Raw genomic sequence first — 144,179 nt, forward strand, 5'->3', positions numbered from 1 at the left:
CTATCGGGCCAGTTTGAGTCAGGGCTATCAACTGGCCAGCCTTGGCCAAATAAAATGTGTTCCCACCATCGGGCCAATAGCCCTGCAGCGTTGCCCTAAAACCCACCCTTAATATGCCGCCCTGGTGCCAACATCACACACCCCACCTATTTCACAAGCAAGAGGGAAGCTCAAGTTGAGGTATCATGTTATCTAGTTATCTAGAATACTGAGTTTATATCATATGTAAACATTAGCTAGCAAGATAAGTTAGGGCTGACAACTCACCGACTGTAACTGCCATGGTGTCCCGAGTGGTCTCTCTACTGACAGACAGACGATGTCCCAGCACACCATCCATGATCTCGGAGCATGATCTTCGGGCACTGCTTTGTCCATTGTGCATTTTAACAGATTTGTACTGTACACACACTTTTTTTATTTTTCCAAAACCTGTACCATTGTGCGCTGGATACACAACCTGCAAGTTCGGCGATCTTTGTGCTGAAACCTCTGACCTGACTCAGCAAAACTCCGCTTTTGACATTGACCCTGCCTCAATCCCCAGTTGGCCTTGTTTGGCCCAAGGGTAATCAGCGGGTCAAAGGCCATTGGCCGTTGGCCCCAAGGAAGCCCAGAGGTGGCACGATGAAGCCTCGGAAGTGATAATCGAAACACAACTGGCCCTGGCACGCACTAGCAAGCATTCATTTGGCCCGTTAGTGGAAATGCAGCTAATGAAGCTGATTTCAGGTTTTACTGTCCTCGTGGAGACATTTGGCTCTCACAATGTTGAGAGAACCTGACCCACAAACATCAAACCACAACATTTTCCAGCAAATTTTCTTTCTTCCACTCACACCTTATTGCACTTTTACCTTCTTGAAGTGTTCCTCTTTCCTTCTCTCTAAATGTATCAGTCTGGTGTGTGAGCAGTGGCTGTTGATTGAATGACCTCTGCACTGCCGACTCACAGACCTCAGGCAAAGACACACAAACACACTCCTGAAAACAAACACACACTCCACGTATTCACTGACACTAACTCTTTAACAGATGTTTAGAATTAATAGAAAAAAAAAAATGAGACAATTGTTGTTCATTTCCATTTATTTACAGTACTGTGCAAAATTTTTACAGTTTACAGTTATTTTTGCACTTGTGAAAACTGTTGCATAGTGAGGATGTCTTCAAAAGTAATGCCATAAATAGTTTTCATTTATCAATTAACATCATACAAAGTCCAGTAAACATAAAAAAGCTAAATAAATATTTGATGTGGCCACCATTGCCTTTAAAAATTCTCTTAAGTACACCTGGACACAGTTTTTCTTGGTTGTTGGCAGATAGGATGTACCAAGCTTCTTGGAGAATTCACCACAGTTTTTCTATCTATTTAGGCTGTCTCAGTTGCTTCTGTCTCCATGTAATCCCAGACTGACTCGATGTTCAGTGGGGGGCTCTGTGGGGGCAATGCCATCTCTTGCAGAGCGCCCTGTTCTTCTATTTTAATCTTTTCTATTTGCAAAAGTAATGTTTGGGAGTCTAAAATGTATTTTTCCTACTGACACACTAAAGCTGAAGATATAAATAACCATCTTAAGACAACTGTTTTTGTGAAACATCTTAAGTGCCTAAAAATGTTGCACAGTACTGTATATATTTACCTTGTCTTTTTCTTTTATTTTCCTGATAATTTGTCTTTATTAACTTCGCCCTGTTTATTTTTTTTGTATTGTCTCTTGCAATACTTTTAGTACTATATGTACATTGGCTATATTGTAAATGCTGACAGTCATGCCAATAAAGTTTTAATGATTATGACTCATTGACATTCGATCAAATAATTTGATCTCAGAAATGCTCGAGTTCACATTGAAATCTCTGACATTTGATTGTCGGCTTTGGTATCTTGGCAAATCCAAGCATAATTTCAGATATTTTTTAAGATCTGTTCTGAAACTCTAGTGGAGACACATATGAGAATACTATGGTCTTTTCTCACGTGAAAAAATCTGACAGACAGGAGACTTAAGAAAGAGACATGACTCATTTGTTCTCTATTTAATCTCATTGCTGTCAAGGAGATACAACTGAGATATTAAAGAGATCTTTTCTTTCCTATGGGTATCAATCCCTTCTCTTGCTTTTTTCACCCACGCACACAGACTCTCAAAACACAAATTAACGTGCTAGCTTACCTTTAGTCAAACACAAACACACTTTCACACCTATCTCCATCTGCCATCTTGCCACCCACAGCCACAACAGCAAAACCACCTGTCTAATATTGTGTAGGTCCCCTGCTGCCAAAACAGCAACAACACACATCTCGGAATAGCATTCTGAGATGCTATTCTTCTCACCACAACTGTACAGAGCGGTTATCTGAATAACCGTAGACTTTGTCAGTTCAAACCAGTCTGGCCATTCTCTGTTGACCTCTCCCATCAACAAGGCATTTCTGTCCACAGAACTGCTGCTCACTGGATGTTTTTGTTTTTGGCACCATTCTGAGTAAATTATAGAGACTGTTGTACGTGAAAATCCCAGGAGATCAGCAGTTACAGAAATACTCAAACCAGCCCATCTGGCACCAACAATCATCAATGCAATTATCTAATCTGCCAGTCGTGTGGCAGCAGTGCAGTGCATAAAATTATGCAGATATGGGTCAGGAGCTTCAGTTAATGTTCACATCAACCATCAGAATGGGGAAAAATGTGATCTCAGTGATTTGGACCGTGGCATGATTGTTGGTGCCAGATAGGCTAGTTAAGTATTTCTGTTACTGCTTATCTCCTGGGATTTTCATGCACAACAGTCTAGAATTTACTCAGAATGGTGCCAAAAACAAAAACATCCAGTGAGCAGCAGTACTGTGGACGGAAATGCCTTGTTGATGGGTGAGGTCAACAGAGAATGGCCAGACTGGTTCGAGCTGAAAGTCTACAGTAACTCAGATAACTGCTCTGTACAATTGTGGTGAAAAGAATAGCATCTCAGAATGCTATTCTGAGATGCGGGTTGGCACTGTTTTGGCGGCACCAGGGGGACCTACACAATATTAGGCAGGTGGCTTTAATGTTGTGGCTGATCGGTGTACGAGAAGTGGACATCACCTCCTTCCCATCAAACACACGCTCATACACACAACAGCACAACTGATCGCACTGATGACAGTTTGATTGACCGCAGGGTGCTGTGGCATCCAGTCGACTATGTGATCAAAACTGAGCACCAGAATTTGGATTTGAATACTCGCTCTCACACACACTAATTCAGTACGTTTGTTTTTCCCTACCCTCTTCTCTCCACTAAACCATGTCTTATTAATTTTAGTGGTCTATCGACTAAAATAGTGGATGTGATTTTGGTCAGATCACGAGGGTAAAGACGTTTTCTAAGAAAGCACAAGCTGCATGAGACAGTGAGAGCAGTGTGTGTGTGTCTATGTGTGGGCTCTCAGCAGGATGTGGGCACCCCTCCCAATCCTCCTGGCAGTAAGTGTGTGTGTGTGTGTGTGTGTGTGTGTATAATGTCAAGTGACATGTGTAAGTGGGTGCTGTCAGACCCAGGAACATCAGTGTGAGTGGCAGTCTGTGTGAGAAACAGGGACAGCCGCACGGCCATGGAAAGAAACACTCCTACACACTCGCTCACTTCTGTGGAAAGCAGGAGACGTTATTAGATTATTACAAACTTGTGTTAACTGTAAATGTTGAGGTTGTAAACTAAGTTAGACACGGAGAGAGACAGACATAAGCTGTGTCCTAAACCTGAAAAAAATCGGCCTTCACAGTCAGTATAGGGAGGAAGGAAGGCATCATAGGGATGCAAAACTACCAATTTTCATAATTGACTAGTCGGTCAGTTGTTTGAATGACTAGTCAACTAGTCGGTGTTAAGAATAATAATGTATAACTAGGCTCCATTATGGTCATAGACCATACTATAAAAGTAAGAAAAGTACAAAATAAAAGCTCCAAAAAAGAATGGCACAAAATCACCTATGCACATCCTGAATGCAGAATGACATGCTTCAATGTAAACAGAGAGCTTGAGAGTCTCAGAACGATCCTCGCTGCACATTCAAAAGCGCAAAACTACAAAATAATGATGCATCTAGTTCACAACATCAAGCAGTTTAAATTACAACTATTTATTTGAGCAGTGTTGGACAGAATCAGTAAAAGACTTTAATCTCTCCAAAGCACCTAAAAATGTACTAACATTACTCACAGCAGAGGATTTAAAATCCGATCGTCTTGTAATGTGTTGTTCATTCAGTGCTTTAATGGCTGTAACAGCAGCGGTGCATAAATGGATTTAATCCAAAGCATTAAAGAGACAAAACTTCTTGCAGAGGGTTTTACTGTGCTGACTATTATTAACTTTTAAGCACAGCAAGCTATAATCACACAAGAACGCTCTCCAAGAAGTTGCGTCTCTCCATTAATTTGAGAATTTAAAACCATTAAAACCACCACCACTAAAAATATTAATGATATTAGTCGACCCTAATAATCAACAAGTCAGTTGTTGGACGACTAGTTGAACCCTGTAGCACATCCCTAATAACTACTAAACCTTTAAAGCAGACCTACTGTGAGCTCTGAGGTTTATTAATCGGTGGTATATGATTCTGCTGAAGCCTTCAGTCAGTGTTATATTAATATTATTTTAAAAAAAATAAAGTTTCTAATAGCAGAATTCATGAACTACCCTACACTACAACCTGAGGGGGGAAGTCCAGCGATCAGAGTATCACAGCGAACAAACCATGGCAAAAATGTGGTCTCCCTAAACTCTCAAACTATGGTCTTAATAAAGTGCCCAACATGGTCTTCTGCTGTTGTAACCCATCTGCCTCCAGATTCAACGTGTTTTGCATTCTGAGATGCTATTCTACTCAACACAGTTGTACAGAGTGGTTATCTGAGTTACCGTAGTCTTCCAGCTCTAACCAGTCTGGCCATTCTCCGCTGACCTCTCTAATCAACAAGGCGTTTCCGTCCACAGAACTGCCACTCACTGGATGTTTTTTGGTTTTGGCACCATTCAGAGTAAACTCTAGGGACTGTTGTGTGTGAAAATCCCAGGAGATCGGTAGTTTAAAAAAAAAAAACTCAAACCAGCCCATCTGGCACCAACAATTGTGCCACGGTCAGTTACTAATGTTGTGTTTCACCTTGGAGCTGGTTGGTTTGTTTTATGGCTTATAACACTTTTATGAAGGACTTTATGAAATCCCTATGGAAAAAATGAATGGGAACAATAATTTCAGAACCAGGAAGGCTGAAAAAGTGGATGGAGCGGATGCAAGAAGTAAATTAATTAAAACGCATGATTCCATTTCTACTAAGTAAAAGCAGTAGAGGTTACATATTTGATTGTTTAAATATCTAATGCTCAATTTAAATTGTTCTAGATCATTAGACATGACATTATGGTGTCTTTCCTTAGGAGGTTCCTAACCCTTATATACAGAGGTAATAACCTCCGCGTTTTTAACATTGGAGCGCAACGGTCAACAAGCATGTTACGACAGTAACTCACCGTTTGTGGATACCATACAAACCAATGGGGAGAGCCGTAAACTGACACCTACCTTTTGCAAAATTTTCAGTTTCTTCTCTTATAAAACAGCAATTTTTTCCATAGTAAACTCCACACATAGTTCATTCCAAAAGGATTGTTAGTGTAAAATATGCTGATTAGCAGACAGGGCTCAATTCATTAAGTGATGAGCGGTTTCCTCACAAAAGTAGTTTATTCCATGTAATGAAGCATCTCCTCCATAGACATCCATAAAAATAAAAACTTTGTCTCCTCGCCAATTTACCGCCCATGGAATGTCTATGGGACCACTGCATTATGCTATTCTATGCTAAGCTTGTAGGTTTCCTTATGTAGAAGGGTTCTGGTGCCTTCATACAAAAACTTTGTCCATTAAAGGGATAGTTCACCCAAAATGAAAATTATGGCATTATTTGCTCTCGTTATTCCAAAACCTGTATGACTTTTTTTTTTTTCTGTGGAACAGAAAAGATGTTAGGCAGAATGTTTGAGACTGACAGCCTCAGTCACCATTCACTTTCATTGCATCTTTTTTTCCATATAATAAAAGTGAATAATGACAGAGGCTGTTCATCCCAAACATTCTGCATAAAATGTCCTTTTGTGTTCCATGAAAGAAAAAAGTAATATGGGTTTGGCATTACATTGTGAATTACATTGGACTTACATTGTGTTTAAATCACAACATAATTTTCATTTTTGGTTGAATTGACCCTGTAAGTCCTGGTTAGCGAGGCAGCAAGGCAGCTTTATCCAGCCATAAGCTTTATCCAGTTTGCCTCTATCAATTTTTGGCACCACTTTCTGCTTCCACTCCTCCAATCATTTTCTCTCTCTCTTGCTCTATACAGCCATAAAACTGTCAGCAGACCCTCTCTTGTGGTGTTTGAGGGGAGAGCTCAGGCACAAAGACCTGTCAAAGAAGATGCTATTATTTGGCTCCATTTGCACATCTCATTTTCTGCAACGAAAAAGTACATAAACACATGCTCCACAGAGCCGAGCTGATCTGGCACATGATTCAAACTCTCTAATTTCATCTTGCTCTTTCTGACAAGGTGAGAATAACAGGACACAACTTTTCATCAGTGTGTTGGAAAAAAAGAGAGCAAACAAGACGAAGAAAGATGAAACCAGATTTAGCAGGACATACTATTCTCTGTGTCCTCATCTGTGGGAATTCTGGGATGGCCCCGGGCAGCCCTTGACCTACATAAGTGGACCCTGAATGAGAGTGTGTGTCTTTGGTGGTGTATGTAGACAGGTGTGTGTGTGTGTGTGTGTGTGTGTGTGTGTGTGTGTGTGTGTGTGTGTGAGTGAGAGAGGTAAATGTGCCAGGCTCAAAGGCAGACAGCCTCTGTCCCTTCTCCTGCTTTCATTTCTCTGTAGTGCTGACAGGTGACTGACTGCTTGACACACCTGTCGGAGCTTAGCCTCCCTCGTGCTGACAGATACAGGCATATCTCTCTCTCCCTCCCTTCTGCCGTCTTCTCTTCCTGATCCCAGTTGTCTCCTGCTCTTGAGCAATGGGGTTAAGTGAACTTCCATGTATTAAAAGGTAAAGAAAACCAGAAGCTAAACTAGATCTGTCTCTGAGGTACTTATGAAGAAATTCTAGCCCTATTATCGTGACTGTTTGGTGGAAAATCTTCACTCCTGTTGTAGGGAGGTGGACAATAATGAAGAAGAGAGACTCTCAGTTGCCCTTTTGTCTGCCAATTTTTCTATTTTACTTTCAACAGTGTATCAATCAATGAGCTCCAAGAGCATACTAGGAGAACTTGGGATCAAAATGTGAAACTTTACTGGTAGTTCATAGTTGTCTAAAGTTTCTTTAGAATTTATGTGTTTGTCTTCATATATGCTGATACTGATAGCACACTAAAGTTTTACTTCTTCAAATTAAGTTTCGAGCGAAAGTTTGGGAGGAGCCAGTTCAGCTTATTCTGTCAGTTACAATTCAAGGGTATATAAATGAACGATTATGTATTAAAATTATACCACCGTCTTCTAATTTGACTGGAAAAGCAGCCTACCAAGAGTGCTGATATTTAGTATAATGCCACTGGAACTCCGCTTGTATCATTCAGCATTTTTTTCATTTCCGGCATTCTAGATGAAAATCTGTGTGTTGCTCTGCGAAATGCAATTGTTGATCCTGCTTTGGCTTGTTTTAGAACTATTTGTGTTTTTGAAGCAAAAATAGACAAGATAACTGTCCATATTGTGTTTTAAATTTAAAGTACTCAATATTAACTTCTTGTCAATAGAACTGTTGTATAAAAGCAATATCACACTCGCAATTGTGCTGTTGCACTGAATGTTAAAGGGATAGATAAAAATTCTCTCATCATTTACTCACCCTCATGCCATCCAAAAGATTTTTAGAAAAATATCTCAGCTCTGTTGGTCCATTCAATACAAGTGAATGGTGGCCAGAACTTTGAAGCTCCAAAAAGGACATAAAGGCAGAATAAAAGTAATTCACACAACTCCAGTGGTTTAATCCATCTTATTATTGGTGTGGGTGAGAAACAAATCGATATTCAAGTCCTTTTTTTATCATAAATCTCCTCCAGTAGGTGGCAATGTGCACAAAGGATGCAAATAGCCAAAAACAAAAGAAGAATGTGAAAGTGAAAGATTTATAGTAAAAAAGGACTTATATATTGACCTGTTTCTCACCCACACCTATCATATCGCTTCAAAAGATATGGGTTAAACCACTGGAGTAATATGGATTATTTTTATTCTGCTTTTATATGCTTTTGGACCTTCAAAGTTCTAGCCATAATTCACTTGCATTGAATGAACCTACAAAGTGAGATATTCTTCTAAAAATCTTTGTTTATGTTCAGCAGAAGAAAGAAAGTCATACACATCTGGGTTGGCCTGAGGGTGAGTAAATAATGAGAGAATTTTCATTTATGGGTGAACTATCCCTTTGTGAGAGAACCTGTCAAGACAATGACTTCAAAATCAAAAGAAACAATAAATTATATTTTGCATATAGAAAATGAATCTTATTTTTAGGGGCTTAAATATCAAGGTTTTTACATTATTTCCATGACAGTTACGCACATTTTACCCCCTAATCTCATTACTCCCTTGCGAAAAACATGGCCATTATGTTATTTCAGTGTGAATGGGAATTGAAACATTATTTAAATTGTACAGTTTTCATACATCCTAGTAGTACTCACTTGGTACTGCCTTTCATTTTTGCTAATTTTAATTTTAAAAAATCATTGTACGACAGCGTCTTTTTACTGTTTTATGATAATAAGAATTGGGGGATAAAATGTGCTTTAGTGTCCTGAAAATGTCACAATGCAATAAAACTTAATTTTCTTGAATGTAGGCTTCTTTTTCATTATGCATAATGTAATTTCTGTTTTTCTTTTTTATTTGATTTTGAGTTAAATATGATCAGGATATTTTCTTGACAGGTTTCGTGAGAATCACCCCAAGACAACGTGATTCTTATTAACGTCTGCTGAATCACGGCAATTAGAATTCAAGGAATTTTTTTAACTCGAGTCGAATATCTTGCTCATGTTCTCCATCATGGACAGCAAGTCAAATCTGTTTCTTTACCTCAAATAAGGATAATATGAAAATGTGAGACAGGCAAGGCAAAATAATTATTGCTTTAGTGAGAACATATTCCTTTTTATACTTAAAACTAAAAATATTCTAATTCACATGTGCTCTGGCGATAAAGGCTTGTGTTAACCTGACGATGACCATCTGTCTGTTAGACAGAATGTGTGTGTGTGTGTGTCTGTGTTGTACAGGCACTGAGCTGGCAACCTACAGATGGAATGTGTTTGTTACAGACAGGACCATATGGTCTGATAAAACAACTGTCTTCTCTAAAGACTGCTAATGAAACTTTGTGTTCCACAATAAATATTATATGTATAAAACACATGATCAGGTATGAAAGGTATGCTTGACCTCCACAGAGTCCTAAAAACATATATATGGACTGGACGTGAGAGGTGAGAATTATCCTATTATTTGCATTCAGATAATGTGTGAGAAGAGTGCAATTGTTTTGAAAAGTGTTTAAAAATTAGTCACACTCAAAAAGATCTTTAAAAGTTAACCTATTACACCCTCAAATGTCTCTCAATGCAACCTTCACACTCTACAGTGTAATTCCTTGTTTCACCAGCAGAGGGACCTTCTTGGAAATATTTCAGTTTTTCTTTGTTCAACCTATTAAACCGAAATTACGACTTAATAAAAAAAATATTAGGCCTTTCAATAGATTAAAATAACTTATTGTCAATAATATTTTTATAATGGGTTCAAGTTTTATAGATTTGAGTGGAAGACACTTATAGCAGAATTTGTGCTTAAATATCCCATCTGAATTTCAGCTATAAATAAATGTCTTTCTCAAGCAAGTTTCTCCATGATTTTCCCCTGAATTGTTAAAAATTGTGATGACAAACATGCTTAGGTGTCGCACTGAAGGAATAGTTCACCCAAAAATGTTTATTCTCTCATCATTTACTCACCCGCATGCCATCCTAGATGTGTAAAACTTTGTTTCTTCTGCTGAACACAAAGATTTTTAGGAGAATTGGGGGTGGGTCCATAAGATTCCAGAAGTTAAATCCATATCTTCAGAAGTGATATGATAGGTGTGGATGAGAAACAGGTCAATATTTAAGTCCTTTTAAACTATCAATCGCATATCGCCACCTACTGGGCAGGAAGGAGAATTTATATTAAAAAGGGATTAAAAATACTGAGCTGTTTCTCACCCATACCTATCATATCGCTTCTGAAGACATGGATTTAACCACTGGAGTCTTATGGATTACTTAAATGCTGACTTTGTGATTTTTGCATTGTATGAGCCAGCAGAGATATTCTTCTAAAAATCTTTTTTTTGTGTTCTACAGAAGAAAGAAAGCCATATACATCTGGGATGACATGAGGGTGAGTAAATGATGAGAGAATTTTCATTTTGAGGGGAACTATCCCTTTAAGGAGACACAACTTGGTGAGCCTGTTTTTCACTCGCACAAGGCTTTTGATTATTTTATTTTACAAATAACTTGACTTTACAAATACTAGTGATAATACTAAAAGATATGCAGTATAATATCAGTTCAAAAGAATGTGTGGTTTGATATCCATGATGGCGTACTTGAGACTTACCAATTAGGGCTGTAGGAGTACCGAAAACAAAAAAAGCCCTGGAATATATTGGACTAGAGAACAAGAAAACAGTAGATAAAAGCACGATGTGATAAAACAAATACAAAACTAGAGTAGAAATTTAATTCTCGCCATTTAATTTTAATTCTTTGGAATCCTTGCACATGCTTTGGCAATACGCTGTACACTTTGCCATGCCAATAAACCACATTTCAATTGAATTGAGTGTGTCTCTGTAGTCAGTGCAGTGGAACATCCATCAATTTCAATCATGAAGAGAATTCCATGTGTCAACAGACTATTGAAAATTAAGATTCTGAGCCAAGTCAGTGTCAAAGTTTAGACTGCACTGCAACTCTTACTGTACATGCTTTAGACAGGCTTCTTTCATGTATAAAAAAAAAAAAAAAAAAAAACTCTCTGTTTCTGGTTGGACAGTGTGCTTTAATTATAAATTAATTGTCTCATTAGGAGTAAGTTGCTGCTGGCGACCACATTGAGCCTGTCAAGGTTAATTACTGCAACGTGTTTATTTTGCAATAGCTCTACTGTGAGCTGTCACACATGTGCAGATACAGTCTTCAAACACATAGAAGAAAGGCTTGGACACCAGTAACTCACAGAACAGCCTCTTCATCGCTCTCTCTGTCATCAATCAAGGCTTCTGGTCAGAAAGCAAAAAAATGCAGAATGAATAGGGTGACAAAGTACAACAGGAGAGGACCAAATAATAACCACTAATTAATTAGTAATTTAGTTATTTCACTGACACCTTTGTATAAAATGACTGTCAGTACAATACAGGGACAGTCTCCCTGGACCAACCTGGGGTTAAGTGGCTTGCTATTTACATTAATGCATTCAGATGCTTCTATCCAAAGCAATTTACAGTGCATTCATTGGGCCGTATTGTAAAATAAACGAATACAGCTTCTGGGCCATATGAAACTGTTGTTGGCAGAATTCAATCTGCTGGTTGGAAGTTTGAGACCCTGATGTAAGCAAACATTGAACACACATAAAATTATCAGGTTCAGCAATTAAAGAGCTGCTATACCACAGACTTTACCTCATTCATCATCATAGTACAAGAGATTAGGCTACATCCCTCAGTCTTTCTTACAAATTTTTCTCAATTTTGACTGATATGCTGTATTGAGAGTTCAGCATTGTAGAGCTGATGTTAGAGAGAGAAGATGGAGCGAGTCATGGACAGATTTATGTCAGTTCTGATCTGCTCAGTAACTCATCTGCTGACATTCTCTCTCTCTCTCTCTCTCTCTCTGACTGTTTTTAGCAGTGCTGTTGAGAACGGAGCTGCCCTCATTTATCAGACTGTCAATCCAGCCCTCTATTCCACACCACTGCTTTGACACACTGACTAATGATGGACTGCACTAAAGACAACTTGTTCTCAGCAACGCACGCACGCACACACGCACACAGTATACTATTCTACTGAATGACACTATCAAACATCTCAAAGCAAAGACACCTGGTCTCTCTCTCTCTCTCACACACACACACAAAAACACAAACCCGTCACTGATTTACTGCCCCCCAAACCTCTAACTACCCTGTAAAAAAACAGAATTAGATTCAGATGTTATTGCATTCTTGCTTAGTCAAACTCTAACAGTTATTTGAGAGAAATATTGGAGATGGAGGCTGGAAACAAATATGTGGAAGTTGTTAATTATTGCACAGTATATTCTACTCTTATCAACATAACTGAGGAAATATTGTGTTTGTTCTCTCCTGTGATGTCATTGAATGCTAATTGTTTTCAGTGTGAGAGACTCAAAAGTGTTTGATGAGGCTACCATCTAGTGTCACACTTCGGTGTAACAGTTTGTGTTTGCAGAATTGATACTTCATGACTTTTCTTAATCCTAAGAGAATTTATTACAAACAAAATTTCAACTTGATAAGACTCTTTAACTGTCTTCCGTGGGAAATTTTACATTACTTATGAAGCAACATTGGGCAACAGCCACATTCTGAAAAGTTTAGGACTATTTTGTGATACAACAGATGGTTAATACTTAAATAATAGCTATCAAAATGATTTTGATTAGGTCTGAGGTGCATATTAAAAGAATCTGAAGAGAAAATAGGAGAGTCATCTTGAAACTACTTTTCCATTATTATTGGGTCTGGGATCCAAAACATAAACAGTAAATCACAGCAGAATATGATGGTTTAGTACTTACTCACCAGCAGGGGATAAAATGGGATTTTTGAGGAGGAGGCATTGCCTATATCGTTCTCTGTTGTTATATTAGTGGAACTCAAATCTTTGCATGAGCAATATTAAAGTGTTAAAGGGGTCATGATGTACTTTTTGTTTTTTTTTGTTTTTTAAAGATAGATATTTTATTTTAAATATTTTAATTTATAGATAGATAGATGTCGTCATCGGCTAAAACGCATGCGCAGGTTACTTTACTTCCTGAACGAGTGTGCATCCGAGTCAGAGTTGATTTTACATTCACGTGAATCACGCTACAGTTCCATTGCAACCTAACTCGGACCACCTCCTGGAACAGGTAATCTCGGGTTCTGTACCGCGGTGCGCTCCCCGGTCCGCATGACAGCTTTCATATTACCAAATTTTCATGCGAACCGTGCTGCGTTTCAAACTAAACTGCCAGTGTGAAAGCACCCTAAAAGAACCACACTCCTTTCAAGACACCTTTAAGTGGACCAAGAAGTGAACCAAGTGAAAAAGGACCCAGTTCTCTTTGCATTCACACTATATTTGTGACCTCTAAAGTGGGCTGAGATCTCTTTTTGGTCCACTTGACCTGTTACGGGGTCTCAGTCCATTTTGTATTCACACTGTGTTGTTTTTATGAAACCCAGACCACATTTTAAAAGACAGAATTTATCATTATTTTAATAACAATATTAAGTGTTGAGTACCATTAGCTCTACCTATTAACTTGTGAGATTATTAAACATGTTTAATACCCTTAAAATGAATAATAAGCATGAGTACAGGTGTCTTTGTTCAATAAAATATATTTCATTGATCTTTTGCATCAAAAAAGAACTGTATTACATAGTGTAAATATATAACACCTTGTTTTTATACATTAAGAGGGAAAAGCAATGCATTTAACTGAATGCATTGTATGTGTATATCAATAATACTGTATTTAAAGGCAAATTTCAATTTCAATCATGTATTATGGTAGATTAGTCGTATTTCCAACTAAAAATACGATTGGTCATGGTTTTATCTATTGACAGCTTTGGGCAACATCCATTCACTGAAAACAATAGTAATATATTCCTATAGTAATCTCTTAACTGTCACGCGCCATTCCAACCCTCGAGTCTTCATTTGCACAAAACACTTTAGAAAGATATTTGAGTTTATTTTGTGAGGGGTTTAAAAAGTTTGCATCAGCAACTTACTCTGTTATCTCCATAGAAACATAATAAGAGACTCGTCGCGTGTCTTCTCTGTGCGTCATCCTTTCTGGTGTACGGTAACCTGTCAGGGTCAAACAAGTTTGGCATTACGCGAATGAGAAAATCAAGTGAGCCCGTAGCGTTTTGTGTTCACAATGCACGTTATTAGCGAACCAAACTTCAGGCTGCAAGCAAACCGTACTTAAACCACCTCCCGAAATGGTCTCGGTTCGGTTCGTTTTAAAGGGGTCTGAGATAGTTTCGATTGTTCACATATGGGCCAAAAATCCCACGAACCAGGCACAGACAGACCCCTGAAATGGACCTAGTGTGAAAACGTCAGATCAGATAAGATCATTTTATAATCAGATCATTTTCCACATTGTCTCTGGCATTCTGTCTCGAATAGAAAATGCTGCCTCCGTAGGCTGTATAAGGGGGTAGGAAGGGACCAAGGCACATCCGAATCCAACGTTCTCGTCACATCCTGTCTTCTGAGATACCTTCTGATCGATTTTTTTTTAAAGCAGCATAGTATCCTTCACTGACTATCAAATCCCACAATTCTGTACATGCGGATCCACAGTGGTTGAACTGAAGAAAGAAACTGAGGCAGAAGAGGCAATTGATATCCAATTTGTGTATAAATGAAAGGTTTTTTTCTTCTCATTTTTCATTCTGTTTCAAGCGAGAAAGTAGTATTGTAGTTATTAAATATACGCTTGGTTTATTGCAAAAACTCTCTTGATTTTGTTCTAGATTATTAGACCTTTGTATTTTGGTTGAACTGAATGAATGCTGGTATCCTATTCCTAGCAACAATGTGACATTGCGATGCCTAGGAAACCTATCTGTAACCAGTTTCCAGAGATACCTTCATACGCAAATGCTGTCTGTTAAGTCATTGACCGATAGGTCAGCGAGGCAACAAGGTAGCTACCTTTGGTTTCGGACACAGCCAGTGTCTCCTGTTTAAACATGTCAATGCCCACTGTTAAGATTGGCTAACATCTTGCAGCCCCTCGAATACACAGCCATATACACTCACTGGCCACTTTATTAGGTACACCTGTACATCTACTTATTCATGCGATTGGCTAATCAGTCAATTGTGTGGCAGCAGTGTAATGTATAAATTCATGCAGCTATGGGTCAGGAGCTTCAGTTAATGTTCACATCAACCATCAGAATGGGGGAAAATCTCAGTAATTTGGAAAGAAGAATGATTGTTGGTGCCAGATGGGCTGGTTTGAGTATTTCTGTAACTGCTGATCTCTTGGGATTTTCACGCAAAAGTCTCTAGAGTGTAAAGAGAATGGTGCGATAAACAAAATACATCCAGCAAGCGGCAGTTCTGCGGGTGAAAACAGCTTGTTAATGACAGAGGTCAGAGGAGACTGGCCAGACTGGTCCATGCTGACAGGAAGGTGACAGTAACCCAAATAAACACGCGTTACAACAGTGCTAGGCATAAAAGCATTTCTGAATGTACAACACATCGAACATTGAGGCAGATGGGATACAGCAGCAAAAGACCCCTCTGAGTACCACTACTGTCAGCTTAGAACAGAAAACTGAGACTGCAATATCAGAATCAGAATGAGCTATATTGCCAAGTGTTCTCACGTACACAAGGATTTATTTTAAAAAAAATTTGTTTTTGTTTTTTTGGTGATAGGAGAAACAAGTGCACACAGAACATTACAGTGAGACACAGAGTATAAATAGACATACAAATAATAGGACATATAACAGAATGGCGTATGTACATGTGCAAGTGGTAATGTATGTGCAAGGTGAATTAAATATGTGAATTTACATATGTACTTGAGATATTTATTTACATTATTGCACTATGGGGGAGCCCTGAGGCAGTTTAATTGTTCATGTGGTAAATGGCCTGAGGGTAAAAACTGTTCTTATGGATGTCCTGGTACTCAGTGCACTGTAGCGCCGGTCAGAGGGCAATAGTTCAAGAGGGAGTGGGCAGGGTGTGTGGGGTCCAGAGTGATTCTACCTGCACGTTTCCTCACTCTGGAAACGTACAGGTCTTGGAGGGTGGGCAGGAGGGCACCAATAACCCTCTCAGCAGTCCTGACTATCCGTTGTAGTTTCCTTCTGTCTGATTTGGTGGCTGAACCAAACCAGACAGTTATAGATGTACACAGGTCTGGTTGTACAATATTTTATCCCCACTTCTGTAAGCATCCTCTTTGGCATGATGAAGCTGTCTGAGTTTTCCTGTAAATCATGGTTTATCGTTATTGAATGATAAAAATGTCCTAGTAGGGATGCACATATCCTCACAGAAACTGATATATGATGTCACAGTATCTGTGAGCTCGTTCAGGTCTGTGGCTGCAGCTTCAAAAACACTCCAATCAGTGCACGTTTACCAAAACTGGACAGTAGACGTTTGAAAAAACATCGACTGGTCTGACAAATCTGGATTTCTGCTGAGGTACACAAACAGTAGGCCCACTGCAGCATCAGATTTCTGTTCTTGGCTGACAGAAGTGGAACCCAACATGGTCTTCTGCTGTTGTAGCCCATCTGCCTCAAGGACTGACATGTGCATTCTGAGATGCTATTCTGCTCACTACAATTGTACAGATGGGTTATTTCAGTCACCATAACCTTTCTGTCAGCTCAAACCAGTCTGGCCATTCTCCGTTGACCTCTCTCATCAACAAGGCGTTTTCGTTCACAGAACTGGATGTTTTTTGGTTTTCACACCATTACACTCTAGAGACTGTTGTGTGTGAAAATCCCAGGAGATCAGCAGTTACAGAATTACTCACCAGCCCATCTGGCACCAACAATCATGCCACAGTCTAAATCACTGAGATCAAATTTTTTCCCCATTCTGATGGTTGATGTGAACATTAACTGAAGCTCCTTACCCATATCTGTATGACATAATACATTACACTGCTGCCACATGATTGGCTGATTAGATAATCACATGAATAAGAAGATGCACAGGTGTACCTAATAAAGTGGCCAGTGAGTGTATATTTGAAACACAATCAAAAGAAAATGAACCAGCTCCACAATCATAAAAAACTACATTTCAAGGTTTACACAAGGCATTCTCATCACATTGCATCTGAATTTATCAAACTGTTCATTCAAGCACAGCAGCCCCATAAACTATAAATATCAAACAGTCATGAGATACTGTATGAAACATTCATGAATGGAATTGGTTCTTTACGGTTTAGCAGTTGGTGTATATAATGGCCCCATCTTTCAATAACAGATACTTTACAAAGCTTGAGTCATATTGTGACTAGTACATAAGCAATCCACACAAATATGAGAAAACACATAGTAGAGTACACGCTGAAATGAGCCGAACACACACAATCCATGCTGAAATATGACACGCAAATAATCCAAATTCACAGTGAAGCATGTAGCAAACACATATTATCCTTTGCTGATATTGTGATGCTTCAGCAGAGGCCAAAGCAGAGACGCTGGTCTTCACAGGCATGACATCGCACATCTTCCATCGTCTGTTTACTCTGGCGGAGACGCGGTTCTCCCAGACACTAACAGCAATGGAATGGGGCAGAACAAATGAGTTTTTAAAAGTTGAGCTTGTTCCGCTTTTAAAACGTACCATACATCGCCGGCAATGGTCAAAGACGTCCATCTAGTGCATGTTTACAAAGACCAACTGTGGTGGGGGCGTGGTTGAGCGCCAGCTTGTGGATGGATCATCACCTGGCAATGATTGTCTCTAATAGCTGTTTGTCATTGCAGTGAGAGTGGAGACGGGTTTTAAGAGCGAGCCAGACGCCAGTGAAAGGAGAGAGAGCTACCCACGCACACACACCCAAGTTTTGTTGAGTGGAAAATAAATTATCTTTTGAGTAGAATTTCGCCGTCTCCCGCTTCCTCCTTGCACCCCGTCATGAACTTTGTTACACTTGTGCCGAAACCCGGGTTTGGAAGGAGGAAGAATGCCGTCATGGAGGCCTCACCTCTGGAGGAAATGTTTAAGACCCTCACCAGCATCCACCAGTTGCAGCATCAGGCCCTCCTCGAGCTGTGCATGGAGCAGGAGCAACAGTTCATCACGCTCCTCCAGGCCCAAGCGGAGGACAGGCAGGTGCTCCGGAGCTTGCTACCCCAGGAGGGGGCTGCAACTGCGACCCTACGACCACCCTGGCCCATGTTCCACTGGTCAAGATGGGCCCCCAGGATGATCCAGAGGCTTTCCTGGAACTTTTTTTTTTTTGTTGTTTCATAAATTAACACAAGAAATACAACAACATCTATATAATGAATCAAAAACTTTTAACATTAAACCCCCACTATATCCCCTCCCCCTACCAAACTCTCAAACCACCCTGACCCCTCCACGAACACCCCTGTGGTCAATAGAATATAGACACACACACACACACACACAGAAAACTAAAACAACAACATAAAATAACATACAATAATCAAGTATAATAATAATAAAAAAAATATAAAAAAAAAAATAAAACTTTAAATTACTCCCTCCACCGCCCCACCTCGAGATTCCCTCAAAAATGCTAAATAATTGCCCCATTTCTTATTGTAAGTTTCCCTAACCCCCATCCTAATACTCGACCCCTCCTCGAAGGCAGCCACCCTCCCCATCTCCGCGCACCACTCCGAGAAAGAGGGTGCTCCATCCGACTTCCAACTCCTCAAAATAACCTGTCTACCAATCATCACACCGGTCAAAACCCAGTCCTTCATGTGCTTATCTACCAAATCCATGACCTCCCTATCACCCAAAATACAGAGTCTGGGGCAGAACAAGACCTGAGTGCCCAACACATCACACACAAAACTTTGCACCTTCAGCCAAAATTCTTGGATCTTAAGGCACCCCCAAAAAACATGGATGGTGTCTCCATCTTCAGTATGGCATCGCCAGCAGATGGGTGTGTCCTTAAGACCAAGCCTATACGATCTAGAGGGGGTCCAATAAAATCTATGTAAAATCTTAAATTGCATAAGGCGAACCCTTGCATCTCTAGATGCAGACTTTATGTTTTTTAGAATCCTTGCCCACACTCCCTCCTCCAATACCAAGTTTAAATCTTTCTCCCATAATCTTTTAAGAGAATTTAAAGCTCGGTCCCCCAGACTCTGAATTAACAAGGAGTAATACACTGATGCCTCATGACCCTTCCCAAAAGCAGCAATCACCACCTCCAGAGTATCTGCCGCTCTAGGGGGGTGTATGCTACTCCCAAAAACAGAGCAGAGCAGGTGGCGCAGCTGTAAATACTTATAAAACTGAGATCTGGGAATCCCAAAATGTTGAACCAAATCTTCAAAAGATCTCAATACTCCACCCTCATATAGGTCACCAAGTGTATTAACCCCCCTCACAATCCAATCTGACCAACAGAAAGGTGACTTATTAATGCATAGTTTAGGGTTCTGCCATATGCTCGAGGCAACATTTAAATAAATATCAGAATTAAACACTCTGGACACTTTTGTCCATATCGAGTGTAAATGCAAAATAACGGGGTGCGACTTAACCTCTCCAGCTAGTTTAATCGAAAGGCTTTGCAGTGGCGAGATAGGGGCAAGAACTTCCTTTTCAATACAAAACCAGGGAGGAGCTCTCTCAGGTGGAAGCGACCAATGAACCAAATGTCTAAGACTGAATGCATAATAATAAAATAAAATTTTGGGTAGGCCTAACCCACCTTTGTCAATTGGCCTTTGTAATTTACTGAAATTTAACCTGGGACACTTACCATTCCAAATGAAGGACTTCACTATGCTATCAAATTGCTTAAAATAAGAGAGAGGGACATCTACAGGGAGAGATTGTAGCAGATAGTTAAATTTTGGAATGCAATTCATTTTAATAACATTAACCTTCCCAATCATCGATAAGTGTAATGAAGCCCACCTGTCCACATCATTCGAAAACCTTTTTATTAAGGGACCAAAATTAACTCTGACTAAATCAGACAAATTTGCTGGGAATAAAATTCCCAAATACTTAATTCCCTGTTTGGGCCACATGAAGGCACCCGGCTGGAAAGCCGTTACTGGACAGTACGCTGTCAAAGCCAAAGCTTCGGATTTAGACCAATTGACTCTGTATCCTGAGAATTTGGAAAAGGAGTTTTGTGGAGGCAAGGCATGGATCTAGTGGGGTCGGAGAGGAATAATAAAATATCATCTGCGTAAAGCAGAAGCTTATGCGCTACACCTCCTGCCATCACCCCTGGAAAATCATCCTCCTTTCTTATCGCGGCTGCTAATGGTTCCAGGGCAAGACAGAACAATAATGGGGAAAGAGGGCAACCCTGCCGGGTGCCCCTATCCAGAGTAAAATAATCTGAAATTAACCCATTTGTTTGTACCGCTGCTACAGGGTGTCTATAAAGTAACTTAACCAATAAATGTATTCCCGAACCCATACCTTTCCAAAATCTTGAAAAGATAATCCCATTCTACCATATCAAATGCCTTTTCAGCGTCAAGAGAGATGGCAGCAACCGGAGATTGTTCATTTGCTACTGACCACATGATATTGATGAAACGCCTAATATTATCAGAAGAACTACGGCCTCGAATAAACCCCACCTGATCTATATGTATAAGAGATTTCATAACTTAATCGATTAGCCAGAATTTTGGACAAAATTTTTACATCTAACTGGATCAGCGAAATTGGGCGGTAACTTTTACACTCGCTTGGATCTTTATCCTTTTTTAGAATCAGACTGATCCGGGCTTGTGTCATGGTTGGCGGAAGCTTTCCATTCTTTAATGAATTAGTATAAACTTCTAACAAAAGTGGTGCCAGTTCTGTAGCATAAGATTTGAAAAACTCAGCGGCAAAGCCGTCAGCCCCTGGAGCCTTGCCAGTAGGCAGGGACTTAATTACCTCATCAAGCTCCTCCAAGGTTATCTCAGAATCAAGAGAGTTTTTTTGCTCATTCGTCAGTTTAGGGAGATCTAATGGTTCCACAAAGTTCCTAATATCTTCATCAGTAGACGAAGACGTGGACCTATAGAGATCAAGATAGAACTCTTTAAAAGCATTATTAATATCAATAGCCAAGGTAAATGATAGAAAAAGACTCTCTCTGCTTTATATATCTAGCCAAAAGTTTTCCTGCTTTATCACCTGACTCAAAGTATGACTGTCTTGCCCTGAATAACCAAAACTCCACTTTCTGTGACAGAATAGTATTATATCTGTATTTCAAACGAGTCAATTCTCTGAGGCCATCAGATGACATACGGCGCTTCAGCTCTGCCTCTGCACTTTTAATATTTCCTTCCAACTCCACGAGTTCTTGTGCTTTGGATTTTTTGATGAATGAGGCATACTGTATGATCCGACCCCTAAGAACCGCCTTAAGTGCCTCCCAAGCCACGACCACAGAGGATACCGAGGACCAGTTGGTCTCCACTGATTTCAGTCTTTAACATTTGTTGGAATTCAGGATTTTGCAAAAGGGACACATTAAGGCGCCAACTATAAGATTTATTTTTCTCTATATGTGGCATCACCTCTAAACTCACCAGGGCATGATCTGAGACCAAGATATTTCCAATTGAGCAATCAACAACAGATGAAATAAGGGATTTGGATATTAAAAAAAATCTATTCTAGAATAAATCTTGTGGACTGATGAAAAAAATGTATAGTCCCTACCAGATGGGTTCAAAAGTCTCCAAATGTCTGTAAGACCAAGATTTTTACACATCCTGTGAAGCATCAATGTTGCTCTAGGGGATTTGCACACTTTTGCTTCACTATGATCAAGCACTGAGTCCATCAAAAGATTAAAGTCTCCTCCCAATATTATATCATGAGGGGTGCCAACGGTTTGCAACATCCCTTCAAGATCTATAAAAAAGCCATGATCATCAGCGTTAGGTGCGTAAATATTAGCCAAAATCAACCTTTGCCCTTGAATTTCAGCTAAAACAATAATTACCTAATTTATCTTTGCTCTGTTTGAGACATTTGAATTGTAGATGTTTATTTACCAATATAATGACTCCCTTGCTCTTACTTGAGCCAACACTAAAGAAAACATGTCCACCCCATATCTTCCCAAATTTTTCAGCTTCCTGCGGGGAGAGATGTGTTTCTTGAAGAAACAACATATCATATTTCTTACGTTTAAGAAAAGTAATAACCTTCCTTCTTTTTATGGGGTGCCCCAACCCATTTACATTCCATGTGGAGAGAGACAACATATTCATATTAACATTTGACATATTGATATAGAAGAAAAAATAAATTGTGTGTCAAAAACAAAATTATATAGACCACATTCCCCAATAGTGAAACAATCAACCCCCAAACAAAACAAACAGAAAAAAGAAAAACGTGCGCATTAACCCCGCGCACGACAGCGCCAACCAGCGTCGATTCCTCTAAACTCAAAAGGTCCATGAACGCCCACGAGTCCCCACGACAACTTTGCCATCGGATTGCTCAATTTTGCCTCACAAATTTGTGAGGCAAAATTACGTAACAGAAAATACTTTGTAAAATAAACCCAGTTAATAGGAAGAATGAACACAAAAAATGTGTAGATTCATTCACAGAACTGTTTTAAAGGTGTGATCTTCCACAAGACAAATTCCAGCTGAAATAAAACTGTTCAGATTCCTCGGACAGACAAACGAATGTTCAGTGAGCTGGCTGTTATGAGTTCAGCGGATGTCGTAATCATTCCAATGTCTCGTAAAAAAAAAAAAAAAAACTCAACAAAACAAACTACAGCCAGCAGGAGGAATAAGCACGAAGAACGAACAGATTAATCCACAGCTGTTCCAAGGAGTGTTATTCAATAGAACAAGCTCCAGCCGCTAGGCGGAACCAATACAAAAAGAAACAACACCGGCATCCCGGTTCCCCAGATGGTCGAATCAGTTCACTCGGAGGCTGCATAAACGTATATACCATGATTTACATAATCCATCGGCTTCATAAAAAACATCCTTTGTGTGAGCAGCATGTAGATATTTTGCAGTCATCCGTAGTGTCCACTCTCAATCTGTCCGGGAACTTCAATGCAAAAGTAATCTTTTATCAATGCAAAAGTTGCTTTAAGGAAAAGTGTTATTCACAAAACAAGCTCCAGCCGCTCGGCGGAGCCAACGCAAAAAATCCAAAATGTCACCCAGCATCCTCAAGAGTTAGTACAGCAAGTCAGGCCCACTCACATGAGAAACATCCAATGGTTTACTCAGTCATTGATTCTATAAAAGACATTGCCAGATTTGGACATGTGAATACTTTGCGACCGACCTTCGTTTCTATTCTCAGTTTGGCAGGAAACATCAGAGCAAACGAGATGTTTTTCTGATGTAAGAGTTTCTTACATTCCTTGAACCGATCGCGTTTCTCTCGTCGAACTCGCAAAGTCTGGGAACAAGAAAATATTATGATTCTTCCAAGAAAGCTTCCCTTTGCTCCTCGCCTGGCGCAACACAAGATCTTTATGGGATGATCTCAGAAATCTGGCCAGAATCGATCTAGGCCTGTCTCCCTCAGCAGATCTGTGAGACGGGACTCTGTGAGCTCGCTCGATTTCCAGCTTGTGGCCTGTTATGTCGAGCAGACTCGGGAAAAACTCGTCTAGGAATTTCACCATATCTCTGCCCTCTTCAAGCTCAGGAATTCCAACAATTCGAACGTTATTCCTGCGGCTTCTATTTTCAAGATCTTCAAGCTTTTCAAGGAGATGTTCCAGATCAACTTTGGTCACGGGTGGATTAGCGGTTAATTCCCTCTCCGAAGATTCGAGAAAATCGATTCGTTTTTCAACATCAGTCAATCTTGTACCTAACTCAGAGAATTTTATTTCCATCGCCATGATCGATCTACGTATTACAGCGAGATCCTCCAAGTCAGCAAGAATCTTCGTCAACATCACCATGTTGGACAACTGACGCTGGATCTCCTCTCTCGCTGCGCCATCCAAATCGAGTCCCCCGTCTGTAGGCCTGTCGGGGCTTTCATCCTGAACACGTAAGTGTCTTTTAATGTCTCCCGAGCCCAAGGATTTTGACTTCTTTGCCATGTTTTGCAACAAAGGGCAAATGTGTAACTGGGTATAACAAATTTCACCAGATTATAATATGAAAATAATCGAAAATTCAGTAAAGTGCGCAGAGCTCGTCGCTCACACGTCTGCTCCTTGCGTGGCGTCCCACTGAATGTTCCTGGAACTTTTTTAGCAGACGGTGGGGACATGCAGTTGGCCAAGCAGCCAGAGGACGGTCTGCTTGTTACCGCTGTTGTCTGGGGAGGCCCAACTCGCAGCGCAACAGTTGTCTGCAGAGAACCTCCTAGTGTATGCCAACCTCAAGAACAACAGCACCTACACTTCCGCTCGTTGACCTTGGGCGAGCACGGCCGGCCATTCGCCTTCACCCAACAGCTCCGGGACTCCTGCCAGCGGTGGTTGCTGGCTGATGAACACGTTGTCGGGGCTGTGATCGACCTGGTGGTACTGGAGCAGTTTATTGCTCGGCTTCCAAAAGAGATGGCAGAGTGGGTCCAGTGCCACCGCCCGGCATCGCTCCAAATGGCCATCCAGCTGGCAGAGAACCATATGGCGGCGTATTTGGGAGCCAGCGAGCCTCAAGATTCTTTTTTTCTTCTCTCTCCCCTTCCTCTAGTCCTTGTTTTACTATCCACATCAAGCTCTAAATTACTCGCAAAGTGGCATGGGCCCTTTGAAGTCACATGGCGAGTCGGGGAAGTCGATTATGAGATTGAACAAATAGATAGGGGCGGAGCACGGCAAATGTATCACCTCAGCCTCTTAAAACTATGGAGGGAGGTGGTCCCCATGGCTTTGGTGATGGTGGTACCGGAGAGGGAGGAGCTTGGGCTGGAAGTGAACTTAAAAGCCAATCGAGGCACCCCGGTCACTTGCGGAGACCACTTCTCACCATCACAAATCATGGATGTGACCCAGTTGCAAAGAGAATTCCCCAACATATTCTCGCCCCTTCACGGTCGTACGAACCTCATAGAACACTATATTGAAACAAACCCAGGGTTACTGGTACGCAATCATCCCTACCGATTACCCGAGCACAAAAAAAAGTGGTTAGAGAAGAATTAAAAGCCATGCTTGATATCGGAGTAATAGAAGAGTCCCACAGTGACTGGGCCAGCCCGGCGGTGCTGGTTCTGAAGAGCGACGGTTCGGTCCGGTTTTGTGTGTATTATAGGAAAGTCAACGCGGTATCTAAATTTGATGCGTATCCAATGCCTTGTATTGATGAACTGCTCGATCGGTTGGGTGCGGCTCGCTTTTACTCGACACTGGATTTGACAAAGGGCTATTGGCAGATCCCCTTAATGCCAATTTCCTGTGAGAAAACTGCTTTTTCCACACCGTTTGGATTACACCAATTTGTGACCCTTCAATTCAGTTTCAGGGCCCGAGGTACGTTTCAGCGCCTTTTGGACAGAGTCCTCTGACCACACTCTGCTTACGCCGCTGCCTATCTAGATGGCATCATTATATACAGTAATGATTGGCAGTGGTATATGCAGCATCTGCGGGCTGTTCTGTGGTCGCTGTGATGGGTGGGACTCACGGCAAACCCTAAGCAGTGCCCAATTGGGCAGGTGGAAGTACAGGTAGCCAGTGGAGAGAAATCAAGAGGGGGGTGACATGAGCCCTCTTTGGTTGATTGAAGATAAGACTCACTGCTGTGCTCTGGACCATCTGCAGTGGCTTAATCATGCTGGTTAAGAGGCCGGCCAACAGAGCGTTACAGTAGTCCAGTCTTGAAATGACCAGAGCTTGGACCAGATGCTGCGCAGCATATTCAGACAATAATATCAGTCTGATTTTCCTGATGTTGTAAAGCATGAAACAAGACAGGGTGGTTAATGTAAGCAGGGAAGTTATAGTAAAGTTGTGGTCAACAGACGGGTTGGCTGGGATCACTTGGAGTTCTATCTCCGAGAGGCAGGCAGTGATAGTAGCTGAGACAGTGGGGTCGTCAGGCTGGAACATCAGGTAAAGCTGTGTATCATCTGTGTAGCAGTGGTAGGAAAAGCCATATGCCTTAATGATTGGTCCAAGTGATGTAGTGTAGATCGAGAAGAGGAGGGGTCCAAGCAGTGATTCCTGAGGACATAATGTGCAATGCACATTATCTCCGCGCGCGGAGCGGGAATAAAGTGCAATCAGTGCTGGAGAGAAATATTTATCTCTAGAGTGGAAATAAAGCACGTTCAGCGCTACGTGCTTTATTCCCACTCCGTGCATGTTGCCTCTTTCTCCGCTATAGACATGAGGCACCACATAAAGCCTAATTTACTGTACATATGAGTTGCAGGTGTGGTTATTTTAACATCAAAAACAATAGTTTACTAGCGTAACCCCGGTTCTCTGAAACATCGAGTGGAGAGATCCACCTTTGGGAAGGGCATCCGTACCTGACCTCTGCAGAAGCATCCAATTGCACCAAGTCTGGCTAGACAGACAGAAGCGGATGACCTATGGGAGGTAAGGACCAACCCCCTAACCTGAGAGCATATAAGGAACTGCACGAGCTGCTGTTCCTCAATAAGTATATTTGCTTCTCGTGCAGCAAGCAGGGCAAGCTTGGTGGATCTCTCCACTAGATGTTTCAGAGAACCGGGGTTACGCAAGTAACCTGTTGTTCTCTTTCATCATCTCATGTTCGAGATCCACCTATGGGAGACACTGACAACTCCCCAATTGCCCAATACGCTCACAGTGAGGCCCTGCAAGCCAGTTAAGGGAACGGTCACCTCAAAGAGGCGGTGCTTGACACGTCCCATAATCACACACCTGGCAACCCTGAAGCACACAAGTGAGAGCTGTGCACAGGCAGAGCATGAATAACATGTTAGTGGCACAAACATATAAATCAGCACAGCAGCATATATACAGTGAAGATATCACTCAGGCAGGAATGTAAATGCATGCTTGGTGACATGAATGTGAGTGGCCAACCGGCCCATGACCCCTTTTCTTACTCTTTATATTATAAATATAAAAAAAGAAAGAAAAGGAGCTTACAGGGGAGGGGCTATGAAGAACCTACCCCCAGGACAGAATGAGCTACCAGGGTCCTGGTAACATCCAGCCGGTAGTAACATACAAAAGTATGGGGAGAAGCCCAGCTGGCAGCAGAACAGATGTCTTGCAATGAACCTGCCCTAAACAGAGCCCAAGAGGCAGCCATGCCCCTCGTGGAGTGGGCTCTGAGGCCTCCTGGAGGCTGCATTCCCCTAGATTCATATGCTAAAATTATAGCTTCCACAAGCCAATGCAAGAGGCATTGCCTAGAAATGAGATTCCCCATGTGAGGGGGGGGCCCAAGAGATGAAGTTGATCGCTCTTCCAAAAAGCACTGGTCCTATCCAAGTATGCCCGCAGGGCACGGACAGGACACAGAGCATTCAGCCTCTGATCCTCCGCAGAGGAAAAAGGGGGAGGGTGAAAAGCGGAAAGCTCCATTACCTCACATGAGAATGCTGGGAAGCGTTTAGGCATAAAGGCCGGGTTGGGCCTAAGGAAAACCTTATCTCCACTAAGAGAGAAATTAGTGCACGAGGAATGATCAGAGAGTGCATGCAAGTCACTGACATGTTAAGCTGATGCTAAGGCCAGGAGCAAAGCTGTCTTGAAAGACAGCAGTTTTAGGGAAATGCTTCCCAGGGGCTCAAAAGGCTGCTAAGATAAAGCCTCCAGCACCATAGAGAGGTCCTACTCAGGAACAGTTCTCCTAGTAACTGGGAGAGAACAGCAGGCGCCCTTCATAAATCTAAGAATGAGGGGGTGCTGCCCTGCGGTTGAGCCGTCAAACCCAACATGACAAGCAGAAATAGCCACCAGGTAGACCTTAATAGTGGAAAAAGACCTGCCATAAGGTCTTGTAAAAAAACACAAAATATCAGAGACAGAACACTGATATGATGTGGAACTGCGCCCATCACACCACCTTCAAACACTTGCCACTTACAGTCATATAAAGGATCTTGTGGAGGAGTTCCCCCTCGACAGAAGGTCCGCGCCCCTGTTCAAAATGCCTGGAACATGGGTTGCACATCATGACAGGAAGTGCCGCCTGCTCCACACTAAAAGCCTGTGAGCTAAAGCATGGTGATTGATATGTGCCACTGCTGTGGTACTGTCGTAGCGAACGAGCACATGATGCCCCTGCAAGCGGGGCAGAAAATGATTCGGAGCTTTCCATACAGTCATGAGCTCCAAATAATTTATGTGGGCTGAACGAAGTTCACTCGGCCATGAACCGTTCACTGACCTGCCCTCCTGAGTGGCTCCCACTTTGTTAAATACGTGTCTGTCGTTACCACATTTCGCAACATAACAGCCCCGAGAGGGGTCCCATGTGCATAAAAATCTATGCTCCTCCAGTGGTGCAAGGCTGCTGTGCACAAGCACGTCACTGTAACAGTGCGACAGAGATCGCATAACGGCTGAAGTGGAGGGATAAAACCCACTTCATGAATACCCTCATTCGCAGAAGGCCCAAAGGCAAAACCTGAATAGCTGATGCCATAAGACCCTGTTATCTGAGACATGTGCAATATTGCACTTTCGCCCCCTCCTTGAATTGTTATAGACAATTTATTAGAGAGAGAACGCGCTCGTGAGAGGCGGGCACACATGGAGATTGAATTCAGCTCCAGACCCAGGAATATAACATTCTGAGTGGGTGTAAAATTGCTCTTGTTCACATTCACTCTGAACCCGAATGATGTAATGTGCGCAAGCACACGGCGAGTGTCTTGCACCACTTTCTCCTTGGAATTGGCTATGATTAACCAATCATCTATGTATGTTAGGATCTTTAGACCCGTTATTTTCAGCGGCGCTAAGCCCGCCTCCGCACATAGACAGAAGACCCTCTGACTTTCTCCGAGGGGAAGGACTGTGAATTCGTAACATATGCCCTGATATGCTCTGATAGGCGAAACGATTAAATTTCCTGTGCGGGGTGTATATGTTGATGTGGAAAAAAGCGTCATTCTGATGAATTGAGCGATCGAGTGTGCCATGTGTTAACATTCTGAAATTGTATTTCCTCAAATGTTTGTTCAACACTCTGAGATCCAGAATAGGATAGAGCGAGCCATCTTTCTTTGGAACTAGGAAATAACAGGAGTAAAACCCCTGATTGCATTGATTCAGGGGTACTACATGAAACACCCCCTTCCTGAGGAGGGAGGAGATTTCCTCTTTCAGAATGTGAGCAGCGCTCTTCTCTGTGTGAGAGGAGATAACGCCACCAAAACGTGGGGGTTTCCTGGCAAACTGGAGTCTGTACCCGTTCATTATGGTTCGAATCACCCACTCAGGAGCTGACACAGCCTACCAAGCTGTTGTGTGACTTGCAAGTGACCCCACATGAACTGGGGAAGCGCTCATAGCTATGTTTATGCCCGATTTGCTCATTTGTAATGCAACGGCACCATCTAGTGGACAGCTTAGGGGCGACGTGGGATTGCAGAGAGATATTCTCTCTCTATAATGAATTCATTTGGTTCATTTGATTTTTTTGTGTTTTTTTGTGTGTTGGGAAACACTGGGGCCGAAGCTTTTATTGAATGGGTGAGAGAAATGTAATAGGGGCAGTGTGGTGACACTGCTTGTGTACTTTTTCTCACTGTAAACACCTCCAGCATGGGGAGGCTCCCTGACATGAGCTGGATGGGGGAACACACATTGTTTTGCACTGAACACACAGAGTGGGCACCCACTGGTGGTGGTGGGGGGGCTGACCCCGCCGAGAGAAAACCTCCTTTTTTTGAACAGGTGAACTAGGAGGGCAGGATAAGAGTCCAGAGGACTGGCAGCCCAAGAACGTGGACTCAAAGCCCCCTGAGGCTGTGCATCAGGCCGGCCATTTACGCTTAGTGTCGGAGGGGGTAGAGTTGGGGGGTTTCTTGCCCACAGCCAGGGCTTAGCGGAGGGTGGGTTACTCTGCTGAGGAGGTGGTTTATTGTGTGGCTTTGCCTTACCAGAGTGCTGGAAAAGACATCCCGTGGCAGGAGGGTTGGGTGGTTGCGTGGGGGTTGCCTGGTGCGGTGCCACTTTCCTAGGAAGGCATAATTTAAATGCTTCGTCCTCCTTTTTCTTGTCGTCGCAACACTGTTGCATCAAAGTGACAGCAGGGCCAAAGAGTCTGGCCAGGCTCTACCGGGGCACCCACGATGCACCGCTTCTCACTGTCAGGGAGGCCCGACAGATTAAGCCAGAGCACACATTCTCCGGCCACTGAGAGAGCCATGGAACGCCCGCAGGCTTGGCTGGCCTGTTGGGTGTTACGGAGGACAAGGTCGTTAACTGTGACCATCTCCTTCCACAGAGAGGGTGTGGGGGCCCCTTTCTCTAGTTGTTGCCCCATATCGACCAGGAGTTCAGTCTGGTATGCAGAGAGGAGTGGGGAGACATTGAGGGCCCTGACAGCCAAGGCCGAGGCTTTGTAAGAGGCTTGATGGATGGAGGCAGAAAAGCGGTCCATTTTGTTGGGGAGAACAGGCTTGGGGGGGCAAGTAGGCCATCTTGAGAGGGATTAAGGTGTCTGGCGATAGAGGGCTCGATGGCGGGGGAGTTACCCATGCCAAGGGCCGTCATATCCTTCACCGTGATTGAGGTTGAGCAGCTCTCCCCAACAATGCTTTATATGCTTAGCACATGCAGGGAGGACAGGGAGAAGTTGTTTTCTGGGGCCAGGAGGGGGTCACAGGAGTTTCCTGTCGTGCACGTCCCTCTCTTGGTCAGTGGTACTTTGTAGGGCTGGCCATTCGATATTGAGGCTCACTCACAAAACTCGATGAGGACTGACTGGGGTAAGGCCGTTGGGGCGTTAGCCTGGGGAGTCATGGAAGACGGGATGGCCTCCTCGTCCTCCGAACCCTCGAGAAGGCCCGCATCGTCCTCGTCATCAGCCGGCTGATTGCAAACTAGGGATCCCCTGAGAAAATGTCCTCAGGGAATGCCGGGTTACTTTGATCGGCCCAGCTGAGAGAGACCACGCTCCGGGAGGCTCCCAGGAGCACGTCATCGTCACCGTTTCCCCCATCAGTCGGAAAGTTCGGGGTCAGTGCACTGGGTAGCGGCAACCTTAAGCCTCTGCCGCCTGAGTTTTTTGAGCAGTGCCAGGCAGAGAGCCTCCTCCACGTGTTTGAATCCCATGCAAACAACACAGAAAGGATGAGGGTCTCTTGCAGCGATGAGGGCGCCGCACATCACTTGCCACGTCACTTGAATGTCACTTGCCATTATGAGTTTCTAGTACCAATTTAGCATGATTACTCAAGGATAAGGTGTTGGAGTGATGGCTGCTGGAAAAGGAACATCTTGATTTGATAAAAATGACTTTTTTTAAATAGTGATGGTGCTGTTTTTTTTTTACATCAGTAATGTTCTGACTATACTTTGTGATCATTTGAATGCCAATTTGGTGAATTAAAGTACCAATTTCCTTCTGAAACAGCTAAATCTGTACATTATTCAAAACTTTTGACCACCTGTGTGTGTGTGTGTTATACACCCACAAAGTACTATTGCTGCCAACGTGGCAAGTTATAAAAAACTATTTAAAAATAGATACATAATTTCCTAGCTATATAACTACGTACACCATGTAAGCTACAGTGGATATAAAAACACACCCCTGTTAAAACAGCAGGTTTTTATGATGTAAAACATTTAACAAAGATAAATGTTTTACATTTATTTAATTTTTGCACCTTTAACGTAAAAATTACAACCTATGCAATGCCACTGAAAACCAAACTGACACATTTCAGAGAAAAAAAAATAAAAAACTTAGAATAACTGAACTGCATAAGTGTGCACACCCTTTTATAATTGGGTATGTGACTGTGTTCAGAATCAACCAATCATCAAGCTCATGTGAAATAGTACACACCTGTCTTCATCTGAAGTGACTCAGATTAACTCCAAATAAATCTCAGCTGTTCTTATAGTATTTTTCTGACATCTTCTTGGTTGCATGCTATTACAAGAGCCATGGGCCACAAAGAGCTTACAAAGCATCAACGGGATCTCATTGTTGAAAGGTATCCCTCAGGTGAGGGCTACAAAAGTTTTTCCAAGGCATTAGATATACCATGGAACACAGTGAAGACAGTCATCAACAAGTGGAAAAAGTATGGCACAACAGTGACATTATCAAGAACAGGACATCCCTCAAAAATTGATGTGAAGACGAAGAGAAAACTTGTCAGGGAGGCTGTCAAGAGGCCTACAGCAACATTAAAGCAGCTGCAGCTCTTTCTGGCAAGTACTAATTGCTCCCTACATGTGACAACTATCTCCTGTATTCTTCATCTGTCTGGGCTATGGGGCAGGGTGGCAAGACCAAGCCTTTTCTGACAAAATAAAAAACATCCAAGCCCAGCAAAAACCTATATCCAGTCTCCCAAAACCATGTGGAAAAATGTGTTATGGGCTGATGAGACCAAGATTGAACTTTTTGCCCAAAATTGTAAAAGGTATGTTTGGCGCAGAAACAACACAGCACATCAGCAAAAGAACACCATACCCACGGTGAAGCATGGTGGTGGCAGCATCATGCTTTGGGGCTGCTTTTCTTCAGCTGGAACTGGGACTTAGTGAAGGTGGAGGGAATCATGAATAGCTCCAAGTACCAGTTAATTTTGGCACAGAACCTTCTGGCGTCTGCTAGAAAGCTGAAAATAAAGAGATCTTTCACCTTTCAGCATGACAAAGATCCAAAGCACACATCCAAAATCAACAAAAGAATGGCTTCAGCAAAATAAGATTAATGTTTCAGAATGGCCCAACCAGAGCCCAGACCTGAATCCTATAGAAAATCTGTGGGGGTACCTGAAGAGGGCCACACAGGCGATGCCCTCGCAGTTTGACCGATCTGGAAATTTTTGCAAAGAAGAGTGGGAAAATATTCCCAAGTCAAGATGTGCCAAGCTAATAGACTTCAAACAGACTGAGTGCTGTAATAAAATCAAAGGGTGCTTCAACTAAATATTAGTTCAGGAATGCGCACACTTATATAGAATAGAATAACCTAAGTTTTATATATATATTTTTTTCTTTCTCTTAAATGTGTCACTTTGATTTTCTGTGGCATTGCAAAGGTTGTAATTTTTACATTAAAGGTGCAAAAACTGATATGATTTCTTCAATTTTTTACATCACAATAACCTGCTGTTTTAACGGGGGGGTGTAGACTTTTTATATCCACTGTACATATTATCCGGACCTATGCTGGGAAGGAAATATAGAGACCGGACCTCTTGGAACTTTGAGGACCCCTGTTCTCGGGGGTGCACCCTATAGTTTAAGAACCACTGTTTTAGGGGGCCTGGGTAGCTCAGCGAGTAAAGACGCTGACTACCACCCCTGGAGTCGTGAGTTTGAATCCAGGGCATGCTGAGTGACTCCAGCCAGATCTCCTATGCAACCAAATTGGCCTGATTGCTAAGAAGGGTAGAGTCAGATGGGGTAACCTCCTCATGGTCGCTATAATGTGGTTCTCACTCTCGGTGGGGTGTGTGGCGAGTTGTGTGTGGATTGACGGTCTCAGACGCAGAGGCAACTGAGATTCGTCCTTCGCCACCCGGATTGAGGCGAGTCACTACGCCACCACGAGGACTTAGAGTGCATTGGGAATTGGGCATTCCAAATTGGGGAGAAAAAAACAAAACAAAAACAGTTTTAGATCAAAAATATTCCTCAGAAATCAACATTTGACAAACTATAGGCGAAAAGATAACCACCATAACTTTTGAGTCTTGTGCGATTTGAGGCATTGTGGTCACTTTGATACCCAGCAACATGTGTTCCTCTGCTTGGTTCTCTCCTTTTTAGAGCCTCACAGACAAACAAAGTAAGACTTTTACTACTACACATCTGAAATGGCCCTATTGTGCTGTGCTAGAGGCAGAGACAGCACATGCTACTGTGTTTTGTGACAAAAGCATTGCAGACCGATAGAATTCTCCTAATGACTTAATGTGTTGGTATAAATAAAGCCAAATTATCTGATACACTTGTGAAATGAGCATGTAGTCTTTGGGAAAAAAGTATAGCTATCTGGTAGCCATCTAAATGCTGTACAGATGCACTGCCATCTTGATTACAATGCAAGGTAATGTATCTTTAAACCACCTTTGCTGCAGTATTACCAAGCTGTCAAACAAGAATTCAACGCAAAACATCACAAATGACCAATTATTACTGCTACAAAAGAACATTTATAGTCACATTTGTTTGTCTATTCTCTCCATGATATTTTCCATGTGTTGAAGTTTCACTGCTGCTTTAATAAACCATTTCATTCCACCACATTACAGCAAGAGAGGAAAGAACTTGACTCAAGAATATTTTTCCCCCATAAAACACTCAAGACTAGTAACTGTTTTGAAGGGTTATTATTAAGTGTCTTTACACATGGAATACAGTAAGTGTACCAACATTAGATGGAAGCATATAATCGGGGGTGTCTCAAAATGACAGTAAACTTCTCAAACTTTTTACAAAAAAAAGAAAATCTGAACAAAAGCAGTGACATTAAATAACAAATGTTGATAAATTTACATGACAAGAATAAAAATAAAGAATAAAGACGGTTGCTCATCGCTTTTGATTTGATCAGTCATTTTGCATCATGACTGTTTAGTGGCCAAGAGAGAAAGGAATTTAGGCATGCGAGCAACTCGAGAGCATGTGGGTGAAATCCAGGAGTATCTCACGCTTCTTCCCCTTTCCACCTTAAACCAACACTGACATTACAATCACTGTTTCAAAACAACAAGGTGGGAGCATGCAGGATCTAACTTTTTTCATCAGTCTTTGGCTTGTAAAATCAAGTGACTCTTGAGGGTAAAGTATGGATAGAGGGCACATTGAAATTTCATCTCAGTAACTAATTAACACCTTGGATTTTATGTTTACAAGAGATTGTAACAAGAACAGAGCTCATAATGTCCATGCAACATTACATTACAGATGTTCAACAAACCCTGAATTTACAAGATTTAAAGAAATAATTCACAACCTCATTTTACATAGAATTACAAAAATCTTTACAAAGATGCTACAGCACTGCCTTTAACTTTGATTAGCCTCGGTGCCCCACACCCCCAACAGAGCTAAGCAAACATGATTTTGTAAAAACATGAAAGAAAGTTTTAAAAATTGAGCTTAACAATTAAGTATTCCATGTTACAAAATGAATATTCTAACATTTAAATTGAAAAAAGGGAAGCATGTGTCTTCTGCACCTCTGTGAATAGAATTTATTAAAAGCTTTAGTAATTGCATCCAAAATTCTCTATAATTTTAATAAGTTCCTGAAACCTCAAGTATATGTCAAGGCCACAGAGGAATCCTCAGTGTATATGCAGAATACCTTTTATCACTAGATTTTATGAGATAAAATATTTTGTTAGCACAATCACACCGTCTCAATTCTTGAAACATTTCTTGTAAAAATAAATGTAAGCATAGTTGTACAGAACAAAAATATAAAATTATTTTGTGGGGGTGGGGGGAAGAAAACTTAGAGCAGTTTGTTAGGCCTCATACGTTCTACACAGAGGTGCGAGCTAAGTTCAGCCTGCAGAACACATTGAAAAGACATTCCATTTGTTTCAAAACTAAACAATTAAAGTCCCCGAAATGCATTACTTTAAAAAAAAGAAATTGACAAAAAAAATATGTCCTGGGGCCTAAAAATAAAATAGAAAGACAAAGACAGGATTCCCTCCAGGTTATTTGTCTAAGTATAATATACAGAGGGCTGAATGCAGCCCTTTCAACAACCCCTGAATTGGTGTAATGGTGAGTCCCATTGGGCAGATGCCACACTGAAGCAGGGTTTAATGATTGGACTGAAAGATTAGACAGCCATGTTTCTACTTATTTATATCCCTGCTGATTCCAGGCCTGCCCGTAGACTCCATAAGGCATCTGCCAGCCATTGGCCATATACTGGCCCATTTGTTGACCGTTGCCATATGACTGGCCCCACTGTCCGTAAGACTGGGCAGGATAGGTAGGTTTATTCTGCTGTAGACAGGAATGGGACAGATAGAAACAGTAAAACAACAAGCTTACAGACATAACTGCTAAAACAAGAGGGCAGAGGAAACATGTTCCTGAGTAGCAGAATTCTGACCAATGAATTTCCATGATTTTTCTATTACTTTTCCAGTCATTCGTGCTTAAATAAGGACATAATGTTTTTATAGAAGTGTTTAGCCGATTAAATATTTTAGAGCAAGAAACAAGAAAAAAAAAAATTGTTTGAGTTTTGTAAAAAAAAATATTTTAAGCATTGCTCCTGTACAAGACACCGAAAAAACTGCGAGACATGGCGCAACAAAGACGTCCATCTAGCCCATGCTTACATTGAAAAGTATGCATTCAGAGTGAATGGCACCTTAGGTGGAGGTCTTAGGTGGTTGTCTTGAGGCTTGTTTTTATTAGTGTCTCACAGCATAAGCATTAGGTACGTACAAACAACTGTATTTAATGAAAAACACTGTGGTACTGCTGGTATTATGAAGCTCGAGTCCATGGTAGTACTTTCGCACTGGTATAGGCTACTGTGCAACACCAAGTTGACAAAACAGTCCATTGAATCGTTTCTCTCATTTTACTTTTTAACTTTAGATTTAGCCAATTCATATTCTCAAATCTTTTGACTTTATCATTTTACGCACTTTGGTGAACAGACAGATACACGTTCTTGCAATAAACAATAGCTATAATATGGTGCTGATTTAGATTGAGTTGTTGCACCCTCTTGTGGCCATGTTGGTAATATTTCAGTGAAAAATTCAAATTTAGTTTCTGAGCCTTGTGGACAGCACAGCATGTGAGCGGAGCGGTGATAATTTCACCTGAGCGGAGAGCGCCTTTTTGAAGATTCCGCTCCGCTCGCTCAGGCCGCTCGCTCAACCCAGGAATGTGCTTCATGATATGCTGGTTTGGGAATCTACGAAATAAGAAATAGGCCTGAGGTTATTGAGCTCTAACATTGTTTTAGGGAAGTTGCAAACCTTATAACCTAAATAAATGCAAAGTATAAATCAAAGCTAAGAATGAGGAAATCGAATGGGAGTGTGGACTGTGGAGAGACCGTGACAATTAGCAAATATTCCTTTTGGAATCGTACGTGTCACATTGCCAGAGAGCACGAGGATGTGCTACGCGATGGTAGTGCAGCAAAATGTGAGCTAGTAGACTACACTACTATTCGATAATAAATTAATAGATAAGTAATGTATCTTGTTGTTTTTCCATCATGTCAGTGCAGCTGCCAGCTAAATGCGAGCTCGGTTCTGCAGGGTTGCAAACATTAGAGCACCCTCAATTGAATATGTAAGCTTAATAATACTGTATATCGACAAAGCATTTTTCCTTGAATCCCGGCGAACACACAAAAAATCCCTGCATCAAAACCAATAAACATGTATGATCTTGCAGATCAGTGTGTCCTAATTTGCAGGCGGAGCATTCTGCTTTCATGCCTCTATACAGCATTTGATTGGTAAAGATTTACGCTCTCGCATAGAGAATTTCATAGCGGAATTCTCTCACTTAATCGACCGCCTGTTGCTTTCGATTTCTGCTTCGGGATAAAGTGGCACATAACTGTTGGTCAGTTTCCCAAAGCCAAATCAACACCTTAACGATAAGTGAAACGTAAAAAAAAAAGTTTTTTTAAAAGATTCTAGATTAGTGGCAGCAGATTACATCTTCGACGTCGCTTGCTGCATTCATGCGCAGAGAAAAAAAAATTGTATATTAGAAAAAAACCTTTTGTAAACGAAGGCAGTGTAATTTGTGAATTAAATAAATTGTATTTGTTTTAGGATCATTAAACATGATTTCATCAAATATATGTATATACAGTTGTGCTCAAAAGTTTGCATACCTTGGCAGAAATTGTGAAATTTTAGCATTGATTTTGAAAATATGACTGATCATGCAAAAAAACTGTCTTTTATTTAAGGATAGTGATCAAATGAAGCCATTTATTATCACATAGTTGTTTGGCTCCTTTTTAAATCATAATGATAACAGAAATCACCCAAATGGCCCTGATCAAAAGTTTACATACCCTTGAATGTTTGGCCTTGCTACAGACACACAAGGTGACACACACACACACAGGTTTAAATGGCAATTAAAAGGTTAATTTCCCACACCTGTGGCTTTTTAAATTGCAATTTGTATTTAGATTTGCACTACATGTGTGTGTATGTATGTGTGTGTGTGTGTGTGTGTGTGTGTGTGTGTGTGTGTGTATGTTTATATATAATTATATTTGTGTATTCCATATATACTTTAATTTTCAATATTTATTTTTTATTCAATTTTTAAATATTTTTTTAAAAGTCTTGTTGTTGTGTTTTGTATTATTGTGTACTGGAAGCTCCTGTCACCAAGACAAATTCCTTGGATGTGTAAGCATACTTGGCAATAAAGCTCATTCTGATAAAATTGTAGGGAATATTAATAAAGCAACAACACTGAAAAAGAGAAAAACATTTACTGCTCTTTCTGGATAACTTAATACGCCCTTTAAAACTGAACACAAAATTAGGATGAGAAATTGCTCTTTTAATTTACAGACCCAAAGTCTGAAAGCATTAAATCAGAAACCTATTAATGTATCAAATCTACAGTATAATCATTCCGTGGAGACAGCGCAACTGAAAAACAATTATGAATTTCACTTTTACCTGCAATATTTTTCCTGGTACCAGTCCATGTTTTCATTATTACCATAAACAACTCAAACAAACTTTACATTTGAAAAGATTGTTTTTCTGGGCTGGTTGTGTCACTCAGGTCCAGTTTAAATTGAAAAGCGCAAATTTGCACGTATGCGAGTTTCCGTGCCAACGCACATATTTTTTATCACTTGTTTAAAGTAAATAAAGGTAATTTAGAACTGGAATTTTTTAAGGCATTATTTGAAGATGTTCAATGACATGTGCTAACAGAGAAATATTTGACTGATTACAAATGATAACGAAGGTCTGGTAGACCCAATTATCTAACAGCAGTTGTAAACCAGTCCAAAATAAACAGCGAAATTTTATATACAATAACACAACACAAATCACATAATTTCAGATGTGTACATTACTAATCATTTGATAATTTAATAAATGTCAGCCTATAGTCTATATTTTACCCAGAGGGGCACCTCAGCCCATGTGGGCAAAGGGGCAGTTTCTTGGGCCACTGTAGCTACCCAGTGTACGTGCTTGAAACCAAGTATACTACAGAGAAATTTAATGTTGGAGCGGGATTTGAACGAACGCTTTTTTACCAGTAAGTGGTACTTCAGAGTGTCTGCTTGGGCCGTGAGCGGAGCGCACACACATAGAGCGGGTTATCGAGCGGAGTGTCACGCCGCTCCGCTCACGTGCTCTGGTGGACAGCCCTAATACTGGGAGTTGTTGATCAAGATTTAGGGGTACCTGCGGCAACTGCATTTGCTGCATGGATCTCATATCGGCTGTTTCTTTGCCCCAGTAGCACTTTACAGTGTGGCCCTCGATGCAGGTCCCATTCACGGACACTATAGCATGGGCAGCACCCTCATGAGAGTCAAACCTGTAAAGAGAAACAAAGCAGCAACATGCAAAATTTTCATTTGCCCACAACATAGATGAGCAGTTTAAGGTGCAAGTATGGTTGCAAGTCATAGACAAATGGTATAACATACCTCACAAATGAGTAGCCTTTCTCTGGGAAAACCCGGATCTCCATTATCTGCCCAAATGGTGAGAATGTCTGTCTCATCAGCTGATCTATAGCAGATGAGGAAAAAGCCATTCAAACAATTACAATTTGTATATCTTCCACCAGTCACACTTGGACACACTTTACTGAATTTGTTTCTAAAAAGCTATTTGATCTACAGGCTTCTGCTTCAATGCTTGAAATTTGTTTAGTAGGCAAATATAAACTAAGCCTACGTAAGAATTTCTTTATAAAACTGAAATCCACTTTTTTTTTTAACTGTATAAAGAAGTAGACATCAAATGCCCAATATACATTGGGACTCCTTCAATTCTGTTTAAAAAGCATTAGTTTTTTTTAAAAACCTTGTGTAGGGCTGTAATCTAGGAAAAGGATGGCGACTCTGAAGAAGCTAAAATACAAGATAGTTTTGATTAGTAACATTTGTCACTACATAATTCACATACTTGTGTCATTTCATAGTTTATGACTTAGTTATCCTAAAATGTGCAAAAATGTAGAGCGAGTAGGCGTGTCCAAACTTTTGACTGGTAGTGCAGTTCTAAAAAATAGATACTTCTTTCAAATCCCATGTGTTCTTAACTAATGTTTATATAAATAACAGCATTTATTTATCCATTCCATCCTATATAAACTAAAATCATGAGACATTTGTACAAACCTGAAAGGCCAGAAGCAATTCCACCACAATACACAGTGCAGTTACTGGGACTCGACTGGTTCAGAACCTCCTCATAGGACAAGTGTTTGTTACTGGCTGCACAGGGAAAAAGGTGGAGAAAACATTAGTTAAAATATAATGCATAAAAACATGATGCATGGATTAAAGAATGGTTCTTCAGACACAAACCAAGATTAGTTCATTCAATGGTGTTTTGGTTTGTTTGAATACTGAGGCAGTTTTACTTTGCTCCGAGCTCATAAAAACTTTCACGGGAATCTCTGTTTTATTGTCTATGACTAAAGATGTGTAAGAAACTACACGATTAAACCAGTTGAACAAGTGCAGGATATGACAATTGTAAGAATCATTAATAAGACATAAACCTGCCAAAGATGTTAGATTACAACAGAAACAGAAATTAAGAACAATTTTGGCAAGTTGATCAGACAGACTCACCTTCATTGTTTGATTTGGGAGCAGACGGCTTCCTTGTGGCCCAGTTTGTTCTGATCTGTCTGCCTCCCAGCCACTGGCCATTCATTTGCTGAATGGCACCCTCTGCATCCTACCATTGACAATGACATAAGTTAAACCAAATTTATCCTACTGTGCAAAAAACAAACTTCATGGCACTTGACATTTTTTTCTAGCAAACTCTCACCCATTTATTAATGAAGGAGATAAAACCGTATCCTTTTGATTTGCCTGTGGCCAAGTCCTTCACCACACGGGTGTCCCTACACCAAATATGAACACATGAACTCAGTAAAACTCCAAACGTTACATTAACAAAACAGTCCAGCAGCAATGATGTTTAAATAATTTCCAAATGACACAATATGTCCCTTACGATATCTTCCCAAAAGGAGCAAAGGCTGCCCTGACGTCATCTGTAGAGATTTCTGGGCTTAGGTCACCAACAAAGACATGGAAATGATCTACAATAATAGTTTGAGAAGGGAAATGGACATGAGCAAAAGTAAAACAATCCATTTGTTACAGTTTGAACACACATGCCCTTATAAATGAACGACACTCAAGTCAGTCATACCATAGAATACATTTAATCTAAGATGTCACTTACTACTGGTATCTTTCTTCTGACTGCTTGGCATTGAGGCCCAGTTAACTTTCATATCCTGTATGAGTGAGACAGAGAGAGAAAGGGAAAACAGGGCAGAGAAACTTAAACACACAAATCTAACAAGTCACCTCCATTTTACCAAGCCGCATTATATGGTAAGCCTCCTATCGCAATAATTTGACCAATCAAAAGCCTGGACGATCACTCAAAATAAAAGGGACTAGGAGCACAAAACAAGATTATTTCCTACAGAGTAAAAAAAAAGTCTAAATAGCAAGAGACTTAGAACAAAGTGACATTATCAACTTGTATTACACCTCAAATGGTCCTTCATTACCTGTTGAGGATAAAATATTTGCACTGAATATATTTTTGCCAAGGCTTTTCTGAAGTTGAAGGCCTGGTAAAGGTGTGGATAAGATAGCAAGGCTAGATGTTGAGTGGAGGTACATGAGGAGGTAAAAAACATTTTTTGAATGGATGACCCGTACCAAAGATGACTTAAAGGGATAGTTCACCCACATATTTGAATTCTCTCATCATTTACTCCATGCCATCCCAGATGTGTATGACTTTCTTTCTACTGCTGAACACGAACAAAAACATTAAGAATATCTCAGCTCTGTAGGTCCATACAATGCAAGTGAACGGTGGTCAGACCTCTGAAGCTTAAAAAAAGCATATAAAGGCACCATAAAAGTAATCCATACCACCCACTTCAGTCATTTAATATATGTCTTCTGAAGCCATGCAATCATTTTAGATGAGAAACAGATCAATATTTAAATCCATTTTTACTAAATTGAAAGTGGAGATTTATAGTAAAAAATTACTTTAATATTGATCTGTTTCTCACCCACACCCACCATATACCTTCTGAAGACATAGATCTAACCACTGGAGTAATATGGGTTACTTTTATGCTGCCTTCATTTGATTTTTGGAGCTTCAAAATTCTGGCCACCATTCACTTGCACTGTATGGAGCTACAGAACAGGAATATTCTGCTTGAAATCTTTGTGTTCAGCAGAAGAAATAAAGTCAAACACATCTGGGATGGCATGAGGGTGAGTAAATGGGAGAATTTCTCATTTTTGGGTGAACTATCCCTTTAATAACAAACATAGGATGTGCCACATTCCCATGTGCTTTGTGACATTTGGAAAAAGCGAAATTAGGCATTCCAATTTCTAGGATGATTTATTATTTCAGCGATTAAAAGTATCTTTTTTTCTTACATGCAACACAAAAATATTGATAATGAAAAAATAATGAAAGTAATGATTTCATTTTCCATTTAACAAAGCAATAAAGTGACCAGGGGCTGTCAAGCTACAAAAGGACAAAAAAAGCACCACAATAGTAATCCATGACTTGTTTGTTATATCACTGACTTTAAAGCTGACATTTCAAGTTTAAGTATACAGAAGCACAAATAAGATTTAAAAGCTAAGGCAGATGACAGGATTTTCAGTGAAAAGCAGCTTAAATTTTGTCCATTTCTCACACAAGTTTTAATCTGGGTTCAGAAGAATTAATATAGCATACAGCTCATATGAACTACTTCTGTGGTGGTTGTTTTGTCCTCTTTGGAGTTTGACAGCCTCTGGTCACTAAATGCTTCCATTTTGTGAGAAAAAAAAAGAAAAGAAAAAAAAAAGAAAAAGCTGCATCATCATACTTCAGACCCTCTCCTTGTGTGTTCCACAGAAGCAAGAAAAAGGGTGAGAAAATAATGACAATACACATTTTTGGGTGAACTTAATTAAAATGGCAATAATAAAAAGTAAATGCTTGATTGTCTGGATATGTATATCATAATTGGTTGAGGAGATAAAATGCTGTATTAAAAAAATATATAATTTTAGTACAGGTTCAAAGCTACTTACCTGGAAACAGGCTACACTAACTGTGCTAACACATATTCGGTGTGTTATTTCGGTAGCTGTGTTTCAAACCCTGCCCAAACTACTCTCATAGGTTTATTTGATATCTTACCTTTCCTAATATCTTTCTGCCGTTCATGGCAGCCAGAGCTGCAGCAGCGTGTCTGTTCTCGTAGAACTCCACAAAGCAGTATGGGTCGTTTCCAGCCGTCTGCAAAAGACAGAAATGTGCAAACACTAATCTCCTTCACTCTAATATCGGTTTGTTAGAGGTTTAAATCGGTTTTTAAACTCACATCAATGATCATTTTACAGCTCTTGCAGGGGCCGATCTGGGAGAACACTTGTAGGATGAGGGCCTCCGTCACGTCCCTGGAGAGGTTCCCGACATACCTAGAACCACAAGAGAGCAAAGGATACTGAGAAATACACTTATTGCGTTGCGTTTTTCCTCCATCTCTAGCGCCAGAAGGGCTTTCCGCGGGGTTTCGTTTCTGCCACGTTTTCAGCGCACGGTAGCAAACGGCTAACATGACCCCGTGATCTCCTCTATAAGAGTAACCGGACATTGTAAACGTGCAGTCTGTCTGATTCGAACTCTTACACCAGAAGATCTAATAAAGGCACCGTGGAGGATATAACAACATTTAAACGCTGTTTTGAAGTAGTTAGCACTCTGGTTAACGGAAACTCAGCGCTACAAACGGAACCTGCGTGCTAGCAAAAACCTGTCGTGCAGTGTACTCGTAATATGGGCAGACCAGTCTATCCATGTTGATAAAACTGGATAAATTAAAACAGGATTCAGGCAAACACACTATTAATCGCCGCCATCTCAGCTAGGCTCGGTTCCGCTGCCCCAGTTTGGTGTTTGTCTAGCCGGTTTGTGCAGTAGTGACTGAAAGCATGCACGCCCATATATTAAATTTAAAATAGCCCAATAACGACAATAAAAGGATTCACATTTGTGACCTGATTATGTTAGGTTTGGCGTGTTGCGCGTGCGAGCTTAGCGCCGCTTTAACAAACGTGTTTAAACACCAGTTTGGTTTCGTTAAACGGCCGACAAAACTACAGCGGTACTTACAATGTCTTGGGCTGATCCTCGTCCATCATCATCATCATCATCGTGCTGGTGTGTAAATGTCGAAGCTTTGTTTAAAAAAATGCTATGTTTTGTAAGGTTCGAACAGTTAAAGCCTCTAAGATTTTAACTTGATAGTTAACGCGAATTTACTGGAATAACTTCCTCTGACGTTACACACGATACGTCATCACATGACGTTGCAAGCTTCCTTCTTCAGCTGTTTATGCTCTTTTAGGAACGGATAGAAATGATTGCCCCCTACTGGGGCGGATCATCTACCCGACAGATTCTCCTGTTTGATGCAAACTTTGCGTTTAATGCTTTGCATTCAGCATGCAAAAGTTTAATAGTCGAATATAACAAATAAAAATCAAGTAAATTGCACAATACAAGCCAAAATTTCATCACAGACGTATCACACTATTTGGTCTGCTATAGTTGTGGTTCTGTCTTTTATTGCACCAAGACATCCAGTAAATAAATAAACAAAATAATTGCAATTTAGGAACATCTGAAGAATATATGCAAAAAAAAAAAAAAAAAAAAAAAATGTATATTGCTGAAGGTCCAATCACATGTATTTCGCCACCGGTTGAGAGGCGTGTTCAGATCCCTTGATGCTGCTGTAATAAAGATGGCGGAGAGAGGAGACGGCCAACAGAAAAGCTCAGTGATTGCATGAGGTCCTCACGAGAACATTTGGGTAGTTAGGTGAGTAAAAGGCAATCGTGTAACCTTACTGATATGTACTTTTCTCGATATTTAGCTAATTCCGTGCAAAAGGGTTTGGTTGGCACACGGCTTCAGATGGCTAACGCGGGTCAACTTATGGAGGAATAGATTGCAGAATAAAACAACTCGTACAGGTAATTGGTTTATAAACCAATGATTTGATACTAAATTGCAGTTCTGAACGTCTGCTTGTTAAAGTGTAGCCATATATCCAGTCGTTTCTGTTTGATGACAAATTACTGGCAAGGGCCTTTTTGGGCTTATGGTTATTAGCTAATATCCTACGAACAGAATAATATTTGGTTTAGCAGAAATTCATTTTTTTTTTTTTTTTTTTTTTCTACATGTAAATGTATAATTACTAATAGAAACACCCGCATTATGTGCATACATGCATCAAACATTTCGAATAATTTTTTTTTTAAAAAAAGAAAAACGGCAATTGAAAGATCTAGTTGCCAACACTTGCATATGCATATAAAGGTTGACGTCATAAAGGTACACTCAGCAGTTTTTTCCTCAGTATTTTTTTTTTTTTTTTTTTTTACTCCCTAGGAAATTAATAGTAATTTTGAAACATGTATAAAGTCGTGACCACTCACATGAGATGTCATATGAGTAACCTTATAAAAGCTGTTTTATTGTACATGGAGAGGGTCCCCTCATGGGGGCAACCATGTTAGGATCCCATGAACAGCCAATGTTACTTGCTTAAAGGATGAAATATACTTCTGAGTCGAACATATACCATAGGCTGTTTGCATTTATAGTTCTGCGTTGGTGGGTCGGTGTGGTACTCTGGTATCAAAATGATCTCAGTTTCCCAGGCAGTGTTCCACTTCACATTAAACGTCCATTCGATAACTTTCTTTAGCACTTCTCCTCGGGGGAATCCCTGCAACCATTTTGGAAGTTCATTCCACTTCATTAAGTAGGCGAGGGAAGTTTCTACTGACAAACCCTCAACCCCTTGATTTTGGTAGAGGGAGCGAACCTACTCAGAGTTATGCTTCAGGCAGCTCCATATCCCACAATGCAGCTCTATTGTGACATAACAGCACAGATCGTGCTAAAACTACCACACCCCTAAACAACTCTATTGTATGATGGAAGTAAAGTTCGGTCAGTTAAGCAGTTAGAAAAGTTACACTGAGATTCAACCTCATAATATTTGGAGCTACCTTAAACTGACTGTTTGTTACACTTCCATAGCCTATATCAGGGGTTGGCAGCCTATGGCAGGTGTGCCAGCATTGGCACGTGGAGGGGTAATCACTGGCACACCAGCAATGGTGAGAGAGTAGACTATTTTATTTATATAAAATAAAACAGCCATCGACCAGGAAAATAAAAAATGGCACTCAATGTCAAAAAGGTTGCCGGCCCCTGGCCTATATGTTCCCTGTAACGTTACCATTTTCATTTTTGTAAAACTTGATTAATCCTTTCTAACAATTAGTTCCAAAAAAAAATATATATATTTTTTTTCTTTAAGATATACATCCTTGAGACATACACTGTATAACAAAATGGGTGTAATGCCTCTGAAATTACAACTAAACTTTACCTAAATCTGTGATTGCATCAATTTCCGAAAACTTTGTATTCTCAGGTGCAAAAATCACTAAACAATTCCACAAATTGACATCAGCCTTCAACATGGTCAAAGTGATCAAGGGCTTAGGTGTTCCAGTTAAACCCATTGCTCGGGTTCCGCCAGTAGTTGGCACTTATATCCAAGTCCATGAGATGGAGGGAGGTTAGCGAGGGAAGGACATAAAAAAGTGGAATGCAGCCCTAGTCGTAATTGCGACTTGAGGCGTCGTTCATGTGCAACTTCCGAGTGGGAAACAAGGTTATTATCGTAAACTAAAACGAAAACTAAATATAAAAAAAACATTTTCGTAAACTGAAATAAAAATCAACATAATTAGAAAAACTGATACTAAACAAATATATTTTCCTGGCTCTGAAAAAACTAAAATAAAAATAATCGTAAAAAATATTTAGTTTTTGTTGCGGTAGGTTTTTAAACCCGCTATCACCTTAACATGAAGATGCCATTTGGCGGCAATAGCACTAGCAGATGGGCTGTTGCCCTCATTACATTAGCAAAGACAGAGTGGGAGGGAATCACTACAGTACTTCATGTAGAGAAGCAAAGCAGTTAGAAAACTAGGGTGACCAGAAGTCGGACCCAGTTTTATGATGTGTGCCTGTCTTTTGTCTAAAAAATGTCCCTGTTAGGCTCACTGATTTTTATTTTTTATTTTTTTCTTTGAAATTAAATATCCTCAACGTCTTTATTGGTATCGTGTCTGGTATCGATTGCAGGGAAGATATTTTATTGCATTGCACAATGATTTGACGATACTTTCATTCTATCAATACGGAACAATCTGCTCAGAATCTATCTTGTTACCATGAAAATGACTCACGCGCTTGGCGCGCTCTGCTGCTCTCTGTCATCATCCAATGCAAATTAGAAATGCCCAAATGAAAATGCATGTTCAACAAGCTGAAAGAAGCCGATTTATTTCTTTGCACAACACGTGAAAATGGAATTGAAATGTTTTGCTGTTACTGTAAATGTTCACTTTCCCATGGCCACAGTGTTAAATAAGAGATTGCAGGTCATATTTATACAACACTATTTGTTTTTTATAGTACAAGCACTTAAATGTGGAATTGTATTTTAAGTTCCGATGTTGCAAATTTTGTGTAAAATTTTTTTTTAGCTGAAATGAAGAAATTTCAAGCACTGACAAGTCATATTATTACAAATGCAATATGACATCATATGGATAGAATAGACTATATGGAATTTGTTAATTTTACAAATATCTAAAATGTGGTTAAAATTGTATAAAACGATGTATAATAAATTAACATTTCACATACTAAAGATGTTATATTGAATTTAGCTACATATTTTAATACAATGCGTGTGTGTGTGTATATGTATATGTGTGTGTGTGTGTGTGTGTGTGTGTGTGTGTGTGTGTGTGTGTATATATACACACACACACACAGTATACAGGTGCATCTCAATAAATTAGAATGTCGTGGAAAAGTTCATTTATTTCAGTAATTCAACTCAAATTGTGAAACTCGTGTATTAAATAATTCAATGCACACAGACTGAAGTAGTTTAAGTCTTTGGTTCTTTTAATTGTGATGATTTTGGCTCACATTTAACAAAAACCCACCAATTCACTATCTCAAAAAATTAGAATACATCATAAGACCAATAAAAAAAAAAACATTTTTAGTGAATTGTTGGCCTTCTGGAAAGTATGTTCATTTACTGTATATGTACTCAATACTTGGTAGGGGCTCCTTTTGCTTTAATTACTGCCTCAATTCGGCTTGGCATGGAGGTGATCAGTTTGTGGCACTGCTGAGGTGGTATGGAAGCCCAGGTTTCTTTGACAGTGGCCTTCAGCTCATCTGCATTTTTTGGTCTCTTGTTTCTCATTTTCCTCTTGACAATACCCCATAGATTCTCTATGGGGTTCAGGTCTGGTGAGTTTGCTGGCCAGTCAAGCACACCAACACCATGGTCATTTAACCAACTTTTGGTGCTTTTGGCAGTGTGGGCAGGTGCCAAATCCTGCTGGAAAATGAAATCAGCATCTTTAAAAAGCTGGTCAGCAGAAGGAAGCATGAAGTGCTCCAAAATTTCTTGGTAAACGGGTGCAGTGACTTTGGTTTTCAAAAAACACAATGGACCAACACCAGCAGATGACATTGCACCTCAAATCATCACAGACTGTGGAAACTTAACACTGGACTTCAAGCAACTTGGGCTATGAGCTTCTCCACCCATCCTCCAGACTCTAGGACCTTGGTTTCCAAATGAAATACAAAACTTGCTCTCATCTGAAAAGAGGACTTCGGACCACTGGGCAACAGTCCAGTTCTTCTTCTCCTTAGCCCAGGTAAGACGCCTCTGACGTTGTCTGTGGTTCAGGAGTGGCTTAACAAGAGGAATACGACAACTGTAGCCAAATTCTTTGACACGTCTGTGTGTGGTGGCTCTTGATGCCTTGACCCCAGCCTCAGTCCATTCCTTGTGAAGTTCACCCAAATTCTTGAATCGATTTTGCTTGACAATCATAAGGCTGCGGTTCTCTCGGTTGGTTGTGCATCTTTTTCTTCCACACTTTTTCCTTCCACTCAACTTTCTGTTAACATGCTTGGATACAGCACTCTGTAAACAGCCAGCTTCTTTGGCAATGAATGTTTGTGGCTTACCCTCCTTGTGAAGGGTGTCAATGATTGTCTTCTGGACAACTGTCAGATCAGCAGTCTTCCCCATGATTGTGTAGCCTAGTGAACCAAACTGAGAGACCAACAAGGTGTTTTGAGTTGATTAGCTGATTGGCATGTCACCATATTCTAATTTTTTGAGATAGTGAATTGGTGGGTTTTTGTTAAATGTGAGCCAAAATCATCACAATTAAAAGAACCAAAGACTTAAACTACTTCAGTCTGTGTGCATTGAATTTATTTAATACACGAGTTTCACAATTTGAGTTGAATTACTGAAATAAATGAACTTTTCCACGACATTCTAATTTATTGAGATGCACCTGTATGTACCTCGAAACCCCCAGGTGTTCCAGTTTGAGACTTTCAAAATCTGGTCACCCTATAGAAAACATGCTAGCCGTGTCTGGAACTTCAATTATGACACATTTGAACCTTTATTCGAATAACTGTTCGTTGTGTTGCCAATGCATGATGTTAAAACAAAGAGAACAGAAACGATATAATATCCAGTAATTTATTCTGACTTTTTTTCTCTCACACACACACGCACACACACACACACACACACACACACACACACACACACACACACAGTCTTTTCACTCATTCTGTTTTACACTGTCAATCAGTGAATTGTTTTACATTTCATTTTGAATTTGTATAGAGTTTTGTTTGATGTTCAGTTTTCAGAGTTGTGACAAGACTTACTTTCTCATGTCAAATGCACTAAAGAGGACTTTGTCATTAAAGTTCAATAAAAAAAAGAAGCATTCCTAAATTGGAATTATGTATTTTCTTCTACTGTAATATCAGTAATGAATTTCAGTTGGTCTTATTAAAATGAAGATTTTTAATATTGTAAGTATTAATTAAATCTGTACGTTTGGGTGTCCAACTATACGACCCACGTATCCACAAATGCCTGTTTTCCCCATTCTATATGTATCACTTGATATAAAAACTAAATATAATGAAAAACTAAACTATAAAATATTTAAAAACTAACAAAGAACTAACAAACAAAATGTAAACTAAACTGGAGAGAAAAATGTAAATGAAATAGAAATGAAAACTAAATAAAAAATGTAAAACTATTATAACCTTGGTGGGAAACTCGTATTTACGATAATTTCAATAGCACGTGAAGGCAGCATAAGTGGGAAACAAAATACGGAAGATGCCAGACTTGCACAAATACACAATGAACCACGACAAAAGCTCTTTTTCTGTTGTAGCAGTGGATAAGAATAACTGAACGCACCTGAATGATGACCTACGATGTATCCGTGCGTGTTATCTAACAAATTAATTTACTTAAAACAAACCCCGAAGGGTAAGTCATTGGTTGACCGTCACATATAACATTATTATTTAAATAAAAAAAATTGATATAACTTCAACACAATCATTGCTTTCCATCTTTTATGTTGACATGGCCCTTCCTCTGTCAAAACTCGGCAACTCTGGTTTCATCTAGAATTAAAAAAATAAACAAACAAAAATGATCTAGAATTCTGAGTTTTCCACTTGTAAATACGTCTTCGTTGGGTCATTTATGTGCTCGGAACTCGTAGTTACAATATTTCCAACTCCACTTGAATAGCACATAGCATATTAAGAGAAAATGCCTTCATTTCTGAAATAACTATACATGTAATAAATAAAGGAAACTGCAATTCTTTGATTCAGAAGTATTTAATTTAGCATTAAAACGAGTTCATAAAGTATTTAGGTACATATGATTTATTATACATGTTGCCTGCCATGCAGAGAGTAAATCAATCAGGCAGATACTGTATGCTTGCTTTTGAGTCGCTTAATAAATAAATATTTTTGCCATACTTTGTTCCTGGCTGAAAAAAAAAATCTAATTTATAACTTCTTGCTTGACCAAAACAAAATGGATGTGGTTATAAAGCTTAGAAGCTGGACTTTACAAATGCATATAGACAATATACAGGTGCAGGTGATTTTTTTTTTTTTTTGTTTCAGATGAAATGATTATTTACTATACACCATACTGTCAAAATGCAGATCGGAAAGGTCTCTGGTAGAATACAACAAATATTGTTTCACTCACAGAGTTTATACATTTTAAACAGATGTGTATTTTTGCTGTGTTTTCGTTTGTAACTTCATGAAACATTAACCGATTATAAAAACGGCAGATGCTCCTAAAAATCCAAACACAATGTGACATGATCACTAATCAGTGACGCATATATCGTAACACAATCTTGGAGAAAATATATTGCAACCACATATCTTTTTATTATCCTGGGGGACAGTTTCTGGTTACAAAGGGACCAATCACAACTTTTGTGGTCTGCGTTGACAACTTTTCTGAAGAGATGCAAGTCAGGTTACGGTATAACTGCAGTAGGTTCGACACAGAAGTATAAATCGGCCTTTATGCTGCATTCACGTCATGTCGGAATTACTCTTAATTACGAGATGGAGGTTCTACTTGGAGCTGTTCACATCCTCAGACCATGGAAGTTATTTGTTTTATGCCAAAATGGCTTTGTTGTTGATAACAGTAAAATATTTATCACTACATTAATTCATTAATTAACTGCCATATTTGTTCTTTTTACATGAAGTCACGATTGTCAAGCTGAAGCTTTAATAAAATGAGTTTACTCATGGATTAAACTAATCAGTGTTTTTTTTTAATTTTTTTTTTATTTTTTTCATTGACCTAGTTAACTGAAAACTATTGCACCTTTAATGCTTCTTATAAAGTGCTCCTGGTCTCTGAATAACTGTATTTCTATTTCATTTTCTCTTTCAGTGCTGGCAGAAGATCTGGCCTCCCAGGATGGACAGTGCTTAGATGTGGGCAACGTTTAAGCTGAATGCATTGTGATTTCCAATAATTGAGACAGTGATTTCTAAAAAGCTGTCTACATTAATGAAAAGAACAATGTAGTCAGCTTAGCATATTCAACCCTGTACATTAATATTATTAAATAGGTGTCTTGAGCTGTTTAATATATTCATGCATGTGTTAGGGCTGCAGTTGTTTTAAGCTGAAGAGTTATACATAGGCAGATCCCTTCCTAGTTGCATTCTCTCAGTTTTTAATATAGCTTTTTTAAGAAATTGAACATGGATGTGAATGAGATTTTACCTCCCCTCCCATTGGAGCCACCAGACGCAGTATTTGCAGGGAATGATTACTGTAAAGCACCTCCACCACCTCCCCTGCAAACGTCCAGTGACGCAGAGGAAATGGACGTTAGCTCTGGTGGTGATGGACACCAAAGCACCCCAGCAGTGGACAGGGATGAACAGCTCTTCCTCAACAAACGCACATTGTCCTTTAGTGTCCACCCATCAGATAATCCTGACCCTTTGGCCACGTGCCCTAGAACCGCTCGCCATGCTCCCCCAGTTACCAAATTCTTACCTGACCTCAAACTACTTAGAGATGTAAAGATCAGCGTCAGTTTCTCAGACGGCAGTAGGAGTAAAGACAGGAAGGTGTTGTACACGGGTATGGGGCAGGGTAGCGAAGAAGATCACAGCCTAGAGAGCCTGAATGGTGAGTTGCATGATTCTCTAGACCAGGGGAGTGTGCCGGGCAGCTCGGGCACAAGTAATGATTCTCTAGGTTTAGCTAGAAACATTGAAGTGATGGAGGCTGAGCAGGAGAACAAGGTTGAGTTTGCTGTGCTGGATGACCTGGAAGATTTCAGCGAGAACTTTCTGGAAGTGGAACATGGAGAGCAGAGTGGTTTCAGGTCTGAGATGATAGTTCAACAGGAGCGCGTGCGTGAGGAGGAACTGAATTACTCCTATGAGGTAAAAGTGATGTAATTAATTGTCGCATTATGACTTCTTTGATTAGGTGACATTAATTTGACGTTGTCTGTTTAAAATGTGTAATGTTGTAACTTGTCATTTTAACCTCTAACTGGTCATCATTCAGAATATCCACTAAAATGTATGCCCACCACTAAATAGAGCACATGCTTATCATTCATGAAGATGGATCCTGGCTTGTGACAAGGTGGTCCATTGGGGAACATTTGTATTACAGCACACAAAGTGGGCTGGGTTCAAATTGGCTTCTCGGAGTAATTTTTTTTTGAGTTGATGTGCCAATGGCTGCCAGTTATTGACCCATCCTGTCTTCCAGGAGGACTTTGACAATGATGTAGATGCCCTGCTGGAGGAAGGCATGCCCTTGCCCAAGAAGAGGCGTCTGGCTGAGGACATTTACACTGGAGACAGTGATCACCGTTCAGACGGAGAGGCTGGAGTTCAGCCCATGATGACCAAAATTAAGACCGTTCTTAAGAGTGAGTCTCAGCAGCCCTTGTTTTTTTTTATATCAAGTTTAATTTCAAGTCCTAAGCACTATTGACAGCATTGTGACAAGTCTAACTGTTAATGCGTTTTTGTTGTTGATGTAATTATTTAAAAATATATTTTTTTTGTTTAACATGACTGTCCAAAGTTGATTGGTCTTTTCATACAAGGTGAAATCTACTCCAGAGAACAGCTTTAAATAATGGCTTGGTGTTTCTGCAGGTCGTGGGCGTCCACCTACCGAGCCGTTACCTGATGGTTGGATCATGACATTCCATAATTCTGGCATTCCAGTCTACCTCCACCGGGAAACCAGAGTTGTAACCTGGTCTAGACCTTACTTCCTTGGAACTGGAAGCATTAGGGTAAATAGTTAGACAGACCAAAGATCTCAGACTTTCATGATGGTCTATCTGTTATTGTGCCATTGCTACTTCATAATATTTGCATTCTTGTGAATGAAGGCACTTCATTCCTCTCTTATACTCATCTTCCCCATAGAAACATGACCCACCAACCAGTAGCATTCCCTGCTTGCACTACAAGAAAATGAAGGAACAAGAGGAAAGGGAACAAAATGGAGAGGTGACTCCGAATGCAGAGGTGTCGCCGGTGAAATCGGGGGAAGAGGGGATCTCATTGGAGAGAGTTGACGAGCCAGACTCTACTGCTACAGAAGAGGCACCTGGCCAGACTACATCAGAAGAGCCAGATCTTGACCTCATGGAGCCAGGAGGGTCTTCAGAGGGGAAGGAAGGACAGTCCAGTGATACTGCACAGGGAGCCCTGGGCCAGGTCAAAGCCAAGGTTGAGGTCTGCAAAGACGAATCTATTGGTAAGAAATAGAGGTCGACTGATAACTAAGGTGATGGAAAAGGCTGATAACCGATTAATCAGCCAATAGTTTGTAAAATGGATTTATAGAATGTTTAAAACAAATTATTACTCTTTCCTTACTATGATGGGCACAGACATAGAGGCTACAAGAGTCCAAAATGAACAAAATCCCAGATGCAGTTTATTGTTTAACCAAAATCACAATAATGCAGAAAAATTAAGTTTTGGTGCATAACGTGGGACTTTTGACTATAAACAAGCCCAGAAAAAAAACGTACTTATTTTGGGACTCTTATTTTGAAATGACAGAGACCTGGCTACCTTACAATGATGTATATTTAAGTATTTACCAAATTAAGCTTTTTATAGCCTATATTCCTCAGAAAAAGGTTGTGTGTATATATACAGTATTTCACCAGATAAGGTTTTAATATCATTCACAAGATATGGAAATATGATATTAAAATAAGCTATTAAAATATGGATGAATATTGGCAATGATGAAAGCTTTAGACACTGCAAATCCCCACAAGTTGTCAGTGATTGTTTACATTTTTATCTTTAGAGGCTTTAGAAGCCAGCTGTTCTAACTGTAGACTCCTCTAGCGCAGGCCACAGAGAAACACGGAGGAATAAAAAAAAACTTTAGATTTTTGCAGATCAAAAAGCAACTATCAGCACAGATTAATTGGTAAAACTGATATATCGGTCTGCCTTTAGTAAGAAGTTGACACCGGTGTTACGTTGCTAAACTCCTTTCTAAAGGGAGTTAAATATTTTTGCCTTTTTTCACACCGCACACAGAGTATTTGGACACTGTTGTGCACTTTGTATATGATGTTACAGATGTTTATCAGATTGGAACACATGAACGTTTAGTCTTTGTAAAAATCAGATTTCATGGTGGTTTTATATATTTATTACTGTTCAGACTACCAAAAACAACAGATTTGAGTCGGATATGTCAAAATGTATGCATATCTGAACAAACCCATTGCTGAAGGGATTTCTGAATCACTTCATGTGCATGGTGAGTTAACCCTGTCTTTTCCTGAATTGTGTCCCAGATATTGAACGATTCAGAAGCTACCTAGAGAAGTGCTTTGATTTTGAGCAAGTGACGGTGAAGAAGTTCCGCACATGGGCCGAGCGCAGGCAGTTCAACAGGGACATGAAGAGGAAGCAAGCAGAATCTGAGAGGCCCATCCTACCAGCCAATCAGAAACTCATCACGCTGTCTGTGCAGGATGCGCCCACAAAAAAAGGTACCTGTTTGACAATTCATTATTTTATAAATTGAATAGCACACAACATTTGGTTTCTTACAAGTCTGATCCTGTTTACATTTCAGAATTTGTCATCAACCCTAACGGGAAGTCAGAGGTGTGCATTTTACATGAGTATATGCAAAGAGTGCTCAAGGTGCGACCAGTTTACAACTTTTTTGAATGTGGTAAGTAGCATGCTGTAATGTATATAATAAAAAATAAACAGTTTCGCTTATAAAATCTGATTGTTTGAAGCCATTGTAGAATAACAGATATATGCACACCTGGATTAAATATCAATTCGATTTTATATTAATGCGGCATGTTCCCTTTTTTTACAGTATTGCCTAAATTTAGGCTAATTAACTATAATATTTGCTGGAAGAATTGTGAATAATTGTTATAAATGACAGACCGAACGTGTCTTTTCTCATATTGCTGTTGTCGCTGCTTTTTGAAAACAATAAACCACTCAAGGCCTTGCATAACAAGCATTTCGACTATCAGGCCAGTGCGAGTCAGGGCAATGAACTGGTCAGCTGGGGACCAATAGCCTCGGACCTCGAGCCGCAAGACCAAAATTTATCTGCATTCCCACCACCGTGCCAAAAGCACCGCAGCGTTGACCTAAAACCTGCCCTTAATAGGCCACCCTGGGCCAACGTCACACGCCCTGTCCATTTCACAAGCAAGAGGGAAGCTCAAGCTGAAGTATCAGACTCTGGAGAATAGCTGGCCCTCGAAATGAACATGGTAGAGACTAGGTATGTGCGCTACGACTAATTTGACTGTCGTTTAAACGGAAGTTTTGTAACCGACTAGTCTAAAGAGAAACCAACCTTCAGAAAACAGTAAAAAAAAAAAAAAAAAAGTGTGTTTATGCGACCCATTTAAAATACTTAATCTATTCCAAATCCGATGCTAAATTCCACTGAAAAGGGACATTTATCTGCAGCGTGCTCGCCTTGAATTATGATCATTGTACATTAAATATAGAATATGACATGCATTCACTGAATCAACATTAGCAAATATTTAATAGACATATTTATTGAAAACAATTGAATGAATAGTGCAGCATTAATGGAACAACCCTAAAAGCCTGTTCTAAACGGAAATCACTAAGTAAAAGTTACTTAACACATTAAAACAGTCAGGACATTGTTGAAAATAATTAACAGGTAGACTAAGCCAAATCTATGAGAGAGAAAAAAAATGCGCTGAAAAGTTGCGCGTATTTCACGACGTGCAGTTGTGCATTAACCATTGATCTAATATGACAGCTGTTCGGTAAAAAACATTAACCAATAACAGTTACGATGTAAAAAAAAAAAAAAAAAGTAGCTATAGGATAGAAAAAATAGGCCTGTGATGTAGCCTACAATAAATCTAATGTATTCTAAACATGACTTGTACACAGAATAAAAGATAGTTTAACATGTTCAGCAGTCGGCACCTTGTTGAAAATAGCCTTCTTAATCAGCAGATTAAAAAAATGGCATACCTAGCCTAAAACAGTTATTTTCTAGGCTACTTACTCAAAAGCATAATTTTTTGGATGAGCCAAATTAATCCGTCGACATGGTCCGGTGAAAAACGGGACTTGACTCACCTTAGGCGTCTATCCTGCACTTGAAAAAGCCAAATAACGTACAAGCATGCACAGATGTAAAGAAGACCATAGGGACTTTCAAACATTTGGAAAGCCGATTCCCACGCCACCGAAGTGATTTCATTACTACTTTGCTGAGTTTGCTTGTCTAGCGAGAGGACATTTTCCTGCGCACACCGCGAGTGAGAGAGGGAAGAAGCATGCGCAGCCTGAGGTGAAATTAAACTCTGTATCTGCTCCAGAAATCCTCCTCCTTTTTTTTTTTTTTTTTTTTTTTTTTTTTAAATAATATTTGTATTATTAATTCTATTTAAAATATGTAACATTAATATGACGGTAATTTAAGTGCAGCCTCTGTAAAAATATAAAGCCAAACGTAAATGTGTAAAAAATTATGATCAGTTTAATACAGACTAGTAATTCCAGTGTCGACTAGCAGTATCAGAACCGTTTAGTCGACTAGTCACGCACTTCCCTAGTAGAGACTGAAGCTGCCATTTGTTTGCTTATTTTGGTCTTTGCTTGGTGGAATGTGAGACCTGACTCGGTGAAACTCGGCCTATGTCACTGACTCCACCTTAATCCCCAGTTGTCCTTCTTTGGCCCAAGGGTAATTGGCAGGCCGAAGACGCTTGGCCGTTGGCCCCTTGGAGGCATGATGAAGCCCCGGAAGTGACAGTGGGAACGCAGCTGGCACGCACTAGCACGCTCTCATTTGGCCCAAAAGTTGAAACGCTGCTATTGATGTTCTGGAATTCTAAGCACTTAAATGTAGTAGCATTAAGTTTTAATATTTTTTTCTTTGTCCAGAAAACCCAAGTGAACCCTTTGGAGCCTCGGTCATTATAGATGGTGTTACATATGGCACAGGAACAGCAAGTAGTAAAAAACTTGCGAAGAACAAAGCTGGTACCTTCACCCACACCTTCATTCCAGTTCTTAAACTTAGCAAGAGTTTATTTTGCTTCTTGAATGGATTGTCTACGTCTGTTGTGTTTATAGACAACAGTAAACATTAATTTACTAGCATAATGGGGAACTGTAAGTATTCATGCTTTTGTTCTTTGTCGGGCAGCTCGAGCAACACTGGAGATCCTCATTCCTGACTTTGTCAAACAGACGTCAGAGGAGAAGCCCATAGAGGGAGATGAACTGGAGGTACTTTGCGTCCTGTCTCTATTCCTCAGTTTAGCTTGAGGACAATGATTGCTTTGCCATTATGCCATCAACCTCCATGCAGAAATCTTTGATTTATATAGAGTTCCTGTCTTTGTGGTCATTCATTTCCCCTTTTCATCCCACAGTATTTTAATCATATCAGTATTGAAGATTCAAGGGTGTATGAGCTGACCAACAAAGCAGGTTTACTCTCACCATATCAGATCCTTCATGAGTGCCTTAAGAGGTATGTTATGATATAGAGTCTGTCAGTTGATTACAATGGTAATTTAATATGACAGGAAAAACATCAGACAGTTTGTGGATGTTTAAATCTCATCATGTCTCTGATTGGAAAACATCTAAAGAGCTGTTTCTTTTTCATCCAAAGAAACCATGGGATGGGAGACACCAGCATCAAGTTTGAGGTGATCCCAGGAAAGAACCAGAAGAGTGAATATGCCATGACATGTGGGAAGCACACTGTACGCGGCTTATGTGAGTATCCATGATCAAAACTGATAAAAAAACAGCACTTTATGAACCATATATGACACGAAAGGATTTAATTTATGAAAGGTGAAGTTCTACATTGAATTTTGTACAGTCAGCCACATAGCTAATTCTGTTGCTATTGTTGGCTGCAGGTAAGAATAAGAGGGTGGGAAAGCAGCTGGCGTCACAGAAGATTCTTCAAATGCTTCATCCTCATGTGAAGAACTGGGGCTCACTGCTGCGCATGTACGGCAGAGAGAGCAACAAGATGGTCAAAAAGGTCAGCTTTTTTAAAAACTTGTCGTACATCCCTTTTATAGATTTTACAATATTATAAATGCTTGATCATCATTGATGGGCTGAAATTAAATTTTACTGGGCTCTAATTAAAGTGATTTTTGTTTTTCTTCCACTGTAGCTCAGAGTTTTACTTGCCCTGCCAATATTTTCACTGGTCCCACACCCATAAAAAAAATTAATTTAGCCATTTTTATTTTTTTATTAAATGTTATGTTTTCTTTACACAAAAATGTTTGTAAAGATTGGTTTGTAATAATAGCTGGACATTTCAGATTCTACACTGCTATAAATTCATAAACTCTCTTGCTGGAAAAACTATGGCATACTATGCTAAATATTACTGATTTTAATAATATTCAACACGTTCTAAATTGACTTTCAAGACAATCACTCATCATTCTTTGACAAAACCTCATGTCAGCCAGCTTCGTAACGTTAGCTTGGTGACATCGGTTCATCCTAATAGGAATTGTTTTTCTTGTGCGGTTGTAATGTGCATATTAACTTAGGCTTGGGATCGATAATCAGAAGATTTTCCCAATGATTATTGAGATGTTGATGATATATTGTTTATATGTATCTTTCATATAGCCTACACAATGTATTTTCATTTACAATTGTCATTTTGTGGATTGACAGCTTGAATGAAAGACCTATTCAAGGATGCAAACAGAGAAATGTCACCATTTCTAATCGTCACTTTGCGTTTCATACACTAACCTGCAAACTCATCAACTCAGTCACTGTTAATTCTTGAATTACAAAAACCTTCGCAAGTTTGGACTGCCTGTGCTGCGCTGCATCAGCTCATCCTCTGTGCTTTTCCTACCTGCGACCCAGCTTCAGTAAATGTTATATCACCCTCTTGTTGTCTCCCAACACTATTACACCATAAGCCCAACTGAGTGAATTGAAAAGTATGCAAATTAGGCTTCCGATTTAAATGTCGGCTAATTTTTATATATCGATGCCTCAAAAATACAACGATAAAATAACGTGCCAATCAATAATCGATATGTCGATATTTTATGACATCCCTATATTAACTGTATTATTGTCGTCTTCAGGAGAATTCTGATAAGAGTGTGATCGAACTTCAGCAGTTTGCCAAAAAGAACAAGCCAAACCTTCACATCCTCAACAAGCTACGAGAGGAGATGATGAAGCTTGCTCAAGAAAGGGTACAGTTGCAAATATGACATCTTCCAGACAAATCTTGCACGCTAGTTAAATGTCCTGTTTACAGTTTGTTACATTACAACCAACCAAGATAGATTCAATAAATGGATAAGGCTAAAAGCTTATTTAATAATAATAAAAAAAAAAAATTATTATTTTTTTTTTCTTTCTTTTTTTTTTTCTAGTGCATAATGTAGTTGTACTTGTGGACCATTACATCATTTTTTTTTTTTTTTTTATCATTTCAGGAGGAAGCAAGGAAGAAGCCGAAGATGACTATAATGGAGTCAGCTCAGCCTGGCAGTGAGCCTCTGTGTACTGTTGACGTCTAAACCCTCGTGATAGCAGATAGCACTGACCAATGGCTAATAGTTAAAAGGTCATTGTGCCATTACTGAATTATGCATTACTTTGCAGTCCAAATGGCAATACTAGTTACATTTTATCCAATGTTTGAGCACTACTCTCAATCCAGTTATGTCCATGTTTTATGGGTTTAGTAAGTCGTATAAGGTCGTATGCACTAAGGGATGGTAGAATGAGCATTATATACCTCCAGATGCACTTCTAAACCTGTAAGTGCTCAAATATAATGACTATTCAGCTGATGACAAGAATGCCTATATGAGTCAAAATGGTAAAAAATATGTTGAATAAGTATTACAGATGCTTGCATTTTAAGTGTGTGGTTTTTAGATGTTAATAAAATTGTTATTCCCTTAAAATAAACTGCAAATAAATTCATTTAATATTTACAATGAAACTACAGATTTCACAATGACAGATACTATTGCAGTACTCGCAGTTTATGCATTTAAACAAACATGTCTGTCATTTTACAAAGATCAGTTCCTTTAATTTCTAATGTCAGCTTCTGGTATGCAGAGTTGGTCAGATTCTGATTTTTCATTGCCGACAGTGCACGTGACATTTTATCTGGAAAATAGGGTTTATAATGACTTGCACTGTGGTTATCTTCAGTGGCCAGGTCTAGTCCTAATGGACCATAGTCAGAGTATCACCATATTTATCTTTTGACAGGTATGAAAACATGACAGGGAGTGATAGACTTACATTCTATTCAAAGGGTTGTACTGTTGTTTAAATTGTTGATTGTTCAGCTGATGAAACATTGAAAACATCTCAAAAAATATTGGAATGGACAGAAAAGCTGTGATCTAGGATCTTTATATGATTTATGACATTGTACAGACTGTAAGTCTATCACTCACAGCCTTGTTTTCATCTGTGAAAAATGTAATATTGTACCTAAGGTCTGCTCGGACATTAAACAAATGTTGTATTTCTAAAGCATTTAATGTGCACACCTCCAACTGCTGTTCAGAAATGTACTAATGTTAGAACTGTTTACTTGTATGAAATGAACAACTCTTTTTAATTGAGTGGTAATGCATATCAATGGCCATCTTGACTAATTTTAAGTAGTAGTGTTGTCTTCAGTAAGCACTGCAGAGAAAACATAAGCACAATTGTTTGAGGTACTGTAGTTATTATGGGAGATAAGATGATAGTGTGTGCTTTTTTTGATGTTACAGTTGTTATGCTCAGATATAATCTTAACTCTTGCATTAGAGACTGGTTGTTAATTTTCACTAGAAAATTTTTTTTGTGTATGTTGCCTAGTGTTTCCCCTTTCATTTATGGTACAATGTGTTTCAAAAGGGAAACAAATCTCACTCAAATCTGCATTTGTGATGCTATACGTTACGTACAGTATTTGCTGTGGAGTGATGCTTGCTTTCTTGCATTGATACTCTAGAGAAAATGCGTTTTGAAGCATGTACTTATTTGCGTGTGTTTCAGATAATTTTGTATGGTTTGTGTACATTTGCCATGGTGATAAGAGGTGATTGTGTGCTCATTTTATTTAGGTTTTATCACTTTGGTGTATTAAATAGTTTGAACCACAATCATTATTTCAAAAGGCAGTCTACCTACAAGAAAAAGGTGGTAACTCCATACCTCGAAAAAATCAGACCATGTCATAATATTCAATAGCTTGAAGAACAGTGTGAACCAAAGCTTTAACCGTCTTATGCATTTTTTTTTTTTTTTAAGAATACAGCTGCATAGCTATTCATAAATTATATTTAACACATATGTAACACAATGTTAAATAAGGAAAAAAGATGCAATAACTGCTGGTTTAAAATATGGTCCCTGTTTGAAGAAAATCTCTTTCTCTAAAATCACAATTATTGGGGAGGGACAAAAATATTCTGGCCTTGTTAAGATATGAGACCAAGGTCTTCAAAGTCACTGTTTTTATACTGAGTGGAGAGGAGGAAAAATCAGGTTTTCTTGGGACAGAGACTAAATAAAACCGTCATTGGTTTAGTATTTTATTTGGTGTGCTTCTGAATGTTTACTGCATCTATGAAGGCACTTACCTGTTTTCCATGAGCACAAGGCTTCTGCCATGCTGATAAGAGTGCTTAGAGAATGTGCTTTCCCAATAAATGTCTGGAGTGTACGACTTGTTCTGTCTGTCTTGCCAAGTGTGTATTAGTTGTATGAAGAAATGTGATTTTTAGTTGTAATCATTGAAGGGATAATGCTGAATGATTTAGCTGCAAGTAACGCTGCCTAAATATTTTTTTATTTTAATGTTACATGATCGCTGATACACAGTGATTTGTTTATGCAAATAAATCATGACCAGAAACTGACTGTCTTGAGCTGTTTTTGACTGGGTTTTACTGCAAACATAAAGCAAACTATACAAGGTTGTAACTTCAAATAAGAAATTAACATTTGACAGTTAATAGTTTCAAATGATACCATCTGTATATTTGTATGGCCATAAAGTGTTTTTGTGGCAGAAGAGTAGCTGTCGTGATTTGGTAACTAATTACTGCAGAGCTTCAGTTCTCCGGGTTCTGCTGTGTCTGACTGTCAGTGCTGGAGCTGTAGTCCACCCTTTCAAACAGCAGGATGGTCTCACAGTGCATGGTCTGGGGGAAGAGGTCGACAGCCATAGCTCTAACTGGGCGGAAGGGAGCTCCTCTCACACGGTTAGAAGGAGCTCTGCAGAGACTTTATGTTGAAAGTAAGAATAGAAAATAATTTTTAATTCAAATATGTTTTTAGATTATCTCAAAGTAAGCTGATGATTCTGTGCAGCATCTATAAAATCTTCTGAGTATTTAAGGTGCACTGAGTTTTTTTTTAAAGAAATAGTAGTAGTAAAATAGTATTTTTTTAAAACTATGCTTACTACATATGCGAGATATGTGTGCTTTACTGGAGAATGGCAAATGTTCTAATCACAGCTGACCTTCCTCAGTGCCGGTCGCTTTTGACTGAAACATTTGCCATTCTTTCGTATAGCAAATATAACCGATCCTGCTTGACCCACTCCGAGAGCGGGATTCAAACCGGGGTCTCCGGCATGGGAGGCGGGCGTGCTAACGAGGAGGCTAAAGACAATATTTTAAAATGATGTACACTCAAAGAAATAGCTTCTTTGTTCTACATATGGTGCTGGACGCACATTCACGAGCGCCACATGTTGAGATCATATGAATGACCAGCTGAATATTACTCCCTTTATCTCAATAATTCTTTGTAATTGGCCGCTTTCACTAGTGGAATACATTAATCATGGCTGACTGCAAATAACAAACTTTTACAATGACACTGGTAACGGGAACTTCTGTTTTGGCATGATGTTGCATCTATGCCGCTAGGCATCACCGCAACATAAACAGAAATGAACTTACTCAATAAAATTATTCATAGCAGCTTTGGCATTGCAGGCCACATAGACGAGTCTCTTCAGATGCTCTGCTCTTCTGATCGCAAGAATAACTTTGGAATCTGGTACGAGTAGAAATTATACATAAAAACACCACTTCCAAAAATGCAAAGCATTAGATAAACATTATATAGTTCACCCAAAGATGAAAATTCTGTTATCATTTCCTACTCACCCTCATGTTGTTACAAACCTGTATGACTTTCTTCCATGGAACACAAAAGGAGATGTTAGGCAAAATTTTAGCCTTATTCACCATTCACTTTCACTTAATATTTTTTCCATTCAATGGAAGTGAATGGTGACTGAGGCTAAAATTCTGCCCAACATCTCCTTTTGGGTTCTACAAAAGAAAGTCAGTGAGCAAATGATGAGAGATTTTTCATTTTTGGTTGAACTATCCCATTAAAAAATGTAAAAAGTATTGTCCTTACGTAGCCCTGCTCTTGGAGGGTCAACAACTGCAGTGACATTGGGGGATACAACTGCATTAAGAACAGTGGGGAACACATCCTCAGCCTTCCCACAGTGGAATTCTACATTGGTCAAGCCTGAAAAAGTACATTTGGAAACATGAAGAGAGAATAACCGGACCATGATATTTTTCTCAATCTTGATAGTAGTTTTAATTTTTACGGCACTCTATGACCTACCATTAGCTTCAGCGTTAGCCTTAGCATCTTCCACTGCCTCCTGACACAACTCTATCCCAATCACCTTCTTCACCCTCTGTTGATGACAGATGGCAACCCAGAAATGGCTCAAATTTCAAAATAAACAGCGATATAAAAACAATTGTGGCTAAGTTCAGGCTAACTCTCTTTCTGAGAACAGGTTGGCTCTGAGAAGAGTTTTCTGTTACAAAAGTAGTTGTGTATTCTGAAACGCAAAGACCATACCTTTGCCAGAGAGATGCCAATGGTTCCTGTTCCACAGCACACATCCAACACGGTGCTGTCCTCGTCTAGTTGAGCCCATTCGCCCACAGCAGAATACAGAACCTCAGCCGCAGGGGTGTTTGTCTACAAGTATCACAACAGCAATATCAGTAGGACATTTAAACTAAAAATCAGTTCTCTACTAAAAAGAGTGTGTTAATTCAAAAATGAAAATTCTGTCAATTACTCACTTTTCTGTTGAACACAAAAGGAGACTGTTCAGTCTCAGTCACCATTCACTTTTATTGTATGGACAAAAGAAGCAATGAAAGTGAATCTTGACATTCCACCTAACATCTTTTGTGTTTCACAGAAGAAAGTCATATGGGTTTGGAACAACATGAGGGTTTTAGAGTAAATTATTTTCATTTTTGGGTGAACTATTGACATGCCCCAAAGGAATAAGACACAGACATTTTAACTATGTAAATTTATACTTGAATTTATACCATAATGTTTACTTCAGTTCAATCTTGTGTCATATATACTGCATACTGTGTATTCAGTATATTGTGTAGTTTGGTTATACTGTATACCCTCTGTAGTCCTGTATTTATTGTATTTTATTTGTGGTACTGCCCGTGTACTGTAATGTCTCTTTTCCAAATTTTCCATACGGCATCAATAAAGTACCTGTCTGGCTTAAGTTGGCAGAGACTTAACTGCTCACAGCCTTAGTTCAACATTAGGAGATTCACCTGGAAGAATGAATGAGGAGATATGCGGAATTTCAGTCCGAGAAGTTCTTCATGAATACATTCATCCCCAGTCACATGCTCACATGGCAGGTCCTCCGTACCAGCAGATGTCCTAGGTCAAGTGAATAAATAAATGAATGATCAATTGTCACATTTGAGATGTGCAGGCTTTTTTGTATCACTGAGCTTACCTTTGTCCCATTCTCACAAAGTACAACGATGTTATGCCATTTTCTTTTCCATCGCCTTCTGTAAAATACTGTCGAAGGTTTCTTTTCAGTTCCTCAAGTTCTTCTTCTTGGAGTTTCTAGGTTGTTTAAAACAGTAAAGGTGGTTTAAAAATATACAGTATTTGCAATCAAAGACATCATAATTTGTTAAATATATGACGTGAACAGAAATATAAGCATTAAATACACCTCTCTCCTTACCTGTGGATTGAAGAAAACAATGGCCATAGTTTGCTTTGTCCTACACGTCCGCACTGTCAGTTGACGCCAGTGGCCCTCATAAGTCTCTGGACTGTATACTGCATATGGAGTTGTCCTATTTAGAACAACAAAATTTATTAAAGTAGAAGTGTGTAATTTCTGTGCCACTAGTGCCTCTGAACGGAATTGCAAAAATAAAAGTTTGTTTTCAAACAGCTTCCTGCTTGTTCCAGCTTCTGCTGTTGATCGAACAGACAAATCTGCCCCCAGTATGGCTGTTCATTTGCAACCAATACGGCATTGGTTGAGTCAATATGGCTGTTCAGGTTGTAGCCCAAAAACCCTGAAGAGAATTTGCATTTTCGAGCCAAGGGTTCCCTTTGGATTTTCCTATGTGTTTTTACAATGGCTGTTTTGGATTTATGAGTAAAATAAGGTCTGTGTTGTAAATATTACTTGATTATAGGTAGGTGTTTTGTTCTACAACATAAATTATACACTCATGCCTCAAACAGGAATTTTGAAGCTACACTGAGGCAGTATAAAAAACACATGGCAGCTTCAAAATTTACATTTGTGGCATGAAAATGTGTAATTTATGCTGTAGAACAAAACATTGGTCTACATATCTTCAAGTAATGTTTACCACAGACCTTATTTTACTCATAAATCCAAATCTGCCACTATAAAAACACACAGGAAATTTCTGAGGGAACCCATGGCGAATTAGCCTTCCAGGTTCACCTACAAATTGACATCATGGCTGAACAGCTTTTTGTTATTGTGTTGGTATGGACGGGTCACTAAAAAAACAAACAAAGGAATTGTTATAGCGCCACAGAGACAGTGTTTACAGTTTTCGATAAAATTAACCTACAAATGGCTTACTTACAGTTGTCTCTGCATATTAGGCTGGAATAAGACTGATAAAGTATTTAACACAACAAAAGTTACATACTTTAGCTTTAATAAGTTGAAATGCAAACTTTTAATATGTTTCTGAAATTATCCTTTAATGTTTTCACTTAAAACATTTAATTGACAGACACACAAATTTGGTTACATTTGGAAACAGATGCTAGCATATAAGACTAACAGTTTTTTGTTAAATTCAAGAAAATAGATGTCTTTTATTTATTTGTTTATTCACCTGATGAATTGCTGGAAGGCCTGGACGACCATCTTGGCCTCAGAAGAAACATGGCTGGTTTCTGCCGGACTCACTACAGCACAGGATCCGCCTTTATATTTACCCAAACGAAAGCCCACGGTCTTATCCTCTCCATCCGCTCCCACTCCAATCACAAACTCACACTTATTTCTGTACTCCATCTGCAGGTCAAAAGGACACCAGTACAGTGTGTTTACTGTACAGTGACAAAGCACACTGAATCATCATACTGTTTGTATTTGTAAAGATTTTATTAAACGGATTATTTTGTACTAGTCCGAACAGATTGGAATTCCATGTGCAAAGGCGTAAGGAAAAAAAAGTGCACATTAATAAGGAGATCATAAATATTTTAGAGCTGACACATAGGGTGAAATGTGGTATGAGGGCTGGTTTGAACACCCGCCAGTGTGTGTATCCTGTGTCAGAGCCCTTAAGCATGTATCTGGGGACAGAAGTACACATGCTTTCACTCGAAACCATTACCAATCTCTTACAAAAATGCACTACGACAGTACATGGGCAACACAGAATACATGGAATAACATTGTACAGTGATGCTATCAGAGGGTAACACCATGATACTTTGACACATACCATGGTACTGAATGATTACCATATTACTGTACCATAGTCTTTACATGTCCAAGTCCAAGGTACTTACCATGCTTACAAAGAATACCATGGTACTTTTCTGTTAGTGATGATACTACAAGTTTATGAATGTTTGATTGTTATAAGAACTGTTTTAGGTGAGCACACAGGAGTGTTACCTGCACAGGTGATGGCCGTATGGGCTCCAGTGGGCAGCACATTTTGTTACACTTCTCTTTCTGAACAAACAGCCATGGCAGCATGGCTTTGTTGTTGTTGCCAATTTCTCTGTGCACAAACAGAATACAAACATGTCATGTGCGAGGAAACTGGCAGGAGCATTTTTACTTATCAAAATAACTGTTGCTATACCACCAGAAGCTTTGGGTGACAATTTTGTCATGCTTATATAACTAGACACACTAGAGAACATGTTGCTGATACCTGGTCAGTTTCTGCAAAATGCCTTCCACCTCTTGCTGCTTCCTCTTCAGCTGTTCCTCATAAGGCACGTTCCACAATGGCGTCACTGCATTGGCAATCTGGATATTGAGAGACTCTTCTTCATCCTCTTCTACCTCCTGGCTACCTGCAGCACGCTTTGCGCCAGGTTGCACACCCTCCGTTTCCTCCTCTTGTTTCCTCTTCTTTAGAATGGGATCAGCTTTGGGCTTGGCGAGCCGTACACTTAACACTTTATTCTTCCACTGCATACCATGCACTGCCTTCATGGCCTTGTCCCTTTCCTCCTGGTTCTTAAAAGTCACAAAGGCAAACATCTGTTTGCTGAAAAGCTTGACTTTGTGAGGACTGATTCCATGTTTGTTTAGGAACTTCTTCAGGTCATTAAAGCCAATGTACTTGGGCAGGTTCTGGATCTCGACTTTGAAGATCTCTGATGTGAAGAGATCCCCTTTGATATAACGGTAGACATTGGAGTCACCACCTGCTGCTTCCTCTCCTTCTGCTGCTGGCTGATTCTCTTGGTTTTTCTGCTCCATCAAGTCATCTGTAATAAATGATTTCTTCTCTGTGCTGGGTAATGGATCAGCAGGGGCACTGTTGTCAACAGCAACATCTGCCATGTTGCTCTGTATGAAAGACCAATGAAACTTATTATTATACTTACAAATATTGTTCTGTGTTTGCCAGTTTTACTAATAGCTTATACAGGCTATATTAACAAAATCAACGAGAATTCTTATAACAAATATATGCAAACAAACTGCTTTTTGTTAAGTTATTTCTGATATTTTTTTAACAAACCTGTGATGTCAAATCGCCTTTTTATTATTCAATATTCTTCAGTCATATATCACTATGAACCAGAAATGAGCTCTACAAGCACTGCACTTCTGCAAACATGCAAGCTGCCATCTTTAAGACAAGAACACGTGTCAAAAGCAGCGTATCATGGTCGAGACTAGAAGGTTAGGGTGTGAAAGTCTCGCGAGAGTCGCATTTACTGTTACTAAAGAGTGGTTTATTTAGGTTTAGGAGTAAGGTTACGGTAAGGGTTATGTTAAAAGGTAGGGGAAGGTGTAGGGTTTCTGTAGGTCTCACAGTAGGCTCGTATGAGATGAGCAAGTTCTGAGCATAACCGATCACCGGTGATCACTGGCAGATGCATGCCGGTGTTGTGAGAAATCCAGTTCCCCAGTATAGCTAGCCTCCAGTATGGCGGGAACTCCGTGCCAAAACCCAAACGTCCCACTGACCAACAGATCAAAATTAAACCAGAAACAAAATTAAAAAATACTTGGTGCTAGCACATTTATAACAAGGATATACTTACGGTGCAACATGTAAACGTATACAGGATGAAACTTACCGGTGTTTGTCGCACTGTCGTTCTTCATATATTCATCGTTCATCATATATTCAGTGTAGTGACAAACGCATACGTTGTTCATTACGAGTCATGTTTTCATTAAAAAGGAAAGAGATTGGGAGTCACGTGATGCCATGCGAGGTTCAGACATGTGAACAGCGAGCTCTGCGCACTTTGCTAGTTTTGATACTTTTCATGTCATAAACCGGTGAGATTTGAAACACCCTGATACTTAACTGTTCTAGGAAGACAATATGACAAAGAATTCCAAATCCTCGGGCTCTGGAGACATTAAAAGACACTTATGTGCTCAAGCTGACACCCCCCCAGAGGCCGTGGACCAGGGAGTCAGTTTGGCCGGAGAGGTGAAAGAGATTCGGCGTGAATTGCTGAACATATCGTTAATGCTGGCGAAGGTCGTTGCTGACTTGGAGGATCTTGCTGTAATACGTCGATCGATCACTGCCATGGAGACAAAATTCACTGATATGGTTACAAGAGTGGCAGAGGTCGAGAAACAGATTGATTATCTGGAGTCATCGGAGAGGGAATTAGCTGCTCTTTCCAAGTTCGACATAAGCCACAAACTGGAAATCAAGTGAGCTCACAAGGTTCTGGCTCGGAGATCCGTGGAGGGAGAAAGGCCCCGATCAATTCTGGCCAAATTTCTGAGATCATCCGATAAAGATCTCATGTTACGCGAGGCAAGGAGTAAAGGAAGGCTTTCTTGGAAGAACCACAGCATTTTCTTGTTTCCAGACTTTGCAAATTCGACAAGAGAGAAACGTGATGGATTCAAGGAATGCAAGAAACTCTTACATCAATGGAAGGTTGCTTTTGCACTGACGTTCCCAGACAAATTGAAAATAGATGCTAAGGATGGCCGTAAAACATTTACATGCCCACAACAAGCATTGTCCTTCATAAAGTCCATGGAGTGAGTAAGTCATTTGGTAATACTCATGTTGCAGCCGAGTGGACCGACTCACTGAACATTCACTTGACCGTCCGAGGAAACTGAGTGCCTTTTGTGTTTCTTTTTGTATTTGTTATTATGTATTTATATCTTATGTACTTTTAACATATATACTGTATAGTTATATATATACTGTATATTTTATAAATACTATTTTTATTGTATACTGGGTATTCTATATCGTGTGTATGTGTATTCTATATTGTGTGTACTGTATACTGTACATTGTATATTATTATTTGTATATTGTGTTGTGTGTAATTATGTGTATAATAGATATGTAAATTGTTTTGAGTAAATCTGATGTTTACTGTAAATTGGTATATGTCTCATCTCTGTCATGACCGCTATGTTGCTCGGAACTGCACCCAAGACTTTCACCCACTGTTGCACTTGTGTATATGGTTGAGTGACAATAAAGGGATTTGATAAAGGGAATTGATAGAAAATATATAAATATATACAATAATATAAGTTTTAGTTTCATACAAAGCTTCAGATATTTTCCTTATATATAAACTGACAAGTTTATAATATTTTATCTTATGATATTATACCAGCTATGACTTACAAGTTTGATGTAGTTTACCTTAATTGAAATACTTATAATGTAGTACCTTTGAGTGTCCAGGAGATGGCGTCAATTTGTTAATTTGTAGAATAATACTGAAACGGACCTAACCTTGAAAAGTGAGCCTTTGTTGATGAAACAAGATACTTCAATATACAGTTTTTTTTGTGTAATCCAAAAAGATAAAAGGGTTAACAGTGTTTGGAATGCTTTAAACTGTTTATTTTATACTTGTTTTAGAATATAAAAATATATACTTAGAATAGAAAAGTTTAAAAAATGTAACAAATTATGGAAACGTAGTAAACATAAATATACAACAGACAATGGGGGAATGTATGAATATGTTTTACAGACAAATTTCGGAGGCTCAGAAGAAAGAGATCCAGGAAAAGGAAAGATTGTCTGGCCAAGAATCTGTGAAAGAAGGCTCTAAAGGCTCTCTTAAAGCTGCACATGACATCATCTGGAGATTCTCTAGATTTCCTGGAAAGAGCAATAAAGAGTAGGGCTGTTCCAATACAATCAGATATCAATATATCGTGATACTTTTTCTCATGCTATTGTATCGATCCCGGTATTATTATTTTTATTCAATTTTTTTGTGTATTTATGTCTAACAGTTCAATAAAGATGAAGCAGATTGTCTAAATAAGAGTGGCTCTCCTCATTTCTTTCATATATGAGCAAATATGGACATTATAATTGAAATATACCCAAATTAATTGGAATTGAATCAAGAGCTTGTGAATCGTAACTGAAGTGAATCATGATATAGTGATGTATCGTGATATATCGAATCGTGACCTATGTATGGTGATACGTATCGTATAGTGAGGTACCCAGCCCTATTAAAGAGACTGAATATATAAAGAATGATGGATTGACAGGCATCAATTTGGGATGTATAATTAGCAATATGAATACTGGTGTCTGTGCAAATAACAATAATCAACAATTTATTAATTTGGAGTGTTTTGTATGGAGTGTGAATGTTGTACAGTAGGAAGAACCTGCAATTTGAAAATCTGCACTAATGTATAGATTCAGATTGGAAAAATGTATTTGTATTTTAAATTTTATTTATTTATTTACTTAATTTTATTTTATGTACCCTTACCCTACAATTTGTTCACCCACCGCCTATGTATATAGCCTATAGACAGAGATGTGATGCCATGTACAGTATTCAATTATATGCTTTGAATACTGTATGAAAACATGAGAGGCAGTGAAAATGCATGTTAGATCCAGTGTTCACAAGACCTCTCTCTCCATCAGAAGATATCCATATATCAGAGTTCTGTCTGTTATCCAAAACCAGTCAACATCAACAGCTTGTTATGTTAACACTCTCCTACCAGCCCAAGAGTCAGCAGGGGGAATACAGCAGAAGGCAGGAGACGAAGTGATGGTAAAAATGAGCAGAGTTTATTGAATAATCTTAATTGCGTCTTTCTCAGTGCTCAGTCTGACTTTGTCTGTCCAGCACAAATTCAACAAGTGTTACTATACCATGCAAAGTCAATGGACAATTATTTCTTCACAACATCATCCCATGACATTGAAGACCTTGAAATTGAAACTCTTTATCTCTAACTTGTGAGACAATATAGCACACAACATAAAATTAAACAATTTGACAAATAACAAATAATATATAAAAATTATATATGTATGAATAATAAAATAATATGAAAAATAGAAAGAAATGAATTAAGACTTTGTATGTATGTATGTGCAGTATGTTTGCTCTCTTTAAGTAACACACTCACAATCACACACACACAGACTCACAAACACACACACACACACACACACACGTTGCCTTTGAAAAATGAAAATAGAACTTTAGATCCTTCTGTCATGGAATGTGGTATGTAAGTTTCTTTCAACATTATCAGAGAAAGTCATGATAGACATGTGGTAGTTTTTTTTTATAGCTATCAGTTAATCACTCAGAATGACTTAGAATAGCCTACAACACCTTTCTCTAAATGCTTATTGAGGGAAGTACAGGATGCAGGGGAAATGGTTGAGTATCTAGTGCCTGTATTGTTCATTTATGGTCTTTAAACAACAGCTTGGCTCCATACCTAGTTAAAAACCAGCTAAATTCAAGATGCTGAATTTACGTCTTCAAGTGACATCTTCATGTGGGTCACCCGCTGTGTAAGAGGTTCAAACACAAAATGGCTGTGTCTCGTTTCGAAGGCTGCATGCTAGGTAGGACGCGTCCTTTGAAGGCTGCAGTATACCAAGCGTCCTCCTTTAAACAAGTCTCATTTAAACGAGACGGCCTTCGTAGGACAAACGGAAACGTAACGTATCATGGTTGCTATGAGAGCAGGACACTCTTTAACAAGCACGAGCGCTTTGAGTGACAAGGGAACAAAGTCCCATTGGAAGGGAATGTATGAGGTACATTTTAGGAGAGTTATAATGATGTAAAGAGAAAAGAAAATAGATTTTACAGGTGTACTTTTAGTCTAATACTTTATTTAAATTATATGTTAATATAATTATACATATTATATACTCTGCACCCATCTACTGAGGTACTTCAACTTGGGAATTAACATTACTTGCGTTTGAACATAATATTTACGGGCAAATTTGCGTTATTTTTTTTAGACATTTCCGGTGAAGCAAAGAATTGTGGGTTGTGAGTGCCCAAGATGGATACACCACATGCATCCTCTGAATTCCTGTGAAAGAAGGCTGCATTCGAAGTGTCCTACTTGCTTTTCTGAAACGAGACAGCCTTGATGACCTATGCGGCTGACAAATGCGACCTCCGGAGGACGCAGCCTTCCAAACGAGACACAGCCGATGTTTGGTCTGTCAGTCGGGGTGACGGTTGGATTTCGGCACGGAGTTCCCTCCATACTCCAGGGGGATAGCCGTTTGTAATGCCTGATGAAAAACCTATCATAGCGCTCTGTTTTTATCCCCAGCAGTACAGATGCCTGCTGTATTGTACTATAACATGCAATTTAAAAGGAAAATGTATATTAAATCCCTTTACTATGATTAACAGTATGCTAAATTCATAACTTTTATAATAAATGGATCTCAGGCTGTGAACTATCAATGTATTTATTTAATTAGCATGTTTTAATCAATATAAAAATGTATTTAACATTGTTTTCTTTATTATGTCTTTAGTATATCACGTTATCAAATTTAAATGTTTTACTTTTGAAATGAGAGGCGGCCGCAGTAGCAGGCATGCAGCACAGTTGCTTTTTCGGAGCTGCGCGAACTGCAAGCACGTGGGAAATTACTTGCCGAAGAAACAGCTTAATGCTCATTGGCTTAAACAGCAGTGATGTTTTGTTCTCTTGTAAAATTCTAATTACGTGTTTTTATATGTATAAATTATATGTGAACATTCACAACATTCTTACAGTGCAATCTCTGTATAGGATATGTGATTGGTATCATATCATATGAAATATCTAAAATATGTGTCTTTATTAAACTAAAAATTGATGGAAAGTCTCGTCTTATGGGGGGAATTAAATAACAGGTACATTGCGTGTCTTGTTCGTAATATTTATTTTCATTTAAAAGCAACAGAATTTAAATTACATCCACTTTATTAACAACAAACGTGAATCACGTGATATCTGCCTCTGATCTTGTAGCGGCTGATCCACCACGAGCAGTGAGAACTGTCCAATTTCTTTATTGAACAATATCATGTACAAATAACATGGCAACATTTATACATCATTGCAATATAACAATGAGATCAGGTGCAAAAGAGCATTTAAAAAAAAATTAAAGATTAAAAATTAAACCAAAAAGCTAGGGGTTGTTTTTCAAATCATATTCTTCTGTTATATCAAAAAGTTTTTTTGCATTTGTACTTTTCATCAACATAAGGGCATTTATATAAGAAAGAAACATATCGTGAAATACAGAAAACCTGGGTTTCACTTTCAAATATTTAGATTTGTGTATATCAAATTTCCAAAGAATAAGGATATTATTAACCAGAAAATCATCTTTGTTGCTGTTCATAAGTCCGTAGACAATGTCCTTATGAGAGAAGACATCAAGAAGAGGAACCTTTGGGTAAAGCCACGCATGAATATCAAGCCATAAAGCATCTACATACATACATTGGAAAAATAAATGATCAGTAGTTTCAATATTATCAGAAAATACCAAATTGTTTCGTTCAAATTCTTTGTAGGGATAAACATTGTTTAAAATTTTGAAATGAATTTCCTTAGCTTTGGGAGATAATGGGAATTTTAAATAATTTGTTCGTAACCTGTAAATTGTTTCTTTTGAGAAAAACTGTGAAATAAAGTTTCTATAAACTACAGTAAGGAATAACATGTTATCAAACATATTTCTGATAGTTTTGTTGGGAAATTTAGTTTCTTTGAAGTCGTAACCTCCAATTAAAAGTGATGGGAGACTCAGGGTGGTGGGATTAGAATTTGGAAGAAATCCTTTGATTAGACATATAATAGAGTTGGGGATAGGTTTGATTATAGAATTAAATTTGTTCCGATTACAGGTTAAATCATATTTAAAACAGAAATTCTCATATGATATAAAACATTCTCTGCTATTGACTAAATGAAGCACCGACCAGATACCTGTCTCCATCCAGTCCTTATTATACAGTGATTTGTTTCTTATTGTGATATATTTATTATTCCATATTGGGGTCTTATGTGGTGTGAAATTATGATTGTATAAAAGCTTCCAGTACAACAACACTTGCTGGTGAAACTGTGATAGTTTGATAGGAAGACATTGGGGAGTGAAATCACATCTAAGTACAAATTCTATCCCTCCCAATTTAATAAATATTTCTCTGGGAATATGAAACCAGAGATTGTTGTTAATTAGAAAAGATTTTAACCAGTTAATTTTCAGGGTACCATTTATGAAATCAAGGTCAATGGCTTGTAGACCTCCATCTTTGAAATCTTTAGTCAACTTTGCTCTTTTAATGTAATGAATTTCTTTCTTCAGATATAATCAAAATTAACCTGATTAATTTTTTTAATCACTTCATTTGGAATTGCCAATGAGTATGCAGGATAGATGCACCTTGATAAACTATCCATTTTAGTTACAAATATTATTCCCAATAAACTAATATCACTCAATAACCATGAGTTAAGTTTAGTTTGGCATTTATCAACTACTTTCCACCGGTTCATATTTTCGTGTTCAGCTGAGTCTTTGGAAATATATATTCCTAAATATTTCACTGTGGATTTTATAGGGATGTTATAGGCCTCAGTTAACTGACATTGATGGATTGGCATTAACTCACATTTGTTCAGATTTACTTTTAAGATAGAGAAAATGTGTGAATCGTTTGTAGAATTTTGGGAACTTCTGACAGCTGCTTCATAAAAATGGTAGTATTGTGTATAGTATAGTAACTGGCTGATGATTACTGGTTGCCCAAAAGCCTCTAATGGAGCTATGTTTGAATTTTTAACGAAGATAGAAAGCAGCTCTGTAGTCATTATAAAGAGAAATGGGGATAAGGGGCAACCCTGTTTAACCCCACTTTTGATAGAGAATCGGGGTGATGTACCTCCTGGTAAGGAAATGAAACTATTTGAATTTTCATAAAGAGATTCTATAATGCTTCTAAATTTCTCTCCAAAACCAAATATACTTAAACAATGGAAAATAAATGGGTGTTCAATTTAATCGAATGCCTTAAAGAAATCAAGAAATAAAATAAAACCATCGTCAATAACATGACTATAATCCAAAATATCAAGCACTAAACGAATATTATTGTGGATGGATCTTCCTTTCATAAAACCAGATTGAGAGTCGCTTATAATATTATGTAGGAAGTTTTTCAATCTGCTAGCATATATAATAATTACAATTTTGTAATCGGTGTTTAATAAAGTAATGGGTCTAAAGTTATCTACAATTTTTGGGTCCTTATCCAGTTTAGGGATTAAAGTTATTACATCTTGTTTCATAGTAGGGGGGAATGTCATATTATCCGTTGCTTCTTTTAACAAAAGAGAGAAAGGATTTTTTATTAAGCCCCAGAAGTGCTTATAGAAATTGGCTGTAAGGCTGACGCTACCTGGAGATTTGTTTAAAGATAAGCTGTCTACAGCTTTATCCAGCTCATCAGAGGTAATATCAGCATCACATAACAACACACACTCCTCATCTATACGGGGAATTAAATCTTTAATTTGGCTGAAGAAGAATTCAGCATCATCCAAGGAAAAGGCTGAGGAATATAATTTTTTATAGAAAGAGACAGCTTCCTTAGCAATCAAAGTTCGATCTGTAACTACAATGCCATTAATCAATAATGCTTTAATTGAAAGTCTCTCCTGCCTTCTTTTTTCTAGATGACAACAATATGTGGTGCTTCTTTCCCCTTCCTCAGTCCACTTTGCCCTGGATCTTATGAAGGCTCCTTCAGCTTTTTGAAGATATGTATCATCCAGTTTAGATAGCAGAGTTTGTAGCTTCTGTTTATCATTATCAGAGAGTGATGTCCTGTTATATTAGTTGTTTATTTCTTTAATGATGTTAATGATGTTAATTTGTGAGAACTGTCCAACTGACTGCAGCTGCCTACTCTCATCAACTTTCAAGGCGAGGCATTTGGAATTTCAAACGAGCCTACACTCTTAAAAAAAAGGTTCTTCTGGTCCTCGGTATCCTCTGTGGGCGTGGCTTTGGAGGCACTTAAGGCAGTTCTTAGGGGTCGGATCATACAGTATGCCTCATTCATCAAAAAATCCAAAGTATGAGATCTCGTGGAGTTGGAAGGAAATATTAAAAGTGCAGAGGCAGAGCTGAAGCGGCGTATGTCATCTGATGGCCTCAGAGAATTTACCCAATTGAAATATAGATATAATACTATTTTGTCGCAGAAAGTGGAGTTTTGGCTATTCAGGGTGACAGTCATACTTTGAGTCAGGGGACAAAGCAGGGAAGCTTTTGGCTATATATATATAAAGCAGAGAGAGAGTCTCTTTCTATCATTCCCTCAGTGAAATCTGCTGGTGGTGACATTTTTACCTCAGCCATTGATATTAATAATGCCTTTAAAGAGTTCTATCTTGATCTTTATAGTTCCACGTCTTTGTCTACTGATGAAGATATTAGAAACTTTGTGGAACCATTAGATCTTCCTAAACTGAAGACTGAGCAAAAAAAACGCTCTTGATTCTGAGATAAGTCCCTACCTACTGGCAAGGCTCCGGGGCCAGATGGTTTTGCCACAGAATTCTTTAGATCCTATGCTACAGAATTGGCTCCACTTTTGTAAGAAGTTTACACTGAATCATTAAAGAATGGAAAGCTTCCTCCAACCATGACACAAGCCCGGATCAGTCTGATTCTTAAAATGGACAAAGATCCAAGCGAGTGTAAAAGTTACAGTCCAATCTCCCTGATCCAACTAGATGTACAAATTTTGTCAGAACTTTTGGCTAACCGATTCAGTAAGGTTATGACATCTCTTATAAATATAGATCAGGTGGGGTTTATTCAGGGCTGTAGCTCTTCTGATAACATCAGGCGTCTCATCAATATCATGTGGTCAGTAGCGAATGATCAGTCTCCGGTCGCTGCCATCTCACTTGATGCCGAACAGGCGTTTGATATGGTAGAAAGGGATTATCTTTTTAAGATTTTGGAAATGTATGGGTTCGGGAGTACATTTACTGGTTGGATTAAGTTACTTTATAGACACCCTGTAGCAGTGGTACAAACAAATGGATTAATTTCAGATTATTTTACTCTGTATAGGGGCACTCGGCATGGTTGCCCTCTTTCCCCATTATTGTTCTGTCTTGCCCTGGAACCATTAGCAGCCGCGATAAGAAAGGAGGATGATTTTCCAGGGGTGGCTGAGGGAGGTGTGGTGCATAAGCTTCTGCTTTACGCAGATGATATTTTATTATTTGTCTCTGAACCTACTAGATCTATGCCTTGCCTCCACATAATTATTAATTCCTTTTCCATGTTCTCAGGATACAAAGTCAATTGGTCTAAATCTGAAGCTTTGGCTCTGACAGCGTACTGTCCAGTAACGGCTTTAAAGCCGGGCGCCTTCCAGTGGCCCAAACAGGGCATTAAGTATTTGGGGATTTTATTCCCAGCAAATTTGTCTGATTTAGTTAGTGTTAATTTTGACCCTTTAATAAAAAGTTTTTAGAGCGATGTGGTCACATGGGCTTCATTACATTTATCGATGATTGAGAAGGTTAATGTTAATAAAATGAATTGTATTCCAAAATTTAACTACCTGCTACAATCTCTCCCTGTAGATGTCCCCCTCTCTTATTTCAAGCAATTTGATAGCATAGCGAAGTCCTTCATTTGGAATGGTAAATGTCCCAGATTGCATTTTAATAAGTTACATAGTCCGATAGACAAAGGTGGGCTAGGCCTACCCAAGATTTCGTTTTACTATTATGCGTTCATTGTTATTGTATGGTTTAATAAATAAAAAATTATTCCAAAAAATAAAAAATAAAAAAAGGGTCTTAAATGGTTCTTTGCAGCACCTTAGGTTCCACAAAGAACCTTCTTCTTGTCAAGAACCATTTTTTATGATGTAGGGTTCTTGATTTGAGTTACATGGTTCTTTGGAGATTAAAAAAGTTATTTATGTCTCAGTATAGGTTCTTCAGTTCAGTGTATGGTTCTCTGAGGTATCATCTAAGGTTTCCTGTAAGTGAAGCCCTCCTAGCTGCATGTGTGTGTGTGTTAGAGAGAGAGAGAGAGAGAGAGAGAGAGAGAGAGTTTTATATATTCACTCACATGTGTGAGCGAGTTTTATTTATTTACACACACGTGGGTGTATATACCTAAACACATACACACACTCACTCACACACACACACACACACACACACACACACACACACACACACACACACACACACACACACACACACACACACACACACACACACACACACACACACACACACACACTCACACACACAAATATGAGAGATAAAGAAATAAAACTGCACACAGAGACAGAAGAGCCCTGACTGAACAGACTTTTTCGCGCTTCATTCGAAACAACTGATCACGCTCTAGCTGTCCCACCCACGGACAGCGGGAACTTCAACTCCAACGGTTTTTCACTCAGCTTCATTTGACGGTGGTAAGTTATTATTTATAAGATTATTATTTATAGTATTAAAGTTCTACTTATTCTAGTTAAAGTTCTACTTATTGTTGAGGTGTTATTAAAATGTTGTAACAAGAATTGTGCGACGTTAGTTGTATTAGTTCAACAAAATTGATGGACATGAACGAACGAATGTTTAATTAATTCTTGTAACTTGCTATTTTTAGAGAAAGGTCAGTATGGCGAGTTAATTTTATGACGTGGTTATCTTCCTATTTGCTTTTTGTAATGTTAGTAGATCTGTGTAGAGTATAAATTAAAATGGCATTCTTTTGGCGCCGAAAATGGAGTTTAACCTAGCTGGAATTGTTTATTGTGATATTATAAGATTAAACTCGATAGAAACTATGTATTGCATAAATTAGCTTTATATGCATATTGAGAGTTCTTTTAATTGTGACCTTAAAGGAATAGTTCACCCAAAAAATAAAATTTGCTGATAATTTACTCACCCTCAGTCCATCCAATATGTATATGCCTTAATTATGTGAAATTAATATTTTTAGGAAACTTTGCACCTCCATGCAATGCAGTGAACGGCAATCAATTTTTGACTGTCTAAAAGACACATTTAGGCAGGGTAACAGTCGAAGGTCTTCTGAGGCAAAACGCTGCGTGTTTATATGAAACAAATCCATATGAACCCTTCTATTCTCTTTCCTTACAGTTTACAATTTTGACCCCACAAACTTACAGAACGATTGTATAAAAAATATAATTGTTTAATAATACAAAGAATATATCTTTTTTTATTATTATTATTTACTTTTCTCTACATTTGTGCTGTGTTTTGGGGGATATGTGGTATTTTTTTTTTTTTTTTTTTTTTACCTCAAAATTACTAAACAACGCAATAAGTTTACATGTAAAATATAAAATCTTTATGAAAAACTGGTTTGGAACGGAATTTACTTTGAAGTAAATTATTACTTGTTTTTAATATTTGATATTTTATGTGCTTTTTAATGCGTCTGTAGTCTGAACCAGTGGTTTTCAAATATTTTGATGCCAAAGACCTACCAAATATAATGATGCTCTTGCAAGGGACCCTTTCCTAAAATCTTAAGATATGTTTTCCACAAAAATATGTCGATTTGCCTGTAATTATTCAAATCTATAGCTGTCAATAGAATAAAATAATACAGATTCATGTCGTTTCAAACCTGTACTGTATGACTTTCATTCTTCTGCAGAACACAAAAGAAAATATTTGTTTGAATATGTTAATGTCTATATAATGAAAGTCAGTAGTAACTATTGAGCTTGTAATACAGGTTTATAAAGTTTGGAACCACACGAGGGTGAAAATGTAACAATTTTCAGATTTGAATGAGCTTAAATAATGATTGTTGTTTTAAAGCGGTAATGAAAGTTATCAAACTCTGTATTTGTATTTGTATATTTGATTTAATATTGTTATTTAACATTTTAAATTTGACAGCCTTAAAAAATACAATTTGTAAAGAAATGCAACATGTTTCTGATGTAACGGTTCCAATAAATCTTAGACTTTTATTGCTTTTGATTGTTTACAAACAACGATATTGTAATTGTTGTCCTTTTCCATCTTTGATATGACACACCAGTGGACAGTGGATTATGTATGCAGCTGGCTGCAGAAGAATGGACTTAGTGCTTTTGCATCAGTTTTAATTGGTGAGCTAATTTAACCAAATGCAGTGCCAAAGATGTCCAATTAAGAGCACTAATTACTCCAAATACCTAAAACATCTGCAGCTGTACAACGAAAGTGAGAGTAATTTTTTGGTTACATGTGGAATTGACAGCTGTCCTCGTCAGTATTCCAAAGTAAAATCCCTTTATAATCACATTCTTCTGAACCCTGGAGATGAAATTGATTTTCGTGGACTTGACTGTTACCATTATTCTGGAAAAGATTTCATCACATTCCTACATTGGCCATTCAAATATATTCATGTTTAAAGGTAATTGCTTTGTCCATCTTTGGCATTTGCATTATTAAAAGCCCATGCATAAGGGTCTTCTATTGTTTGAGGCAAAGGTCACCAATTCTGGCCCTGGAGGGCCACAGTCCAGTGGAGTTTAGTTCCAACCCTAATTAAACACACCTGAACCAGCTAATCAAGGTCTTCAGGATTACCAGAAACTTTCAGAGATGTAAGTTAGTGTGCACCTCAATCAGCTCCCTAGTTCAGTAGTCAGGGCACTGACCAGGGAGTTGGCCATTTTAAGGGGTGTCCCAATGTCAAAATCGTTTCAGAAAATCCCACAATGCTCCAGGGAGCATCATTGCTCACTAAGTTGTTTCCTTAACGGAAATGGCGTCAAGTCTTCTGAAGTCTCTCACATTGTTAAAAGCACAAGATGAGCACAAGCTTTATTTTCTCTTTAAAAGAGATTTAAAAGAGATTTTGTTTATAATATCTTTCATTCTTCATGTGTGAAAGCAAATTCAATCCATTAAATATTATTTTTTAGAAGAAGATTAAAAAATTCACTCCTTTGTAATTCACTCCTATGTAATTTATCTTTCATAAAATCATTGTTGATTCTAAAATCTACCATAAAAAAGCACAAAAGTTTCATTTATACAGCAATGTTGTTGATTAATACCAGCTGTGTTTAATCATGTGACCTAATTGTGTCAAAGGTGATTCAGTCATAAGTGTCCCAATTGTCAGTGGATCAACAGCCTTGCTAGTTCCCAAATTCATGTACATGATATACTGATTGAGGCACACACTTGGACTAGGTTGAAGCTAAACTCTGCAGGACTGTGACCCTTGGTTTAAAGTGCTCATGTAAACTACCAAACTTTGCACTTTGGCCTCAGCCACATTTTTCTATATTTGTTTTTATGAATATATTTATATAACAACAGCAACTCTCAGTTACTCACTTTTTGTTGTATAAGATGTACTTTTACCTCATGCTGGGTGTTTTATTTTCCCCTTCCTTTCTAGAAAATGAAGTTGATGGCCCAATGCTTATGAAATTCACAGAATGAATGGGTGAGGGGATCTTCCCTAAAATGAAGGACCAGGTGCAGTTCTTGACTACATTAGATGCACTAAAAGAGTAAGTTGCAAATTTTATATCAACTGATTTATCAAACAGAGTACAAATTTGCAGTGCACATGATGTTGGCCATGTCTAGAAAGAAATTCTGGACTTGTAAAGTCGATGATGTTAGTTTGTTTATTTTTTAAAATAGAAGTGAGAGCTTCACTGACTCAACTGTCAGATGAGGGAGCAAATTATACTTTACAAGCGAGTGTGGGAAGTGGTCCAGCCAGTGTCCAACTTCACTTTCCACTATTCCTCATGACTACATTGAAGAATCAAGACCCTCAGCAGAAGTCTCATCAAAGGAATAAGATGAAAAATTCATTGGTGCAGGCTCTCTATGACTGTCTTAGTCTGCAAACTATGTAAGTTTTCTTTTGTAGAGAGAAATCAAATTTGTCTGTTTCTCAAATCTTCCCTAAAACTTAACCAAATTAACACTTCACATCCTCCAAATTTCAGATGTGATGGATTGTGTGCTAATATGAATATAGAATGGAATAGGTTAAAATATTTGAGGATCTGATGTTGCTTATAAATTAAGTGTTGTTAAAATTAGTTCCACTAATATCCATGGCATGTATCCAAGTCACAGACAGTATGTGGACCTTCTGAAGATGCTCCTCATCCAGTACCCATTCCTGCATGAAAAGTATGGAACTGGATATGTAAGTGCATTAAAGTATTCTTAGTTTTCTGTTATTGAAGGGTTGAGCATTGTAATCAATCACAGATACGTCTGCTAAGCACATGAATGCAATGCACAATCAGTAACCACAAACTAATCCAAATGGGTGAGATGTAAGCAGCCTAAACAGATGCATGCTTTATGGTTCTCTTTTGTTCTCTGACATAAAAATACACTGCTTCACTTGCACATAAGAAACCTGCTCAATACCATGTGTTAATTGTTGCATTTTAAAGAGTTTATAAACTAAAATAAGGATAGTTCTTGAAATAAATATCCTTTTCACTAGAGTTTTTATTCATTGTGTACAGGCCAAATGGTCAATGCAGCTGTCCTGCTCCTGCCCAGTTTTTTTTTTTTTAAAGAGAACCAAGATGAAATTTTTCACTGTTGATAAGGTAAGTTGATTAACTTATCCTCATTATCTCCAACATAATCTTAAATCATCATCATCTACTACTCCATCACCAAACCCTACTTTGATTTGAAATGTTTATGATGCTAGGTCTGACAGGTCTTTTTTTATTGTCAGGATCCGGTGACTCCAACACCCATGCTGGTGTTAGGTAGCTGTGATGGGAGTCCACTTGATGGCCCAAATGTGACAATCAAAATGGATGGAAATGTCATGGTCCATGACGATGGAGGAGTTGACATTTCACTTGCAATGGGTCTGGCATTTTTATTTGTTTCACATGTTCCAAATTGAGCATCCCAAAAATGTATGGAAAATGATGTTGTTCCTTGAGGCATTTGTCTTCAAAATGAAAATTAGGGTGTGTTCACACTTGTAGTTCGGTCCTCTTGGTCCGGACCAAAAAAGAAAATGATACATTTAGTTCTAGTTCACTTAGCGTTCACACTGGCATTTTTAACACTGAACCTAAAGATATAAATAAAAGGCATCAGGAAAAAGTGACAACCTGATTGGACAGCTTTTATGATGTACATTTTGCGATGGAACTTGCAGAACAGAGCGAAATGCACTTGTTAGATTTATATATGTATATATGGTGGTATTTTTACCAGCTGAGAACAAACGAAGAGCTAATAAAATGTGTAAAGGAGTCAAAACAACACCAGGAATTCCTCCATTGCTCACACAAACAAAGATATGCTGCAAGGACAGCTGACGGCGGTTCCGACGCCTGTACCGAACTGTAATGGGCAACATAGCTCCTATGATGAGAAGAACCAGGTATGCTTGAGGTCAGTATTAAGCAAATTAATTCCTGTTTTTGGTCCGTTTAGACGTCATTGGTCCATGTTGCTTTCATATATCAAACGAACCGCACCAGAGTTCGTTTGGAAGCGGACCAAGACCCACTATTCAGGCGGTCTAGGTCTGCTTGTTTGGTGTGCACCTAGGATCGGATGGCAGCGTTCACACTTGTTCAAATGAACCGCATTAACAGAGCAATCGCACCAGAGTTCGTTTTAATCGAACCAAACCTGCCAAGTGTGAACACACCCTTAGAGTACCGATTGCTGTCCAGAGAGTTTACAGTTCTTTTGTAAGCTAAATGTTTAAAGAAAACTTGTCTTTAAATTCCATGTCTTTTTAAAATTCAGTCTTTAATGTTAATTTAAATAATGAAATGCTAACTACAGCTAACTTATGTTACCCAGGGACTATAAAGCCAAAGTCATTTGTATAAACTTAATGTTAAATTGTTAGTAAATAAAAAAAAGCCTAATTAAATCTATAAAACCTATGGAAGGTTCATTTTAATAAAACATTTGTTACAATTTTCAAAGGCTTTGGATTTTTTATTTATTGTAACTGACCACATCCTTTTCTTTTGCTAAGTATCTTAACAGTGCTGTATAAAGCCCTTGGTCCTTCAGAGATCTAATGTATATTAGGTTCTTTGTGGAACTTGAAAAGGTTCTCCTATGGCATCACTCTGAAGAACCTTACTTTGGTTCCTTAAAGCACCATAGTACTAAGGGTTCTTTAGAGAACTTGCAATATAATGGTTCTTGTGGAACTTAAAAGGGTTCTTTGTGGAACTGAAAAGGGGTTCCTTGTGGCACCACTGTGAAGAACCATTTCTGGGTTCTTTAAAGCACCAGTATAAAGCTGGTGCTCTAAAGAACTTGACAATAAAGGGTTCTTTGTAGATCTTAAAAGGGTTCTCCTATGGCATCAAATTGAAGAACCCTTATTGGTTCTATGGGTGTGTTCGACTTCATGCAGCGCTGTGCAGACCGATTGGCACCGGACTTGAAGCAGTGCATGTCGGTTAGAAATTTTGTCCGACTTGGGCTGTGTTCCATTTAAAATTTGTATCCCCTTCCCTTGCAAAGTTCACTCCATCTCATGGACTCGGATGTACGTCACTGCTTACGTTGCGCGAGTGTCCACTACTGGCGGAAGACGTGTAAAGGGTTTAACTGGAACACCCTTAACCCTTGATCACTTGGAGCATGTTGAAGGCTGATGTCAATTTGTGGAATTATTTAGTGATTTTTGCACCTGAGAAAACAATGTTTTCGGAGATTGATTTCAGAGGCTTATGTATGAATCTCGTTGAATTTTTATTTTTCATTAGAATGAATCGTTAAAAAGGATTAATCAAGATTTACACAAACGAAAATGTTAACAACAATTAACACATAGGCTATAACTGTGTTATAAACAGTTTAAGGTAGCTACAAGTACTTATGCTGCTTAATCTCAATATAACTTTTCTAAACTGCTTAATTGACCTAACTTCACATCCATCATATATTAGAGTTGTGTGGGGGTGGGGTTGATGAAGTGGAATATGCTGTCACGTCACAGTCGAGTTGCATTGTGGGATATGGAGCTGCCTGAAGCATACATCAGAGTAGGCTCGCTCCCTCCGTCAAAATCGAGGGGTTGAGGGTCTGTCAACAGAAACTTCCCTCATCACTTAACAAAGTGGACGGGACTTCCAAAATGGCAGCGGGGATTCCCCTGAGGGAAAGTGCTTAGGGGAGTTAGCCAATGGATGTTAAAAGTGAAGTGGAACGCAGCCTTGAACCGGAGTCACCTAGTGATGGGAAGATCGGATCATTTTACTGACTTGAATCTTTGAGTCTCGTTCAGCAAAATGAACGGAACTTTATTCAAGTTATTTAGTTCATTTAATTCATTTGAGCAGAATTAAATTTTAAATGTTACATTTTCAATAGCCAAATCCCCTCCAACACGTCTACTCACACAAACTTTGATTATAGTCCTAATAAGGAAAAATGTATAATGCAGCCAAGAACAAATTATGAGAAAAGGAAGATTAGTTCACCTCTGGAATCTTCTTGTCGGAGTCATTCGTTCTTTTGTCACTGCATAGCTTATACAGCTGTCACGTCACAAAAGAACGAACGACTCAGACCAGAAGACTTGACAGGTGAACTAATCATTTCTGTTTCCTGTGTGAGCAATGCATAGTATAGGCTATCACGTGACAAAAGAAAGAACGACTCGGACCAAAAGACTCAAGCGGTGAACTAATCATTTCTGTTTCCTGTACACGCCTATGTGGTTTTCACGTAACAAACGAACGGAGGTTGCACAATGTACAAGCGAGGCCAACACAAAATGAACGAATCACTCTCTGAGACTACTCGTTCTTCTGAGTCACATGAACGACCCATCAGTAGCGTCACCGCCGCGTCACCGTATGTCATAAAAGTACTGCAAGAGCGATTTGAGAGCAGCCAGCAGTCGATCCAGTGGAGCTGCAGGAGCTCTGATGACCACACAGCTCATTCACGATTGGCCAGACTCATAACGTGAAAATGATGACAGTTTCATGGGCTGCGTTCGCAATTGCATACTTCACATACTACTTTTACTACTTCTGCTATGTCAGTAATAAGAGTAGCATGGTAGTATGCCATTACCATGGTGTTTATTCCGACACCTCCAGTTCAGCGAAAACTCTCACAACTCCATTTTTTTATAACAGTACATCATGTTTATATCATGCTATATTATGTTTGTCATAGTCATATCATGTTTATTCATAAAACAAATATCAAAATGATTAAAAATACTGACTTCTTTATTGATATTAAAATAATACAGGCTTTTATTGGACTTTCTTATACAAACAACAGGCACTGTATTAAGCAGCACATCAATTTTTCAAATGAACGTTTCTGGTTATTTTATGTAAAATTCAAATATCTGTCTATCTGAATTCCATTTCAGTCTCATTTGAGATGAGCAAATTCTGCGCAGAACCGATCACCGGTGATCAGCGACAGGTGCAAGCAGGTTAGAAATCTGTCCAACTTGCTGTCATGGTGACGTATGACAAAAAAAGTCCCGCGAGAGAAAGGCTGCCGCAGTTGTAGCAGGCAGGCGGCGCAGACTTGTTGACACAGCTTAATGCTTATTGGATTAAACAACCGTGATGTTTCGTTCTGTTCTAAAAAAAAAAAAAAAAAAAAAAAAAAAAAAATTATTATTATTATTATTTTTATCTCTAATATCATGTTTTATGTGTATACATTATATGTGAATATTCCCAACACTGACAGTGCGATCTCTGTATGGGATATGGTATTTTATCATATTTCTGAAACATCTAAAATACGTGTCTTTATTAAACTAAAAATGGATGGAAATTAAATAGGCTAACATGTACACTGAATGTCTTTTTCATCATATTTATTTTCATTTTAAAGCAATAGAATTCAGATTATATCCACTTTATCAGCAACAGCGCATGAACATGAATCCCGCGATATCTGCCTTTGATCTCGTGTCTGATCCACTACGAGATGTGAGAATTGTCTTGACAACAGTATTTCACTCCTCCCCTGACTGAAGCCGTCTACTCTCGTCTGCTTTCAAGGCGAGGCGGATAGCATCTCGAACAAGCCTTTCGTCTGCAATAAAGAAAGCAAACATCGCGCGATCTTTCGTGACTGGTGTAGGTTCAGCAAACGACGAGAAGCAAGAAGCGCAAGTGTCCGGCTTGGCTGCTCTCTTTTCAACTCCTCCCCCGACTGCAACCGTCAAATCTCGCCGATCGGTAAGGGAAGCAGCAGTAGGGCCCTGACCCAACACCCACGCTTGCGGTCTTGGCCACTTGAGTGCGCGTGCACGTGACAGGAAGTAAGTGTTCAAGTCTGCCCCAAGTAACATGCCACAGCTCAGTGCACTTAACCCACATTATATCCACACTAGTGCGAAACCGCGTCGAAGCGGTCTTTCAGGCTTTTTGCAAGATTAAAGAAAGGTCTGGAAGAAATTACTGATGAAGAACAATCAGGGTTTATGACTGGGAGACATATCAGTAATAATATTAGGTTAATTTTAGATATGATTGATTACAATTGTTACACACCAAATGATTAATTCATTTTATTTATAGACTTTTACAAAGCCTTTGAAACCGTGGGTCATGAGTTTATGTTTAGAAGTTTTGAATATTTTGGTTTTGGAGAATACTTCCAAAAAGCTATTAAAACTATTTACAATGGATGTAATAGTTCAGTCAAATTAACAACAGGTACAACTAGTAGATTTGAGATGAATCGAGGTATACAGCAGGGTAGCCCATTATCTCCATTCTTGTTTTATAGTTACTCAAATTATGGCCCTACACATAAAAAGAGCAGAATTCGAAGGTATTAGCGTATTAGGAAGAGTGTTTAAATTGTGCCAATTGGCAGACGATACTACTATTTTTCTTAAAAATGACTTAGAAGTAATAAAAGTGGTTAATTTTATTAAAGAGTTTTCTTAGTATCAGGTCTAAATATGAATATTAATAAATCTGTGCTCTTTTCTCTTAAAACATGTGATTTAACAGAATTAAATGGTATTCCCATTAAGCATACAGTTACATATGTAGGAGTTATCCTAAATGAGAATGAATGCAGTGTGCTTAACTTCAGACCTATAATTAACTAAATTAAAAGGAGATTTAATGTATGGCTTCAAAGAGATTTATCCCTGAATGGAAAGGTCTTACTGTCTAAAGCAGAAGGGATCTCAAGATCTGTTTATGTGTCTTTAGCCTTAGATATGCCATCTAGTGTATACAAGGAATTAGACAAAATGTTGTTTAATTTTCTATGGAGAAACAGACAACATTATTTGAGAAAGGACATTTTATGTAAGCAAAAGAGTAAAGGTGGGTTATCTGTGCTTACCTTTGAAACCTTGAATAATACATTTAAGGTTAACTGGTTAATTAAATTCATGAAAGAAAAGGACATTATGTGGTACACATTTCCAAAGTATGTGTTTGATATGTTGGGTGGCATAGATCTTTTGTTGAGATGTGATTATAAAATTGATCAACTACCTGTGAAATTAGCTAAGTTTCACAAACAAGCTTTATTAGCTTGGATGCTGGTGTTTAAGCACAATTTTTCCCCAAATAAATATATTATTTGGAATAATAGAAGTATTCAATATAAAAATAGATCTCTCTTCTATAAAAGTTGGTATGAAAATAATATTGTGTTAGTTAGACAACTTTTAAATTCAAATGGTAATTTGCTAACTTATAGTGAATTCTTGGATAAATTTGGGTTTTCAGTTACACCAAAAGAATATGCTGTTGTGTTTGACGCCGTACCTCAGCAGGTTACACATTTTGTAAGGGCTTGTGGAAGTGATATTTCTGAGACAATATATGTTAAAGACAGCATGTTTATAGGAGATATTGATATCCTTAAACACCATTGTACTAATAAACATATTAGAAGTATTATAATAGATGAAACGGCCACTCATAAAAGTTAATTGTGGAACAATGTATTTAGAAATATAGACTGGACTAAAGCTTGGAATATTTGTGAAAAATATTGTTTAAATAATAAAGTAAAAGAGGTTACATTCAAAGTTTCACATGGTATATATCCAGCTAAAGGTGTATTAGAGAGATTTCATTTGGATATTGATTATTCCTGTGATTTTTGTTCATAGAAAAATAATCTATTGTCCATCTTTTTTGTAATTGTGTATACTCTAAGATTTTTTTAGTGGATATGGAAAATTTTATCAGAAGGAAAACCTAAATTATATTCAAGTTTAATAATTTTGATATATGTATATATTATTCCGATGAAAATAATAATAATAATTTAATTTTTCTTGTACAACTTTTTATTATTTTGGGGAAGTTCCACATACATTAGAAGAAATGGTCAGGGTCCAAGCCAAATTTCATTCATTTTCTCCAGGAGATCAAGAACTACAGCACCTGTTTGGAGAATACTGTCAACAAAAAAGCAAAAAAGACTTGTAGTATTTTTCGTGGCTACTTTTTTGATTAAGGAATTAATGTTCTGTACACCCTGGTATATTTATGTATATTTCTGTATACGGTTGTATATTATATTCTGTTAATAATAATAATAATAATGTATTTTTGCCGTAATGACATAAAGGAAGCTTTTCAACATAAGTTATTTATTATTATCAGATAGTGAAACGTAAGTGAAGCATATATTTATTTTAGTATAAATGAAAGTATTCAACATTATATAACGTGTTTGGGATGACTTAATATCAGCATCATCATTACAAAATATTATTTATGTGTATATTTATATACCTCTGTTATCCTTCTCGCCCAGCAATCACCTTATTTTGTTTGTTCTTGCCGAATACTGCTGGTCATTTTGGTAATTTATCAGCCAGTGTGGCATACAATATATGGTATATTAAATGTTGTTTTAAAATAAAAAAATGTATCAACTACTACCACAGGTTCTTTCTCATTTTATGTATTTCAAATATACATTTAATGCTTTTTATTTGTTGTATGAAACCACATACTGTTAAGTTGGGTAAAGCAGTCTTTGGTCATCTTATATAAATGACAAGCCAAACAAATAATTTAAATGGTTTGTATTAGTAGCTATTAATGGATCACACAGGTTTAAAGAATAAAGTTTGTATTATTTTTAAATAAAGTGTTATGCAGTGTATTGAGAAACAAAGTAGAAAGAAATTGCTTATATTTCATATTTTACAGCAGTTATGGACGACGCAATTATACAGTTAAACATTTTTTAATGTGCAGAGTATTGAACATCAAAATAAGTCAAAATAATTAACTTTTACTATACTAAAAGCTATACTTAAAATAGTCACTGCTACCAAAAACAATAAGTCTTCAGCTGAGTGAAAAAAAAAAAAATAAAACCTGTCACCACCAACATCGTTATGTCTAAGAGTGTCCCAACGTGCAATCAAATTCATACACACACTCCAGTCTGAACGGCTGTGTCTCGTTTGGAGGGCTGCATGCTATGTAGGACGTGTCCTCTGAAGGCTGCAGTATACCGAGCTTCCTCCTTTAAACAAGTCTCGTTTAAACGAGACGGCCTTCATAGGACAAACGGAAACGGAACGTAACATGGTTGCTATGACAGCACGCCACTCTTTAACAAGCGCGAGAGCTTTGAGCGAGAAGGAACAAATTCCCTTTAGAAGGGAATGTATGAGGTAAAAAAAGGAGAATTATAATGATGTAAAGAGAAAAGAAAACAGATTTTACAGGTGTAGTTTTAGTCAAATACTTTATTTAAATTATATATGAATATAATTATACATATTATATACTCTGCACCCATCTTCTGAGGTACTTCAGCTTGGGAATTAACATTCCTAGCGTTTGAACATCATATTTACGGGCAAATTGGCGTCATTTTTTTTAGACATTTCCGTTGAAGCAAAGAATTGTGGGTTGTGAGTGCCCACGAAGGATACACCTCATGCATCCTCCGAATGCCCGTGAAAGAAGGTCGCATTCTAAGTTTTTATTTTTATTTTTTATTATTATTATTTTTTTTAATTTATTTTTTAATTGATTAATGAACAACAGTGACATAATAGACAAAACAAAACAATAGTTATAACCAGACATACACAGGGGATATAATACAATACATACAACTATACATATTTTCTTATATATGAATTATATATATTTTCCTTCTTTTTTATACAAATTAGTCTAAATTATATTAATTATATTTTTCATTAGAAGAGATGTCTTTATAGCTTTCTTGTTTATTAAAGTAGTCATAGACTCATATAACACTTTAAGGTCTATACAGAATAATTTGAAGCATGGTCTTATCTCTGTTACTTTTGCTTTATGTGAATGAAATTTCCCAAGTAGAGTTAATAGTTTTATGGTATGGTCAACTATGGATGAACCAGTGTTACAGTCCAAGAACAAAATCATGTAATCTTCTATCACAATTATTTTATGAAGTACATCAAATATTAATAAAGATATCTGTGTTCAAAGATCCTTAGAATATTTACATGCACAAAATAAATGTATAAGAGTTTCAGGCTCAATTTTACAAAAAGAACATAGTGGTGAAGTATCTTCCTTAAATTTATTAAGAAAAACATTGCAAGGGTAGTATCTATGCAAAACTTTAAAATGTATTTCCTTAACTTTATTTGGTAATAAAAATGTATTAACTTCAGACCAAATCTTATTAAATGAAATCATGGGAAAATTTTGTTTCCATTTTACAAGCGCTTTCGGAGAACAGCTAACATTCCTTATGAGACATTTTCTAATGTAAAGATTATTACACCTACTATCCTGGATGTTCACACCACCAATACACAAATTTAGAATCTGTCCAACTAAGGGATTGTACATTAAATGAGTTTTTACAAGATTAAGCAATTTAGTAGAAATGGCTTTCACGATAGATTTGAAATCTTTAACTGAACAAGAGAGCCTCGAAACAGAAATAAACTGCTCAAAAGAATAAAGTTCACCATTACCAGACAGCAAGTCTGAGACAAAGATGACGCCCTTCTCAAGCCAGTCTTTCTTAAAAATAGATTTGTTCCTGGACAATATGTGCTGATTGTTCCATAGTATACAAGTGTGTGGAGAAAACTGGGGATATAAAACAATAAGGAAATACTCTGAGCCAAACAATGCTTTATCCAATTAATTTTAAATATGTTATTAATAGTACTAAAATCAAGAACATTAAACCCACCCTCAGAATAACTCCTAATTATTGTTTTTCTTTTTACATACTCTGTTTTGTTCTTCCAGATAAACTTATATAAAACTCTGTCAACTGCTGAGAAAGTGCAGGATACACTAGTCTCGAAATGCCCTCTGCCTTTGACAGCAGTACATGTCCATGGAGAGTCAGATTCCTCTGTGACCAACAACTAAAGATATTTTTTGCTTTCTGCAATTTCCTAGTGAAATTAGATTCAATTCTGTCATTTGGAGATTTACTAATTAAAATCCCAAGATATCTAACTGTTTGTTTCACCTTAATTTCACATATATTATCAACATCCAAATTACTGTTATAATCTCACTTTTGTTCTGATTAATGAAGAGGCCAGATGCATCAGAGAACAATTTTAAACTATCTAATATAAGGCTGCATTCGAAGTGTCCTACTCGCTTTTCTGAAACGAGACAGCCTCGATGACGTATGCGACCGACAAATGCGACCTCCGGAGGACACATCCTTCCAAACGAGACACAGCCAACGCCTACTTGCACACTAGTGGCTAAACACCGGAAATACGTAAGACAAGTGGATAAGTAGGCAAGACCAAAACCGCAAGTGGGTGTATGTGAACAGGGTCTAAATCGAACACACTTAATGGCACGTACGAATCTCGCAAGCCTTTCCCCAGCTTGACGGTTCTCTTTTAGCCACGACCGATGATCTATTTTCAAAACTATTATTCTAAGACGATTTTTTTTAATTATTTAAATTGCATTTAAACTAAAATATTACCTAAATTGGTTTAATTTGCGCGCAGGTTTTAATTTTGTCAAGTGCACGGGAGCGAGGACCTTTATTTTGAAGTGTCACTCCACTGTCCAAAGTAAGTGAAAAGTCTTTGCTCTGACGAAATTTAAGTTTTAGGCTGCTGAAGAGGTTCGTGTCCGGATAAGCGAGGAAAAAACGAGCGAGAATGACTAACTTTTGCTGTTACACATTACACGAGTTTCTTTAAAAAAAAAAAAAAAAGACCAGAGAGGAAATTACTTTACACTGAGCAGGTAATAGATTAAGAGGCCAAACTCGTTCGACATTAGGCGGTCTAGCTCGGTGCTATCTTGAACGCAAATTACAGCGAAAGGTCTCCTGTATTTAAGAGTGAGTACTGCAGGAGTTTAGCCGAACTGTAAACAGGTGTAAGACCCAACAGCACTGGAGATTTGGATCTGATTAGAATAAGCAGTTCGTCAGTGATCAGATGTGGCTTTTGGGACTGGAGAGGGGAGACGTGTCACTGATAAAGCGGCTGGAGCTCAAGAGATAGCCCCAGTGCAGACATCGGTCCGGCCCTCACAGGTGAACAGCCACCACATAACCGGACCTGTTGGCTTTAAAACTTCACTGCCTTGTGAATTTGACACTTGGCCCTCATCTGGTGTGGAAGCGACGCGTTTATGTCAAGATGGGTTCTCTGTTTCGCAGTGAGGAGATGTGTCTGGCCCAGCTCTTCCTGCAGTCCGGATCCGCTTACGACTGCATCAGTGAACTCGGCGAACTCGGGCTGTTGGAGTTCAGAGATGTAAGTCGGTAGTTGTCATTAATGGGCCAGAGCTACATTTGTTTATTAAACATTGACTTGTGGTGAACTTGTTGAGCTGACTGTCACACACCAGTGCGCCTATTATGCTGTCTAGGTAGGCTGCTCACTAGTTTTGAATACAGCCCATATGTTGATGCCCTCAACGAGCAACTAGTGGCCAAGTCTTTCAATAACTGGACAAACGTTTTAGGCACATAAGATGTTTCACAAATATATTTATCTAAAGATGGTTATTTATATCTTCAGCTTTAGTGTGTCAATAAGAAAATTTTAGACTCCCAAAACATTCCTTTTGCAAATAGAATAGAAAAGAAGAACAGGGAGCCCTGCAACAGATGGCATGGCCCCCACAGAGCCCCCCCACTGAACATCGAGTCAGTCTGGGATTACATGAAGAGACAGAAGCAATTGAGAAAGCCTAAATAGATAGACGAACTGGCAAATTCTCCAATAAGCTTGGAACATCATATCTGACAAAACTGTGTCCAGGTGCACCTAGGAGAACTGGTGCTGTTTTGAAGGCAAAGGCAGTCACACCAAATACTGATTTAGCTTTTTTATGTTTACTGGACTTTTTATGACTTTAATTGATAAATGAAAGCAAATTATGGCATTATGTTTGAAGAAATATTCACTGTGTACACTTCACACGTTCCTTAAACTTTTTCCCAATACTGTATATGAAATTCATATTTGTTTGATAACATGTCAGATACAAGATATCAGATTGCCTGAGTTCACTCTTGAAGTGATGTTATAAATATTTGGTAACATTTGGTAATAACTTCTTAACTTTAACAAGTCATTAACAAATACTATCACATTAATGATACAGTAATAATCTGATAAGCATTATATAAAGCACATTCAGACAAAATGTCATTAAACATTGAGTCATATAGATTTATTTATATTCATAATGTCATGTACACAAATTACTAATCTGTTAAACATTATGTAATTTTTTAAGGACTGATTTATGAAAGTTACTCTGAAGTACAAAATATTTGTATCACAAAGTAATTATTTGTTTCTTTCCATTTGCCTTTAAAATAAAGTATGTAAATATTAATATCTAATTTATCTATTTTTTTTTTTTCAGCTCAACCCTAGTGTGAACTCCTTTCAGCGCAAGTTTGTCAATGAGATCAAGAGGTGTGAGGAGATGGAGAGGATTTTGGGTAAAAAAACTGAATAATTTTAAATTGCTTGTTTGTGGGCAGAATATATGTTTTTTTTTTTTTGTTTGTTTGTTTTTTTATCTTGGTAGAGTAGGTGAACTGGTAAAGGAACTGAATTCTTTCTGAACACAGAATCCTCCATTACAGTGAATTATGTATCCAGTAGGAAGAGAGCAAAGTAATTTGAATCCTTATAAGGCCGTTTTTGGTAACTTACATCATGAAAGATTTCTGGAGAATTTGCTGCCTAAATTTGCGTCTTGGACTTCTAAAACGGAAGTGAAGGTTTCTCAACTTGACTCAGACACTACGAAAAAAAATTCTTGTTAATACAAAGGTCATTCTTGACAATTGAATCTTAACCCAGTAAACACTGAATCTCATATTGTTGAGCTTCATTAATGTACAGAAAAAATGTACAGTAATTGATTGCTTGTGCTTTTCCAAAGTTACATACTAGAAAGAATTAACTTACAGTGAGCTTCTCCCAAAACAGGATATCTTCTGAGGGAAATTAAAAAACAAGACATCCTGCTGCCAGAAGGAGAGGTGAACCCAGCCGCACCTTTACCCAAACATGTGATGGGCATAATGGTGAGACCAGTTCAATACTTTTCATTTGTGCAGTTCTTCAAGGCACCTTTATGTTTACTTGATAAGTCAGACACATTCAAATTAAAGTTGTGTTATGTCTGTTTTGCTTTTAAACTTTCTGGGTTGTATTCTCATTCTCATAGTTTCATAGACAAAGTTAAACTTGTGCCCTGCACTAGATACAGTATTAGTGTAAATGGTATTTGTTGACTATTTGCAAGGCAGTACTGTATTTAAATTGCAACAAGTTCAGCACCGGTTTTCTGTGTGCATTTTTGTTTTTTTATAACCATTTTATTTTTTAAGAGATTCTTACATTGAATTACATTGATTGGTTCACCATTCAAAATGTAAATTACAGTGATAATGTCATTGGAAGAGTTGAATATTACAATAAGTTTGATTGGTCTTTTCTTTCTTACGTTTATTTGAATATTCAGTTGTGATTGGTCTTTTGGTCTTTTCTTTCTTACGTCTATTTATCCATCCGTATTGTATATTTTTATCAATCTCTTTCAAGAAAAGTGTCCTCAATGCCATTGCATTAATTTACATTGACAGGATAGGACAATTGATATTTAGTTATGACAGATGCCTCTGTGCTTTGTTTAGGAGCAGCTTCAGAGACTGGAACTGGAGCTGAGTGAGGTCACCAGGAACAAAGAGAAACTCCAAAATAACCTCCTAGAACTGACGGAGTACACACACATGCTGCGCATCACACGCAACTTTGTGCACCGCAATGCAGAGGTGGGTTTCGGTGGTCAGGTGATTCCCTGTCCGATGTTTGGAGCTATTGTTTGAGCGGTTCTCTTTTGAGTTTAAAGTAAATTTAACATATCTGATTGGTGGAAGGATTTTCCATGCTTCTGTCATTCATTATGTTACTGATATTAAGCAAAAAGCTCCACATATGTCAAAGGCTTTTAAAAATTGTTTCCAGTGCAATGTGTGAAATAATTAAAAGGAATTTACTTTAGAGAGCAATTCTGTGGGAATCACGCAGGGAATTCAGAGTCACCTGATTTTCACTGACTGCTAGAAATTTGTTTCTGTACAAATAGGCTTAACTCTTGACTTTCTCTACTTGATCAATAAGGCAGTGTGTGTGTGTGTGTGTGTGTGTGTGTGTGTGTGTGTGTCTAATCTCTTGCTGTGTTTTTGCTTGTGTGTAAGCAGAGGGAGCCAGTGCAGGTCCAGTATGAAGAGTTCCCCTTTCTAGAGAAGGAACCCATGATGGACTACACCAGCATGCAGAGGCTTGGAGCTAAGCTAGGGTGAGCAGTGTTTAGAAATGTACAGTAACTCCCCATATAACTCTGGGTTAAAGGTTCCCTTTTGTATTTCTATAATCAAGGGTCAGTTTCCATGATCTAAATCCAGATCTTAACTATAATTATTATTTTTTTTTAAACTGATGTCAGATCAGCAGCAGAGAGTCTATATTTATGTAACATCATGTATTCATGAACATGCAAAACATGGTTTTCCTGACAAAATTTCAGTCAAATTGGCCATGCTGTAACAGCACATTTAAAATTAGACTTACTGGTACTTAGAGTTAATTTACATTTGTAGATATAAATTGTCTGTGTTTTTCACTATATCATATTTACATGTTTCCACTAATACCATTTATAATATTTTAATTACATGCATAATAATTAGGCTACATACACGATGATGGTCCAACTTTCTCTTTCATGCAAGATTTTATATTTTATTGTTTTTAAATGTTGATAAATTTGTGCTTTTGTATTTAGAGTGAAGGTTACTTCTAATGTAACATGTCCACAAACTTTTCTCTACATCAAGATTTTAGGTTAAAATGTACACTCACTGAGCACTTTATTAGGAACACTATGGTCCTAATAAAGTACCCGACGTGGTCTTCTGCTGTTGTAGCACATCCGCTTCAAAGTCCTACGTATTGTGCATTCTGAGATGCTATTCTGCTCACTACAATTATAGAGAGTGGTTACCATAGCATTTCTGGCAGCTTGAACCAGTTTGGCCATTTTCAATTGACCTCATTCATCAACAGATGTTTCCGCCCACAGAACTGACGCTCACTGGATGATTTTTGTTTTTGGCACCATTCTGAGTAAACTCTAGAGACTGTTGTGCGTTTAAATCCCAGGAGATCATCAGTTACAGAAATACTCAAACCAGCCCGTCTGGCACCAACAATCATGCCATGGTCGAAATAACTGAGATCACACATGAATAATCACATGAATAAGTAGGTGAACTGGTGTTCCGAATAATGTGCTCAGTGAATGTATAAGATAAATTTTTATCTTGCATCCTGTAACTGGCCACCATGTCAATTTCATGTCAACTACCCAGAATCACATATTTCTGTAATACATGCAAGTTGGCGAATGCGGTGCATACAGTGTCATGTACAAGACAAGTTTGATGCATACATGTAAGTAATCCTCTGTGGTAATGTTCTGAAATGGAGCTCATTTTCCTGCTGCTCAGGTTCATTTCTGGGCTCATACAGAGAGTGAAGATCGAGGCGTTTGAGCGAATGCTCTGGAGAGTGTGCAAGGGCTACACCATCCTCAGCTACTCTGAGATAGACGAGGTCCTGGAAGACCTTGATTCGGTGAGATAAATTTGCTCTTCGTAATGTTTAAATCTATTCTTGCTGAGGGGAGATTAACTTACCTGTAAACATAAATATATACAGTTATATGCACACAGTATATAATCAATTTTAAGTGCTTGCATTTGTCATGAATATAAATGTAATTCATGTTTTAAATGAATGTAAAGAATAAAGATAAAAAAAAAGTTAACTAATTGATTAGATTAGAGATATAAATATGTATAGTAGCCTACATAGTATATAGTACTGTGTATTCAGTATTATTGTGTACAGACTAAATGGAGTGATTTGTTATTTTAAGTCTTGCTTTAAATTATGGTGTTATAGCAATTGCAGAGACCACCAGAGCTTCCCCCATTTTTTAACCCACTGGTTTCTTTTGTGTTCAGCTTGATACAAGCTTTTACATCAATAAGAGAAGCTTGTTTAAAGGTCTTGCAAAACACACCAGGAGCGTTTAAGTCTCTTGAAATGGTCATTCGTTTGACTGTTCTCTGTGTGGTTTGTCAGGGTGAGCCAACCAGAAGTGTGGTGTTCCTCATCTCCTACTGGGGAGATCAGATTGGACAGAAGGTTAAGAAGATATGTGACTGGTAACTTAAACTTACTACATTCTAACAAATTCAGTTATTCTATTAACTGGTTTAATAAAGTACTTTCTGTTTTCTGCCACATACCTGAGATTGTTTATAAAGTTTTGAGAAGTTGGTTATTGTTTGTGATTGTTTTCATCTCCGTAGCTACCACTGTCACCTGTACCCATACCCCAACAGTAATGAGGAGAGGGCTGATGTGGTGGAGGGACTCCGTACACGCATTCAGGACCTGCACACGGTGAGGCCATTTGAATTATGATTGGTCTTCTTTCTACATCTGTTTGCATACTGAATTATGATTGCTCCAATTTTTTTAAAGAAATGTAAAAGGTTAAGCTCGATGGGATTGCAGACATCTTGAACCTGTTGTTGAAATGATTTTGGTGGTAATTCCTTCCTTTTATAGGTTCTTTACCGAACTGAGGTTTACCTGAGGCAGGTGTTGATAAAGGCCTCAGAGTCTGTTTACACTTGGGTGATCCAGGTTAAGAAAATGAAGGCCATATACCACATCCTCAACCTCTGCAGCTTTGATGTCACAAACAAGTGCCTCATAGCTGAGGTGTGGTGTCCTGTAAATGATCTGCCTGCAATTCGGAAGGCGCTAGAGGAGGGATCAGTAAGTTAGCATTTCTGAGTTGGGGTCAACCTGAGTCTTAAATTAGACAAGCTTGTCAGTTTTTAGCTTCAGTGTTCCTCACAATATTGAATGAACTGCTGTTTTTCTCTTGATGCCTTTAATACCCAGCATAAAGCTTAACATACTCCTGTAGACCAATATTATCATGTCAATGTGACATTTGAAGTATCTGATGTGTTTTTGTGGGCTTGTTTCCTCAGAGGAAGAGTGGAGCCACAGTTCCCTCTTTTGTCAATCGAATTCCAAGTAACGACACTCCACCGACTCTCATACGCACTAACAGGTTTACCTCAGGCTTTCAGAGTATAGTGGACGCCTATGGCGTTGGAAGCTACAGAGAGGTCAACCCAGGTAAGAGAGAGCAGCTAGAGCTGTCGACTGCTCTGTTTTACCTCGACTGTCTTCCTGCAAAAATGACACACAAGGAATCGGACTAAAAAGTGTTTTTCATTTCGGTTTGTTCTGAGCAGAAACTGTATTTTTTTGTTCCGGTTCCAGCGTTCCGCTACCTCCTTTCCAATTGGTAACGGGTTAGAATGAAATTAAAGAACCATTAATAACGTTCTTTTTTTAAAATGACATTTTATGCCAGTTATGTATAGTTGTCGAAAAGGTTTTCAGCATGTCACAAAAGGCTACATCCACAACATGCATTAAGGCAAAGAAATGCGTGATGTGGTTTCCTTTAGAATCAAAGCACATGCTTATCATGTTCAACTAAAAAGCCTAATTTTTTGGGGAACAGGTGGTGGTGTAATTCCAAAATTGTACTCTAATAAACCATTTAGGCTTTGGTTTCATGAAAAAAAATTATCGGAAATAAATTAACTAGTTACCAACATTTAAAAATAAAGTTTTCACTCCGGAACAATTGAAAGGGATTTCGTTCCGTTTTCAGGTTACATTCGTAAAAAATTTTCTTTCATATTTGTTTTCTTTCATTGGAACGTTTTCAGTCCCTGCAAGGAATATTAAAAATCACATTTGAAGTTGTAACATGTCCTGCTTGTTAATGCATATTGTAAGGATACGAATACCCCAAACGACAACAGAGGGCACGGAATTAGATCACTTTATATTTTCTTTGATCTTTCTCACAGCTCCATACACAATCATTACCTTTCCCTTCCTGTTTGCTGTGATGTTTGGAGACCTCGGCCACGGCATCATCATGGCACTGTTTGCTCTGTGGATGGTTCTCTATGAGAATGACCGCAAGCTTAAGAAAACCAGGAATGAGGTGCCTTGTCTAAACTTAATGTGTCAGCTTCTTTATTTTGATCCATTATCAATAGCTGTTTTCACTGCTGATTATTTCATAAGTGCTTTGAAGCATGATCTGTTTATTTTATTCTTTCAGTTACCCATTTAGACACTATAATTAAAATGAATAGCAACCATTATTGGCTGAATAACAAATGTGTTAGCTTGTCAATTAAAGTTTTATAATGTCATGGTCAATTTTAGATCTGGAACATGTTTTTTGAGGGCCGTTACATTATCCTGATGATGGGCGTATTTTCAGTCTACACCGGACTAATATACAATGACTGCTTCTCCAAATCACTCAACCTTTTTGGCTCAGGATGGAGCATCAAAGCCATGTTTGACCATGGAAACTTGACGTGAGTGTTTGAAACACACCTACACACTGCCTATATACTGTATACGACATGCTACTTTTTAAAGATGTATACTACACTGCACACAATACACAACTTTAGGATGTTGTTTTTAGACCAGGTAGAACCTTCCATGTTTCAATATAAATGGTATCAGGGTTTCAGGAAAGCACATTCCATTTGTCAGCTACTTGTTAGGCCAACCTTTACCCTGACACCTAAATCTAAATTCACATATTTGTGGAGGCAATACCCAAATTAAAATCTCATAAAGTGATGTGTGAAGAGGTTTATGCCAGGTAATCCCTGCATAAGCAACTGATGAAGTCAAGAAATAAAAAAATAAAGTTTGTGTATCCGTCATCTTTAAAAGCAGACAAGGAAATTTGGAGTTTGTGAACCAAAGAAGGACATTTTTTGTTTAGTCCATCTCAATAATGAATTTTAGTTCAGTCTTACTTTACCTGACCACAAAGGTTTTTGTAGTGGACAGCAGGTACAGAGTGTGCTTTCTCACATGTACTCCGGGTTGGGAGGGTTACTTTTGAAATATATTCCACTACAGATTACAGAATATATGCTGTAAAATGTAATTTGTAAAGTATTACTCAAGGTCAGTAACGTATTCTAAATACTTTGGATTACTTCTTCAGCACTGGTAGATTTTTTCACTTGTTTTGACTATAAAAACTCTGCCAGTACAGTAAGACAAAATACACAAGTTAAAAATACACTCTCTGAAAAACCTAAATATCTTACGCAGTGTTGTTTCTAAAACAAGATAAATCTAATTGATCTTGTTTTAAGGATTTTTAGATATTTTTACAGGGAAACAAAAATTATCAAGGATACGATTTTTGCCCTAATATCAAAGGTCTTACTAGAAAAGAAGAAGTTTGATCCAATGTGAATTTTCTTGATAAAAAATGGTCTGGTAATGTGCATGTAAAATGGCTAGAAATAGCATTTTAGCTTACTATAAAGCTGACAATTTACACAAGGTTTATTTCTATTTCTTCTGCTCCAAACGTACTTCTCTGTCTGCTCGTATGAATGTAACACATCATAAGAAAGTGTTTCACCGCTGTTCAAATGCACTTTGGATTGCATCATTTATATGTATAAATGTTTTCCATCTGAAAGGACTAAATATTAAATGAAACAAATGACAATAAAATGCAAAGTAATCTCTTCAGTAATCAAAATGCTTTTTGAATGTAACTGTATTCTAAATACCAATGATTTAAATTGTAACTGTAGTGGAATACAGTTACTTATATTTTGTATTTTAAATACGTAATCCCATAACATATATTCCATTACTCCCCAACACTGCATATACTGTATCTCTAATGTACTCCTACATTTCTCTAACCCTCAAGCATGAACACACTCCGCTCAAATGGCTTCCTCGCACTTGATCCAAATGTCACAGGAGTCTTTAAAGGGCCCTATCCTCTGGGGATTGACCCGGTAAGTATTTGACTGACTTTTACTGCTATGTTATCAGTGTCACTTTACTTTTCTGCCTGGCTGAGTGAATAGAGGTATATTCTGTACATTAATAAATTAATAAAATGCCAAAAAAAGAAGCTTAATACACTATAATTGTGCTCTCTGTAGATCTGGAACCTGGCATCGAACCGTCTCACCTTCCTCAACTCCTATAAAATGAAGATGTCTGTTATTTTAGGAATAATTCACATGACGTTTGGCATCGTCCTTGGAGTTTTCAATCACATGTGAGATATTTCATGATTGTTTTCACAGAAATGTTATCTACTTTTTAATGCATGCAGTATGTCTTGTTTGACAATGCGCATTGTGATATTTTAATAAATCAGATGTGACCAATGTATTTTGATCTAATATTTTCTGAGATTATCTTTCTAATGCTTGATAATGTTCATTTGTACAGGCACTTCAGGCGGAAGTTTAATCTGTACCTGATATTTCTGCCTGAGCTGCTCTTCCTGCTGTGCCTCTTCGGGTATCTGGTCTTCATGATCGTCTATAAGTGGCTGGTTTTCACAGTCAGGGACTCTCAGACAGCTCCCAGCATCCTCATTCACTTTATCAACATGTTCCTTATGCAAGGGGACTCTAGCCAGCTGCTTTTCCCAGGACAGGTGAGGCTTTATAGGTAAAATGTTTGCAGTCATTGGGTTCTTTCCATGTAATGCCTATCTTTCTTTCTCCCTTGCTTTCTCTCTCTTTTTCTCTTTCTTTCTCTTTCATTTATGGCTGTGAATCGATTAACAATGTTAAACTAATTTATTGCACTCTTTTCTGTGATTAATTGTGATTAAACATGGTACATTAAAATATAATCATAAATATATTTACTTTTTGTCTCGAACTTTGGTTAGTCATAATTTATTTTTATGATCTAAATATGTACATGTTAAAATGTTCAGTTTTTTTTGCAATTGAGTTAGACACACAGGTATAAATCTTTGATACAAGAATAGGTATACATGTCATAAAATCAGTGGTCCTGCTGTAATTAAGTTGGGTCAAATCTTCTGGCATATTCCAATGGACTTTTTTAATAATAGGGTCAAATGAGCAGATTCAATTTATATCAAGCTTTATTGGCAATATTTATTTAAATTTACATTGTCAGTGTGTTATTAAACACTATACATACAGGTAAAAAAAAATGTAGTGCTTAAGTTGAATTATTACTATTACTATTAATCACAGAAATTAATGCATTACATTTCCCAGCCTTTCTTTCTTTCTTTCTTACTTACCTTAATTTACTTAATTAACTTACTTTACTTCCTTTACTTACTTACCTTACTTACTACATTCTTACTTTCTTACTTTACTTACCTACTTCTTTTACATACTTCACTTACTTACTTTCCTCAACTTACTTTTATTTACTTACTTTCCTTTACTTACTTAATTACTTTACCAACTTATTTTCTTCCTTACAGGCTGGTCTTCAGGCGTTCCTGTTGATTGTGGCCCTGCTCTCTGTGCCTGTGTTATTACTGGGTAAACCTCTCTACCTCTACTGGCTACACAAGGGCAGAGACCGTCTGGGCATGTACAGGGTCAGTATTGTTTGTGTATGGGTTCTCTATTTAGTTGTAGCTGAAGCTTATTGTCTCATTTTCTGTCTCCTTGTCTGTGTAGGGTTATCAGCGTGTACGGCGGAGCAGTGAAGAAGAGCTCTCTCTCTTGCACACACATGATATGGAGGAGGGCAGCAGCCTGGACAGCCATTCCAGCAACTCTGACAGCCAATCAGAGGAGGTGAAACTTCCTGGAATATAATTTTATGGGATTAACATTCTGTTGTGCAAAGTACTATATTCCTTGTGTCAAGGTATAGGAGTAACAAAACTAATGCTGAAAGTTGTTGTATGTCCTCTCTTCCACAGTTTGACTTTGCAGATGTTTTCTTGCATCAGTCCATCCACACTATAGAGTACTGCCTGGGCTGTATCTCTAATACTGCATCCTACCTCCGGCTGTGGGCTCTCAGTCTGGCACATGCCCGTGAGTACTATTCCACCAAAGTATTATTGCATTCTACATTCAAGAATCCAAAGTAATATTGCTGAGTTGAAAGTGCCAATACGACTCCAAGTTAACATTAAAAAAAAAACAAGGACAATTTTTATTTTAAAATGCTTCCTCATATGCCCATCTTAAAATGCCCAATGGCATATGGGGGAGTGGTCAGGAAACATGTTTTAAAGTAATCATTATTTTTGCAATTCCATTTGGTGACGCTTGTGGCACAGATATTACACACTTCAACTTTAGTGTTTAAGATTTAAAGGGGTCATATGATGGAAAACAGGATTTGTCTTGCTGTTTTGTAATAAGAGCTTGATTTAGTAAGTAGACATCAACAGCAAAGCCAAAAAAAAAAACAAAAAAAAAACTTGTAATTATCATGGTATTATTGTTGTCACAATAATGAGCACATGAACTTATGTGAACACCTTTGTTGACATATCTATGCCTATTCAGTATTCTGCAATGTGCAGAGGAGTTTGTTACTCATTTCATATGCAGAGAGGTTAGCCAATCATAACAGAGGTCATTTAGATATACAGTGGCAAGAAAAAGCATGTGAACCCTTTGGAATTATCTGCATTTATTTATAAATTTGTCTTAGATGAAGATCAAACCAGATTTTAAGTTACAATAATGAACAAACACAATCTGTTTTAACTAATAACACACAAATTATTGTATTGTTCTTGTACATATTGATTACATCATTCAAACATTCACAGTGTAGGTTGAAAAAAGTATGTGAACCCCCAGGCTAATGACGTCAACAAAAGAAAATTTGAGTCAGAAGTTGGCAAACCTGGCATCCAATTAATGAAACAAAATTGGAGGTGTGGGATAGAGCTTCTTTGACTTTTAAAATGCTTTTTTTTTTTTTTTAAATGTTTGCTATTCACAAGAAGCATCTGCTGACGTGGGCCATGCCTTGCAAAAAAGAGATCTCAGAAGACCTACTATCAAGAATTGTTGCTTTGTATAAAGCTGGAAAGGGTTACAAAATTATTCCAAAAAGCTTAGATATTCATCTGTCCACAGTTAGACAAATTGTGTATAAATGGAGACAATTAAGTGCTGTGGCTACTCTCCATAGAAGTGGCTGTCCAGCCAAGATGACTCAAAGGGCACACTGCAGAATACTCAGTGAGGTAAAAAAGAACCCTAGAGTGACAGCTAAGGACTTGAAGGAATCATTGGAACTTGTTAACATCTCTGTTCATGAGTCTACTATATGGAAGACATTAAATGGGCATGGTGTCCATGGCAGGACACAACATAGGAAGCTGCTGCTTTCCAACAAAAACATTGCTGCACGCTTGAAGTTTGCCAAAGACCACCTTGACACTCCATAACGCTACTGGGAAAATGTCTTGTGGACTGATGAAACTATGGTGGAATTGTTTAGGAAGAACATGCAGCACTGCATATGGGGTAAAAAGGGCACCACATAACAACATGAAAACATCATCCCAATGGTGAAGTACGGTGGAGGGAGCATCATGATTTGGGGCTGCTTCAGGCCCTGGACCACTTAACATCATCGAAGGGCAAAATTAATTCCCAAGTTTGTCAAGATGTCCTACAGGATAATGTCAGGGTGGCTGTGCACAGCTGAATCTCAGCAAACGTTGGGTGATGCAGAATGAATAACAGTAAACATCAAAGTAAATCCATTACAGAATGACTTAAAAAAAAGAAAATCCACCTTTTGGAGTGGCCCAGTCAGAGCCCAGACCTTAACTCAATATAGATGCTGTGGAATAACCTCAAGAGAGCCGTTCACACCAGACATCCTAAGAATATGGCTGAGCTGAAGCATTTCTGTAAGGTAGAATGGTCCAGATTCTTTCTGAACGTTGTGCAGGTCTAATCCGCAGCTACCAGAAACGTTTGGTTGAGGTTATTGCTGCCAAAGGAAGATCGACCAGTTATTAAATCCAAGGGTTCACTTACTTTTTCCACAGTACTGTGACTGTTTAATGGGATGTGTTCAATAAAGACATGAAAAATTATAACTGTGTGTTGTTTACTGTATACTTGTGACATTGATGAAGATGATATCACTTTTTATTACCAGTTAATGCAGACAACCAGCTAATTCCAAAGGGTTCACATACTTCTTGCCGCTGTAGAAGTCTTTAAGTACAGAAACAAAAACAGCCAGTTTAATTCTAAGGGTCAGAGAGAGGGTGATAAATGGTCATAAAAAGCTAAAATACAACTGTTTTTGGTGACAGTCAGAAACGTTATAAGTGGACATCAGGGAAAAAGGAAATGCTACAAAATGTGGCAGCTTTAAAATAAAGGACTGCTGCACATGTGTCTTGTGATCCAGAGCTGTCTGAAGTGTTGTGGGCGATGGTGATGCGGGTGGGTCTGCGTGTGGACACTGGTGTGGGTATCGTGTTCCTGGTGCCTGTCTTCGGCCTGTTTGCTGTCTTCACCGTGTCCATCCTACTTGTGATGGAGGGACTTTCTGCCTTCCTTCATGCTCTCAGGCTCCACTGGTCAGTACAACACCTCAAATAAACACAACATACAGTACATTCAGTAGACACAGCTTGTATTAAAGCAATACGATATGGGAGGCTGTGCTGTATAGTAAATATAGTTTTATATTACTGCGTAAAATTAGTCCACCACAGTGTAGAATTGCTTTCTTTTGCTCTAAGAAGCCTAAGCATGCAGATATTTTTGGGCATTCATATTCGGCAGTCAAATCACAGTAGCTGAAAGCACTTCTTCCAAACACATGGTTTCTTGGTAGCACTTTTTGTATGAAATGATTCAAACTGAAATTGGCTTTCTGTCCTCAGGGTGGAGTTTCAAAACAAGTTCTACAGCGGTGCTGGCATCAAGTTTGCACCGTTTGCCTTCTCTCTCTTGCACAGCAGCTTTGAGAATGATGGGCTATTATGAACTGATAATTCATATCTTGTCTGGAGATATCAGATCAGAGAACAGCAAATGTGTTTCCAACAATGTGAACGTCTTCCAACAGACTGAACTGATTTACAGACTGAGCCGCATCAGATGTTTGATGATACTGGGACATGCAACAATAATACAAACACACTGAGATCTTACGCAAAACTAAAGAGACTTTGGAATTGAAATAGGACTTGGTGACATTGAGTAGTGCTTCAGTTCTGTTGAATGTATTTAAATTCTACACACTCACAAAAGTGCTGGTTGCTTATATCATTTTCTACCGTGTTGCCTGATGGCTATGCAGAGATGGGGTGTCTCTCCATAGCTAAGCACATTCCATGAATGACTTTAAGATTCCTTATATATAAACAAAATCCTAATTTGATTTTAACAGAAGATGTCAATTCTATAGCTGTAGATTGTTCCTCTCCTCATTTTCACTGTGTTGATCCTGCCTTTCCCATAAGGCTAATTTATAAAATGTAATGGTACACTTGAAATAATGGTAAAAGATAATGCTATTATGGGTTTATGATACAGCATGTATTGATAGGTGTTGGCTTACAAAGGCCTAAGATTACAGTATGCCGTCTTGGTGGTGGAACATTTAGAAAGATCTGCTGTACAAGAACACCTGATAGAAATATCTGAGCCTCCTATTGACTAAGTGCCAAACATAGTGCCTAACTAATGTATTCAGATTGGTGGTGAACTGGGTTTATTTTTGCTGTCAACAGTCATTAGATATGGTTAAATTAATCTGTTGCTGTTCAGGGCAAAACTTGAGGTCAGACAATTCTAAAAGTCAATTAATTTTGTTTTATAATGATGTCAAATGTTTTTAGTGATCTTAAACTGTCACAGATCTGTTCAGCTACTCTTTGTTCTGCCTCTTTACAATGGTCTTTTTCATTTAACTCTTGACATTAATGTGAGAGATTGTGGTGTGTGAATTATGAGCCACTAAATTCATTCCAGTTTCTGGTTTTTATTTTATTAACAGTGCTCATTAAACGGGTTGGTATGGTTTGAAGAGTGTGCATTGTTACAGTAACCATACATTCCATAGTTTGGCTATGACATTTGTATATTTAATATTACTCATCAAATCAAACCATTGAAGCTGAGGTAATAAAGCAGATAGTTTGATTAAATAATTCTGACTCGCATCATTTTTAATCTTTTTTTTTTTTTTTTTAAGATAAAACAAATAGGCGTGTCACAGAGCAAGTGTTCATTTACTCTGGATAAATGAGATCAGAAAAATCAACTGATTTCTTAACATGCACTTATAGGTACATTACTTTCCAAAACACTGAAATTTAACTTTAGTCCTACTGCAGGACTCTGTCTCATAGTCTTTCATTTTAAAACGATTTTAATGTAAACAAAACACCAGCTTAAAAGAGGCACACCATTCATACGGTGTTAAAATACTCTGAAATCAACAAAATAAGTTAATAACATGTATAGTGTTATCAAAAAGTGCCTGCCAATATGTGTCAGTGTTTTAATACAAAATATTAATATTTAAACAAACATTAACAGCATGTCAAAAATGAAATTCTGACTAGCTGGATCATTTTAGATTAGAAGACACATTTACAAGTAAATATCTTGCTTTTAAAATCCAGATTTTGACCAAAACACAGCATTTATTAGGATGTCATGGCATCAATAATTTAGTTTCCATCATGATGATAATATGGTTATTATCTTTATCACAAAATACATGCGATGGCTGGAGAGCAAAAACACACCTCCGGCCTAAATCTACATTCTTGACAGCAATCGGAAATAAAGTGAGAACTGCTCTCCAGAGAGGTCCGCTATGAATCCACTTTCTCTACAGGTCTTAAAGGGATAGTTCTTCTCACCCTCATGTTGTTCCAAACCAATGTGACTGTTTTTGTTCCATGGAACACAGCACACACACACAAAGAGATGCTAAAGCTGATGCAACTTTTTCAGTATTTAAGTACTTTTCTATCCCAGTTTAATATACAGAGTCAACTATAAGCAAGCCATTCAGAGGTTAAAGCTGAAGCATGTTATTTCTGCGATACTAGCACTAATGGAATTGCAAAAATAATATTTTTCAAAATAGCTTTCTGAATATGCCCTTAATCTGCCATTGATCAAACAAAGAGATAGTCCCGCCCCCAACTCACGCCATTGGTTAAATAATGTTGTTGGGGCAGGTCTAAGTGGTTTGCTCAAAACAAACACAGGAATTTTCTTAGTGCCACAGAGACAAGGTGTTTACAGTTTTCGTGAAAATTAACCTATGAATGGCTTATAGTTGTTACTGCATATTAAAATGGGATAGAAGAAAGTATTTCAACAATGAAAAAGTTACATACTTAAACTTTAATTTTTTTTAAAACTGTAAACACTGTGTCTCTGTGGTGCTATAAAAATTCCTCTGTTTGTTTTGAGAGACTCGCTTAGACCTGGCCGAACAATGTTACTCAACCAATGGCGTGAGTTGGGGGCGGGACTATTTGAACAACTGCAGGCGAGAGGCGTATTCAGAAAGCTGTTTTAAATTTTTTTTTTTTTTTTTTTTTTTGCAATTCCGTTCGGTGGCGCTAGTGTCTCAGAAATGACATCCGCTTTAAACAGTTCACTTTCATTGCATGAAAAAATAGATGCAGTGAAAATGAATATTGACTGAGGGTCTGTAAATCATGAATTTCATTTTTGCGTGAACTATCCCTTTAATACTCGAAAGAAATACTGATTTTGACAGTATCTAACTGAAGATACAAAGGTTTGTTTTGGATCTGCAGAGTACCAAAGTGCACAGCAAAACTAAAATGTTTCCTTTTTCATCACTTTTTTTGCTGTTGTTCTATAACAGGTTCATCTAGGGTTTTATGTCTGTGTCTGTATATCATTGGGCCACTGAAATGTAACAATTCAATTCAACTCGATGGGAATATAAAGTGTGCTTTTCTATAACAGCACCACATTGCAATGTGATAGACAGCCATACCCTTCATTAGGAACACTTGGGTTGTAATCCACTATTTCTACTGCTAATAAATACAAGCACTTCCCATGGGTACATTACCTAACACAAAAATAGATCTTTTCTGTATCACATTTTGTATTTTAAATGGGTGATTGCTTGAATGGATGATTGTGTCCTTTTAAAACTTTATATGGGTGACTTGTTTTCTTTTATTGGTAGATAATTTATTCATTCAGTATGCTAATTGTACAAAAAAGTATTTTAATTGCATTGATATGCATGATACTGTGGCAGTCACAGTAACATAGAAAATGACCACTGGGTGGCTCCACCGAACATAACAATTTAAATTTACGTTTATGTATGCAAAACATATTTTGTGTCAGAAATCAAGGCAAACCTGCCTTGTCCAATACAACAGACAAGAGGGCTCTTTTATAGGAATGGTAATTCTTTCATCATTTACTTACCCTTTACCCTCATGCTGCTCCAAACCAGTATGATCGTCTTTCTTCTGTGGAACATAAATTATGTTTTGCAGAACATCTATGCACAAATATGGACCACATGGCTTGTGTGCTACTGTATATACCTAGTCTGAAGCCTTGCAATAACTTAAAAAACTAAGGACTTCTTGGAGCTTGACAGCCAGTGGCCACAGACTTCTATCTTAATCTCTTTTCCCACCAAAAGTTCTGGTACACCCCAAGAGGGACTTATTAGAAAGACAAATTTTTAGAGGAACTGCATCCCTGAAGAGAATTTTTCCTCTTGCATTCGTACCTACAAAATACCCCTGTGATGACGTTATGTAGAGTCCACCGTTTTTCTTCTGACATTGTTTGCACACGCGGTACAATAGCAAAAAAAACTAAACAAAACTGATGGATGATGCCAGGATCAGAGCTACACCTTATTAAGGCTGTTTTACACAAACTGTTTCTGCAGGTTACAGTCTTTACACTGAGCACGTGAGCTGTGCGGTGCTGCGACCCTGAAGCCGTTGTGAGAGGAGAGATTAGGCGCTCAGCCTATTTCAACTTAGCGAAACTTAGCGGAAAACATGTTGATAATAAGAATTGGAAAATTAGCGCAATCCTCCAAATAGCACGCTAGCAGCTTCAAGTTTGTTTACTTATGGTGGCTGCTGAATCTTTGCATTTCTCATTGCTTTGTGTGTCATATGTTTATGACAAATCACAGGCTGCAGCACCTCCCACAGTTCCTCTTCACCCGAAAATTACCTAAGTCCTGCTAAATGGTTAAGAGGAACTATAGTTCCTACTGTGCGAATGCGACGAAAACTAGTTCCTCATAAAGTACCTAAAACAGGCTTTAGTTCCTCCAGTGGGGCCTACTGTATGTAAAAAGTGCAGTTTGGACATTTAGCTAAATATCTCCTTTTGTGTTCCACAGAAGAAAGTCATACTAACATGAAAGTGAGTAAATAATGACAGAATTTGTCCGACTGAACTGTCCCTTTAAAAGAAGCTGATATTTATTTGAACCTTGTTGGCTAATTGAATACATGAGGTGATTTTTAGCTATCTTGAGCTAAGCAGAGAGGGAGGGGCCAGGGAGAAAGTCTTTAGCTGGCTGTCCAATGATGACCCATCATGGTCCCTTAATTTTCTGGGATATGCAATGTCAAGAACTTCCTTTGCCCAAATATGGTATTGCTGATATGAAAAGGTACAACAGGAAGTACACAAGCCTGTAAGTGGAACAATCACACATATGTTTCTCTCATCTAAATGTTGCAGCTCCTTGAGTTGTCTTAAGTCTCCTTTCCTTCAAATGTGTTTTCCGGCAAGAGCGTCTTTAATATGATCTCATTATAAACAGGACTGAGTAAAGAAAGTGCATTTTGCAAAGAGGATGTACTGAGTAAAAACAACCTGATTTGCTTTGGAAGATTACTTGGGGCGGAACTTGACTAGAAGAGTTCAACTGCACACACACTTGTCTTTGAGGTGAACTTCAGATAAAACATGTTTAGTTTTGGTGTCCCGCTCTACTCTTTTCCTGTGCAAGTCTGTTTAAGAGACAGGCAAAGATATATGTCATTAGGTCTGCAAACACACACTGAAACACACACACACACACACACACACACACACACACACACACACACACACACTCTCTATGAGTTCCAAACAAATCAGGTTTTCACGACCTGTCTCCACTATATCTGTGGTCATACAAGAATCAGTCCGCAGACCTTGATGAGTCCACGAAAAGGGATCATTCCCTTTTGTCTATTTTCAGAGTTAGTCAAGTGTTTTGTGTGTTCAGAAGATTTCAAGACACATCCTCCAGTCCTGTCTTTCTTTGGCCTCCCAGTAACCCCCCTTATAGACATACATAGTCTCTCCCGTCCTTTCATCTGTCCTTTGGTGGAACCACAGTGGCTTGTAGCCCTCAAATTCCCGCCCTGAAACACAAAATAACACTAAATCACAAAAAGAACACCCAATGGGAGTGTAAAGACTATTTCCTAAGACTAAACTATAGTGCTAAATTTGTGATTGATTATGAAGAATTTGAGCCATAAGAGCCAGAAAACATAATCATTAACTGACTGGCCTTTGTATTTTCATGCGTTTTATACCCAAGGTGTACCCAAAGTACACCCAAAGTTTTGATGCTTCTCAATGGTGGGTGGGCTTATGGTGGCTGTTTATGTCTGGACCGTCTCTCTGAAATCTCTAACCCTTAAGCCTAAAGTATACTTCGGTTTAGACACGAACGCTTAGCATTTGTGTACGGTCGAACGCTAGCCTTTCAAAGTACTTCACATGACTGTCGCGCATACACAGGCGGTTGCCGCATGTGCGCTATGACTGCTATGAGATACTGGACTATTTCTCTTCAGGAGTTTAGACCCATAAAAATGTCTTTATGTTCCTTCAGACTCAAGCTATACAAATGCAGGGATCTCCTGACATCCTCACATACGCACTCTTGACGTGTGTAACCGGTCCTGCTTGACCCGCTCTGAGCGGGATTCGAACCAGTGTCTGGTGGAGAGTGAGGTTTACACACTGCATAGCTACCTACCAGCTGGCTACCGTTACAGGTGCACATCCACTGTTGTTGTTTCCACTTTTGTCTCCTATTGTTTACCGGTGATTACATCTTCTTCTAGCACTTTTTCATGAAAGCAATGGCTCAACTGTGAGTGTTGCCAGCTTTTTGAACCACTAATTAGTGTAGTTAGAAAAATCGGGCCGTATGTGCTCAGTGCTCGAGCACTCTGCTGATGACGAAATTTGCGTCAGGCGTCCTGTACACAGACGTCTAGTGTTCGTATCTGAGCGAGTTATACTTTGGGCTAAAAAAAAACAAAGTTTGCGACGACTCCTTTGCCGTCTGCTCACCTTCATCTATGGCCTCTGATGCTTCAGCCTCTCTCCTCCTCCTTGTGGCTCTTTGCTTCTCCTCTAGTCTCTGTTTCTCTGAGTTGGCTTCATCCCAACGTCCAGCTTCCATCAGCCGCTGGTCCGGCCTCAGCCTGCTGTCTGTCAAACACACACCTTCCTCTTCCTCATTCAGTGTCAGAGCCAGAGAGGAGAAACAGTACATATTCTCAGCATTCTCACTGAGAGAGATGGAGAGAAAAAGATAAAGACAGAGAAATGGAAGTGAAGGAATGGAAGGAATCAATGAGTGCTGTGGCATATGTCAGTAGCTCTTACGGTAGCGGATATTTCTTCCACAGTAGTTTGGGCGACAGTGTCTGGTAGACAGTCTTCTGTTTGCCCTCAGAGCTGCTGCTTCCTCTGCTGCTCTGCACGATCTTGGCACTCTCCATCTTATCGTCCCATGTACCTGATAGGATGTAGTGGGCCTGGCCATCACTGTCCATCACCACCCCAGTGACCTTAGAGAGTGAGAACAATGAGAACAAGGATAACAAGCTCTGGGGTTGAACTACAAAAGCATGCAGAGACAGAGAAAAGGCAGAAAGATGGTTTAGGTGAAATAGCAACATAATGAAATGTCATGAAAAACACTCATGCATAAGTAACTCTGCCATCAATCATAATTCAGGGTGGCAGTTTATGGCAAGACGGAGACAGAGAGACAAAGAGAGAATGAGATCATAGTGAGCCTTGCCACTCACAAAAATATTATTATTATTTTATTATTATTATTAATATAGTTACAGTTGAAGTCAGAAGTTTACATACACCTTAGCCAAATACATTTAAACTCAGTTTTTCACAATTACTGACATTTAATCGTGGAAAAAATTCCCTGTCTTAGGTCAGTTAGAATCACTATTTTAAATGTCAGAATAATAGTAGGGAGAATGATTTATTTCAGATTTTATTTCTTTCATCACATTCCCAGTGGGTCAGAAGTTTACATACACTTTGTTAGTATTTGGTAGCATTGCCTTTAAATTGTTTAACTTGGGTCAAATGTTTTGGGTAGCCTTCCACAAGCTTCTCACAATAAGTTGCTGGAATTCTGGCCCATTCCTCCAGACAGAACTGGTGTAACTGAGTCAGGTTTGTAGGCCTCATTGCTCGCACACGCTTTTTCAGTTTTGCCCACAAATTTTCTATCGGATTGAGGTCAGGGCTTTGTGATGGCCACTCCAATACCTTGACTTTGTTGTCCTTAAGCCATTTTGCCACAACTTTGGAGGTATGCTTGGGGTCATTGTCCATTTGGAAGACCCACGATGCCATCTTCCTCATGATGCCATCTATTTTGTGAAGTGCAACAGTCCCTCCTGCAGCAAAGCACCCCCACAACATGAGATGGTGTTCTTCAGCTTGCAAGCCTCACCCATTTTCCACAAAACATAACAATGGTCATTTTGGCCAAACTGTAAAATTTTGTTTCATCAGACCAGAGGACATTTCTCCAAAAAGTAAGATCTTTGTCCCCATGTGGACTTGCAAACTGTATTCTGGCTTTTTTATGGCAGTTTTGGAGCAGTGGCTTCTTCCTTTCTGAGCAGCCTTTCAGGTTATGTCGACTTGTTTTGTATGTTGGATATAGATACTTGTCTACCGGTTTCCTCCAGCATCTTCACAAGGTCCTTTGCTGTTGTTCTGGGATTGATTTGCACTTTTCGCACTAAACAATGTTCATCTTTAGGAGACAGAATGTGTCTCATTCCTGAGCGGTATGACGGCTGCTTGGTCCCATGGTGTTTATACTTGCGTACTATTGTTTGTACAGATGAATGTGGTATCTTCAAGCATTTGGAAATTGCTCCCAAGGATGAACCAGACTTGTGGAGGTCCACAATATTTTTTCTGGGGTTGATTTTCCCATGATGTCAAGCAAAGAGGCACTGAGTTTGAAGGTAGGCCTTAAAATACATCCACAGGTACACCTCCAATTCAGTACACCTCCTATCAGAAGCTAATTGGCTAATTGTCTAAAGGCTTGACATCATTTTCTGGAATTTTCCAAGCTGCTAAAAAGCATAGTTAACTTAGTGTATGTAAACTTCTGACCCACTGGAATTGTGATATAGTCAATTAAAAATGAACAAAAATCTGTCTGTAAACTATTGTTGGAAAAATTACTTGTGTCATGCACCAAGCAGATGTCCTAAACGACTTGCCAAAACTATAGTTTGCTAATATGAAATCTGTGGAGTGGTTAAAAATGAGTTTTAATGATTTCAACCTAAGTGTATGTAAACTTCTGACATCAACTGTATATTATAATAGTTACATTTTATATTAATAGTTATATACCGTATGTAATATAATATAATCTTATTTTTTTATTCTTTTTATTTTATTATTTAACTTTTATTTCAGTTAAATAATTACACTAAACTTCATTTAAATATTATTATTGGCACTATTCACATTGTATGCAGTTAACCAGCAAATGCTTTGGTGATACAAAATGTACAGTTGTTTATTGTGCCAACAAAGCACATAAAATTGCAATTAAGAGAAAGTGAGAATGAGATGATGAAGACAGAGAGGGAGCGGGGAGACAGTATTAGTCAAAAACATACCTTTCGTGGGACTTCCCTTGAGAAGTAACTGTAGGGAGAGAACTTAAGCTGACAGGTCTCTTTGGTACTGTGGTTGACTATATCAATATCTCCTGACTGAAAGACAAAAGTGTGAAGGAATACACTTGAGATGACAAGAGAGAGACAAAACTTATTATTAAATGCTAGATTTTACAGAAAATGATAACAGGCATTTTGAAATATATAACTGTAACCTAAATCTAGATCAAAAGTATTACCTGATCAATCCACAGTTTGCCCACAATGATGTTGTGTACAGTGGAGGTGACTTTACGCCACACATAGTGGTTTCCACTCGCATGAAACTGCAGGTGGATTGCACCTAGTTATAGAGAGAGAACATCAGTGAAATTGCTGTTCCAATTGAGAGTGCATTTACTTAGCTAGAGTTTGGGGACATCCACAATTGGAATAGTTTTTTTTGTTTATTTTTTTTTATTAGAAAAATCCAACAACAGAAAAAAACAACAGTAGTCTATGGTATGTCCTAATTTAGGTAGCTAAGTAAAACTGTGTGTGAAATGAGAAATAGGAAAGAATAAGGAGCTGAGGCTCACCCAGAGGCATAATGGAGAGGTATTTGCCACGGAACTTGCTAGCGATGGTGATCTCCTGCCACAGGGTCCAACCTCGCTGTGACATCACATGATGAGCAGCCGCTGGCGGATGATGACTGACCTGAGACATACAACAGACTGCCAATCAATATCAAACACCCCACTAGGGGGCGCTGCTTCATTATTATAACCAAGGAGCTCTAAAATAGTAACCATCACAAATGGGCATTAATTTATTTTCTAGTTCTGATTCTGGAATTCTCACAGTCACCTTCAACCATCATTACCCTCAAAACAACAAACCCTATACTCTGCATGAGAAGCATCTCCAATGATGGTTAAAGGTGACTGCACTAAAATTTTGTACTGCAGCTCTGCTAAAATGGCTGGCTGCTTTACGTTAAATTGCTTGCATTTTTCCACACTTATCAGTTGCTTTAGACAAAGGTCTAGATTCATTAAAAAATAATAATAATAATAATAATAATTATACAGTGTATATATATATATATATATATATATATATATATATATATATATATATATATATATATATATATATACACATACATACACTACTGGTCAAAAGTTTTGAAACACTCATTCTTTATTATAATTCATAACTCATAACTTTATTATAATTATTATTATTATTATTATTTTTTCAAATAGTAAAGTCATCAACTATGGAATAACATAAATGGAACTATGGGAATTATGTTGTGACTAAACAAAATCCAAAATAAATCAAAACTGTGTTATATTTTAGCATCTTCAAAGTAGTCATCCTTTGCCTAGAATTTGCAAACATGTACTCTTGACATTTTCTCAACCAAATTCTTGAGGTATCACCCTGGGATGCTTTTTAAACAGTATTGAAGGAGTTCCCATCTATGTTGGGCACTTATTGGCTGCTTTTCTTTATTATTTGGGCCAAGTCATCAATTTAAAAATGTTTTTTTTTTTTTTTTTTTTTTTTTTTAAATAAAATTTTAGTTTTATAATTAAATAAATTAATATGGTGGCATAATTATATTTTTGTTTACAAAACTCATTTCAAACATTTAAGCATACGCCTTCAGATCAAAAGATTTTTAAGATCATGAGAAACATTTCAGTCAAGTGTTTCAAAACTTTTGACCAGTAGTGTATCTATATATATCTATATATCTATTTTTAAAGAAAACATGAGTGAGCAGGTAAAACACATTTCTTTTATTTCTTATGGGATTCATATTCAACTGTAGGTTATAACAGAATGGCACAATCATAAAACAAAACATGGCAACAAAGAAAAAAATTAAATGACCCCTGTTCAAAGGTCTGCATACCCTTAGTTCTTAATACTGTGTATTGCCCCCTTTAGCATCAATGACAGCGTGCAGTCTTTTGTAATAGTTGTCTATAAGGCCCCAAATTCTTGCAGGTGGTATAGCTGTCCATTTGTCTTGGCAAAATGCCTCCAGGTCATACAAAGTCTTTGGTTGTCTTGCATGAACCGCACATTTGAGATCTCCCCAGAGTGGCTCGATGATATTAAGGTCAGGAGACTGTGATGGCCACTCCAGAACCTTCACCTTTTTCTGCTGTAACCACTGGAGGGTCAAATTGGCCTTGTGCTTAGGGTCATTGTCGTGCTGGAAAGTCCAAGATCGTCCCATGCGCAGCTTTCATGCAGAAGAATGCAAATTGTCTGCCAGTATTTTCTGATAACATGCTGCATTCATCTTGCCATCAATTTTCACAAGATTCCCTGTGCCTTTAGAGCTCACACACCCCCAAAACATCAGTGAGCCACCATTGTGCTTCACAGTGGGTATGGTATTCTTTTCACTATAGGCTTTGTTGACCCCTCTCCAAACATAGCGCTTATGGTTGTCACCATAAAGCTCTATTTTGGTCTCGTCACTCCAAATTATAGTGGGCCGGAAGCTGTGAGGCATGTCAAGGTGTTGTCAGGCATATTGTAACAGGGGTTATTTGTGGCACTGGTGCAGTAAAGGCTTCTTTCTGGCAACTCGACCATGCAGCTCATTTTTGTTCAAGTATCGTCGTATTGTGCTCCTTGAAACAACCACACCATCTTTTTCCAGAGCAGCCTGTATTTCTCCTGAGGTTATCTGTGGGTTTTTCTTTGTATCCCGAACAATTCTTCTGGCAGTTGTGGCTGAAATCTTTCATGGTCAACTTGACCTTGGCTTGGTATCAAGAGATCCCTGAATTTTCCACTTCTTCATAAGTGATTGAACAGTACTGACTGGCATTTTCAAGGCTTTGGATATCTTTTTATATCCTTTTCCATCTTTATAAAGTTCCATTACCTTGTTACGCAGGTCTTTTGACAGTTCATTTCTGCTCCCCATGGCTCAGTATCTAGCCTGCTCAGTGCATCCACATGAGAGCTAACAAACTCATTGACTATTTATACACAGGCACTAATTGCAATTTAAAAAGCCACAGGTGTGGGAAATTAACCTTTAATTGCCATTTAAACCTGTGTGTGTCACCTTGTGTGTCAGTAACAAGGTCAAACATTCAAGGGTATGTAAACTTTTGATCAGGGCCATTTGGGTGATTTCTGTTAACATTATGATTTAAAAAGGAGCCAAACAACTATGTGATGATAAATGGCTTCATATGATCACTATCCTTAAATAAAATTTTTGCATGATCAGTCATATTTTCAAAATCAATGCCAAAATTTCACAATTTCTGCTAGGGTATGCAAACTTTTGAACACAACTGTATATCTCAATGGACTATCCGGATAAAATAAAGGTTTAAAAAAATTAGAAAGCGTTGTCCAAACAAATAAATGTCATGCCAATATAATGTTTTGTGATCGAGGGATCACTTTGAAAATGTTTCAAAACAGAAAAGCTGTCAAAACAAGCCAGTATTGTTTAATGATCCTACGAAATCACTCAACGAACATATTTCTTTCCTGTGTTGATGAATTTGCTATTGAAATATGAAGTTTGGATGGAATTAGAAGGAATTGTCCCTTTTATTTTTAAAGATGTATTGTGTAACGTTTTTCAGTGTTAAAATACAGTATGTTCTCCTATCCCAGCTATTATGCAGAGACATTGGTAAGCCATTTGTAGGTTAATTTCCACAAAAAATGTACGCTATAAAATTGCTTTGTTTGTTTTAACCCTCCTATTGCATGCATACACCTTTTGCATTCGCGGGTCGATTTTGACCGGGTGGAATTCAAGGTAATAAATCATTCATAACCCAATGGTTTTCATCTAAAACTAAATTGTAAGTCATCAATAGTCATTAACTGTTCATACATGTAAAATGATTGATATGTTAACTGACAAAAATAAAAGTTATTAATTAATATGCCGCTTTTTTCAGAAATAATAAAATGTATAAATTCTTTGACATTTCAAAATATACATTAACTACAGCAAAACCAGTGTGAAGACATTTTTTTTCATCAACATTTCTGTAAAATATTATATAAATATAACATAAAATACAATTTATATTAACATCTAATATGATAATTACTAGTAATTTGAATGAATTTCCTATTACTCATAACTGCTCAATACAACTTGGTGGTCAAAAGTTATGAAAACAACGTATTCTTTTTCAACTAAACATCATCAAAACAACTGTACAACTCAACAACATAAATACTTCTTTACTATGATTTTAAGCAAAGTCTGTTCTATTTACTCGCATGAACTGCCGAATGTTGATGCGTGAGTATGCTGCAAGCTGGTTCAGCATCAGATGGCTGCAGCGTAAAATGTGGACAATTTCCTCTTTCAAGCCCTATTTAGACTAATGTGTGCATAAACATTTTCTCTCGCCACACCCCATTAGACAGTAGTACCTTTGATTTAGTTTATTTGTTATGTTTGTTAAAACTGTCATGTCTGTTTTGTATAGAAATGTGTGTGTGACTGTATGTGTGTGTGCATGCTTGTAAACAAGATGCAGTCCCAGTGAGAGACTAAAATGTATGGGGGTAAGGGGAAAGAGGCTAAATGTAAGTGAAGTGTTTATAAGAAAAAATCTAATTAATAGATGTAAAAAAATAAAATAAAAAAAATCTACATAATATCATATGTAAAGCCACAATTGATGCCCAGGTCAAATTTGATGCAAAAGATGTAAAAACAATTTTTTAAATGGATATATCTCTTAAACAATTTTATTACAAAATCTAAAAAAAAAAAACATCACAGCAATGAACCATGATCTGCTACTTGCTAGTAAGTTTCAGGTGGTATTAGGATAAGGGTCATTTTCCTTGTAGGGAGCATTTGATTGAACAAAAATCTGCTTAGTAGAAGATCAATATTTTTCATCAATTCTTTGGTCCGTTTTCCTAAAAGAGAAAAACTGTACATTTTAAATATGTATATCTGCTAATGGTTACCTTTTGTCAACTTTTAGAAGTAAACCTAGGTATAGATGGACTAAGAGCTTACAGACATAGACAAAAAGCCACAAAATTCCAATTTTGATTTCATGGGTCTTTAAATATCTAAATAGCAGAGCAGGTCTATGGAGATTTTCTAATGGCAATGCTCACTACTGTATAGTCGGGAAGATTCAATTAGCATTCTGAGATCCTTTAGAGCCCATTGTACTCTGACCTGTTCACAGATGGAACGGTAGCCGAATTCTTCCAGGCGGTCCAGTTCATATGTCTCTCCCAGGAGAGGGTTGAAGGGCTTGGCCGTCCGGTGCACTGTGGTGGAATAGGATGAGACAGAGAAGGCTGCAACCAGACACATCTGCTCCAGAGAGTTCTCACAGCGCGCTGCCTTATCCAGCAACTCATGGTACTCCAAATCCTCTGTCAAACGTTGCAGCATGGACAGGGGCTCATTAAAGTTCACCTTGAGACAAAGAGTGGGAGAGAAAGTTACCATGGTTGCATCCTAATTCACATACTGAAAGTATGTAGTCACAGGTGATGGTAAAGTTGGTAAAGTACATACTTTTTGAGTATTTAGAAAGACAGTCTTAATACCACAGACCCCTTATACTGTTTGAGTTGGCATGACAGTGTTAGCATTTAGCTAAATGTAATACCTAATTCTTTATCATTTTTAGGGTTTACAGAAAAAAAAGTGGTGTGGTGATCTTTGGCAGACTTTGCATCTTTAGCAAACAAATTTCAACAAAGCCTAATATTGGGATGCACTAATTCTAATTTTCACATCCTATTTAGAACCATTTTCTACACATGTGATGTTGCTGATATTATAAAATAAATGCTTATGAGATGAATGCACATACGACAACGTCCCTCATTCAGAAAGGTGTATATGTGTGACTCACAGGCATTGGGATCTTAGAGAGCTCTTTGCCAATGCAATTCTTCATGATGCTCCACAGATTGAGTGAATAGTTGGGTTTCTCTGGGATTTGTGTCCGCCTACTGTGAGGCTGCAGCTCTTTCCCTGAAAAATCATTACTGCTCATAGAACACTGAAAAAGACAGAGAGAGGGAGGGACATGAGGGTTTGTAGTAAAATACATCTGAATCTTGTCATGTGTTTGTGCTGAGAGATGACGTGTGAATGGGCCTGACAGCCCTTGAGGAGCATAATATAAACACTGACAGCTGTCTCAAAAAGCGAGTCACCAAAAGGAGCAAAGAGAAGATATCAGTTAATTAAGAGTCAGTTAATTGAGACAAATACAACAAATGAGATCCCAGGAAGAACAGAGACAGCCTGAGGAGACAGTCATGCTGAATCTTATGTGTCTCTACTCGAATATTGCAAATTCATTTTCATTTCTGCATTTGCCTGCCGTGAGCAGCGCTGAATTACACTGTTCTGTCAGAATCTCTTGCCATATTTTGCAGTTACAATTAAGTCCACTATGGGCGCTGTGGATACACGTGTTGCGGTGTTGGATGAGAAAAGAAGAAGATATAATGGCGTCTGTGTTTCACGCAAAGAAATGTATGGCAATAGTTGTAATATTTTGATTCCTATAGAATTATACTTTATTGGTATTCGGTTCTTGTTGGAGTCATGCAACCCTATGGATGAGGATCTGCTTTTATGATGGAAAAAATGCATAGTGGTATGTGAAGCTCATAAGACCAGTATGTGTGTATGTGCTGAACACAGACAGAGTGCATTCTGTAAAAAGACAAATTTCACCACTTGTTTTTCTGAATGATAACACGTGAAATGATAAAAATGTGATAGCCTTTATGTAAACCCAAGAGTTTATATATGTGCATTACCCTAATGCCGTCAGTATTGGTTCCCTTTGTACAGTAAGCTCCGGGTGAGTGCAAATGTTTTTTTTTTTTACAGTTTTTATTTATATTTTTTATTCCATTATTATTAATGCATAATTTTATTCCTTTAGCAAACTCTTGATTAACAAATGAGTAGGTGGTCCTTCACAGTGGTGGTCGCATGCGATTTTGACTACCTTAAAATGTGGTTGGAGTGATCGGATCTCAAAAAATTTTGGACCTTGTTTACACCTGTATTTAACACTGTCCACTTGTGACTGGATCAGCCGAGACCAGGCGTAAACAGGGCCTAAGAGAACTCACATTGTCCTCTTGGTTCCAGTCGTTGGGGTGCCCTCCGCTAGCACCACTGAGATTACTCTGAGAATGCCTGCACAAACAAGAAAAAGAGAGAGATGCATAAAGTGTGGTGTAGAAAAATAAGCAGAACAGAGGTGTGAAGATGTGCCTGATCAAAGGAATGGAGATATCGGGAGCTGCTAATGAAGCGTGCAATAAACCATTAAACAAGAGTCTCTTACAAAGAACATTCTGAGATGACAGGAACACACATCACTGCAGGAGTGTACAAAGTGTGAAATGACAGCTAAGAGGGCACAATTTATTACCCAATCTTTTTTATCTTATCACTTAAAATTCAGACTGCAAAATCACAATTCAGGTAAATTTAAATTTATTTTGCATTGGCAATGTGCATTTAGTGAATAGCAGTGCAGCCCCGCTGAAAACATTAAAATACTCATTGCTTCAAAATTATAGCCAAAAGACGTAAACAACATGCATGCTAACATGATTTTAGTGTGATAAAATTGCTTACTAACCTTGTTTATGTATAGTATAGTAATTTTACAACTTCATTGCCATTTCAATGTAACGCCGTAAACCCTAAAACCCCTAAAAATGATGATTTAAACAACTTTACAGCACAAGTTTTAACAGAATAATTAATGTTAGTGCTTTTATAAAATTATAAGCTTCAAATTTCTGCCTTTAAACTCTCCAAATATTAGCCCCATTAACTTCAATTATTTTTCAATTTTAACCTCAGTTTTTACTTTTTTTTTTTTAAGAAAAGGAGGGACGAGTTGAACTGATTTTTTGTGGTTATAATCATTATGCCACAAATGGTGACTATTGAGCTGAACTTGTATTGAACCTGGAAAAATCCTTTAAGATGCATGGTGGGGACATACTGGAGACAAATGTTATCATCCCATGTTTAAAACAACTTTGCTGATAAATACAAGCCCTAAAAGAGCAGGTATAAAGAGTAAACAGTCAGTAAATATGAGTATGAGGCTGACCTGTGTTGAGAGGGGTCTGTGGCAGTCACTGTTATAAAGGCAGGTGAGTCCTCCATGGCATCAAAATACTCTGTATCCTCATCTTCATCACTCGCTTCCTCTTTCCGGGGCCTTTCACTCACTCCTACATACACACAGACAAACACAACAAATCAAGAATGAGCACAACACAGCTCTAAACACCAGTCATGGTAGTGCACCATGCTATGGTCTGTACAGTAATTGTCATATGGGTCGCCCAGCTCCAGTGTCTCACCCGTATCGGTGGTGGGTGTATCAGGCGTGTTAACGGTGTGTGAGGGGGCCTCTCTCCAGGCTCGTTCCAGGCTGTTGTGCTGCTTGGCTAGCTGCTCAATGGTCTCCTCCAGGTGGGTGCGCTGCTCTCGCTCATGCTGAAGTACTCGCTGCCATCTGCGACTGTGGCTCTCTGCCAGGTCCAGAAAATCTCGGCACGCCTGCACAGGGACAGACGAGACATAGGGTAAACAACAACACAAACACAGAGATGTGCACAGTGTCTCATATTTAGGACTCTCAACTCAAATAAAAACTTAATTAAAAAATATTATATTTTAAAGAGGACACAAGGTTTTCCTTAAAAGTTAAATAAAAGTTTGATGACATTAGAACATTCACAACACAAAGCTCCCTACCCAGTCCACCCAGACCTTATATGGAAAACAAGTACCAGAAACAAGTCATGCAGGAATAGTCATGGTAATTATGTCACAACTGCGAATGACAGTGTGAACTACACTGGCACACAGAGGTTAGCCAATCGCAACAGAGTTTATACTGTCCATATATAAGTCTTACAGGTGGAGTCATACTTTTAATGGAGTGATTATTTGCAACCAGGTGTAAATAGCACCTGCCACACAGTGTAACGCCAGTGTGATCGTGCCTTTCCGGCCTGCGTTCGATTCCGCATTTGTCGCTCTCTTTTTCCCCATTTGGTTTTCTGTCTCCACTCTTAATATTTACTTTAATACTACTTGTGATAATAAATAATACATAAAATTGTTTTTGGCAGAAACCATAGATTTGAAGCACTTTATAATGGGGTCACTAGAGTAATATGGACTTTATATAGTAACCATGTTTAATTTAGTGGTTATTGTAATTTTACTAAAAAATACAATGGTGATACAATGGTAACTGTAGTAAAACCATGTAAGGGAGGTAGGGTTAGGTTTAGGGGTAGGGGTTGGTGTAGTGTGTCTGTGGGACTCTAAATAAACACAAAAAACATGCTGGATGTATTCCCCCCATACTGTATGTTAGTATTTAATTAGGGGTGTAAATAGTATCTGCCATTATTTGTACCAGGGTTGGGGTGCAAATAATATTTGCCACTATTTGCACTGGTGTGTAAATAGCATCTACCTTTATTTGCACCAAAGTGCAAATTGTATATGCCTACTTTTAAAGGTACAGCAAAAACAGCAAGTTTTTTCCAAAGGGTCAGAGAGAAGGTGGGAAATGTTCATGAAAAACAAATTTACGTTTTTGGTTCAAGCAACCTTGACTGATTTTGTAAGTGTATTTTAGAAAAAAAATATTACTAAATTGCAGGACACAGCTCCTTAAATAATATTTAATCCATTTTAGGATTATAAATTTAAATCATACATTTCTGAAATGTTTTCACTAACAATATTTTATAAAACTTCTCAACTCTAAAGGTTTAGAGCAAATGATGCCTTGACATCCTTATCCTCCGCTTCTGCTTTCCCTCACTATCTCCTCCATCATGATAATCCTGGTTCCCAATTCTCTTGGGATCTTATCTGTCCTCCTGCTGCAGGCATCACACATAAATTCAACTGTTTCCTCATTACTGTTCTGGTCTCCCTCATAAAAATGTTCCCCACAGGAAGAGGACATGGAAATGCCTTCCTCTCTCTGTCCTTTTTGTATTCCACTCTCTCTCTCTTTCTTTCTAATATTTCCCCCCCTAACTTTTTTTTCTTGTTCTTTAGCCAATGAAGTGTCTGACTTCATTAAAAATATTATATTGGAGGACTCTCCTGTAGCTTAACTGGTAGAGCATAGTGCTAGAAACACCAAGGTCATGGGAACACAATGTATACCTTGAATGCACTTTAAGTGGTAGTAATAAAAGTGGCTGCCAAATGCATACACGTAAATGGAGGTCTTTAACAGAAATGGGATCCGAGTCGATGAAACTGATCAAATGTAGAAGCTCTAGTTGTCAAAGTGAAAGCAGAAGTGAAAGAGTTAATCTGATGACTTGTGCATGCTCAGAAACACACAAACACAAAACAAGCAGCAGATTTATGACCGGCAGCCTGTCTATGGGCTGAGTCATATTTTTTTTTTTTGGTATGTAGTCTCTGATTTGCAGGATTGAGCAATACAAATGCATAAGAGAGGTTACTCTTGGTCAACACACATGCAAAATAATCATATGATTGCACCCAGAGAAAATTTATATTGTTTAGAGGTAGCTCTTTCACAGTTTAGGGCATTTGATATGGTTCTCAGTTGTGTTTAATGCAAGTACCAACATTGTCTCTGATGTTTCTCCTAAAATTCCTTGGGAGAAATAAGAATAGAATCAAATGAGACAATTGATGACATAAAGTAAGAGTATGGAGCTACAAATGTAGTGTGGACAGCATAGGTCAAATCATTTGGCCTTGGAAAAATTTGATGAGAAATGTTTTAGTTCATGATTGATGATCTTGGTATCTTTGGTACTGTATCTGAGCACAGTTTGTGACATTGTTCAGATCTCTTCTTAATAATATGTTCTTAAGGAAAAAAATCTGAAAAGCACTCCATTCCATTTGTTCTCTATTTAATCTAGATGCTATCTGGGAGAAATAACTGAGATATTAAAGCGAACCCATTTGTGACATTTATTTTCTACGGGTACTGCTGTAACCCGAAAACTTAGAAAACTTTTCTTCCCTCATATAGCGCTATATGTGAATGACAAATGGCTTGTTTATTTCTCATTATTATATACAATAACCCACACCACACATACATTTTATTGAAAAGAACCATTCTAATATAATTCAGTATCTGTGAAAGCATCTCTCTCATCACAGCTCGTCAATCACGTTAATGACTGAGACTAATGTATAGCCACAAATCATTAAGGCAGCTCCCAGTCACAACTAATTACATCTTTTACAGTGCTATTGCCTTGGGGTGTCAGAGACATCTCTCGACTGTACTCTCTTTCTGTCTCTCCATCCCTCTATTTCTTCATCTCTACTTTCATCATTGTTTCTTTATTCATCATCCTCATCTCTACAAGCCACAAAGGCACAACTAATCTCACTGACCTCTGTCTGCTGGATTTGTTAGTCAGAACAGACACTGATTTTTTTATACCATTCATGCTTAAATATGATGTGTTAAAGAAATGTTTGACTTGCAGTATTTTATGCTAAATAAATTATAACAATTATAAAAACATTTATGATGCGTGTTTTCATGCGTTTTTATTAAAAGCAGAAATAAAACTATTTAAAAACAGTTGGACATTTTAGACTAAAGTCTAAAGTAATCAGTAATGGTCCAGGTTGTAAAACAAACAAACAAACAAACAAACAAAAAAACAAAAACATTATAGATTGATCTCTGCTTTAAACTACACAACCAAAGTGCCAAAATAATTACCCACTCACCTGCACTCCCCTCAGCACTGACAGTCTAGAGCTCTGCTATGAGAGAGGATCTTTTCTGCTTCACTCAGCATGTGACTGTGGCTTCCTCACACGTTCATGAAACTACAGCTGCTTACCTTTAACATAAGCAACACTTCTGTTATTTTTTTTTGCTGAGCGAGGCAACATTGCCCAGACTGCTCATGACTCCAGGAAGAGTTTAGGGGATGTGCATCATGTCTGAGGAATGCCCTTTAAAATAGTTATGAGAGGGCAAGGGCCATGCGATTCCATACATAAAGCAGATGGCTGCATTTGATAACTACAGATGGCGTGTCATTCGATTTATGGTTGTAATGAAATGCCAAATGAGATTTTTAATAAAACCGTTCTATAATCTCTATTACTTGCTAAACTATTCACATATCACATATTAAACACACACACACACACACGCACACGCACACACACGCACACGCACACATTTACTTAGCTCTCTAAATGTAGACATACCATACTGCCCTACAAAACCAAAATGCAGTAACTATCCCACCACTGAAACATGTATTTTGATTGCCCAGTGAAATGTGGACTATAAAATTGTCTCAATCTGTTTTCTCTGAATCATAGTTTAGTTATGGATTTGGCCTCTGTCATAGGCTGGATCAAAGTTTAAGAGACCTGATTTTGGTTATACAGTAACTCAATTTTGACAGTTACAGCAAAAATGTGTATTACTGCATTTGTCTTTGCAGGGCAGCTCACACACACCATAACCCTACCCTTAAAGAAAATGTTTTGCATGAAAAAAAAAAAAAAATTAAAAAAAGGTATTTATTTTATCTATTAAATGATTTTCCAACTGAGGATGTCACCAAATTTCACTGAAATGCTGGCTGGCCTTTAATCACACACTCCTGAGTCCTGACATATGATATCATACCATCATAAGACATCACAGGACCATCATTCAGTGCCACAGAAAGTGAAGAAAACATATTTTCATCACCTTCCATATACAGATGTACAGTAAATATATAAGAACTGAAGTCTTACGATAATCCGCTTATCCATCATAAATCTAAATGGTCTTCCTCTCATTAGACCTGTGTAGTCTGTCCATGTGTAATAGTGGTTTAATGAGCTGGGCCCCATAGTACTGTTCAGCACTTTTCATTATGTGTGTGTATTTCTATTTAGCTGCCTATTAATAATTTCAGATATGAACAAAAGAAGAATCCATATAGCTGTCCAAACAGAGATCTCACTACTGAATTTGTGTTATAGCAGGCAAATCTGGTTAAGAGTTAGATCACTCAAACACTTAAAATTCTGACAGCTGTCTGCAGGGCTGATGGTTTATGCTAATCTCATAAAGATCAGAATAATTTCAAATGGAAGCAAATAGAATCAGCCAATAACACATAACACACTGGTGAGCTATTAATTTCTTAAAATTATTAAGTAAAGTAGATGTTCCTGTATATTCCACTTTATTCTCAATTTTGAATTTACCCGCTCCTAAAGTTGCTACCAGCACAAAAGTAAACACTGATGAGCCAAAACATTATGACCACCTGCCTTATATACTGCTGGTCCTCCGCGTGCCGCCAAAACAACGCAGACCCCTGAAGGTGTTCTGTGGTATCTGGCACCAAGGCATTAGCAGCAGATCCTTCAAGTCCTGTAAGTTGCGAAGTGGAGCCGCCGTGGATTGGACTTGTTGGTCCATCACATCCCACAGATGCTCAAATGGATTGAGATCTGGGGAATTTGGAGGCAAGGGCAACACCTAGAACTCTTCATCATGTTCCTCAAGCCATTCCCGAACAATGTGTGCAGTGTGGCAGGGCGCATTATCCTGCTGAAAGAGACCACTGCCATCAGGGAATACCATTGCCATGAAGGGGTGTACCTGGTCTGCAACGATGTTTAGGTAGGTGGCATGTGTCAAATTGACGTCCACATGAATGGCCAGACCCAGGGTTTCCCAGCAGAACATTGCCCAGAGCATCACACTCCCTCCAGCTTGTCATCTTCCCACAGCTCATTCTGGTGCCATCACTTCCCCAGGTAAATGGCGCATACATACACGGCCGTCCACGTGATGTAAAAGAAAACGGGACTCATCGGACCAGGCGACCTTCTTCCACTGCTCCAAGGTCCAGCTCCGACGCCTGCGTGCCTATAGTAGGTGCTTTCAACGGTGGACAGGGGTCATCATGGGCACTCTGACCGGTCTGCGGCTACGCAGCAGGTGCGATGCAACATGTGTTGTGACACGTTCCTCCTGTGTCACACTAGACCTTCTGTGGGTTCGGACCAGATGGGACAGCCTTCGTTGCCCTCGCGCATCGATGAGCCTTGGGCGTCTAACACCCTGCCACCAGTTTGAGATTTGTCCCTCCTCGGACCACTGTCAGTAGGTACTCACCACTGCTGACTGGGAGCACCCCACAAGCCTTGTCATTTAAAAGATGTTCTGACCCAGTTGTCTTGCCATAACAATTTGGCCCTTGTCAAAGTCGCTCAGGTCTTTACTCCTGCCCATTTCTCCTGTATTCAACACACTGATTACAAGAACTGATTGTTCGCTTACCATCTAATCTACCCAGACTTTGATATGTGGCCTTGTTAGGAAAACATCAACGTTATTCGCTTCACCTGTGAGTGGTCATAATTTTTTGGCTCATCTGTGTATTTTAATGTCTCAGTATGGGTATTTTAAATCCCAGACAAGCCCCCAATAATTTTACGACCCCAAGATGGCCTAGGGATGTAAGGGTGAAACATTAAAAATAGATTTTAAATTTATTTGTGTGCTGGAACAAATGACAACAAATAAGGGAAAATATGGTGCAATAATCAAGCATATATTTATATACAAATGTGTAAAGTGATAAGTGAATTAGTGAAAAGTGAAATGGAAATATTTACAATAACAGGTAAATACCGAAACACACAGAAAAGGGGAAAATTGACGTGAGCGGTGCAAAACAAACAAAATAAACAAAACAAAAACATACACGTTTTAACCTCTAGACTGACTAGAAACCAAAAAAGTAAATAAAATTGTCTTCAAGATGCCCTACCTAATCTAGCCCAAATGTAGGGTGTCACTCTCTCCTTACCTAGTGTGTCTATACAGAATAGTAACCCTACGTGTGTGTACAATGTACGTCACGTGACATCTTACCTGTCCGCTTCTCCCCGATATGAAAAAAAAAAAAAACAATAATAATGAAAATGGGGACAAAAATAAACCAAAGAACAAATAATAATGCAAGGGGGTCAAGGAAACGAGATTGTAGTCACACAGTCAAAAACAAAAATATTGGATGTAATAATGGATAGTGATCAAACAAATGAGTACCGTAACTTCAGCAAAAGCTCCCTTGAATGGGTTTTGTCTCGGTTTTAAACTGGGCAGTCTATTTGAATAGTACGGACTACGGAGAGCCGGAGAAAGTTCAGACTGACACATACTATTTAGCATGGACACAAACAGGAACATAACAATCATATTTTAAAAACTGTGGTTGGTCCTTTCATTTCTTTGACTGACTAAGTTTTAATATGGAACAGACTTTATGCCGACAGACAAAAGTTTGGTTTTGTGAGCCTAGAGTGGACTTGGTGTTCAAGTTCAGAAATGTTCACATGAGCATTAATAAGTGATTCACATGTGATTAATAGCCACATTTGTACATTTGGTCGAAACACTTTTGCGAATCCCACAAAATCAAAATAAATAGCTAGATATTGTTAAAGTTCACCTGAGCTCAAGTTGAGTATAGTCCACCACCAGTGCCGAAATGGGAACACATAAGACAAACTTACTTTCAAGTATTGATTTTCATCACTGAGGGTAGTGAAACCTTTCCAAAATTTTATTTAGTAAATCAAATGTAAGACACAGAGGACATCCACAAAACTGAGAGCTATACATAGGCCTGTATTGAACACAGCAGTAGAGGCAAGCTCTACCTTTATTGATTACCGACAGAAAAAGCTGTCATTGATTAAAGTAAATGCAACAGCAAGACTTGACTTTAGGCCCAGAATGACCATGAAATGTGATACTTCCAGTTTTGAATCTTCCCAGGCACAGATTAGGATTAGGTCTGGAATTAACAAGATGTAAATTAGAGCTGTTGTAGTATTATATAGTTCCATTCTGAAGCTAGTTTTGGAAATGGGTCTGTATGATAAAAGATGTCTCGGTAAGAGCTAATAAACGATTAGGTTTCACTTTGTACATATTGATCGAAGACACAAGTAGCTAAGAGGTATAAATGAATCACAATCATTCCTCGCACTATTTCTGAGCCCATTCATATTGACTATGGCATTAGGGAAAATTAAAGGAATTAAAGGAAAACATTCTCCACATGATTAAACACACTGAATACAAATAGCCTTAAAGGTTTAGTTCACCCAAAAATGAAAATGATCTCATCATTTACTCCATCCAGTTGGTTTTGGGTGAGAACAGACCAAAACGTAACTCCTTTTTCAGTGTATATCTTGACAGCAGTCTCCTTGGCGATCATGATTTTAAGCTTGATTACACTTCCTATAGGTCCATCTAGCGCTCTGCGCATGCGTAAAGCAATAGGACATGTAATCGAGCTTGAAATTATGATCGGGCCTAGAGACTGCAATGACAAGGTGTACAGTGAAAAATGAGTTACAGTGTATTTTGGTCTGTTCTCACCCAAAACCAACTGGATTGTGTCAGAAGAAACTAATTAAACCACTGGAGCCTTATGGATTACTTTTATGCTGACTTTATCTAATTTTTGGAGCTTCAAAGGCCTGACTCACTTGCATTTTATGGACCTACAGAATATTTTTCAAAAAATCTTTGTTTGTGTTCAGCACAAGAAAGAAAGTAATACACATCTAAGATGGCATGAATGTGAGTTAATAATGAGATAATTTTCACTTTTGGGTGAACTATCCCTTTAAAGGGGTGATGTCAAGAGGAATCACATTTTCCTTGATATTTTGAACATACTGTAAGCTTCAGAACTCTAAACTTCCTCCCCAATGCAAAAAAAGCATTTATTGACACAAAGCTGCAAAAATGCCTTCTTCTCTACTTCTGTGGTTATCCTAAGTCATTAGGGTGCTCATTATTTCATGACCGCCACGACAGCAATGACATCAGTGCCTACTTTTACATTATTGCATCCTAGGCCCCGACCACTGGCGCACCGTTAGTAAACAGAGAGAGAGCAGGACAGATTCTTCCATACTAAAGGGGACTTACACAGGACACCTTCTGGTGCCCATCTGGACTGTTTTAAATTATTTTTGTATAAACATGCACAAGACAGTTGTCTTTGACCATTGTCATGCATCTCGCACCACTTTTAAAAGACTCTTTAAAAGACCCCCATTCTGTTTCAGTTAGCTGCGCTGCATCTTGCTTTTTTGAGCATAAACGCATCCTGGATGTGTTCTTGCACCCATCTTTTTGGGTGTTCTTGCACCCATTTTTCATTGTTGGTCTATGTAAACTTGCACAAGATCAAGGCTATTCAATTGACGGCCCACGGGCCATATCCGGCGCAACAAACTTTTTTATTTGGCCCGCTGTCTGATTTTGATAAAATCAGCATGCAGTCTGATCATCAGAGTTTAACAACAATCAACTGCGCATGAACCGGCAGCATTCAGTGCTGAGTTTAACAATGCTCTGCAGCAAGTACTGTGTAAAATGTGATAAAATGAAGCGCCACTGAACCTGACTATGTTTGGCTCTATATAAAGATGTGTGTCAGCATTATCCATCTCGAAAATCATAAATTTCGTTTGCTCTTCATTTACCATCTACACAAATATTTGGCTTCTGCACTGGATCCTGTGTGCAAATGCACAATATTGCCAAGACAAGGAAAGGCAAATTTTTTTTTCAGTCAGAGGGCCAGAGACAGGATTTAAAATGATCATATATAACTAAATTCTGACTGTTTTTGGTGCAAAAAACTTTACTAACATAATTATTAGTGGACCTCAGGTTACATAATACAAAAAAAAAAAAAAGAAAATTGCATGACATGACCCCTTAAAATATGAACAAAGTTATCAAATCAAATCAAATCACTTTATTGTCACACAGCCATATACACAAGTGCAATGGTGTGTGAAATTCTTGGGTGCAGTTCCGATCAACATAGCAGTCGTGACAGTGATGAGACAGTACCAATTTACAATAACATCAAATTAACACAACACAATTTAAACATCTGTTATACACATAATTACACTCAACAATATACAAATAATAACATACACTGTACAGTATACAATACGCAGTTTTTTTTGTTTTTTTTTTAACTATATAGATACACATTATTCAATAAAAATTAAAAATAAAAATATATATATATAAAAAAAGTATATATATATATATATATATATATATATATATATATATATATATATATATATATATATATATATATATAGAATGTACAGTATTGTACTGTATTGACATTCAGGCTGTCGGTTGATAGTCAGTTGTTAAGAGAGAACATAATATAATAATAATAATATAATTTATAATAGTCTGGTGTGAGATATAAGAGTAAGGGTAATAAAGTGAAGTGCTGATGTATTTTGATCGTGGGAGATCAAGAGTTCAGAAGTCTGATTGCTTGGGGGAAGAAGCTATCATGGAGTCGGCTGGTGTGGGTCCTGATGCTGCGATACCGCCTACCTGATGGTAGCAGTGAGAACAGCCCATGGCTCGGGTGGCTGGAGTCTCTGATGATCCTTTCACACACCGCCTTGTATATATTTCCTGGAGGGAGGGAAGCTCACCTCCGATGATGTGTCTGGCAGTTCGCACCACCCTTTGCAGTGATTTGCGGTTGTGGGCAGTGCTATTGCCGTACCAGGCGGAGATACAGCCAGTCAGGATGCTCTCCACAGTGCAGGTGTAGAACCGTGTGAGGATGTGGCGGTTCATTCCAAACTTCCTCAGCCGTCTCAGGAAGAAGAGGCGCTGATGAGCCTTCTTCACAACGACTTCAGTGTGGATGGACCATGTGAGTTCCTCAGTGATGTGGACACCCAGGAACTTGAAGCTGCTGACTCTCTCCACTGGTGCTCCATTGATGGTGATGGGACTGTGTTCTCTGTCTTTTCTTCTGAAGTCCACCACAAGCTCCTTTGTCTTACTGACATTGAGGGAGAGGTTGTGCTCCTGACACCAGTGTGTCAGAGTGTGCACCTCCTCTCTGTAGGCTGTTTCATCATTGTCAGTGATTAGACCTACCACTGTCGTGTCATCAGCAAACTTAATGATGGCATTGGAGCTATGTGTTGCCACACAGTCATGTGTGTACAAGGAATACAGTAGTGGGCTGAGAACACAGCCCTGCAGGGCTCCAGTGTTGAGGGTTAGTGATGAGGAGATGTTGCTGCCTATTCTAACCACCTGGTGTCTGCTTGACAGGAAGTCCAGGATCCAGCTGCACAGTGAGCTGTTTAAGCCCAGATCCCGGAGTTTCTCATCTAGCTTGGAGGGCACTATGGTGTTGAATGCTGAGCTGTAGTCTACAAACAGCATTCTCACATAAGTGTTCTTCTTTTCCAGGTGGGAGAGAGCAGTGTGTATTGTAGATGCAATGGCATCATCAGTGGAGCGGTTGTTGCGGTAAGCAAACTGCAGCGGGTCAAGATTGAGTGGCAATACAGAGCAGATGTAATCTCTGATTAGTCTCTCAAAACATTTGCTGATGATGGGGGTCAGAGCAACAGGACGCCAGTCATTTAAACAAGTTATTTTTGATTGTTTTGGTACAGGCACAATGGTGGATGTTTTAAAGCATGTGGGGACTACAGACAAAGAGAGGGAAAGGTTGAAAATGTCCGTAAAAACACCAGCCAGCTGGTTCGCGCACGCTCTGATGACGCGGCCCGGAATGCCATCTGGGCCCGTGGCTTTGCGGATATTCACCCGTCGGAAGGATCGGGTTACATCCGCTACAGAGACGGAGATTGAACTAACCTCTGTAGCTTCGGCCGTGAGAGCTCTCTCCGCGAGGGCGGTGTTATTTCCCTCGAAACGAGCATAAAAAGTATTTAGCTCATCCGGTAGAGAGGCAGCGGTGTTCATGGCGGAGTTTTTATTCACTTTAAAGTCCGTGATGATGTTAATTCCCTGCCACATGCTTCTAGAGTTGGTGGTGTTAAACTGTCCTTCAATCTTGCTCCTGTACTGGCGTTTTGCTGTTTTGATAGTTTTTCGGAGGGCATAACTGGCTTGTTTATGCTCCTCCGCGTTCCCGGAATTAAAAGCGGAGGTCCGCACATTAAGTGCCGCGCGAACATCGCTATTGATCCACGGCTTCTGATTCGGATAGATTCGTACAGTTCTGGTCGGAATCACTTTCTCTATGCACGTTCTGATGAAACACATTACGCTATCAGCGTAAAGCTCGATGTCATCATCAGAGGCGGACCGGAACATCTCCCAGTCCGTGTGATCAAAACAGTCTTGTAGCATAGAGTCTGATTAGTCCGACCAACACTGGATCGTTCTGAGGGTGGGTGCTTCCTGTTTCAATTTCTGCCTGTAAGTGGGCAGAAGCAGAATGGAAGAGTGGTCCGATTTGCCAAATGGTGGGCGGGGGAGGGATTTGTAGCCATGCCGGAACGGAGAGTAGCAATGATCCAAAACCCGGTCCCCTCGTGTGTTGAAACTAATGTGCTGGTGATATTTTGGTGCGACTGATTTTAAACTGGCTTTATTAAAGTCCCCGGTCACAATGAACGCGGCCTCAGGGTGCGCGGTTTCCTGCTCACTTATAATCCCATACAGTTCCTTGAGTGCCCGGTCTGTGTCGGCTTGTGGGGGAATGTACACAGCTGTGATAATGACCGCTGTGAATTCCCTCGGTAGCCAGAGTGGTCGACACAGAAGCATAAGAAATTCCAGATCAGGAGAACAGAAAGACTTGATGGAATGTACGTTCCTCTGATCACACCAGGATTTGTTGATCATAAAACATACACCACCTCCTCTAGTTTTACCTGAGAGGTCTTTCGCTCTGTCCGCTCGGTGCACGGAGAACCCCGCGGGTTCAATGGCTGAGTCTGGAATCTCCGCAGACATCAAAGTTTCTGTTAGGCAGATAATGCAGCAGTCCCTCGTCTCTCGTTGGAAAGAGATCCGCGCTTTCAGCTCGCAGAGCTTGTTATCCAGAGACTGAACATTTGCCAGTAGAATAGTGGGTAGCGGGGGTCGATTTGCGCGGCGTCTTACTCTGATGAGAACACCGGCTCTGTTTCCCCTTTTCCTCCTGCGTTTCCGCGGCCATGCTGCCCAGACAAAGGGCTCTGCTTGCGTGTTTGTAAACAGTGGGTCGGCATTGAGGAATGTGAAGTCCGGTTTTCGGTGTGAGATCGCTGAACCAATGTCCAAAAGTGTTTGTCTGTCATAGACAATAAGGCAGACAACATCCAAGACAAAAAACATAAGAATTGTGAACAAAACAAACAAAACATTGCTATGTTGTGTCGGAGCTCGCAACGCAGCAGCCATACTCGGCGCCATCTTGAGTCTGTCCATGTACATGTACAACAAAACACTGTTAACTATCAAAAAATCAGCTCATCGTAAAAACTCAACGCAAGAAAAACGTTATTTTGAAATTGTCAGGTTTTTCTTAAGTTTTGAAATCAAGATGTAAACACACACACACACAAGACACTGAAGATGCTTGCTGAATGCCAGTTAAGGTGTTTAAATGCAGAGTGAAACAGAGGTAATGTGCAAAAATGTATGAATATCATTTACATGTTGTTGGATTCAGGGACTGAAAATGTTCCAAGAAATGAAAATGACACCTGAAAAATAATTCTTTGATAAAAGGCCAATGAAAATTGGCAAGTGGTATTTGCATGCCACTCCCTCGGACATACGGGTATAAAAGGAGCTGGTATGCAACCACTCATTCAGGTTTTATACTGAGGAGCCGAGACAAGGTCTGGCCATTTCAGCGGGTAGTTCAGGTGGCAGGAGGGACACAACGTCTCGTTCCCTCCATCAGGGAACGGAGGTTACGCAAGTAACCATGACGTTCCCTATCTGTCACTCACTCGACGTTGTGTCAATGTAGTGACACTAGGGATCCCTATACGAAATGCCACAACTGGCTGAACTGTGTTACGTGAACTGGCGGTGTGTGGTGGGCAGACCACTGTGTGCCTCGTAGCCAGCACACCAGGTCGACACGTAACCTCCCCCAACATAGTTATGAGTGTCGAACGGCCCTTTGGGGACAAGTCGACTACCCAAAAGATAGAGACAGGCTAACCCAGTCGTGGCCTCTTTTCCCCTTCTCTTATTCCACTCCATAAAAAAAGAAGGGGGATTATCCGACTGGGCCGCCAGGTCTTTCTGACCATGTGGAGAGCCTTCAAGGTAGATCCTACTACAAACATGGAGACTGGGGCAGAGGGGCTCTGCCCAAGGAAGACACAGTTTGCCAACAGGGAAACGAATTAGTGGAAGATATATATCGCATGGGGTTAGCCTTACAGGGAACCGCAACATGCGGAGCACCTACCCCAGAACAGGACTCTTAGTTAGCACGTGTACTGGGCCGGCAGCGAGTCTCTCCGAACACTCGACTGCCACAGGGCTCGGAGGAAGTCAACCAGGGAACAAAGTTTGTGAACACTACTGGGAATTAACGGCACACGTCTTCAGCTCAAAAGGAGGTGGAAGGTGCTATGTGCAAGCGATACACCCAGCCGGCTATCCCGGGCTTATCGGCTTGTATTGCATGCCACTGCCTGGGATGAAACCGGTTCCACCCGGAGGTTGTAGAACCTTGCAAAGGTGTTGGGTGTTGCCCAGCCTGCTGCTCTGCAAATGTCTGTTAGAGAGGCACCCCTGGCCGCTACACCCCTGGTAGAATGGGCTCGTAGCCCGACTGGGGGCGGCATATCCTGGGCATGATATTTCTTAGTTATGGCGTCAATGAGCCAGTGGGCGATCCTCTGCTTGGAGAGTGCTTCCTTTCTGCTGTGCAAACAAAGCAGACAAAGAGCTGCTCAGAGATCCTAAAGCTCTGCGTGCGATCCAAATAGATGAGTAAAGCACGCACCGCACACAGCAACGACAGGGCTGGGTCTGCCTCCTCCTGGGGCTACATTTGCAGGTTCACCACCTGGTCCCTAAAAGGGGTCATGGGAACCTTGGGCACATAGCCCTGTCGGGGTCTCAGGATCACGTGAGAGTAGCCCGGACTGAACTCCAGGCACGTTTCGCTGACAGAAAATGCTTGCAGGTCTCTTACCCTCTTGATGGAAGTGAACGCAGTCAGGGGGGCAGTCTTCAAGGAGAGTGCCTTAAGCTCAGCTGACTGCAAAGGCTCAAAGGGGGCTCTCTGTAGACCCTGATACCTCTTAGGAACCTGATGATCAGGTCGTGCTTCCCTAAGGAGTTACCATCGACCGCGTTGTGGTGTGCTGCTATGGCGGCAACATACACCTTCAAGGTGGAAGGGGACAGCCTCCCTTCCAACCTCTCCTGCAGGAAGGAAAGCACTGATCCGAATCTGCATCTCTGGGGTCTTCCCATCGGGAAGAACACCACTTAGTGAACAGACGCAACTTAAAGGCATACAGGCACCTCGTAGAGGGGGCCCTAGCCTGAGTGATCATATCTACCACCGCAGGTCTTCCGCGTCCCGTCCAGAGGCCAGACATGGAGATTCCAGAGTTCTGGTCACGGGTGCCAGATGGTGCCCTGTCCCTAAGAAAGAAGGTCCTTCCTCAGGGGAATTCGCCGGGGGGGGGGCTGTCGCGAAGAGCGTGAGGTCCGAGAACCACATCTGGGTGGGCCAGTAGGGTGCTACCAGGATGACCTGCTTCTCGTCCTCCCTGACCTTGCACAGGGTCTGTGCAAGTAGGCTCACTGGGGGAAACGCATATTTGCGCAGGCCAGGGGGCCAGCTGTGTGCCAGCGCATTTATGCTGAGGGGGGCCTCGGTCAGGGCGTACCAGAGCGGGCAGTGGGAGGATTCTTGGGAGGCGAACAGGTGCACCTGTGCCTGTCTGAATCGACTCCAAATCAGCTGCACCACCTGAGGGTGGAGTCTCCACTCTCCCCTGAGGGTAACCTGCCATGACAGCGCGTCCGCTGTAGTGTTGAGGTTGCCCATGATGTGAGTGGCTTGCAGCAACTTGAAGTGCTGCTGACTCCAGAGGAGGAGACGGCGGGCGAGTTGTGACATACAGCGAGAGCGCAGACCGCCTTGGCGGTTGACATATGCTACCGTTGCCATGTTTGTCTGAACTAACACGTGCTTGCCCTGGATCAATGGCCGAAAACTCCGCAGGGTGAGCAGAATTGCCAACAACTCGAGGCAGTTGATGTGCCAATGCAGTTGCGGGCCCGTCCACAAGCCGGCAGCTGCGTGCCCATTGAAAACAACACCCCAGCCTGTTTTGGAGACGTCCGTCGTGACCACGACGCGTCTGGAGACATGCGTTTTTGCGTCAGCATCTTGAACGGGAGTCTATGTAAAGCCCGGTTCAGTACTCGCAGGTCCAAGATTGGCCGTAACCCACCGCCTTTTTTCAGTACGATGAAGTAGGGGCTGTAAAACCCCTTCTTCATCTCGGCCGGAGGGACAGGTTCTATCGCACCCTTCAGTAGGATGGTAGCGATCTCCACGCGCAAGGTAGCAGCATTTTCATCCTTCACCAAGGTGAAGTGGGATACCGCTGAACCTGGGCGGACGCCTGGCAAACTGAATCGCGTAGCCAAGTCGGACAGTCCGGAACAGCCATCGTGACAGATTGGAAAGCGCAAGCCACGCGTCCAAGTTCCGCGCAAGGAAGACCAAAGGGACAATGTGGGGCCTCGCAGCAGGGCGGAGCTCGAGGTGCCACACCATGTCATGGCCATGCTGAGTCTAGGGACATCGAAGCACTTACCTGGCTCCTTGTGACCACCCTCGGAACAGCCTGGGACGGGGGAGGAAGAGGCTTGTCCTCGTGACCCGTGGAGACTGTCACATCGGGGGCGGATTTGTGCCACAGCTGGGCGCTCAGGGGCAGGAGACTGCCACTACACTGCTGTGCAAAGTCCTTGATGGTGTCGCCAAATAGGCCAGCCTGGGAGATGGGGGCAGCAAGGGACCGTGTCCTTTCGGCCTCACCCATCTCGACCAGGTTGAGCCAAAGGTGGTGCTCCTGGACAACTAATGTGGACATCGTCCGCCTGAGAGACCGCGCTGTGAACTCCGTCGCTCGGAGAGTGAGGTCGGTCGTCGAGCGCAGCTCCTGCATCAATCCCGGGGCGGAACTACCCTCGTGCAGTTCCTTTAGCGCCTTGGCGGACTTGCAGGAGGGCCA

The 144,179-nt window shown here is 38.9% G+C and overlaps 5 protein-coding genes across 9 annotated transcripts in view; 2 read left to right on the forward strand and 3 right to left on the reverse strand.

Annotated features, from left to right (window-relative positions):
• Positions 1-34,597: 34,597 nt before the first annotated feature.
• LOC127417185 (cytotoxic granule associated RNA binding protein TIA1-like) lies at positions 34,598-44,911 on the reverse strand. 2 transcript variants are annotated; one of them, XM_051657012.1, is made up of 11 exons: positions 44,690-44,904; positions 43,899-43,995; positions 43,715-43,813; positions 41,717-41,771; positions 41,483-41,570; positions 41,294-41,369; positions 41,089-41,197; positions 40,630-40,725; positions 39,931-40,015; positions 39,683-39,818; positions 34,598-36,251 (listed from the first exon to the last, which is right to left on the reverse strand). In XM_051657012.1, exons 1-11 carry the CDS (start codon positions 44,728-44,730, stop codon positions 36,102-36,104), a joined length of 1,032 nt encoding a protein of 343 aa, XP_051512972.1. In that variant the 5' UTR covers positions 44,731-44,904; the 3' UTR covers positions 34,598-36,101. The 2 variants fall into 2 exon arrangements, with proteins under 2 accessions (XP_051512972.1, XP_051512981.1); XM_051657021.1 differs by lacking the exons at positions 34,598-36,251; positions 39,683-39,818; positions 39,931-40,015 and adding an exon at positions 40,315-40,359 and having other exon boundaries at positions 44,690-44,911.
• A 365-nt stretch (positions 44,912-45,276) lies between these two features.
• LOC127417165 (microprocessor complex subunit DGCR8-like) lies at positions 45,277-63,552 on the forward strand. Of its 2 annotated transcripts, none has more exons than XM_051656946.1 (14): positions 45,277-45,400; positions 52,491-53,503; positions 53,841-54,003; positions 54,236-54,378; positions 54,515-54,848; positions 55,918-56,115; positions 56,202-56,303; positions 58,541-58,639; positions 58,806-58,888; positions 59,035-59,135; positions 59,280-59,386; positions 59,536-59,663; positions 60,751-60,864; positions 61,111-63,552. In XM_051656946.1, the coding sequence occupies exons 2-14, from the start codon at positions 52,808-52,810 to the stop codon at positions 61,192-61,194; spliced, it is 2,352 nt and encodes a 783-aa protein (XP_051512906.1). In that variant the 5' UTR covers positions 45,277-45,400; positions 52,491-52,807; the 3' UTR covers positions 61,195-63,552. The 2 variants fall into 2 exon arrangements, with proteins under 2 accessions (XP_051512906.1, XP_051512917.1); XM_051656957.1 differs by lacking the exon at positions 45,277-45,400 and adding an exon at positions 45,469-45,555.
• A 134-nt stretch (positions 63,553-63,686) lies between these two features.
• Positions 63,687-69,886, reverse strand: LOC127417167 (tRNA (uracil-5-)-methyltransferase homolog A-like). Its single transcript, XM_051656971.1, has 12 exons — positions 69,739-69,886; positions 68,917-69,563; positions 68,652-68,760; positions 67,858-68,039; positions 66,708-66,822; positions 66,468-66,583; positions 66,277-66,388; positions 65,540-65,662; positions 65,294-65,369; positions 65,075-65,191; positions 64,606-64,702; positions 63,687-63,919 (listed from the first exon to the last, which is right to left on the reverse strand). Exons 2-12 carry the CDS (start codon positions 69,555-69,557, stop codon positions 63,748-63,750), a joined length of 1,860 nt encoding a protein of 619 aa, XP_051512931.1. The 5' UTR covers positions 69,558-69,563; positions 69,739-69,886; the 3' UTR covers positions 63,687-63,747.
• Positions 69,887-95,354: 25,468 nt separating this feature from the next.
• On the forward strand, positions 95,355-111,196 carry LOC127417152 (V-type proton ATPase 116 kDa subunit a 2-like). Of its 2 annotated transcripts, XM_051656904.1 has the most exons (21): positions 95,355-96,077; positions 96,204-96,300; positions 97,424-97,502; positions 97,999-98,096; positions 98,709-98,846; positions 99,276-99,373; positions 100,584-100,710; positions 101,224-101,306; positions 101,454-101,547; positions 101,716-101,928; positions 102,150-102,300; positions 103,050-103,189; positions 103,417-103,574; positions 104,954-105,044; positions 105,195-105,313; positions 105,490-105,700; positions 106,517-106,636; positions 106,719-106,838; positions 106,967-107,084; positions 109,444-109,615; positions 109,925-111,196. In XM_051656904.1, exons 2-21 carry the CDS (start codon positions 96,211-96,213, stop codon positions 110,025-110,027), a joined length of 2,523 nt encoding a protein of 840 aa, XP_051512864.1. In that variant the 5' UTR covers positions 95,355-96,077; positions 96,204-96,210; the 3' UTR covers positions 110,028-111,196. The 2 variants fall into 2 exon arrangements, with proteins under 2 accessions (XP_051512864.1, XP_051512858.1); XM_051656898.1 differs by having other exon boundaries at positions 95,355-96,300.
• Positions 111,197-113,260: 2,064 nt separating this feature from the next.
• Positions 113,261-144,179, reverse strand: part of LOC127417164 (oxysterol-binding protein 2-like) — a 134,269-nt gene continuing 103,350 nt past the window's right edge. For both annotated transcript variants that reach the window (XM_051656919.1, XM_051656930.1), the window contains exons 4-14: positions 127,406-127,604; positions 127,150-127,273; positions 126,149-126,215; positions 124,906-125,055; positions 124,215-124,460; positions 119,593-119,713; positions 119,254-119,357; positions 119,015-119,110; positions 116,715-116,899; positions 116,397-116,617; positions 113,261-115,450 (exon numbers count right to left, since the gene is read on the reverse strand). In XM_051656919.1, coding sequence (XP_051512879.1) covers positions 115,308-115,450; positions 116,397-116,617; positions 116,715-116,899; positions 119,015-119,110; positions 119,254-119,357; positions 119,593-119,713; positions 124,215-124,460; positions 124,906-125,055; positions 126,149-126,215; positions 127,150-127,273; positions 127,406-127,604 — 1,656 coding nt within the window. In that variant the 3' untranslated portion in view covers positions 113,261-115,307. The remainder of the gene's footprint in view (positions 115,451-116,396; positions 116,618-116,714; positions 116,900-119,014; positions 119,111-119,253; positions 119,358-119,592; positions 119,714-124,214; positions 124,461-124,905; positions 125,056-126,148; positions 126,216-127,149; positions 127,274-127,405; positions 127,605-144,179) is intronic.

This window comes from Myxocyprinus asiaticus, chromosome 3, assembly GCF_019703515.2.
Source record: "Myxocyprinus asiaticus isolate MX2 ecotype Aquarium Trade chromosome 3, UBuf_Myxa_2, whole genome shotgun sequence".
Lineage (NCBI taxonomy): Eukaryota > Metazoa > Chordata > Actinopteri > Cypriniformes > Catostomidae > Myxocyprinus > Myxocyprinus asiaticus.

Coding starts and splice junctions, on each gene's coding strand:
- LOC127417185 (XM_051657012.1), bottom strand. CDS start 44,730: ATGATGATGATGATGATGGACGAGGATCAGCCCAAGACATT. Junction 43,996..44,689: donor GAGGATCAGCCCAAGACATT/GTAAGTACCGCT, acceptor TTGTGGTTCTAG/GTATGTCGGGAACCTCTCCA. Junction 41,198..41,293: donor TCTCCTTCATTAATAAATGG/GTGAGAGTTTGC, acceptor TGTCAATGGTAG/GATGCAGAGGGTGCCATTCA.
- LOC127417167 (XM_051656971.1), bottom strand. CDS start 69,557: ATGGCAGATGTTGCTGTTGACAACAGTGCCCCTGCTGATCCATTACCC. Junction 64,703..65,074: donor CCCTCCAAGAGCAGGGCTAC/GTAAGGACAATA, acceptor TACTCGTACCAG/ATTCCAAAGTTATTCTTGCG. Junction 63,920..64,605: donor GCTATGAATAATTTTATTGA/GTAAGTTCATTT, acceptor TTCAACATAAAG/TCTCTGCAGAGCTCCTTCTA.
- LOC127417152 (XM_051656898.1), top strand. CDS start 96,184: ATGGGTTCTCTGTTTCGCAGTGAGGAGATGTGTCTGGCCCAGCTCTTC. Junction 97,503..97,998: donor GGAGATGGAGAGGATTTTGG/GTAAAAAAACTG, acceptor CTCCCAAAACAG/GATATCTTCTGAGGGAAATT. Junction 103,190..103,416: donor TTAAGAAAACCAGGAATGAG/GTGCCTTGTCTA, acceptor GGTCAATTTTAG/ATCTGGAACATGTTTTTTGA.
- LOC127417165 (XM_051656946.1), top strand. CDS start 52,808: ATGGATGTGAATGAGATTTTACCTCCCCTCCCATTGGAGCCACCAGAC. Junction 56,304..58,540: donor TTACAACTTTTTTGAATGTG/GTAAGTAGCATG, acceptor TTCTTTGTCCAG/AAAACCCAAGTGAACCCTTT. Junction 58,640..58,805: donor ACTTGCGAAGAACAAAGCTG/GTACCTTCACCC, acceptor TTTGTCGGGCAG/CTCGAGCAACACTGGAGATC.